This window comes from Camarhynchus parvulus, chromosome 5 (assembly GCF_901933205.1).
Source record: "Camarhynchus parvulus chromosome 5, STF_HiC, whole genome shotgun sequence".
Classification (NCBI taxonomy): Eukaryota; Metazoa; Chordata; class Aves; order Passeriformes; family Thraupidae; genus Camarhynchus; species Camarhynchus parvulus.
Window position 1 is genome coordinate 4,851,356 of NC_044575.1, and position 144,179 is coordinate 4,995,534.

At 39.0% G+C, this 144,179-nt stretch overlaps 2 protein-coding genes across 6 annotated transcripts; both read left to right on the plus strand.

The window, feature by feature from the left end:
• Positions 1–9,448: 9,448 nt before the first annotated feature.
• ANO5 (anoctamin 5) lies at positions 9,449–70,093 on the plus strand. Of its 5 annotated transcripts, none has more exons than XM_030948809.1 (23): positions 9,449–9,659; positions 19,184–19,228; positions 21,519–21,583; positions 27,770–27,817; positions 34,431–34,475; positions 35,495–35,608; positions 42,708–42,776; positions 43,732–44,016; positions 44,362–44,475; positions 46,911–47,026; positions 48,608–48,742; positions 49,951–50,056; positions 50,146–50,206; positions 52,891–53,042; positions 56,167–56,241; positions 57,531–57,753; positions 60,110–60,279; positions 60,866–60,963; positions 61,406–61,536; positions 63,117–63,322; positions 64,183–64,364; positions 65,398–65,503; positions 66,340–70,093. In XM_030948809.1, exons 1-23 carry the CDS (start codon positions 9,599–9,601, stop codon positions 66,559–66,561), a joined length of 2,829 nt encoding a protein of 942 aa, XP_030804669.1. In that variant the 5' UTR covers positions 9,449–9,598; the 3' UTR covers positions 66,562–70,093. The 5 variants fall into 5 exon arrangements, with proteins under 5 accessions (XP_030804669.1, XP_030804665.1, XP_030804667.1 ...); XM_030948805.1 differs by lacking the exon at positions 34,431–34,475 and having other exon boundaries at positions 66,340–66,557; positions 68,344–70,093; XM_030948807.1 differs by lacking the exons at positions 27,770–27,817; positions 34,431–34,475 and having other exon boundaries at positions 66,340–66,557; positions 68,344–70,093.
• A 17,293-nt stretch (positions 70,094–87,386) lies between these two features.
• Positions 87,387–117,598, plus strand: SLC17A6 (solute carrier family 17 member 6). The gene is made up of 12 exons (XM_030949386.1): positions 87,387–87,940; positions 90,882–91,134; positions 91,968–92,086; positions 106,119–106,233; positions 107,693–107,780; positions 107,881–107,967; positions 108,887–109,029; positions 111,007–111,156; positions 112,484–112,616; positions 113,309–113,419; positions 114,949–115,076; positions 115,474–117,598. Exons 1-12 carry the CDS (start codon positions 87,855–87,857, stop codon positions 115,804–115,806), a joined length of 1,746 nt encoding a protein of 581 aa, XP_030805246.1. The 5' UTR covers positions 87,387–87,854; the 3' UTR covers positions 115,807–117,598.
• Positions 117,599–144,179: the final 26,581 nt, after the last annotated feature.

Sequence of the window (144,179 nt, forward strand, 5' to 3'; positions counted from 1 at the left end):
TTATATTGATTTCATCCTACTATTCACACTTCTGATCTTAAAGTACTGATTTTTAGATTTTTCTTTTTTTTTTATTTGCCACCTTACTTTTTGCTCAATGCTTCCCATTCTGTTTGATGTGGCTGAGGCTGCCTGTGTGTTTAATGACTCCTGCTGCTCTGGGATGCTTCTCATGTTTGCAGAGCTCACACAACTGATCTGTATGCCCAGGCTGAGCTCTGTACAGGACGGACAGGCCAGCTGGGGCAGCACTGACAACTCTGCCTAAGGGTCCCCCTGGGTGGGGAAATAAGTGCTGCATTACTCAGACAGGATCTGGGATAGGTTTCAGCTCTGGCTAGGGACTGGGGAAAGGCTGGAGACCATGCAGGCACTGTACCTCACACAGTTGTGTGGAGAAATTGCCAAAATGAGAAGGAAACTGAAGGGCTGCAGCAAGCAAGAGCTTTCACTGTTACCATGATATTTTCTGAAAAATCCCTTTGCCAGGATTTCTTCTCCTGGGAAGCTGGGAAGCTTCAGCTTCTCCCTGTTTTGCTGCTTTGGAATGTGATTTGGAGAATTGTTCACCCAGCATGTAAATTGTTTTAACTTAATGACCAATCCCAGTCCAGCTGTGTCAGGACTCTGGTCAGTCACGGGTTTTTATTATTCATTTTTGTCTAGCCTTCTGTCTGTATCCTTTCTCTTTCTTTAGTATAGTTTTAGTATATAATTTTCTTTTCATAGAATATAATATCATAAAATAACAAATCAGCCTTCTGAGAACTTGGAGTCAAATTCTCATCTCTCACCTTGTCCTGGGGACCTCACATCACTACATTTCCACTCCTCAGTTTTATTACAATGAGAAACAAGACTGCTATAGAGCAGTACTGGATCAAGGCTGACATCATCCATCATCAGAATTAATTTACCTCCTGTGCTGCCTTCCAGCATATATCAGCATTTTGACATCCACGGGGGGACAGGCCAGCACAGGCCAGACAGCAGCTCCTTAAAGCTGTGTTAGGAGATGAAATCAGCCAGTGCACAGCCCCAAGGCACTGGGAAAACCTGTGTGTTTGGGTAGGGTAGGTCATTGCAGAAACACCTTAGTCACCTTCCTTTTGCTCTATGACCATCCAACAGGCTTCCCTGAGAAAGACAGCCCTACACACCTTCATCTTGCTTGCTCTTAGAAATGCTATTTTTCTCCTTGTCTCTAATCTCCATAGAAAATGGCACTTTTTCTTCTCCTGGCCCATCTATCGTCGCTAATTTCGGGTTAGAAGTGCTACCTGTAAACCTATGACTAGCCCACTCTGTAAGACAGAGGCCTTTGCAGCTTCATGTCTCTGCTTTTGCATGGGACAAGGACAGTGGGACTGATGGCAAAAAAAGTCAAATTTGGAAGCTGCATGAGGCTTTAGAGGATGAAAACCTTCAGCCAAGGCATTGGAGCTAAACTGCAGAGTCTGCTCAAGTAAGTGAGCTGAAAAGAGATATGTAGCTTGATAATTTGATATCTAAGAAGCCAGCATGGAAAGGATGCTTCATTCTTTTATGTTGTTTATAGGAGTACTATATATGTGCACTGCAATCAATGGAAACTTTGAAGACCAAATGTAGTCTGTATCAAACATACAGAATTTAACAGTATTTTATAACAGCAATGTGAAATATATTCTTAAAGCTCATATTATAGCTATTGCTGTAACTATCATCTCCTCCTGGAGAATGTTAAAAACAGCAGAGAAGAACAGGGTCACTCAATACTTACATCTTTATGAATAGACAATCACTTGTACAATTATTTCTATTATTATCACCAGCCTGCCAGCTACATAAGTTGTGCTTGAATATTGCAAAAAGTAACTTACTAAAATGCATACTGAGGGGTTTACCTTTTTCAAGAATTTTTTGCCAAAAAGCTGATCTCTTGATATCATTTAATACACTTTGTAATGAAATATGTAATCAAGGACAGTTTAAAATGGGCATTTATGAGAGAGGTATAAGTCATTAAAAGCTGCGTACAAGAAATTGTGGTTAAAAAATTTACTTGTGACGACAGAATTTTGTGTGTATCTCTTATGCAACTATAAGTTTTTCATTCTCTTTTACTTTTATGGAATCTTTATCATTCAGTTCTGCTTTACTGTCTAAGGTACTAATGCACACTGAAATAAACTGATTTTGTTAATATTTTTGCTAGAGCTACTGAGCTGCCTGCATCCTTTCATTGCTCTGATTTTCACATGTCAGACTCAGTGACTCACTCTATAATCCTCTGTGTTAAAAAATACTGTAATCTGACTTTATTCAAACTAGTTATCGGGTTGGGATAATCAACAGACAACTGATAAAAAACCAAAATGAAGCATGAGGTGCCAGCATCTCTATTGTCACAGGAGAAAAGGCCATCACCACCAGAGGGCACTGAACCCTGAGAAACCAAATTTACTATAAAAGGACAAGTGAAAATATTCCTGATTTCACCAGAACGACACAGGAATTTAGTAAAATGATGCAATTTCTTATTTTAACATCGCAATTTAAGAGGCAGAACTGATGGAGTGGCCTTCTCCCAACGTGACCCTATTCGGTAATCAGTTCTGTGAGTGTACCTACATCAGTGCACAACTCATCACAGTTAAACACCAAACTCCACTTACATTGTTTAGGAGCAGTTTAGCAAAACCAATGGAACTGCATCCATGGCGACATGATGAGAGCGAAGTATCAAGCCTCACACTTCATATTTTTTACTGAGCAGCTTTTGTACATATTCAGCCATCCTTAAGAATCTCTCTACCAGCAACAAAGAGACTCATTCTCTCGATTCCCCAAAACACATCAAAGGGATTTTTTTCTTGTAGGGTTGGGGGTTTTTTGTTTGTTTTGTTGCTTGTTTGTCACAGACATATTTTCTGAAAAATCCTTTCCTTAGTATTTTTCCTCCTGAGAAGCTGAGAGGCCTCAGGAACAAAATGTAAACAATGGTTATCTGCTGCTGTGGAATGCAACAGGTGCATCTGTGATTGGTCTCATGTGGTTGTTTCTAATTAATGGCCAATCACAGTCAGCTGGTTCGGACTTTCTGTCCGAGACACAAGCTTTTGTTATCATTCCTTCTTTTTCTATTCTTAGCTAGCCTTCTGATGAAATCCTTTTTTCTATTCTTTTAGTATAATTTTAATATAATATAGATCATAAAATAATAAATCAAGCCTTCTGAAACATGGAGTCAGATCCTCGTCTCTTCCCTCATCCTTGGACCCCTGTGAACATGGTCACACTTGTTTGTTTGGGAGTTTGGGGTGTTTTTTGTTTGTTTTGTTATGTCTTGGGGGTTTTTTGGGTTTTGGGGAGTTGGTTTGTTTTTGATTTTTGGGGGAGTTGTGGGGGTTTTTTCGGATGGTTGTTTGATTTCGGTATTGGTTTTGGTTTGGGTTTTTTGTTGTTGTTGTTGTTGGGGTTTTTTGAGCGGTGGGGGGTTCGGGGTGATGGGGGTTTTGGGGCGTGGAGGGTGAGATGGTTTCTTTGAACTACCGCCTTAAGAAGGCTCTGATGACAGCTGTAAACCAGGCAATCCAGTTAAGGGAGTGTAACTGCGAGATTCCAGAACCAAAACGTCTGCCTGTTCCCCAAGGGGGTCCCGGCTGCGTTCAGCTCTCCCGATCCCCGGCAGCCCCCCGAGCGAGCGAGCGCTGCCCGCGGTCAGCACGGCCGGGCTGCCCTGGTGCCACGCCCGGGCGCTTTCCTTCCCCTGGGGACACCGCAAACCGAGCGCTCGCTTTTACTTCTGCTATTGTCCGGGTGTACAACTCCGGCCAAGAAAAACAGTTTCTGTAAAGGCATCTGTTTGTTTAGACACTGTAAGTGTTTATGGCTGTCTGCAGTGCGTTCTGCGATTTCAGCTGACTGAGAAGCGATGACGCAGAAAACAAATGCGGTGACTAATGATGAACTTTTTGCATACTTAGTAAAGTTTTTACTTCCCTTGAGAAGCGTTGGCACTCTGCCGCGTCCCACCACAGCTCTTCGTGACACTCCCTTTCCGTTTCCTGATGGATTTAGGGCGGTGCAGTAGCAGGCGCAAAGAATCAGCTGTCTCTCAATACACAAATTCACATTCCCATCAGCAAGCCTTGCTGTCTCTGTCAATACACAAATTCACATTCCCATCAGCAAGCCTTGCCGTGCTTCTCCATACACAAATTCATATGCCCATCAGCAAGCCTTGCTGTGTTTCTGAGCCCCTCACCGTGGCGGTCAAGGAGCTGGGTTTCCCTGAGGAGCTGCGTGGAACGGGAAACAAGAGTCAGATCTCAAAACAGCCACTGAGTAATGTGCAGGAAGAGTTTGTGGAGCACAGACTTGTGAAAAATGCCTATCACTTGTTTTTAAAATTGTAAATGTTTAATAGTAATAAAATGGCTTGTAAAAATAGTAATATAATTAGAGTAATAAAATTTTGAACAACTGGGATTAGGACAATACGAGACAATAAAAACAAAGTTACGGACAGTGTGGGTATCTTTTCTGGGCAAAATAAGCTTGAAAAAGGACCCACATTAAGAGAGGATTAACCCTTAAAAGCAACAGCCTGTTGCATATTCATACACTTCATACATGGTGCATAAATTCCATTCAAACACAGGATTCTGTCTGGTCAGTGTCAGCTTCTTCCTCTGAATCCTGATGGCATCTTCATGGCTGAGCAAGGTAGGAAGAAGTTCGTTTCTTCTGATAAGAGCACAATAAATTCTCTTTCTCTGAAAGATTCAGGTGTCCTGTGGCTGCTATCTCATTGTGAGTTCTCTCTTTTAAAAAAGTATCTTGCACAGAATAGTTTTTATTTTAACCTTATGTTAAAACTATATTTAACACACTACTTAAGAAAATTAATACAGCATAACTTTCTAACACAACACATATAATATTCATTTGAATATTTGCAAAAAGCCAATCATAAAATACACATCTTTCACAGACTGAAACGCTGACAAGCTGTGAATTCCCTTGGGCTTTCCCTTTCAATAAATTACACTCTTTCCTTTGCAGTGGCAAGCCCCAAGGGACTGCAATGTCCCTCATCCATCCCTGCCTCCTGCCTGGTTGGCTGTACCCTCTCCACACCCACAGCAGCCCTGGCTGGTGTGCCAGCCTGACGGCAGGAGAGGCTGATCCCCTCCACTCCCGGCAGCTGTCCTGTGATCTCCCACGCTTCAGACCTGTTGAAACTTTAGCAGATGTTATTGCCTAGGTGTGTTGGTTTGGTTTGCACAGCCTGGCTTGTGGTAGCAGGGGGGGCACAGAGGCGGCTCCTGTGAGAAGCTGCTGAAGCTTCCACCATGTCCAGCAGAGCCAAAGTCTGATGGCTCTGAAGATGGACAGGCTGCTTGCCCAATTAGAGAGGTTGGTAATGCCTCTGTGATGACAGATTTAAGAAGAAAATCACAACAAAGTGGGGCATGCACAGTGTTTTTCTAGCCAGAGGAGTAGGTGAGAACATGTGAGGGAAACACCATGGAGACACCAAGGACAGTGGAGAAGGAGGGGCAGGAGATGCTCCAGGGGCCAGAGCTGAGATTCCTTTGCAGGCCCTGGTGATGGCCATGGGCATCTGTGTCCCTGCAGCCCCTGGGGATCCACGGGGGATGCAGAGATCCACCCACAGGGAATGGGGATCCACAGGGGGATGCACAGATCCACCCACAGGGAATGGGGATCCACGGGGGATGCAGAGATCCACTCACAGCCCCTGGGGATCCACGGGGGATGCAGAGATCCACCCACAGGGAATGGGGATCCACGGGGGATGCAGAGATCCACCCACAGGGAATGGGGATCCACGGGGGATGCAGAGATCCACCCACGGGGAATGGGGATCCATGGGGGATGCAGAGATCCACCACAGCCCCTGGGGAGGTGCCCGTGCCAGAGCTGGGGGATGCCTGGAGGAGGCTGTGATCCAGTGGCAGCCCCAGTGCAGAGGGGGCCCTGCTTCCAGGCTGGAGCAGCCTGTCCTTGGAGGGCTGCACCCCGTGGCAGTGACCCATGGCACAGCAGATTTGGGAGCACTGTGTGCCTGTGGGGGGAGTTCAGGTTGCAGCAGGCACGGCAGGGCTGCTGCTCGTGAGAGTGGCACCACGCTGGAGAAATTAATGGAGAACTGTCTCCTGTGGGAGGGATCCCACGGCTTCACAGGGAAAGGACTGCTCTCCCTGAGAAATGGAAGGAAATCTCGGTGATGAAGCAACCAAAACCCCCATGCCCTGTCTGCCTGTGCTGTGGTGGGAAGGATGGAGGGGCTGGGGGGAGAAGGTGTTTAAGGGTTTATTTTACTTCTCATTATCCTCCTCTGATTCTGTTGGTAATAAATGCACTTTGCAACTTTAAATTGAGCCTGTTCTGCCCTTGGAGTATTTTCTTCTGGTCCTTACCTCAACTCATGAACACTTCATAAAATTTTTTTCTCTCCTCTGGCCAGCTATGGCAGCGGAGGGCAAGTGAGCAACCTTTGTGGGTGCCTGGCATTTGGCCAGCATCAAACCATGAGAGTTTCTTGGTGGAGAATGTAGGCATCGATTCTGCTACCTCTCACAAAAAAACTCAGGTTACATTTTCACATGGTTCACTGCCAAAAGTTTCAGATAATCCTTTAAGTAGAATTTTTGAAATTGGCATCTCAGGTTGTATGTTAGGATTTCTTTCGAACAGCCTTGGGCTATTTACCTGAGACAACAATAGGCACTGATATATCTTTGAAATCTTGTCCTCCAATCCCACCAATTTTGTGTTTTTTTTTTTTTTAATGTGAAGGCCTAAAAGTTAAGTTGCATGGTCTGGAAAAGGTAAATCAATGGAATGGAAGACTTATAAGAGGTACAAACTACCTGTTCTCCTTTAATACAAACAAAGGATTACCCTTTGCCACTGAATATACTAAGTATATTCACTGCCAGCAATTTTGGTGAGGCTTCCTACCTTTACCCACATCTTTCTAGGTATTTTATTATTTTTTTTGTTTATGTATGCACTGTATTAGAAATAGTGTTTGAACTCCAAAAGCAGAAATATTATGGTGCTTGGCTACTGTATTAATACTTTAGGAATAAAATTGTGTAGTTTGCCATCTCTTCCTTTATTTTGGCCTTACATGTTGCTTGCAGTGATTTGTGGAGCTGAAAGCCCTCAAAAACCCCAAACCAATAACACGATTATTTGGTTTAACAGGTTGACGTAAGTCATGCATCACCTTATCAGCATCCCTTATTCAGATTGATATCTCCTGGAAGGTGGGAGGGAAAAAAGGTGTGTGTCCTTGGAAGGAAGCGTGGTCCTAGATCACTTGGGCAAACTGTGAACCCACTGAGTCAGACAGTGGCTGGTTCAACTCTGAATATGCAAGGAAATTCCATGCTGGGTATTGCACAGACCTCCTGTGCACCTCCACAGATTCCTCACTCTGGAGGAGCATCCTTCTGTCCCACCCCTACCACAGGCCACTGTGTAATTTGCACAAAGTCAGTGCTCAACACACTATCAGCCTGTGCAATTACAAGGGTCATTGAAATCTTCTTTGGCATTCTGGCTGAGGCACTCACACAGCTTTAGGTACGGCTGGGTTAGCTGCTGGGTGGAGCTGGGAACAGCAAGTGTACAATTAGGAGCAAAACTGAGCAATGACCATGGCACTTCTTGCTGTTTCTGGCTCTTGTTAAATAGCGACTCTAATTGCACATTCTGTGGGCATAAATGGATTTATCCAAGATATGTAGTGCTAGGAGGAAATTAAAGGCTTAGAAGTGCAGCTCTGAAACAGAGCCTTGTGATCTGGTGCATTGTATGCAGCCACAGGCTGTTTCAGGGCACCCTTTGGTGCACCAAGCCCATCCTCTTTATTCCCACCATCCTGCACGGGGACATTAAATCCCCGACTAAACATCTTAGGCTTTGGAGAGCAACCAGACACATTTTTAGGTCTTGCTCTTGACTAAAAATATACTCCTTGAAGCAGTTATGTTGCACAAATAAAGGCTTAGTACTGTATATAGATCTAAAAAGAAGCCCAGCAACTCAACTGACTGACTTGATTAACTTTTTATTAAGAATTCCATTAATTCTTATTGGTCATGAAAGTGCTGTTGTGTTACAGTTGCCTAAGCAACAAACCTCCCTGTCAGTTTGGTGTGCAAAACAGTTACTCAGGTAGTAGAAGATGCATTTACAAAAAGTTCATTTGAAAGAAGGCCTGAGCTTATATTAATGAACAAAAAAATGTATTAAATACATATGCTGAACCAAGACTGTTGGAAACTGTCTCAGATGAATGAAGGAAGCAATAAGAAGCTGGGGCTGTTAGACATGGCAATGGTGGCAGCTCCAGGAGCAGGGACAGCAGCTGTGAACAGAGCCTCATGACATAAGAGTTAAATTTCTTCATAGCAGTTTTTATGGGTGTGAAAAATGCCAATCACTTGTTTTTAGAATTTTAGAAGTTTAATAGTAATAAAATTGTTATAAAAATAGTAATATAATTAGAGTAATAAAATTTTGAACAATTGGGATTAGAACAATATGAGACAATAAAAACAAAGAGTTATGGACAGTCCGGGTACCTTTTCTGGGCAGCACAAGCCCGAAAAAGGACCCACGTTAACAGAGGATTAACCCTTAAAAGCAACAGCCTGTTGCATATTCATACACCTCATACATGATGCATAAATTCCATTCAAATGCAGGATTTTTCTGCTCATCCTCAACTTCTTCCTCTGAATCCTGACAGCGTCTTCAGGGCTGAGTGAGGCAGGAAGAAGTTTGTTTCTTCTGATAAGAGAGCAATAAATTCCCTTTCTCTGAAAGATTCAGGTGTCCTGTGGCTGCTATCTCAGTGTGAGTCCTCTCTTTTAAAAAAGTATCTTACATAGCATAGTTTCTATTTTAACCTTATAAGCTAAAACTACATTTAACACACTACTTAAGAAAATTAATACAGCATAACTTTCTAACACAACACATATAATATTCCTTTCAATGTTTGAGAAAAGCCAATCATAAAATTCGCATTTTTCACATGGGTCTAAGTTTTAGGTTTCTGCTAAGAACAGTGTTGCTAACAGAGGGCTGCTTTAGATACCGCTGAGCAAGAAACGCTTGCGCTGCGTCCCGGTGTGTTCCGCTCCTGTGGGTGCACAAGCAGCGTGGGAGGGGACACAGCTGAACCCGCATCACACATACCGCTCTCAGGCATGCTGCCGAATTGTGGGGGCTGTCCCGTACAGGCCAGGAGAGCCCTCGCACCGCAATTCCGTGGGGCACAGCCCCGCTCAGTGGCGGCTGCGCCGGCTCCCCCCGCCCGGTGCGGCCCCTCTCGGTGGCGGCTCCGCCGGCCCGCCCCGCTCGGCCCCATCCGGCCCCTCTCGGTGGCGACTCCCCCGACTCGGCCCCGCCCCGCCCGGCCCGTCTCGGTGGCGGATCCCGCGGCTCCCCCGGCCCGGCCCCGCTCCACCCCGCGGGCAGTGCGCATGCATGAGGCGGCCCCGCCGCCCTGAGTCACCGGTCTGGTCCGTGGCCGCTCCTCGGCAGCAGCAGCGGAAAGGCGGCCACCATGAACCGCTTGGGGAAGAAAGCCAACGAGACCCTTATCGAGATGGCTCTGTCGGCCGACGGTAGGAGAGGGCGGGAGGGGGGATCGCGGTTCTGTTCCGCCCTTGCCCACCGGGGGACGCGGAGCGGAGGCGAGCGGAGTGTGGGGGTCTGGGGGGCTCTGGTTCCTGCCCGGGGTCTGCAGGCCGGCGTCTGTGAGACGGGGCTGGTCCCCGGTGAATCCTGACCTCTCCCGCATCGAGCTTTTAATCCTTCGGCTTTCACTTGAGAAGAACAAAACCGCTTCTCCATGAGCACGATCCAGCTATGATTCGATCTTTATAATCCTTAAATCAATCTTGAAAATGGAGGTTCTGGTATCAGCAGCCTGCCAAGAATAAAAACCACGAGAATCCGCAGATACGAAGGTCCCTCTGCCGGACAGCAAACTTTGAGCCTCCCCCGGAGCACCGGCTGGGATGGGCGCTGGCTCCGGGGAGCTGAGGCTGCCCTTGCGCGGGGGCTCCGAGCGGACCACACCTCACTTGGGAAGGGCTGAGCAGAGCGGGTCACCTCACCTGGGAAAGTGTGAGCAGACTCTACCTCACTTGGGAAGGTGAAGATGTGAGCAGTCTTCTTCCCTTCTTCCCTTCTTCCCTTCTTCACTTCTTCACTTCTTCCCCTCGCCCCATCCCAGATGCCCTGGCCCCCCTGACCTTCGGACAGACCCCGGGGCAGGGCATGTGCAGCCAGTGGATTTGTGTCGGGGCCTTGCTTTTTTTGCTGTAGCCATGCTACCGTTCCCACTCCATGTCGGTGTGGTATGTCATTACTTATAATAAATGTGGTCATGTTAACATTTTGTGAAATAACATGACGCAAGTGTGTGTTTATCAGCACCTCACCTGGCAACGTGAATCCACAGAAGAGAGCATGTTGATATTTTCAGAATGAGACTGTATAGGGTTTTTTTTAAAAAAAGGAAAATGCTGACTTAGAAAAATTTCGGTTTTTGGGAATAATGCTTTGCTATCAGTCCTAGAAGTGAAAATCTTAAAGCCGGAAAGAGCCACTAAGTCCCTGTGTTGGCTTCTTGGGTTATCTGTTCTCCTTCACAGCTTGACTGCACTGTCTCTTTTAGAAAAACATATATGTTTTTAAACATTTTAAACACTTCGAGCACTAGCAGCGAATCATGATTTTCAAAATATTTGGTAGTCTTGTTTCAGAGAGGTATGATGGCAATACTGACTGTGAAGTTATCCAAAAGAAGCTCTTTGTAGTGACAGTGAGGAGGGGTGTCCTCTGCGGGGAGGCAGGCGTCTGCAGCAAGTGTCAGACGAAGGTTTGCCCTCTCTGCAAGGCCTGCTGGAGCTGGCAGCTCCTCAGGAACCTGAGCAGATGGATATTACAGCGTCCTGGCCAGCAATCCTGTTCCAGAGGGGATGTGAGAGACCTGAGTCATCGCCCATCCCATTGCCTGGAAGCAATGAAAAGTGCTGGGACTGAGCTGCTCTCCCCATGGGTTATTCTCCTGAAGCACTTTGAGACTAAAAAATATTTACAGAACACAAAAAAAAAATTCCTATTTAGGGAATGGTTCTATGAAGTCAGATTTGTAAACTTCATTCCGCATTATTCAGTTTTCCCATGAGCCTTGTAGGGTTTTTATAGTCATAAATCGTGAATATAAGGAGATTTGAGGGGTTTCAGTGTTTATGGATGGTTAAGAAGGATTTGCCATGTAGTCACACATAACTCTCCTTATGGAGATAAATAAAATCATATTCTAATTCTGTTCAATTTTGTTAATTAACCACTTTTCTTAAGCAGAAACCAATTGAATATGGGGTGAAGTGAGTAGGCTTTTCAAAAGTTATGTTAATTTGTTGCCCAAAAGCCTCTCAAGGTTAAAAAAACGCCAGAAAATTCCTTCAGTTATTGTTTAGAAAAGTTAACAGTGTACATATGCTGCCAGCAGGACTTCTTATAGATCTAAACATATGATCTGTGTCTTTTAGGAAAAGCCTCTTAAGGCTCTAGATGTCTGATGTGTACAGGCAGGGCCTGTGTAAGTCAATGGGAACAAGGCAGGAGAGAAAACATCTGCTACTTATTTTCTTTAAAGACATGTTTGTATTCAGATAGTATGTGTGTATTTAATTCTGGTTTACTACTGCTTTTCATTAAACTTGAATGCTGGGGAACAGGTTATGGGGTGCAAAACTGTCTACCAGCAACAGAAAGTTTAACTTGCCTGTTTAGAGCCTATGTGCCAAAAGTTTTACCTTGAAGGAAGCTTCCTGGCTTCCTGCTGAATTACATCTGTGTGAGGTAAAAAATTCCATTTTTGTGTGTGGGATTTTGCTTTCTGTTGGAAGGTGTGTGTCGTTTACCCCAAATATGAAAGTCTAAGAAAACTGAACTTGCAAAATTGGAATGTAACTTTCAGAGGAAGAAGACTGCAATATGTTGCTAGGATTATTTGTGTCTACATTCACTTTCATTAGCTTTTTTTTCCCCAGCATGTTAATGCTGTAGTAGCTGCGTTGTGGGATATATCCCAAGCCTGCCAGTTTTCTGGAAGTTTGCTGTTGGCTCCATGCCATGATCTGAAGTATGCTGCCTTTATACACATGGCTTCTCTTCCAGAACTTCCAGGAGCCTGGTTTGTGCTCAGAACTCTCTAAGGAATCTTAATTCAAATGCTTGCTTATGTTGGTTGTCATCTTGCTTGTTTCCCTCCCAGAAAGGTGGAAAAACATCGATGAAAGGCAATGGTGCTGGTGCCACAACAGTGCTTGTGCCAGTGTATTGGCATCTTGCAATACCTCAGCATTCAGGGCCAAATCCTGCTGTATTTAATAAATGATACTGAACTGATTTGATCAGAATTCATACCATAACATAAAATGCAGGCCTCTGTTCAAAACTGCATCTGTCTCTAATTACTGTCAGGGTGAATGTAGTAATTTCTGATCTATTTGTGGACACGTTGAGTGGGATATCATATTCCCACAGGCCTAAACCAAAGGGTTTGTTAAGAGCAAACTGTTCCATAGCTTATTCCTAGGTAATAAAATAAAAGCTCCAAGCCATTTAGACATAGTTCATAATATAAAAGGCAGGGGAGAAAATACTCTCTTAGCCCAACCAATGTCTGGTTTCTGGGTGGAATTTCTTTACTGGCTGCCATGAGTCACTGCAGGGGCACAGTGTAAATATAGGTTTGTTATTGGAAGTTAAACACCTTTGTAACAGAAAACCCCTGTTTGTAGTAGGAAAACCTGCTGTTGGGAACCCATCCCAACAACTTGTGTCATATCACTGTATAGCTGTGGCACTTTTAATGCAAAAATGAAAATGTCAAGCCCATTCCACTGCAGCTGTTAAATATGGATTTTTCTCCAAAGATTGTGACAGTTTAAAAAAAAAATTGCTCTTCGACAGCAGTTTCATTTTAGGTGAGCACCCTGCATATGAGATTAAACTCACTGTCTGCAGTTCAGTGAGTAGCAAAGGAAGGATTAAGTACCCTGCATGCCATTTAAATTCAGTAGCAATTATGTGGGATATTCAGGCCACATTTTGGGAAGCTGGGAAATAAAGGTGGATTCATAGAATCATTAAAGTTGAAAAAGACCTCTAAGATCCCTGAGGTGCTAACTGAGTGATGGTTCTGCCGTCACAGGTGAAAGCATTTTAGTCTGTTTGTAACAAGGGGCCTACAATTTCACCTTCTTGCTCAGAATATGAAAGAAAATGCTCTGCAGCTGTCTCTCCCTCACAATAGTTCCTGGAGGGATGATTTGGCTCAGTAGTGGGGCAGAGATTTTGGATTGTGAATGCCAAATAAACAGCAAGAGAGCCACCAACATCTCTTGTGGTGTAAGGCAGAGTGATGTTCTCTCAGTGATTCCCTCTCCATGAGTTTGCTGCTAAGGCATTCCCTGGTGTGCTGTGCTGTTATGAGGTGTTCCCTACAGAAATAAACTGATAACTGTATTATAAACTGGAAGTACACTTTAACCTTTATGTACAAAGACTTAGTAATTACTGTGATACAAAGAGACACCAGGATAAAATAAAAGGGCATTGATGAAAATGCCCTTCAAAAATTGTGCTTGAGAACTCTTGGCATATAATTTGTAAGAAAAACTCCAAACAGAAGAACAAACAAAACCACCAAGAAACCAGATACCATGTCTTGATATTTTGTATCTATAAACCAATGAGTTGCATATGCACATGGAGGAGACAAATAGTCATCTAACATAAACATGTTATCAGGAAGGTATAGGTAATGTGAAAACGTGATCAGATGTTCAGAGGCAAGGTAATAATGCAGTGAACTTTTGCACTAGTTTTTATTGTGATCTGGGGATTCACTGCTCTGTGAACCAAAGAGCAGTGTAATTACCAAGTTGTATTTTCTTATCTAGCAGTAATTTTATTATATTTGGTGATAGCTTTCCACGTGCATATGTGTACATATGCAGAAAGGGGTTGTGTTGTATTGCTAGGGATGGTTCTTGCAGTTATAACATAGTTATGGAGGGATTTACACTTATTTCTTGTTGCTAAAGCTGAATAGCATGCCAGAAATTATTTATTGATTAAAGTTTGTGTGTAGTTACACATTGTGTAACATTGTGTATTTTGTTGTAACAACGATAACATTTTGTGTTAGATTAAACACTACTGGGGGGAGGAGCTGAGTCTATTGGGATTTTTTTACTTGGATTTTATATGGAAAAACATATGGATTTTTACATGGATTTTCATATGAAAAAACATATCTATATTACTATATAGATATATGTTTTTCATTGAAACCTAGAGCTGTTAAAGCTGTGGTGTTCCTGCCTTTGTTCACCAGTGGCTTGCAGTGAGGACCAGTAGACGTGGTAAAGTTCTGAACACGTTTTTTTAGGAAGTGAACATATCTTTGCATAAAGGGCAGTCTTCTAACTGGAAATCCCAAGGGAATCTCGTCTTCTTTACTAGGCTCAAAAGGGTAAATATGAAATTTGAGGCCTTTGGCAAGATAGCAGAACCCCAGCAAACCATGTGGGTAGGACTCATGATGCAGATGGTTGTCCTTTCATTTGCTGTACTGGCCCTAAATTAGAAAGGGCGCTGTGGTTTTGTTATTCAGAGGAGTTGTCTTAACTGTTGGGTAGGAAATCAGAAAGTCTCTGTTTGCACCATTTATAGTGTGCTAGAAACATACTATACCAGCAAGTAATGGCTAGCAGATGTGGATTTCAGGCCACTTGGTTCTTCAAACCACTTTGCCTACCTCAATTCTGTTAATTGACTAGTGCTTACATAAAAGAAATTTAGGCAATGGAAGCCATGGCCCATTGCCCTGATCATTTTCTTGATTGATAGGAACAGTTTCTCTTTGGGATGAGTATAGGAATTCCAAAGATGTTCCATCATGTTTAAAGTAATTTGGACAAAAATGCCAAATCTTGCAATTCTTGTAAGTCTTGCAAATCTTGCATTTGTTCATAAAACATCTTCCTATACTGGTATATTTTTATGTTGTGTAATGTGACAAAATGAAATACTTGGTGACTACAGTAGCAAAATTTACAATGATGCATTTCATTGGAAGCATAAGCAGAAAGGTACTGAGTGAGGTAGAGCATAAAGAACCAGAAGGAACAAAAATTTGCCTTTTAAATTGGCCATCTGAAATTAAATGTCTGGATAACATGAAATTGAAGAATACCGCCAGAGGACGGTTAATTTGAGGTGATTTAAAAAATATATATATTGCTATATTTGCATCATTAGTTTCCTAGTTTATGTATCCCTTTTCATTTATAACATCTATAGAAGATCTCTCATACAAAGGTAGGAATGCAATGTGTGTGCACAGAATGAATAGTTCATCATACAAAGGTAGGAATGCAATGTGTGTGCACAGAATGAATAGTTCATCAGGCCCTCCAGTACTTTTGGACACTTGTGTATTGCAAACGTGGAAAGAAATTGGAGACTCTGTTGCCTAAGGGTTTGCGTCAGTGGAAGTTGGAGAAATGCATCAATGAATGATGCTGGGAGGTGTTCAGTGTATCTCTGGACACACCAGGAAAGCAAGTCTGTGCCTAACGCTTGTTGAAATGGTTCCATTGGGCTGTGATGAAAACCTGGAGTTCCTCCTTCTTCATCGTACCTTGAAGGAGAGGCAAGAGCACCTGGCACTTATATGGATGTGCAGAGCCCTTGCTGGAGCTGTGTGCTTGCCTCTGTACTCAGACAGTGCTGATGAAATCTGGCCCTGAATATATAAATACTCCTAAGGGCAAACAAGCACAGCCCTCGTGCTTCACGATTTGTCAGAACTCCTGCAGTCTGGCGTTTCTGCCACCCTGTTCTGCTGAGATTTATTTGTCATTCTAGTCCCTCTAACTTGCATGCATGTAAATGCTGTGCAGTTTAAAAACACCTGACTTTATCCAACTATTCCTAGTCTGGGTTTTCTTTTTTAACTGTATTTGAACCTATTTATCAGTTTATATGTGTCATTGTGCAGAACAATGATACCTGGGTGGTCTGAATGCTCACAGCATGCTTTGGGTCTTGCCTGTGCTAGTACGTAAAATACAGTGATGGTTGTTACCTGAATTGCATTAAAATGCCATTCAAGTTCTCTGTTGCAACACTATGTTTGTGGGTTTTTTGGTAAAAACAGATTTGCACAACTTCTCTTTTTGTTTAATGTATTCCCTCTTTTGCTATCCCAATGGCTTGTAATCAGAAGGAGAGGTGGTTTTGTGGTTCTGTGAAAGGGAGGCAGCTGAAGATAAATGTCCCATTTTGATTTAAAATACCCAGTTACTATACTGGAGATTAGGATTTGGGCTACGTGTCTTTTCCAAATGCTAAATGAGATTTTCTTACTGTTAGGAACAGATTTCTAAATATTTATCCCTATGTAAAATAGTTATTTTTCTTTTACTTCTGATGTGTTGATAAATACCTGTTCTCTGGAAGTACTTGTTTAATAATAAAACACATGAAGAAAATTAATATGTCAGTGAAGCAGCCTATACTTGAATGCAATCTTCTTCTTTTTAAGGGACTAATAAGATTCTTTGAAAATATTTCCAATAGATTTTCTTGGATTCACTGAGAATGTTTTAATTGTTAAATAGTTTTAAATTTTTAGAAGCATCTCTGTGTGCATGAATCACTGCATCATTTTAGGATTGAACCTTTGGCTCAGCAGCAGATTTCCTACTCTTCAGACAATAGCAGCTGGAGTAATAACCTCATCTTGCTTTTTTACAAGTCATCTGAGTGGGTTTCCAGTTCCTAGTGGCAACTCCATTCAGCTCTGAAGGATGTGATCAGTATGTGCATCAGTTTAGTTGATAAGTCATTGTAAAGCTGCTTTCCTTCGATCTGGAAGCACTTGCAATAGTCATTATTATGCTTACTTGGAGGCAGTGACTCATTTCTCTTTCCTGTTGGCCAGGCCCAGTCATCGAATGATGTCAGGGGGTTTATTAAGATGGCAACTTCAAGACATCTAGGAATAATATTTTCTTTCATAGCATGTTAAAGATGAATATTGGGAATTTTCCTCATCGTGCATAGTAGCTAGTTCATAACAACTGCGGTGTACGTTTCAGGATTTGTTAGGATTGGTTTATTTGTTTGTTTTCATTTTACCTGGACCATCAAAATTTTGCTCTAGGGATAGCCATGTGTATAAACTAGTATGCCACTATGTCAGACAGATGTAGAACAGTGTTAGTGGTCTAAAAGCTCCTTGCTTGGTTTTGTTGACTGAAAAGGATGCTGTTATTGTGTCTAAGAAAATTGTGGAAATAATTGAAAGCACAATTTTGGAAACAATACTGAAATAGCAGAATCAATAGTAATACTGCTGTGAAACAATGCAGTTTATCAACACCCCCATGAGAATCCTGTCTGTGGCTTTTCCTTTGGAATAGCACTATCACAGATCTTAGGTGTGCAAATGCAGATGATTTTCTAGTTTTAGTAGTAAAACAAATTTTGATCCCTAAAAATGTCTCTTTATCTGCCACCTGATTTTGGAAACACCTAATATATAAATGTTTTTAGTGGTATAAACAATCTGTCAAGAGCTGTACTTGGTGCAGATGAATCAGGGTTATAGAAGTTGGAAGAAAGGAATACTTAAAGCCTTCTCTTGCTCAGTTTTCTGGTGCAGAGTTGCTCTGAACTGTGGCAGACTGCAGCATCTGCATACCAGCTGCACCATGCCCAGCTGTATCTCTAGTGCAGCATCATCGGCCAAGCTCTTTTCTTTGCCATCTCCCAGCAGACTTGGACTTACTGAGGGTGCTGAAGTGAAAGAATTGTCATCTTCCGGGCAAAGTGCAGGTTAGGTACAGTTAAAGGGGCTGGAGCATCCATGGCTGTGACTGTGCTAGTTATTATAAAAACCAAGGATTTTTTCATTGGCTTTTGAAGATGAGTAGCACAGTCCAGCCACACCTGTATGGCTAAAATACCTTCTCTCCCTAGCAAGGCAGATTACTCTGCAATACTGTTTTGGGGACCAGACTCCAGTGTCCTCCTGAGTGTGCTTCTTCTCCATCTAGGAGAGTTCTGGAAGCTGAAAACATTCTTCAGAGCTGAAACCATTCTTCAAAGTGCACCAGTAGTTGAGTGAGAAGTCCTGTGCTTAGGTCTGTCCTGGGCTTTTACTTGCCTAGTTGGAGCACTGCTGTTGTGGCAGGACATGACCTGTGACAGGTTGTGGCACTGCTGTTGTGGCCAGGACATGGCCTGTGACAGGTTGTGGCACTGCTGTAGTGGCCAGGACATGGCCTGTGACAGGTTGCATTTCTCCCAGAGAATGTGCAGCTCATTTTTTGGCACCACTTGCCTTGCTGCAGCTATTATCAGAAAACAGGGTCTGTGAGAGGCCTTGGCATACAGTATCATCGTTACTTTTTTTCAATAGCGCTGAACACATGCACTTTTACCTTTTCCTAACTCATCAGTTTTGCCGTGAAGAAAAACGGTGATTCCAGCACTGTGAACAAATTTGAAGTATTGTAGAATTTCTGATTGTTTAATTACACAAGAAGCCATTTTTTATGCTTGTTACAGAAATCATAAGATTATAGTAATGAAAGTACCTGTTTTGTGAGTAAACTACTTATATTTTAAGAGATGAAATCAATCTTGATTATATTCTTCAGTACTGAATGTTAATTTGTGTTGTGGGCTGCTGTTGTTCTCATCATTCAGGTCTGTAATTGAAGTAGCAATGGTCTGTAATTCTTAGGGGTGGCATACCAAAAGTTTCTAAGTAGGTTGCCCTGCGGTTGGGTGTAGTTTGGGACAGCATATGTTACCTTACACTGCAGAATTATAGGCCATTTGTGTTGCTGAATGAGGTGCCTGGACAAAAAGGTGAATGTTGGTGTTCCAAGAGGAGCCTGTGCTGTGCTTTCTGTCTAGGTCACAGTCTCTGGTGTCCAGGGCTTATTCTTTTGCTATTTTGTAAAGGATAGAGGAGAATTATGAAATGGGTTCGTGTTAAAGTGAATTTTACTTCTGGTTCTTACTGAAGTGTTTTTTCCTTTCAAAGATGACATTGCGATTCTCACCAAGTTCAAGCCATCACAGTCAGAAGGTATTGTACTAACCCACGTTTTACCTGCCTCACTTTTGTCTGTTTCCTCTGTCCTTTTTTTTGTTTTTCTGCTGGGAGCCTCTTGCAAATCAGTCTTCAGTTAATGTGAGTCATGGGTATCACATATGAGCCAGGCCTTTTGCAATGTGATTTGCAAGTCAGTTGTTGGCTATCTGTTGGCAGCTCTCCTGGTTAAGATCTAATTGTGCATTTACATTCATGGTGCTTGGTGCAGCTCTGGGCTGGGGCCTCTTTAGACCTTCCTACATGATCTGGGTGTGCATTGCTTGTGCTGCTCATGTTCAGGAATCTGATGACATGTTTTACAAGGAGTGGACATACTGAGGATGTTGTACTTTTCAGTTAATATATGTTTTATGTTCTCTTTTTACCTTCTCATGTGCTGCTCTAGGGTTATTCAGGTTTATTCCAGTGGAACAGAGGTATCAAGAGGATTTCCTTCCACAAGTTGCATAAGTAATCAGCTGTGGTACTGAGAAAGCACTTAAAATGTGGAACTCTGAATTATATTTGTTCTGAGGTTAGACTTTCACAATTACAGAGAGGATAAAATCCAGAACACAGCCCCCCCCCCCCCAAAAGCTGTTATAGGCCATTGAATCAGTTCAAGTTCCCTCAGCAGAATAGAAAATAGAATGTTCCTGCTGCAGGGACAAGATGCCAGACTGTTTCTGGCCTGGAAAGGAGGGTTGTGTGACAAAATATTTGGGCTTCTGCTCCTGGGCCCTGGGCTGGTACCTTTGGCCAAGTCTGCAGTAGCCACCTGCCTCCCAGGGCTTTAGGTAGCACAGGTAGCAGCAGAGTGTGGTAGGGATGCTCCCATTCTTTACCCTGGTGTTCAGAGTGTATGTACTAATACAGATTTTCCAGGTGCAATTTGCTTTAGCAGAATAACATGTAACAGTGTTAACTGTCTTGGCATTCAGAAACTCATTTGTTGTATTTTATACAACAAATATATGTTGGTTTCTCATCATATCATATGTATAGTTAAAAATTACAGACAGCGTTTTCTGTAAGTGAACTTTGAAAGGGAAAAAAATTTGTAGGAAACAAAATGCTCTCAAGCTGTACTTAAGTAGCTTATATATTTTTTAAAAACCACTTTATATCCTGCCTGGATGCAATTTTGACATAAAATATTTGCAGATTACAAAAAGAAAAGGTAGGCTTCTTTTATTGACAGAAATAATGTAACTGTAGTTGTCTTAACAGTGGTCCATTGTAAGTCTGTCCAGACTAAGCTGTACTCAGCAATGCTTCCTTAATGGAGAAAGAAGTAAGATGAATCCTCTTTTCTGAAAGAAAGAGACACCATTTTCCAGTGCACAATCCAGATTTTGATCAGCTGTTTTCAAAACTGCTTATCCTTTTCTGGTGGAGTGATTTAGATGCCTGATTGAGGAGACTGGTGTGCCTCATCAGCAGAGATGGTTGTTTACAAAAACCACCTTGGAGCAGGAGCCTAGCTTATGGGCTCAGAGTTGTTCTGCATAGGAAACTGGTGACAGTGTAAATTCAGAGGCACAAACCCAGCCAGTGTCTTGATTCAATTTAAGATTATGAAGGTACTGAATAGGATTTTCCCTTTAGCATTAGCATTTTAGTAACAGTGTCTTCAGTGAAATTACTGTATTTGTGGGAAAGTCATGTTGGAGTTCACCACTGTCATTAAAATGAAGGCAGTTTTTTTTTGTTTGGTTTGTTTTATCAGTTGTTGTTTAAGAACTGGGGGTTTTTTGAGGTTTGTTTTTTGAACAAGAAGCTAAGGAATTAAATTCATATTACTATTTTTGATCCTGTTGTCATACCTTCATTACATGGGCATTTGTAATCTTGAGGTCATGCATCATTGACTCCTTAGCAAAAAACCACACCCTAATTTGATCTCTAGCAAACACTTCCACAGGTAATTGGACTTCCATAACCGAGGCAGCAAAGCTCTGAGTTGAAAGCCTCTTAGACCTAGCAGATATTTGAGACAAGAAAGCTAAGTGATGACAACAGATTTTTTTTTCTGTCACAGTTAAAAATACGTTTCTGTGAATGCAGGGTTACACCAAGGTAGCACAGACTGAGTATATTGTGTCTTGCAGCATTTTTCTCCTTCAAAGAACTATTCTTGAAGATTTTATGTATTATGAGTATTATTTTCTATCCTTTAATTGTTCATAGTTCCATGCCTTCAAGGTCCACATCATTTTCACATACAACAATATTTTAAAAAAAGGGATGTGTTTATGTGAATCTCTTTTTCAATGTTCCTTAGGGGAAGAATGCAATGGACCTGAAACTATTTCAACTGCAGGATCAGAAATCCCAAGCAGCTCTGAGGTAAGGTACAGCATGAATGGTGTTAGTTAATGTACTACTTGATAGGAGGGAAGAAGAAGGACTGTTGTGAAAAAGACAATTCATTTTCAAAACCAGTATATCTTTTAGATTGTCCTATACCTCCCTTTTATCCATGTAAAAGTTTTCTTCCTGTATTGTTTTGAAAGAGCAAAGCCATGAGTATGACATGACACTCACTGAGTCTCAGAAGAGACTTAGCAGTGGTAGTGCTACAACACAGTAGTGGTAGAAAACAGTATGAGCCTAATGGTGTTTCCTGTATGTCTTGAGATGAGAATCACACGATCTTTAAATGTTTTGACAGTTGGGAAAACATACTGTTTCTGCACAAACCAAGTACTTTGTTTTGTGCTGCATATTGCTGACTTGCTGGGGAAGTCAAGGCACACTAGAGTTCCACAGCTCTAGGAGCCTTGTGACAGTGCAGCAAGGTTCATGAGAAAGCAAATGAAGATCTGAGTTACTAGAGTACCTCATTAAGCATCATCAGCTGTAAATGTTTTCAAGGTGCCTCATTCCTTAATATGTACAGTACACATTGTCTTGAACAGGTAACAGTGTGTGGGCCAGTATTCAGTTGAGAAACTATCATTGAAAATATGACAGCTTTACATTGTTATTTTTTATTCATTCCTATTGCCTGATTTCTTTATTGTTGTTACTTGCTTAAAGGAAGAGAAGAAGTTTTAGATAGGAAAAGAAACAGCTGTTCTGTCATCTCATACTGGCCATAAGCAAAGTTTTCAGTGAATGTCCATATCAAGTGCTTCACTGAACAATGGCCATCATACCATGATAAGCTGATTCTGAGCTACTTACATCTGGGTGGATGGAGGTGACCTACTTCACCAAAGCTTGGAAGAAGTCAGTTCATGACTTAGGACAGATGAAAAGGCAGGAAGCATGGGAGAAAGAGTGCAACATGTGTCATATGTGTAGGGAAATGGGATTTGAACATTGTTTGAAGGATGAAAGATTCATGATGAGGTGGGAAAGGAGGAGGCTTTGATCTTCAGCACATTCATGTCTAGGAAAAGTTTATCTGGTTATCCTCTCAAAAATCTCTCCTTGGTAACTTCATGCAGCCTTTTTTCTTGTTCTCTACTTACATGTTTCCTTAGATAATTATTTTTCTTTATACTTCATTATTAAGTATCACAAAGTATTGTGATTGTCAAATTAGCAGTAGCAGTAAGTAGTCGATAACTGTGAGGTTTTGTTTTGTTGTTTTCATTGTTCCCTCTGAGACAGCTTGTTTGGCCTTAGTTTGTTTCTGCAGATCAGGTGGTTATCTGATGTTTGCTTACATTTAAGTCAGTACTTTCCTGTGCTTTGCCCTGTCCTACCCAAGGAACCCTAACACATTGTCATTTATCCGATTTTTGCTTTCTGTGCATCAGCCAGATACAAAGTTACAGAGTTACTCTTGATCTTCTTGCCCAGTTTCACACTCTTATCAATCATGACAGGCTTAGTTCTTGATGATTAATGTCCTAGAATTCAGGTTAAGCCTATATTTAAAAGTTCTTCTATTAATTATTTGCAATAGTAAGATAGCCCCTAATATTTATGGGATTTTTTTCATATAATGCTTATCTTTTGTCTTCATGTATTGTCACAGCTTCAGTTGTCTTCTGTATAAACTGGAATAATTTCTTTTCACTCAGTTCTTTGCTAGGCTGCCTTTAAGATCCTTGATGCATTCCTGTAGGAATTCAGCAGGATCTTCTATCCCACCATGGTTTCTCCTCCTTTCACCAGGGCTCTTCTGAGCTCAGGGCAATATGCTTTGTTCTTGGCTTGACAGGTAGCACATTTCTCTAGTAAATGATTTTAGCTCTGTGATAGGCTGGTGATTTTCCTGTCACTTAACAATGTTTCTGCAGTTAAAATATATGAACATTTGGAATTCCTAAACCAATTTAAGTCAAGTAATTTTAAAACAGAACTAAAATTAATTTTAAAACATTGGGAAAGAGTTAAACTTCCATTCAGGTCACTACTTCATTATGCTCGGACTATCTTTTCTTTTAGAAGGGAAAAGACATAATATCCTGCAACAGTATGCTTCTGTTCAGCAGCACAGAGAAAAAGCTAAGGCTTTATTCTTGATTTAAAAATAAGAGGGAAAAAATAAATCTAAGATTTAATATGGAGAGCAGAAACATTACCCACCCATAATTCAGTGGTTGGTTGTTTTTTTCTTTCTTTCTTTTGTAATCTGCAAAGGAATATGTGATTTGGATATAAGGAATGATGCAAGTAAAACAAAAAGTGAAGAACAGTCTGTAGTGAAGCAGTCTGCCAGCATATATACAAAAGTTGGATGAAGTCCAGGACTCAAAAAGCATTGGAGCACCAATCAGTGGTGCATTTTGTCCTTCATGATTTTGCATTCTTGCCTGTTTCCCCCTGGATTTTTTCCATTTTTTTTAAAACTGCTTCTTCTTGAGTATCATTTTTCTTATTCTTAAATCTCCCACAGGACCAAAAGGAATAAGATCACTTGGACTTCATCAGCTTTTCATATTCCAAGACTTATAGCATAAATAACTTCTAGATGATTTGTCATGCAGGGAGGCAAGGAGATGTTTTCCACAAACAGCAGACTGGAGAAGGGAAAGAAAAATTATGTAATGGGGATATTTTCAAATAAGTGCTGCAGTGGGGACTGCTTCAAATTATGCCCTTGTTAAATCAGTAATACATAGACAGCCACTTCTGTTAGGGATGGGCAGCTGTCTTCAGTGAATCCCTGTGTAGAATCTGCCTGAATCAGTCTTTATGGAGTTCCTGTTCCGAGAAATATATAAATGCCTCTGGAAGTCCTTTCAAGCAAATTGGAAAATGAATGAAATAAAACCTGAGAAAACTTTTTTCCTCTGTGCTTTCTATTTGTGCAGAAAGCACACTAGAAAAATATATGATGGTGTGTCTGCTCAGGGATTGTAATTAGTTGTTCAGGTTAATAAATAAATGAAAATAAAACACACTGACAAAACAGAATTCCTGTGCCTGAGAGGAATGAAGATCACTCAGTTATTTCAAGATTGGAGGAAAGGTTAAAAATTTGAATTTGTATTACATTTTCTAATAGTAAAGTTCAGGCTATTCAGATGGGATAAATGTAAAATTAGTACAACTTTTATGCAAAATTGAATCACCAGTTTGTAGTTTATCAGCATCTATAGAGGTCCATCTATCCAGAGGACTATTTGTTATTCCAATGAAGAAGCACAAAGTAACTAGAGATGTTTGTTTGGTGTGCATGTGGACTCTGCCTCATAGAAGGCAGGTGGTCGCACTACTGTCTGTGTAAGACTGCAGGAACGTGCCCTGTTCTGCCTCTAAGGAGAGAGGAATTGATTTTACACAGTTATACATTAAATTTTTACCTTTCTATTCATTTCACACCAAGAAAATGCTTACTAAAAATTAATCAGGATTTTCCATAGTGTCCCTTGATCATAAGAAAATCTGTGAGCAAGCTGTCTTTATTTAAGTCAGCTTAGTAGAAGTAAATTGGCAAATTTATTAAAGCAATGCCTTTTTTCCACAATTACACTTTGACTCATGGGTTGTCTTTTCTTCAGAGCAGCAGGTGCTGCAGGTGTTCCAAATTAATTGGTTGGGGTTTGTTTTCTGAAGAAACAATCACATTGTGCATTACTTTTCATACTTGTTCATTCTTCAATTCAGACTGGTGGATCTTCAAGTAGAGAAACATAAAATACCATTGCTAATATTGCAAGGATGGACCAAATTGGTTTCAAAATCTAGAAAGAAGTAAAAATATACTTCTTCCAAGTCTAACAAAAACACATGAGAGCTATTTTGGGGAGAGCTAGAGTGCATGAAAGACTTTAGAGAGTGGATTCCAGAGTGAGAGGGACCAGCCCAACTCTGCTGCCACCACTGCCAACTCTCTCAGATTTCAACTCAACGAAGTTGGATGGATTATTTGAATTGATTCTTGTTTTGCATGTCATTTCTTACCAATGCTGGAGCTCCTTTGTGCTACACAGACTTTGGCATATCATGAAAAAGCAGTGTATTTCTATCAGAGTGCCTGAAATGCGCAGGAGAAGGTATGAGCACCAGTGACTAATGACTTCAGCTAATTAATTTCAGACAGTTACACTGAGCAGGGTAAGATCCCATGACTAACAGGAAAGCATTTAACAGAATGCATGGGAAAGTACAAAGGCCAGCTGTGTGTCTTCACCTCACAGCTTTGTGCTTCACTAGATGTAGTAAAATTCTGTCTCTGAGTGAAGCAGTGTGGGCAGTAAAGTGGCTAAAGCCTGGATTTCCATTTAACCATGGAGGAGGTGGTGAGCAGTGGCTGGGAGGAGTAGCAGATGGAGAGGCTGGATAAAAGCAGATGGAAGGGTACCAGAGTGGATGGGGGGGAATGTGTGCAATGGAGAGAGATCAGGAGCCACAGGACAGCACTGAAAAGCAAGGCTGTGCTTTCAGCAGTTTCAAGTTTGTACAGTACTTTCCATGGCAAATATTTACGGTGCATAATTGGAGAAAAACTTACCACTAAGTGTCTTAGCTCTTAGTTCTCTACTAAAGTGCAAATTTTTCCAGTAGCATAGGTGACAGGAGGATTAGACCTCTAAACCCAGTTCAGACTAAGGGTAAGAGCACAGTGCAGCTATTTATATTTGCACTGTTTCTCAGGGGGATTCCCTGCCAAAAAACAGATTGATCTTCCTGTTTATTTTACTGCATTCTTAAAGGGACATTTTTGACTTACTTAGATAAGCAAATCTCCAGACATGGCATCATTCAAAAAGAATGTAAAGATGTGTGTGTTACTTTATCTGTAATCAGGACAGGAATGCACCTTAGTGATTTCTCCCAAGAAAAAATGTAATAAAAGTGAAAAACATTATTTAAAAAATAATCAACAGTACTTTATGAAAATTGCATTTGGGGTAATAAACTTTCTGTAATTTTACAACTCTAAACCAGTAAATGATACAATAATAATAAAATGCTGTTAATACTCTGCTTCTATTCAAAGTTAATTTAATTCCACAGAGAGCTATTGCATTTTCATAATGGACTTGCACTGTTTGGTTGCACTGTTTAAATCTGTGGGTTTGTGTTCAAAGCACACAAAAGCAAGACAAAACAAAAGTGTGGTAAGATATTGACTAACAGAATTAGATACTGAGAAAGCCATTATTCATTGCAATAGCAGGACCTGATCTCAAAGCCATCACTGCTGCAAGGCCCCAGTGATGGGCCAGGACCCCAGGGAGCTGATGGCCACGGGTGCAGGGTGGCTGTGCTCTGCAGAGGATCTGCTCTTGGTGCTCCTGTCTGTCACACCTGCGTGGAGTCTGGCCTGAGGATGTTGCAGCAGCCTCCATACCAACATACAGGAAAACAATGAGCACCAGATGTTGTACAACTAAAATCAGGGTGGGGCCTCACTGGGTGTGGATCAGAACTGCTGTCTAGCAAGCCCTCACTGTCTCATTAGGTATAACTGCTGTTACTGGTACCTTGTCTCATTAGGTATAACTGCAATTACTGGTACCTTGTCTCATTAGTCTCATTAGGTATGACTGCAATTACTGGTACCAATTTACCTTGTCTACACTGTGAGATTAAGGATTTGGCTCACTGCATTTGTTTTCGTTCAGTGTACACTGTATAATTTCAGGTTTTAGTTAAAAAAATAACCACGTAAGGGACAGCACATTTGTTCTGAATGCCCAGTCATCTGTACTGTGTACATTTCCTCTCTTTGGGAACAAAATAAATAAGAGTACTATTAACAGTTGAACTTCACCAGTTCATAAAGGGTAATCTGTACCAACTTGTTTAGACTGTATTTTTTCTGATGGAAATGATGAGGAATACTGTTTAACTCTTATCAAAAATTGTAATTATTACTGTTTAAAAATCAGTATGGATCACGTAAAAGTTGGTACTGTAGGCTAGAGACCAACCTGCTCTGCAGAATAGAGGTTGGTTTAAACTCTGACTATCTCAACTGAAAACCCATGTATCACTCAGAAGAGCTTTTCAGCAGTTTACACCAGGAGCTACACTGTTTCTTCTGAATTAGCCTTTACTTTTAAATCTGAATTAGCCTTTGCATCATCGCTAACAACATTGTTTTTCCCGTGGTGCCACTGGCAGGGCCTAAACAGCACTGAGACTACTTTACTCATCCCTGAACATCAAGTGGTAAGCAGCGAGAAGTATTCATGCTTCCTTGCATGAATTTGTGTGGCGTCTTCTATTACAGTATGCCAAAACGTCCCTCACCAGAAAATTTTCCAGTTTCAAGGATGCCATCCTTCTAAAACCAATTCTTTCTAGTTGATAAAAATGAACGTGGTTTTGCATTTATTCCTAGAGATGACTGAAGAGATAAATTCAAATAAATCAGAAGGATAATACACAAAATTGAAAAGTTGAGATTGGTGGAGAAAACTGGAAAGTTTGCTTTTTTATCATTGTTTTGGTTTGATGGGATATAGGATGTATTCTGACTCTGGTGTTATTAACAAATGTGGGATTCCTTTTTATCATGATGGCCTGAGGGTTCTGTGAGTCAGCATGATACTTTAAAATGTTTTAAAGAGCAAGAAACAAACACTGACATCATTTGAAATATGTTGCCTCTTTTTTTATTGTAGTAAATAATAAGGAAAGGCTCAGGATAGCCACTTACTGAAATTCACAGACAAGATAACTATATAAATTCTCAAATATACCAGAAAACTTAAAAGAATCATTATTGTTTGATGTAGAAAAAGTACAAAAAGTCATTTAAAATAACTGAAGAAGTACATGCTGAGGTGTATTAAAACTGTCTGCTTGCTTACTTTGGGCTCTGGTGTCTTCCATTAACACGTACGCTCTCCTAGCTTACTTTTTATTTCTCTTGGTTCTGTTCTTGTTTAATGTATTCGTTTATCCTGAGAGGCTTTTCACGTGCATTTATATTTCAGTGCAAATATCATGGTGTCTTAAACTGCTTTGAAATGCATGTTTTCAAGCTTTCAGATTTTAACGGGGTTCAGAATTGAAACATGAGTGAAGGTGAAAAAAGCAGCTTGCAAGCTTTAGCTACAAGAAATACATGAGATTTTGTGTTCCTTTGAATGGGAAAGGCTCTGGTTTTGTATGCAACCTTACAGCCTGCATGAAGTGTAACTGAAATTGGGATGGGTGGTGTTAAGAGTGTTGTTAATACGCATCTTTAAAGTGAGTGAGCTCTTCAGTTGTGTGGATTCTTTCAAGGAAGAAGAATGATGAGAACTTCATGGAAAGGTCTCTGGTAAAGTGGGAACTGAGTGCATGAACCAGAAATATGCCATTTGGATTTTCAGGAGAGTTACCTGTATATTTGTGTATGTTCTGTAAATGTATTTCCAGGAACATTTTACTTTTGGAAATATATTTATATAATTTAGATATGTATTTATAAAGTTATGTTTAAGTTCATATATATGTATAAATATATATATTCGTATTTTGTGTAGCAGCACTTAAAGCCATGTGTTTTTCCTGTAGCATGTTTTAATTCAGTGAAAAGGAGGACTATAGAAATATTCCATGCAAACTGGGGATCTAAGTTAAGGTGATAACTTTGTTTTTAAGCCATTGAATATTTCCTACCCTTTGAGTTGTGGAGGCTTTTCTTGTATTTTGATTCAGCTTTAAAACCTTATATTTTTGTCCATTTTTGTGCGCTGAAAGTTTTTCTGCTGTAGATTGCTAATTCATAAATTACCTAGTTGCGTTTTAATGTAGTTCTTTGGGGTTTTTACAGTGTCTGTTTTACATCTAACTTGCTGTGTGATTATCAAAGGTATGCAATTAATAAAATAAAAATTTTGTTTACAGACTGTATCTTTTAAGCCAGCAAAATGTTATAAATCAGTTTAATGTTGTAGTTTCAGATAGTTTTTTTGCTTGGTAATGTACAACTACGATAATGTAATTTCTTGATGTGCCGATGGGGGATCATAAAAACCATTGCATGGTATTAATGTAACATCTAGTCTTTCTTGTTCATCACAGCCAGAGGTGCTGCCCTGTGCTGTAATTAATGAAGCTAATGGGTTCCTCCATCTCTGCTTGGTATTGGTTACTGCTTTGGTACTGAAAATGCTGCTCTAAACCACTTTCCCACAGAAAATATAAAAGCTACGAAAGCAGAAGTGGAAGGGCGCTCAGGTCTGAGCCTGCAGTCCCCGCTCCGTGGGGTTGCACACTTGGGAAACCTTGAGGTCCGAGGCACTGAATTTGGGAAGGGTGTTTCTGAACATAAGGAACGTGCAGTTTTCTGACTGAATAATAATCTGAAAAGTGTTGCTCTAGGACAAGTTTTCCGGTCTGTGAGGTGTGGACATAGAGCGGGCTGGGATATTTAGTAGCAGAGTGTATTTGGAGGAAGCTCAATGCCAAGGTGAGAACTGTGCTAAGTGAGCTGAAAGGATACATTTCCTGTTGGATGGATAACCAGAAATAGAAATCCCTCAGAGTGCCATGAAAACATAGGGTTATGAAATCATTAAGGTATAATCTGCAGAGCATATTTGTGTTTTGGGTACTGTGATACCACTAACCCACACGGGGTAGCTGCCCACACTGCCCACTGTCAGTGTGCCAGGGGGCAGTGAGGCCACAGGGACATTTTGCAGGGTGCCCGTGGCTCAGCCCCAGCCCACAGCTGTTCCTCTGTGCCAGGGCTGGTGGTTGTGCCACTTCCAGCAGCTGCTTTGCCTCTCCAGCTCCCTGGGCCTGAGTGTTTGCCTTGGCCCTGGAGAAGTGTCTCAGGGGCACCTGTGGAGCCAAGGACTCCTCAGCAGCATGCAGCAGTGCTGAATGGTGAGTTTAGGTGCATCTGTGTCTGTGTGGGGCTGCCTGCCAACATTTACACACCGTGCCCAACCAGTCCGGGCAGAACAGACCCTGGGCTCTGACAGCCTTGCTTCATCTTGAGCTGGGCTTTGTTTCCTTGCTGACATCTTGGTCTCTTTTATAGGAAGGTGCCTCCTGTTGACAGAGTGACAAAACTATCATTTGTCCCCTTAAAAAGGAAATAAACCCAGAAGTTTCTCTCTTCAATTAGGTGAAAAGACATTTCATAGGACCTGGGGGACTTCACCTCAAACTTAAGGATAGCCAATTGGACAGGAGCCAGAAAGTCCCTCCTGAACAATTTACTAGAAAAAGAAGAGAACAAAGAAAATAATGGCTTTTCTGAGGTGTTTTACCAGGAGCAAGAGCCTCTTGCCCCTGGCTCGGTTTTTCTCTGTAAAGAGTTTTGTTATATTGCCTTTTATTAAAACCTTTTTGTTTCCAACACTACCACAGAAGCCATCCTGCTGATTTTATGCCTTCTAAGGCAGCTGAGCTATCTTGGGTGTGAAAGATATCTCCAAGAGCTTATGAGACCTGGCTCGAGGAGACTCATATTTCAGTCTCTCCTGTCACCTGTCCTGTTGAGTCAGGGTTTTCTACTGCAAGGCTTTGGATTTTGTGTCTGAAGTGAGGCTTGCAAGCCCAGGTACTTGGAGGGTTGTTTGGTTGGACATGGTCCAGTACTCCAGCCTCTGCTGGGTGTCTAGAGAGAAATCATCAAATATAGAATAACTATAACTATTGGTATAATACCACATGAATCCTGTTAGTTTGCACTTATGCCACATGAAAAGAAAATTTCTCTCTTCATGATAGACCATTACAGCATTCAATTAGCACATCTGTCCATAAGCTGAGTGGTCACAGTTCTTAGGGAGATAACTAGACTAATGAGTCTGGAAAGCTATTACAGGATAACAGGAGGGCATATGTGGGTTTTGAACAGGTGGGGTTTGTAGCTTGCCTTATAGTTGATGGATTTATTTGATGTTTTGAAAGCTGTGGTAAATGCTGAATGCTTGCAGTAATGGGGTTGCATAGAATCCTACAGTGAACTTGGATTGGAAGGGACCTCTGGATGGCTGACCTCCCCCTCAAGGCAGTGCTGGCTTCAGACATAGATCAGGTTGCACAGTCAGTGCAGATCAGTCCTGGTCTAGCTTAATCAGACTGTGTTATCTCTGAGGATGGAGATTATGCACTCACTCTGGGCAGTCTGTTGTACCCATTCTCACACAACCACAGCCTCTCATCCAGTAGGAATTTCTCCTGTTGTGACTTGTGGTTGTTGCTTTTGAGTTTTCACCATATGCCTCAGGGCTCTATCTCTTCTGTAGTTCTCATTGGGTGTAGCTTAATTACTAAAAAGCTTCAGTCTGCTATCTGTACTGTGTTGGGAAGTTTTAATTTGGTTACTTGTATTGCAGGAGGAGGATATTTCAGAATATTTTCTGTGATGAGGTGTACCTTCATGTAATAACTGCAGGTTGTCGAGGATCACTAACTGCATTTATGCAGTTCTGGAAAGAGCTGTTAAGAAACAAGATGTACAAATGTTTAATGATTCACTGATAGAATCAATGCAAATTACAAGCTTTTTATGTTCATTAAACTTGTAGGCACACATGTATACACAAACTCTCCTGAATGTGCAGGACTGATCTTGTTCTCCCTGTGAAATCCAAATGGAGCAAAATGCAAAGGAATAATTTATGGGTTTAATAAACAGGCCTGTCACTATCCACGAAGAATAATCCTATGTCTCGAAGGATGTTCTCCAGAAGGAGAAAGAAGTGATAAGTATGCCCCTTCTAATAGCAGATGGAACAATGTCTACTACATTTTCTTAAATTGATAGTCAGACCGTCAGTTACTGAGGATTCTGATACATCTTAAAAAAACGACCAAATTTTGATGTCAGTAAGGATAAAATACTTCTTCAATTGTATTGAATAATTAATTATAACTATGCAACCCAAACAATTTGGGCTGCTCTTTCGGTGAGAGCTTTTTTTTGAAGTAGGTATTGCTTATTGTTTTATTTCTTCTTTTTGTATATGAATTTAGTGCACTAGAACAATTTCTGTGCTTGTGAAGTCACTGTCTTTTTTTAATCAGTGGCTGGGGCAATTGCTAACATTTGAAGTTGTTAGAATGCACTTTGGGGTTTACTTACTGGAATGCTGAATAATTACAGTAGTGTTGATTCTGTACGGATGTTAGCATGGTTCTATGCACTGTTTTAACTTGATTCACTTAGTATCTGAACTTGCAGTTTGCATGTAGTCACAATTATATTTGCAAAGAAAGACCTAAACCTGTAAGTACAAAATAGAATAGAAAAATGCTTTTTCTTTTCTGCTCTTGGATTCCATGATTTTTGTGAACCATTTAATCATGAAAGATGATGTCCTGCATTTGAAAGCAAAAGCATTTCTGAGGTAGCTGTGCTGATTTCAGCCATACAAAGTATTCTAATAGATCTGCTGTAAATATTTCTGAAGAAGACAAACAACAAAAAACCTTAACAGAATTGCTAAAGAGGAAAGGCAAAGAACGGATGGTACCATTTTCAGGAAGTAATTTCTTTTAGCTTTTTTTGTGCTGCATTGATTTGCAACAGTGTTTTGTTGCTCCCCAAGGGCTAGGATAGGAGTGCAGGAGTTCTGGATAATGCATGGCTGCTTCAAGTGTCTAATTTTAGCAGTTACTAGTGTGTCTAATGAAGATGCATAAAGTTGTGCAACACTATGGAACAATAGGATTGTCAGTTATTTTTGTTTAATTTCAGCCTATTTAAGGATAAACACATGAGTTATATGGATATTATTACCTGTAATTTTGTCAGCTCTGGAATTACATGGTTGCCATTTGTCAGTCTATGTCCCAGTGGGTCCAGCCAAACATGAGCATTACAGTAACTTGCATGCACTATGCATGAGCCAGTGGTTTGGTACCTTTGCTCTACACTCAAAACCACTTTCTTACTGCTCTTTTTAAAATCTGCTGAAGTGTTGGAACCCAGGAAATTCCTCTGGCTGCCCTGGAGGACTCAAGCCCCTGCCCAGGGGGTCAGAGACCTTGGCACAGAGCCCAAGCCCCTGTGCCTTTGATTTAGCCCTTGGAAAAAACAATTACCAACTTTATATGAAGAGTTACAAGCCGCAAAAGTTTAAATAGAATGATAGTGAATTTGTCACAGGGTGAAAAATAGATTTTTTGGGGTTTTTAGAATAGGGGTTCAGGGGACAAGATGGAGGGAACTGGGTGTGTCCAGCCTTTCTCCTTCTTTTTCTTCTTCTTGGCCTCCATCTTCTGCTGTGATGTTGGCACTTTTAGATTGGTTTAGGGTAGAAGTTCACTGTCTAACATGGATGATAGGTATTGGGAAGTAATTGTAAATATCGTACACATAGTTTTTAGTATAAAAAGATAACAGCACCCTGTGGACAGGCATATTGCTCTGACTGTCTTGCTGAGTGGACCTCGGCTGGTTAAGGGAAAGAATTTTATAGATAAGAAACAATAAACAACCTTGAGACCGAGAAATGAAGAGCTCTGACTCCTTCTTTGACTGCCGGGCTGGGAAAAGAGACTTTCTAACACATCTTGGGGTCACTGTGACCACTAGCAGTCCTGAGGCTGAAGTGTGCAAATGATAGCAAGTAGTATTATAGAAATCATTGTCTTAAAACATTTTTACTGTCCAAACAGATTCCAGCCCAGCTTTGCCTTTAATAAAAAAGACATGATAGTCATATATATTATTTGTGGGCGCTTGTGTTTTTCTGATGTTTGGAGGCTTTTCCTGGCTTTAAAGGACATGGATTTCTTACTCACTGTAGTTGGGGTATATGTGCTTGAAGCAATTGGTTCTTGGGGAGAAACAGTGGGCCTGCTAACTGCTTGTTGGTTATTCCAGCAGAGTGGAAGGAAGTATAATCTGTTCCTGAAGCGACGTCTCAGGGTAAAGCAGTGATCAGTGCTATTGCGAGTGGCTTGTATGCTGCAGTAATAACATGCTTCACTGTGTGGTGCCTTCTGTTAACTGGGAGCAATGGTCACAGCTACAAATAAATATTCTGTGCTTTCTCAGGGAGCACATGCATCCTTGCATGGTGTGAGAGGCAAAAGACAGAGACATGACACTCTGGTTTGTTCCTACTCTAATAAGATGAAACCCCAGTTCAGCCCTATACAAATACACTTTCACTGATAGGTGTGGTTGAAAAAGTAACAGCAACCTTTCTCTGCACAGAGTTACATTTAAACTGGAATATTCACTTTGCTGTATGCCTTGTATGTGATTTGATAGAGCTGAATATTGATATGATAATAAACAATATTACCTAATGAGTTCAATTCCTTAGGAGAGTGGGGTTACAGTCTTCTCTTTGCCTAACATTAATTACTGTGGCCTAATAGTGAAAAAGGTGGATGTTGTTGCTAAGACATTCTGGCATGTTGGTAAATTAAAATATAACCTTTAATAGATCAATTGGAATACTAATTACCCTGTTACATTGATATCTTTTATTAGGTGTATTTTTTTCCCATGAAAGTAAATACTCAATGTTGAAACATCACCCCTGTACTTTTGTGAGCTGTTTTTATGTGTGGTCATTGCTGGGACATATGTCTCTGTGGTGGTTGATTTAGTGAATGTTGTTATGTAGAGCAAAATGCATGAATTTACATTTTGCTACCTGCTTCAAGTATTCACAAGTATTGCTACACTAACATATATATATATATATTTATTTTTCCTGTGTCAGTTATTTACATGTAATGCTTGCAGACACATGCGGTTAATTTTGAAATTAATCTGGATGTAGCCCTTGTTAAAACTTGCAAGCCCAGATGTATCTTCAGCTGTAAAGAAACTGAAGAACTGTGGCAATATGGGGGAACTTCTTTGCCTTCTGTGATATTTTAGAGAAACAGCAGTGCTTGTTTTTTTAATTCATATGCCTGTATCTTCTGCAGATTGATAAAAGACATCAAAGCAAAGATTCTATTTTCTTCAGGGATGGTGTCAGGAGAATTGATTTTGTTCTCTCCTATGTGGATGATCTTAATAAGGAATGGGAAAAGAAGTTGGTAAGTTTGTCTTTTTGAAGTCCTCTTAATTTTTATTTATAATAAGATGAATATCAGTTACTAACCCTTTTGGATCACTAGACTCATCTGGAATAGAATTTACCTAAAAAATCACATATAGCTATGTGAAAAGCAATCCCATATATGAACATTTCTGTGTAATTTACTGTTGTTTGTCAGGATCCAATTTTATTAGATTCTTGTGCCTATGATTATTGAATTGATCACTCTTCATTACTTAGGCTGAGCAATATATTATACAATGGAGCAAAGTAATTCAAATTATTTTACTTCTTCATTTAGCAGTCTAGCTAAGACTATGGAGAAATATTTGTAAATCCTTGCACCTGTAAATACTTTCAAATAAAGGAGGATTATTCTTCTAAATAAGCAAAGGTCATCCGAACAATATTTAACAAGGACTAATTTTTCATACCCTTTAATTGTAGTTAGAGGAGAAATAGATTCTTAGCTCCAAGACTCAATAGTTTTTCTTTAATACTTTTGAGACTCTTTCCTTAAAATATACTCTGAGTAACACAAACACAGCATGTCCTCCTGGAACTTTCCCCTGTGTTTGACTTACTGTCTACATATGTGTGTTCATTCTTTTAGAAGAATATTTAAAGTGGCTTTGATAAGAGCCCTCCTATGTAACAGAGCACAAAAACAAACTTTCTCTAAAATGCCAGTTAGTGATTATTCTTGAACTTGCCAGCAAGACCCAGTTGCCTGAATGGTAATAATATGTCAGATGGAATCAGTTAATGACACCTGTTTCTTTCATGCTCACACTGACACATGAGGTCTCACTTGGCTAACATAAATTCAAGCTATATAAAAAATCCAGTATAATGAGAGGCAGTCAAGACAACAAATTTAATGTAAAGCACAATATTTTTTTAAAATGAGGATTTAAATTTGTTTTTTCTCTGTATTCGCTACCTTCTTTCAGAGTCAGGAGAGGTTACATTTATAAACTAGTCTCTCCAAAATATAATTCCAATGTTTATTCATGATCAAAAAAATTTAAAAAGGAGAGAGACACTAAAACATTACGTTCTCAAGTAGTCATATTTTTCTGAAAGATAAGGGTATCTGAAAAAAACTAATTATAGTTTTATAACTAAATGTTTATGACAAAATCATGATCAAAACTATTAGTCTTTCGAAGCAAAGAACAGTTACAATCTTTATCTTGTCATATTGAAGTAATTTCGTAATTTCATAATTAAAAATTCAAATTTCCTTTAGAAAAATACTGCAAGATTAGGCTGTTAAAAAAAGTTGCATATTGCTTTCATTCTTTTATGAAGAAAATACTGTTTTCATTAAGAACTTCTGCTGCCTGTCCTTGCATCCAGTACAATCTAGTGTATTACCCAGCCCCTCTATCCTACTCTTATTACATTAAAAAATCCAAAAATGTGTCATGTCTCTGTTTGATGCTTTTCCCAGATTAGGCATCTCAGTCAGCTTTGCTCAGCTAGCCACATTCCAAAATTTTCTTGGGAGACCAGATTATTTGATAGCTATGATACCATAGGTTTATATACAAGCATACTTTTTCAACTTCACCCTGACTCTTTGTTAGGCTGTACTCCTAGCTAGATGCTTTCTTCTCACCTGAAGGAAAATCCATTTCAAAAATAAGGAAGAGAAGGCCAGTCAATGTAGAGAGAAGAAAGATACCCATGCAAAATTTGTCAAAGCAACTCTTAAACTTTTCCATTTGTCATACTTGAATTATTTAAAATGAGGGAAGAAAAGAATACTGTTTAGGTTATGTTCAGGTGGGAAGGAAAATGAGTCAGATGGTCAGTCTGATCACTCACTCATGTTGTGTGCAGCAATTTCCTTTTCATTGATTTATGACTTATTAGGGGTAGTAGGAATCTTTGCCAGAGCAGAGCCCATGTCCATGGGTGGCATTACTGACTGAAGGATTCACATGGGAAAAAGCCCAAGAGTTAATAGCTATTATTGTCCTTCCTCTTTGGCATAAAAATGCACTTCCTAGGACAATATCTCTGCCTTTCAAAAGGCATAAACATCCCCGTTAAGTCTTGGGATATTTAATTTTGTGTATATCTGTTCCTTGCAAAAGAGTTTATGGCCTCATGGAGGAAGGTCAGTGGCCCTGGAGATAAATTCTGTGGTCTCTGGACAAACTGTCATGGAGATACCAATTATATGCCCCACAATTATGTTCACCATGGATCTTTATGCAATTAGTATGTCCATAAATTAGTACAGACTTCTTAGTGTACAAGTACTGTGCTGTTGTCTTTGTGGTGACAAGATTTAAATCTTGATGAACTGCAGCCTCTGGAAGTTGTCTGACATACACTGTACTTGCTATTGTACAGTTAACAGAAAGAAATGTTTCTTTTATGGTAGTACAATGATGCAGGAAAATGGAACAACTGAGAATGGAAGTGTTTATACGAGGAGAATAACAGCTGTGACAAAGGGTTTTGTTTCCTAGTCTCAAGGAAACAGCTTTATTCTGCATTTCTAAGAATGGGATAAATAACTTCTTTGTGTGTTTCAACATATCCCTGATACAGATGTCAGAGTCAGTCTGTTCATTTTCTTCCTTAGTTTCATGCAGAACAACTTTTAATTTTTTTGATATTCCCAGATACATTTCAGCTTCAACTGGAATGCTGTTTTGAACTTGCCTTCTATAAGCTACACAAATAAATCCAAACCACAAAGGCCTCGGAACAAAAATTAGGATTACGATTTTTTGAGGCAATATTACTCCTTAAAGCCTCCAGCACATATGGAAATATTTCACCACCATATGAAATGTATGTGAACGCGAAATAAATAGAATTTATAAAAATAACTAACGAAGTATTGATGTATGACCACGACATAGTCTTTATTGTCCATAAGCATATTTCTTCACAAGAACTACAGTGCCTTGGGACTCATAGATCTCTGTGCAAAGTAACTCCACTCCTGTGTTGACTGGAAGCAAAGTCCCTCTGTCCCCAGTGGGGTACAGAGATAGAGAAGTGAGGAGTAGACTGCTATTTCAGGGAGGAAGGAAATTTCAGGGAGAAGGAAATTTCATTGAGTTCCTCTCCCAGTTTTCATCATCTCAGACTTCTGATTTCTTAGAGGTCAGGCCATGCCAGAGTTAGGGAGCCAGGGGCAGCAAGTGTCAGATGCTTGTTGCTGCTGTTAGCCCTGCACCCCAGGTCTGCAGGAGTGGGTGAAAGCTGGGCTCACTCAGAGCACATCACACAGCTTGGCAGGAGTTTGGCTGATAGCTGCAGAAGGAATTACAGCATGTCTTGCTTTGGTAGTGACCCACAACAAAGTTCAATGAGTCAGCAGTGCCCTGCAGCCAGGAGGGCCAGCCCTGTCCTGGGGGCGTCAGGCACAGCCAGGAGGGCCAGCCCTGTCCTGGGGACATCAGGGACAGCCAGGAGGGCCAGCCCTGTCCTGGGGAGTCAGGACACAGAGCAGCCTGTCTGGGGAAAGACTGTTGGGGAACAGCAGGAGGGCCAGCCCTGTCCTGGGGACATCAGGCCAGCCCTGTCCTGGGAACATCAGGGACAGCCAGGAGGGCCAGCCCTGTCCTGGGGACATCAGGCCAGCCCTGTCCTGGGGACATCAGGCACAGCCAGGAGGGCCAGCCCTGTCTTAGGGAGGCATCAGGCACAGCATCACCAGCCAGTCCATGGAGGATTGCCCTGCTCCACTCTGAGCTGGGGCAGTCTCACCTTGAGTTCTTTGTCTCATTTTGGGTACCACAATATAGAAAAAAGACAGAGGTTGAGAGACTGTCCAAAAGAGGGCCATGGGGCTGGTGAGGGGCCTTGAGGGGAAGCCTTATGAGAGGCAGCTGAGGGCACTTGGTTTGTTCAGCACAGAGAGGAGGAGACTGAGGGAAAACCTCATCACAGTGTACAATTTTCTTGTGAGGGAAAGAGGAGGGAGAAGTACCAGTCTCTTCTCTCTGAGACCAGTGAGTGACAGGACTCAAAGCAATGGCATGAAGCTGAGTCAGGGGAGGTTTAGGTTGGGTATTAGGATGTAAAGGTTTTTTACCCAGAGAGTGGTTGGGCACTGGAACAGGCTCCCCAGGGCACTGGTCACAGCACCAAGCCTGGCAGAGCTCAAGAAGCATTTGCACAACACTTTTAGGCACACAGTGTGACTCCTGGACCGTCTTGTGCAGGACCAGGAATTCACAGAGTTAAAGAAGCACAGAATATGCTGGGTCAGAAGGGACCCACCAGGACTTGGACCTGCATTGTTACCTGTTGTTGTTCCAGCATTGTTATCACAACTGGGTTTATAGAAGTTCTCTCTTCCCTAGCTGCCTGATTATGCAGTGTTGCATTTGCTTTGGGCGTAATAGTGCTGCTGGACTTTGGATCTTGCCTTATTAATCTTAGTGGGGTGGTTCATTACAGCCCAGCACATGTTAGATGATAAAGTTAGTCTGTGCTTATCCCACATTATGTCAGATATCCACATAATATGGTGCATGTGATGACTTACAGATCTTCCCTCATGCCTCTTTGGCTGCAGATTGGCATCTACAGTAGAGTCAGAAATACATGCACCAGGGATGGTTTATCAGGTTTGGGGCAGTAAGCTTAAAATTCTAAGTACAGATTAAAAACAGCCAGCTCTGGTCCAAGGATACATTTTATCCTTTTTAAGCCTTTGATGGTGACATGAGGAAATCCAGTATTTGACAAGAAAAGGAGGAGGATTTTTTTTCCCCCCAGCAGATTGATTTCCTTTAAAAATGTTTCTCCCATTAACTGGAAAGTGCGGTACATTGCATGGGTTTCAGGAGGGGGCTTGTGGGAGAAGAGCAAGGTGGTAAAAAGAGCATAATTTCTATTAGAGCACTGCAGTTTGTCACACTAAGTGTATTGTAAGGAAAGATAAGTAGGATGGGGCCAGACCCTTTGGCTCTGTCTGCTCCTGAGCTGCACAGCTGGAGTGAAACCTCTGAGCTGACTTGCTTGGCTCTCTTCCAGTGTTTGCTGGAGAAAGAATACACACCAGCCTCTTTGTTAGGAGAAAAGGTAATCCAGAGTAGCATGTAGCTTTGGATACTAGGCTTGAATGTCAGCTTTTCTACAGCATCTTAACATACCTTCTGAAATCACCTTTTCGTTGTGTTGTTCTCTAGCTGATTATCACGTCAGCAAACCAGAGTTCTCTGACATGTTTAGACAGGTGCTTTTAGGCAGGTTTGTAGGAAAAATAGTGCATGGAATTGCTTTTTGCCCCCAGCATGTGCTAGAACTCAGGAGTTACCATATTCACAATTATTCATATTTGTATAGTCCAGTGTCTAATTTAATATCGAGTAATATTTGGCAAAATCAGATGTGACACATAAAAATGAGAGGCCACTAACACAGGAAAACATCTGAGGGCTATGAAAGCTATTCTTCAGTCTGCATTCATATGCCTGAGTAAGTTATGCAAACTGAAATGCAAAAATGGCAGTCTACTCCTCACTGACATGCAGGAAAGGAAAACTGGCTGAAAACTGTCGTGTTTTGGGGTTTTTTATGTTTGAAAACTGTAATTTAAGACTTTTCAATAGAAGAAATATTAGACAGCATGGCAAAGTTTAGCTAGAAATAAATTTGTCATCTGGCTTGTGCATTTTAAAGAGGGTAGGGCTCAATATTTGGCTTAATTTATTGTTATTCTGGTAGTTCTTCAGCAAATTTTATATAATTAAGAGGAAATTAGTACAGTCTCTCAGTAGGAGCAAAAATTATACAGAGGATGAAAGGAAGAAAATGTTCTTACCCAAAGACACAACTTAGGAATTACTTTGCAAAAAAAAAGATTTCAAGAAGAATATCAAGCTCACACAAGTCATGCAGCCACCACCCACTACCATGGGCAGGTTTGCTATCTCTGCATGAAGTCCATGCTGACTTTATGCAAGCTAAGCACTTGCAGTGATTTGTTGGTCTTATCAGTAATGTTTGAATTGTCTGTAATCAGTACTTGAACGTCTGTATCAGGCATAATTGTATAACTAAATATAAAAATAAATAGGTGAAGCTGGAAGCACTCAGTCTTCCACGTGCTTCCAGAATTCTTCTTTTCATCTTTCTCTTGGAAATAGAGCTAAACTTGACCACACCCTATGCAGCAGCCTCCTTGTGAAAAACGCCAATCACTTGTTTTTAAAGTTTTGAAAGTTTAATAGTAATGAAATGGTTATAAAAATAGTAATACAATTAGAGTAATAATAATTTCGACAAATTGAATTAGGACAATATGAGTCAATAAAGACAAAGAGTTACAGACAGTCCAGGTACCTTTTCTGGGCATCATAAGCCCGAAAAAGGACCCACATTAACAAAGGATTAACCCTTAAAAGCCTGTTGCATATTCATACACCTCATACATGATGCATAAATTCCATTCAAACACAGGATTCTGGCTGGTCATCATCAACTTCTTCCTCTGAATCCTGACAGCGCCTTCGAGGCGGGAAGAAGTTTGTTTCTTCTGATAATGGAGCAATAAATTCTCTTTCTCTGAAAGATTCAGGTGTCCTGTGGCTGCTATCTCGCTGCAAGTCCTTTCTTTAAAAAAAGTAGCCTACATAGCATAGTTTCTATTTTAACATTTTTTATAACCTAAAACTATATTTAACACACTACTTAAGAGAATTAATACAGCATTACTTTCTCACACAACACATATAATATTCATTTTAACATTTACGAAAAGCCAATCATAAAATACATGCATTTTTCACAATCCTGAAGTCAGAAGTGCTCAAGACCCAAGCCATCAGTTGCTTGTCTGATGAGTCAAGTAGCCCAGACCAAGCCTTTTCCCAGCCAGTGGGTGCCCTGGGGCTGGTCAGTGCCCTTCCTGTTGGGTTCCTATCACAAAGCTGGCCTCACCAGAAAGTGGCCTGGTGTGTGTCACTGGTTTTTGTCTGCTTGCTTTGAGAAGGTCACATAGCCTTAAGGGGTTGTCATCAGGGCAGCTGAGAGAAGTAAAACCCGGTGAGTCATCGGTGAATGATCAATTAGTTGCTAACTTCATCAGTTACTAAAGTGTCTTTGTTTCTCTTCAGGAAAGGAGAAAAGAATTTGAGAGCAACCTGCAAAAGGCTGGTTTGGAGCTAGAAACAGAAGACAAGAAGGTAAAAAAAAAAATTAGGTCCAAAAAGAATAGGACCTGGAAATCAATAAACCACTTTCTCGGAGAAAAATTATAAATTATACTTGTGGAATTCAGTGAGGTGTGACTAATTTAGGGGAAACAAGGTTAATATGTTTATTTGAGTGCTTTTTCCAGATACATTGGTAAGAATTGTGGAAGCACAATAATTTTGATTCAAGAGGAAGCTTTTGTTTTTGCTTTTATAACAAGAAGGCAAAATAGCTGTGATTTGGTTTATATCCACATGAATGGGAAGTGTGCTTACAGGTGATTTTAATGATTTTAATTCTGCCTAACAATGAGTAACAAGTTTGGAAGGCAGTGAATGAATTAGTTATGCCCACTGGATGTTGTAATAGTGAGGAAGGACCCTGTGACCTTCAGGATGTTTGATTAGTGGTACTGTTGACTGTAATAACTGGAAGATGTGCAATTTTGACTGATGGAGTCAGCGTGCCAGAGGCTGAGGTGAGTAAAATAACTCTTGGCAAAGTTCAGGCTCTGTAACATTCATAGGTAGGGAATTCATTGAGCAATATTAAAAACCCTTCTGATTGCCAACTTCTGCTGTGAATGCAGAGCAGCCCTAGAAGAACATATGTTACATGAGGCCTATGACAAGATTATTCTTTGTGTTTCTAGGGTAATGAGAATTTTCAGGTTTGTATGAGATGAATATAGTTTGAAAAGCCTTTGTGAGCTTGTAGTAGTGCAAAGGTTATTTTTATGAACAGCCAACCACTCAAATAAGCTTTTCAGTAAATAAATATATATATATATATACACACACACAGAAAGTCCTATTCTCTCCTACTTCATTTTTAAATCCTTAAAAAATATGTAAAAGGCAATACATTTTGTATGAAAAATATTCCCATAAATCTTTAAATACAACACAGTTTGGTCTAATGTCTGATTTAATTTTTCTGGAGCAGGAATCTGAAGATGGCAAGATTTTTTTTGTGAAGATCCATGCACCATGGGAGGTTCTGATCACATATGCAGAAGTACTGAACATTAAAGTTCCCATCAGGGAAAATGACATTCCCCCCATGGTGGAGAACCCCCTGGACTGTGTGCTTTTCCCACTGAGGCTGCCTGAGAAGGTGATGCACCCTGAACCAGATTATTTCACAGCACCATTCAGCAAGGACAAGCAGGAGCTGTACCTCATTAATGATGAGAGCACTTTCTTCTCACCATCCATGAGAAACAGAATAGTAAGTATGGGAATTTGGCTACTTCTCATTTACACAGTCCCATTGGAATATTCATGTAAGGAAGGAGTGAGTATAGAAGCCGTGGTAACTGAGGTAAATACAGAGAGGCCTGGGTACCTGTGCATCTTGCTTAGAAATAAAGAATAATTCTTGGAACTGACCTTCTGGATGTCTACAAGGCAACTGTGCCCCCAGTATTCTTATAGGAGATAAGGCCTGCTGAAGAAATACCTTTTGCTTTTGCATGTTGTTCCTGCAGATTATACACAGTGCACATCTATTACAGGTTTCTATTTAATGGCCTTAGAATAGGAAAGGTCTGAAATTGTCATTCTTGAATCTCAGGTTAATTATATTCTTACACGTTGCCCATACGGAACAGAAGAAGGGAAGAAAAAATTTGGGATTAAGAGACTGCTGAACAATGGCACCTATACAGCTGCATATCCTCTTCATGATGTAAGTATTTCAGCTTTCTGCTCCCTTGAGCATTTCCCAGTGTTTGCACTCTTTTACCTACTGTGACATTTGCTCTTCCAGGAGATACAAAAATATACTCAAACCTTTCAATTTGTCCCAGTAATTGATTCTGTTTTATAACACACAAGACATAGCTGTCAGCCCTACTATTTGGCTTTGATGTGCTGAAATGTTTCTTCCTACAGATGAGTTTTTAGAATATGTGTCAGTCACTCATCTCTTTAGAGACTTACTCCATCATATTCCTGTAATGCTGATGGCACAGACCACACTAGTACCTTAGATTATAACAAGGAATGAATTTCCACATTCAGCAGTGTGTGAGCATAGGGTGTGCACACACACATACTGTAGTTACACACTAGTGCACACTACCTGCAGTCAGAGAAAAACTCTTGAGTTCATACCATTTTGGGACTGAAGTCAGAGGAGTTGCCTGAACCCTGCCAGTTTAGTGTGGGTGGTGGCTTGTCCATCTCCCAGTGACCTTTGTGTACAAATACTGTAGTACTGGAAATGTGGTAAGGATAGTAAATACTATGTTTAGTTTTGCTGTAAGGTCAGTTTTTTATATGGCATGTGTGGATTTAGTCCTGAAATTCCAGGGAGAAAACAAGAGAGAGATGGGTTACAGTGTTTTACATGGGTTTTTTTGCTTTAAAATTTTTTCCTCCTAAATGTTGTGTTTAATTTTTTTGCTTAAATCTTAAATTCTCTCTGTGTTTTTAAAGGTTATTTCAGATGTCACTATGCTTTAGTGAATTTACTCTGAATTCTGCCATAAGACATTTTTAAATACTGTATATAGATTTATATTTTAAAATGTTTGAAAATATTTTATTTTCCTTAGAAAAAAAATAATTGAGTGAATGGACATTCCTTAGGTTTTCAGGAGGAAAGTTTGGCTGATTAGAATCTAGAATGCTAGTCTAGGCTGGGAGGCACTTTATACTGTTGGGATTACCAAAACCACAGACAGTAAAAAGCAAGAATCTCTTCTATACAACTACAACCAACTTTAAATGCTAAGAAATCTTACTAAAAAATTCTAAAACTTGTGAGACAGACTTGAAAAATCTTTGTCTAAAAATAATTATTTAATCTTTCAGAATATTTTCAAAATGCAAAATTTAGGTTGCCTAAACTTCTATTAGTTGCTTCCTATTTAGAAACCAATTTTCATGCTTTTCTTTGTGATTGAGAGACATTCAGAAAAAAAGGAAAACCAAGATCACAAAGTGAATAATTGACAAAACGGAGAACAAGTGGAGTTCTGTGGCACAAAATAAAATTGAAAAAGCTGTCAAAAACTGTGATTATTTTACACTGTTTAATTTCTAGGAAAGTGATGAAGTTCCAAAATTTTCATCGTATTTGACAGTTAAGATACCTGATAATAACCAACACTGCAGTCTGAAGAGGGGTGCATCATCATTGCTGTTTGTCTCTTTCAATGTAGTATTTGGGCCTGTTGATGAGGTGTGGATGCCATGAGACAGAGAGAGAGAAACAGGGCTTGGGAGAATTTTCAGGGAGTTGTGAGGATGTGATAACTTGTTCAGCATAAACAATCTGCAAGTGGTGTTTTTCTGCTTTGTCTTTCTGTTCTTCTCAAGGACAGTGTATGAGGAAGATGGTTTTGTTATTAGCTGTGAAAAACGCCAATCACTTGTTTTTGAAATTTTAGAAGTTTAATAGTAATAAAATGGTTATAAAAATAGCAATATAATTAAAGTAATAAAAATTTGAACAATTTGGATTAGGACAATATGAGACAATAAGAACAAAGAGTTACAGACAGTCCAGGTGCCTCTTTCTGGGCAAAATAAGCCCAAAAAAAGACCGACGTTAACAGAGGATTAACTCTTAAAAGCAACAATTTGTTGCATATTTATACACCTCATACATGATACATAAATTCCATTCAAACACAGGATTCTGTCTGGTCAGTGTCAACTTCTTCCTCTTAATCCTAACTGGCATTGTCCTGCCCAAGCAAGGTGGGAAGAAGTTCACTTCTTCTGATAAGGGAGCAATAAATTCTCTTTCTCTGAAAGATTCAGGTGTCCTGTGGCTGCTAAAAGTATCTTACATAGCATAGTTTCTATTTTAACCTTATGTTATAACCTAAAACTATATTTAACACATTACTCAAGAAAATTATAACAGCATAACTTTCTAACACAACACATATAATATTCATTTTACTATTTGCGAAAAGCCAATCATAAAATACGCATTTTTCACATTAGCCAATCAAATAGAATCCATCATGTCACTCTATAAAAACCACAAGGTTCTCTTGAATAAAGCTTCTTTGCTCCTTCTACAATCCTGCCTCCCACCTGTTCCTGTGTCATTCTCGGCACAAGAGTGACCATGAGGTGTTTTCCCTTACTCTGCTTTGCTCGCAGTGCCAGTACTGGAAGAAGGCCAGCGACCCCAACTGTGACAGCGAGAGGTACACGCTCTACATGGAGTGGGCCCGCTTCCTGCGCTTCTACAAGGAGCAGCCTTTGGTCCTTATCAGGTGAGATACTGCCTGGGGCTTGTTGTGTGCCCTTGCTTTTCACTGTCATACGGTGTGTATTCATCTCTAGCTAGGAATGATGCCTTGAGAAGGCTGACCTAGAACAGAGGCTACACACAGTTAAAGCAGATGTTTATTAAAAAGTGTAATACAGTGTATATTCATCTCTGGCTTGATGCTGCTAGGATATATTCATTCAACTGCAAAAAAGTGTATATTCATTCAACTATAAAAAAGTAATACAGTGTATATTCATGTGTAGCTTGATCCTGCTAGGAATGATGCCTTGAGGAGGCTGACCTAGGACAGAGGTTACACAGAGTTAAAGTAGATGTTTATTAAAAATCTTAATGGATCCGTATTGGGCAGCACAAGAGCCCAGCCAGGATTACACCCAAGATGAACCCAAAATGGTCACAAAATGGATGACCAGTCACGGGGTCTCTCACTTTTATAATTTCTGGGCCATTTGCGTATTGGAGTTAATTGTCCAATTATAGCTTTAGGTTATAAAATCCTATCCTTCTTGTTTTCACTCTTCAGTCCATGTTGTTTATGCTCTTGGGCCTGAAACTTGTATAGGCTGTCCTTGGTCCCAGCTAGAGAAGGATTGTTTGATCTACCTACTCTGTGAAGAGAGCTTACCATTGCTTAATATGAAGCTCAGAGCTACACACAAAAGCAGCACAGAATCTGAAAAATATAAAAGCTAAAACTTAAGGCATCAAGAAGTCTTTGCCTCTTTTAAGATCCAATGAGAGCTGGATATTAACTGGGCACTATGTCTTGGGAGGACATGACAGAGCTTTCTACTGAGAAGGGGCAAAATGCTTTATCTCAAATCAAGCCTCTTTCCATCTAGCCAGTCCTTCTGGGGTTAGGTATATTACATATAATTCAGCTGTTAAAGAAACACACACATAGAATACTTCAGATTTTTTAAACAATCTCTGCAAAAAAATGTTAAAGGTTTATTTGAAATGTTGAAATTTCAACACAGACTTGAAAAAATACTGAGAAAATCAGTTTGGAAGTTTGATTCTCACTTCTAAGCCCAAATTTAAACTCACTTAAGATCTCGTTGATTCAGCTGATGTGATACAACAGAATGTTGCTTTGTTCACAGGTTACAGTTCTGTGTTTGTAACACAAGTGGTTGTATTTCTGTGGATTGCCTATTTGTTTTAACCAAATGGTCAGAACTGTTGTGCTGTTTCATTTGTGTAACTCCTTGGAAAAATCAGAAAGTAAACCTTCACCTACACTATTCTGTAGAAAAGAGAAAAGGGCAATTTTAATGTTAGTTTCTACCAGAAGGAAAAAAAGGACAAAAGAGGCCATATTTCCTGATCATTCACCTGGTTCTTACAGCTTGAGTAACTTCTCATGGCCAGTTTCAGCCCTCATTTTCCACAGTACCTCAGTGCACTTACTCTTCTGTTAAAAGTGAATTTTGCCAAGTAGTTCCCTTGGCAAAATTCAGTAGTTTACTCTGGCCAGTTTGCTCTACTACAGTTTTAAATTTTGCTTTGTGTTCCTGTTAATTGCTTTTTTTTTTTTTTTTTTTTTTTTTGTATTCAGAAAGTACTATGGTGAGAAGATTGGAATCTATTTTGCCTGGCTGGGATTTTACACTGAGATGTTATTCCTTGCAGCAGTTGTTGGCTTAATCTGTTTTCTTTACGGCTTGTTTACAATGGATGAAAATATGAGCAGGTAAGTATAACATTGAAAATCTCCTGGGCAAAAGCTAAGCAATGTGAAAATTTTATTCTTGCCAAAAAAAAATTATTCTTCTTGTTACTCAACAGGTAACAAGCTTTTAAAGCTTGTCAGAGCAGACAGATTTGTTCTTCAGCTGTCTTTATTGACTGTAAAGGTGGTGGACCACTAATGCAGAGCTTGTGACTATCAGTTAGTAAGACTCAACTTGTAGGTGAAAAGCAATATTTTGTTGGCCATAGCTTTCTGCTTTGGAGAAGCTGCAATATATGAAGTCCTGAGGGTACCCCTTAGATCTCTCAAAATCGTTTGAGTGTTTATTGTTGCCTTAAGCTTGTCTGTTTAATCTGTCTTGCAGAGCAGTCTGACTTTTTAGTGTAGGGTATCATTTGTACTAACCAAAAGCATGAGTAAAACAGATCAGCAGTGTTCTCCCATCAAAGAGGTATCCAGTATCTTAGAAACCACAATTTGGTGGGGTTTTTTTTAAGTAAGCATAGTATTTCTTTTATCAGAAGATTTATTGTGTTCAGGGATTGGGGGTGGGGAAAGGAAAAGAGGGTTGACTTGTCATTGCTTACTGTTTTCTGTAAGAAGGTGTCTATAAAATCTTGAGTTTTAACTATAAAAGATGACTAACAACTTAAAATTCTCATCTATTCTGTTGAATAATGTAATTTTGAGACTTGTATTTTAGCTAGGTTAAGAATTCATCTGGGAATACTGTTATACATACTGAGATTTCTCTGGATGCTGAAGTACTATCATAGCATTCTAAATTTTACCCACTGTCATTAAATTGAAGTAGCAAATTTTACTGCAGATATCAAAGCTGAAGTGGTCTCTCTGCTTTTAGAGAAGGTGTTTGATGTCATTGCTAACCTGATGAGAAATAGCATGGTTTATATCTTGCCTGAAAGCAGTGCATATACATTACAGCTCCTGACAGACTCCTGATTCATTGCTGGTAGAGCCAAAAAGCCAATATCAAGGGAATTATTAATTCTACTTCTTGTAGCAGCTGCTTCATTCTTGGGTTGCCCTGACCAGCCACTGGTTAATACCAGTGAATGTGACAAGATGTGGCACCTTTGCTGTGAAGCTGCAAATGTTGAGCTTTGAACAAATGAAGTTCCTATTTATTTTTTAAATAAATTTCATAACACAGCTTTTAAGATACTTTACTATGTTTTCCTGCTTAGCAAAGAAATCTGTGACCCTGCAATTGGAGGAGAGATCATCATGTGCCCACTTTGTGACCGAGACTGTGAATACTGGAGACTGAACACCACCTGCGAGTCCTCCCAGGTCTGTGTCTGGTTCTGCAGCCACTGCTCCTTTTTGTTCATCCTGAAAACTGTCTTGGTACTGACCTGTTCCTGGCTATTCTCTTGCAGTATTCCCATTTGTTTGACAACGTGGCAACTCTTTTTTTTGCCATTTTCATGGGTATATGGGGTGAGTACATTTGATAAGTTTTATGTCAAGCAATAAGGAGATCTTGGCCAAGCTGTTGAGGGACACTGGAAGTGGGAAGAAGGGGAATAATGGCTTCACCTTAGTATCCCGCCTCAGATGCTGAAGTGATGAATGAGTGAAAATAACTTAAAGTTACAGAGGAATTAAGACTTAAAAAAACCCAGGCAGGCATCTAGGATACCATAAGAATAACGTAAGCATTGTGTACTCTTAACTGCTAACATTTGATTCTTTCCTTAGTAACCCTTAGAGGGGTCCAACCTTATGCAGCCCATCAAAGAGTCCTCTCTGCTCAGCCCTTCACATCATCAGTGTCCCAGTGGGGGAGTTCTGTGCCCTTGCACTGGATGGATGGTGGTCCATCACTGCTGCTGCATTAGCTGTACTTTTGGGATGAGGAAATTCATAGGGATCTACTCCATTGAACTTCATGCACTGTAGTATGTTTTGATGATGTAGAAATAGGTGGATTTCTGGTCTCTATAATCATAGTTTCACACCAATGATACCTCTTCAGACTTTTAAGAACATTGTGTTGAATACATTTTTTTTTCTTCAGCTCTGTGAAGGTTTATAAATTCCAGATAGCATAGTTATTACTTCTTATTTCCTTAAATACAATTCTCATGTTTCATACTGTTTGTATGAAATGTCATCATTAAATGTTCAACTTGTATATAGATATTTCATTAACTCACGAAGATCCTTGTGTGCTAATAGAAAACCTGTGTATTTTTTATCAGAGGATCTAATCACTCAGTTCTTTCATATAGAATTATTATTTAAAATCTAATAAGGTTTTTGTTGTGTGGCTGTTTTACTAAACTTTTCTTGGTTTCTAAGAACTAGCATTTGCATGACGTGGATTAGTCATTCAGGAAGTACCAGCCAAAGAGTTTAGAACTGCAGAAGATAAGGTTTCCTGTGTTTGTCTATGCCATAAAACTTCCCCAGTTCAGATAAGAACAATCAGATTACAAAATGTTGACATTTTAAAGAAATTTATTAAGGGCTCTTAAGATGTTACATAGTATTATAAATTTTATAGTTGTTTATATATGAAATCAATTCCCTCTAATGTCTGAAAGAATTCTTAGGCCAGCCCAACTCTTGATTGTATGAAAATCATCAGACATTCACTGTTTTTAAAATGACTATGTGTCCTGGTTTAGGGTAAATTTGGGATGCAGCCTCCAAAGGGGTCCCTCTAGAAAGCAAATTCAAGTGGCCCTTCCCCCCACCAGTTCAGGAGACATAAATCTCCTTTGAGAAAATTGGAAAAAAACTATTTAACAAACAAAGTATTCACAGGCATAAAAATTGAATAATATTAAACAATGGAAGCTCTCATTGTTTTGAAGAGGTAGCAAATTCAGACAGTGCTTTTCAGGGGCTGTGGCTTAGTTCACTCTGTCTCTTGCCAGTCCCTCCTGTGCTGGAAATGCTGCATCCTAGGCCCCAGTGGGCCACAGCCATGAGCTCCAGGTGTTTTCCTGGGTTTTCAGTCCAGAGCAGGTTCAAACAGCGCCAAGGAAAAGAAAAGTCACAGTCCAGGGAACTTTTCTGCCTCAGCTAGCTAAAAAACCCAGCTAAAAGCCAAGGAGAGTTTTCTCCTGCTCCTGTCCGTGCTGCAGACAACATGGTCTGTGAGACAGAGAGAGCTGAAGCTCTTAGCTCTGGTTTTTTGAATACAGCCCTGAAAAAATTCCACCCTTTTCCTTCTCCCCCCTTTGCTCTTGGATCTAGCTTTAAAGGCACAAAACTTATTTCTGGGCTATTGTATTTGCTGGGTCCCCCACGGCAGGAAGGAATGATAAATCTGACTCCATGTTCTCATAATTTATTATTTTATGATACTATATTATTAAAGAATACTATACTAAACTATACTAAAGAATACAGAAAGGATACTTAGAGTAGGCTAAAAAGATAATAATGAAAACTTGTGACTCTTTTCAGAGTCCTAACACAGCTTGGCCCCTATTGGCTAAAGAATGAAAACAACTCACACCAGAATCCATTGAAACAGTCACCTGTGGGGAAACAATCACCAAACACATTCCAAAGATGCAAAACACAGGAGAAGCAAATCAGATAATTATTTTAATTTTAATTATTATGTTTTCCTTTTTCTCTGAGGTTTCTCTACTTCCCAGGAGAAAAATCGTGGGTGAAGGGATTTTTCCAGAGAATGGGGATACAATTCAGTATCATAAAGTCACTTTAGGACACCATGATATCAAATAAGCATCAAAAAACAGCAGAAGTGTTTGACCATATTACTTGAAAGCTGTAATATTGTAATATGTATGTGTTACAGGTTTATACACATTAATTAGTTGAATTATCAGGTTCTTTTCTTAATTCCATGTTGCTTTTTGCATACACAGAGTAGTTAATTGAACGTAGTCACCATAACCATGGAAATACCTATATCTTGTCTTGGCATCTTCCTTGTCATCTACTTCTGGAATTCAATTAGCTGATAAATTACTGGATCCATATTATGGTCTTATCTGTGAACTATAGTTGGTAGTCAGTAAAAATAAGTGAGTCACATTGTAATGATAAACCACGGAGAAGAAGCCAGTGCAGATGTTTAACTTGGTTCATGAACTTGTTCACTTCTTCCTTGACTCTATTTTAACATTTGCGAATTGCAGTTACACTTTTCTTGGAGTTTTGGAAGAGGAGGCAAGCAAGACTGAAATATGAATGGGATTTGGTTGATTTTGAAGAGGAACAGCAACAGCTCCAGCTGAGGCCTGAGTACGAGGCAAAATGTACCCAAAAGAAGAAAAATCCTGTAACTCAGGTATGAACGTGCTGTGTTGACGTGTGTGCAAATCCAGTTGTATGCTGAAAGTTTTGTAACATGGAAATTGATATACTAAATCAAGAAAATAAGGGCAAAGTTTATAGCTTTTATGTCTTTTTAGTGCATCTTTCACAATTCAGGGTAGCAGTCTATGAAACTTTCATGCCTTTAAAACCACTCATTCTTACCCCTATATAACATATGAAGAAGCAGTCACTGTGATCTAAGGTAATAAGTTGATCCAGCTGTGGTTTAGCTTCTGATACTCAACCACTTTGTTTGGGGAACACCAGAGGGATGAAGGCGGCCAAAGTCCTTTCTCTTGAATGTAACTGAGATACAATTAGTGACCCTACTTAACTCTGTTAAACACTCTATATAAATATTAGATGTTAATTGTTTTCATTTAAATTTATTTTAGGGAGGAGTTATTTGACAAATTTCACGATCAGCTGGGGTCACAATATCTACCACACCCATTTGGTGTATTTTTAAGTCATCTTTTCCCTTTCCCAGAATTGCATATAAATAGCTTATTGTCACTAGTCCTAAGTATACTTAGATAACACAGTCTTCAGAAAAAAAATAGAAGCTTAGCCAGAATGTGGGGGAAGAGTCTGTTCTAAAACAGTAACCTTGTCTTTCAGGGCTCATTTCCTTAATCATTAGGAAATACATACACTAATCTTATTTCTCATGAGAGAGAGTTTTTCCCTCTCCACATACACGGCATTAATTCTGCTGTTGTAGCTAGTGCTGTGTACCTTGCACAGGGCTCTTTGATAACAGTGCACTATGTTTAAGAGTGTAGCTCTGCTGAAGCATTACTTTCTGCATGTTCAGGAAAACAGGTTCAGGTAAATCAATTTTCGTTAGTTAGCTCTACTAATTGCAAACACATGCCTGCCAGTTATGTATTATTTGCTGGTTTACATCCCTGTGTATGCTCAGGCTCAAACCCTCCCCACCCTTCAGTGGTAGTTTCTGGGTCCCCCATCATTGGGAAGAATGAATGAATCTGACTCCATGTTCTAAGAAAGTTAATTTATTATTTTATGATACTATGTTATATAAAAGAATGTTATACTAAACTATACTAAAGAATAGAGAAAAGATACAGACAAAAGGCTAAAAGATAATAATGAAAAATTTGTGACTCTTTCTAGAGTCCCGACACAACTGGACCATGATTGGTCATTAAGTCAAAACAGCTCATGTGAAACCAATGAAACAATAACCACTTGGTAAACAATGTCCAAACCGCGTTGCAAAGCAGCAAAACACAGGAGAAGCGAATCAGATAATTATTGTTTTCATTTTCTCTGAGGCGTCTCAGCTTCCCAGGAGAAGAAATCCTGGCGAAGGGATTTTTCAGAAAATATGACAGTGACACCCTTCCATGGCTGCACAGGGCCCAAACCCTGCCAGACTGCAGTGGTTGTGCTGCAGCTGAGGGAGAGAGCAGGGGGAGCTTTGTCCAGCAGGCAAGTGCTGGCCCTTCCTTGTGTGCCCTGCAAGAGGGGGTGGTCATGTTAGGACAGGCTGGCTGGTGAGCACTGCTTGTGTACAGCTTGGACCCAAACCTGTAGTATGATGAGGTGAATCAGCTGTACCAGAGCACAGCCAAAGGCTTAGGTGTGCTTGCACACTGTCCTGAGGGAGAAGATAGTTCTCTCTCTAAATTGATCCAAATCCCTTAGATGAGATAGGGTTTTGTGAACTTTATTTAGGAAGTAGAAATGGGCTGTAATACGCTTCTCTTATCTCAGTGTGAGATACTGCTCTCCTCTGTACTTTCTAAGTATGCATTAACAATTGCCATAAAAATTCAATGACTGTACAAGCCTTTGTATTATGACATTCAATTTACAGTCTCAGTGGTTTTTCAGAGGCTTTTTTGCAGCGGGGTTTATCAGTGATCCTTATCAGTACCCAATGATTATAGGCTAACCTGTACAGGTAATAGTAATTTCCTCCTGTTAGAGCATGTCCTGTAGTGAACACATGAAAGGCCAATGCTTTCAAATAAGTTAATTCTGCAGGAACCAATAGAGTTATGTGGGTACAGGACAGTGATTTTGTGTCCCACAACTGGTTTTGCTTCACTCAGAAAATTATTTCATTGTTATTCATGATTCAAAGTTTTAAGTGCACTGAAACCAAATTTACTGATCTTGAGGCTGTCATTAACACACTTGTTCATGGTGCTAAACTGTCTAACTAGATCATAGCTGAAATCTGGGTTTACTGATCACAATAGAATTGTAATCTACATAAACAATGAAGCATTTGATTCGAACTTAGTCTCTGTCATTGCACATTACTGCCTATATTACATTTGGGATTGCAGTTTCTGTAGTACTCAATGCCACTTTGCTCAAGAGGAGTCTAAGCAGCCTACAGTGCCTTGTCTCACGGATTTATCAAATCCAGGTTATTTTTCACTATATCTTCTTCCACTGGCATTAGTTCTTAAAGAGAAGATTCTTTCATAGAACATGTACTCTGATGTTTTAGGAACTAGAATTGATTGCACAAGCTACGTGAGCACTGAAAATTGTTCCTGTGTTGTCTAGGATACTGGCATCACCCAGTTGCCTGGTGCTGCAGCAGAGCTTGGCAGTTACATTTATAGCCATTACTTCAACTGAAAAAACAAATAAAATTGGAGGAGTGGGGAAAAGCACTGTCTGACTGGTACATCCAAATGACAAGTTTGAAGGGATCTCGGCATGAAGATTTATAAAACTGGAGTCCCTTTGTGGACTCAGAGCTGTTTGACAGCATTACAGTAATAGTTGTGGCCTGCTTATCTCAGGAAGTTGGGCTTTTTCCTTTAGCTACTGATTATTTTGCAAAAGTTTAACCATTCTTTCCAGGTACTGTCTTGTAGCAGTTTTATGGCCACTTCTGTCCTGATCTTTTTGCCCTGACCCACTCCCACCCCACCCCCAGCACACTCAAAATTATGTTCTGTCTGCCATTTGAGAGGGGCAGGGTTCTGGATGGTTTCCCTTGGATGTGAGCACTTCTCACACAGCTGGTGAGAGCTCTGTGTGCTGCTTGATGTTAGAGTGAGATGTGGGAATAACATGAACTGTGCTGTACTTGACTGTTTCAGGAGATGGAGCCTTATTTGCCTTTAACTAGCCAGGCTGTGCGATTCTGCATCTCAGGAGCCACAGTGTTGTTCTGGGTGAGCACCTTTTTGAATCATCATTTTGACATGTATCAGAGATTCTGTTCATTACTAATCATCACATTAACACAAATTAGTTTTAATCATGGTGATAACACATGCTTTTATTACTGTTCTGCAGATTGCATGCTGTCATTTAAAGTGCACTTCAATTCTGATTTTTTTTTTTAAAAGGGCACTGGAAATCTGTCCTTAATTGTCAGGACCTAGAACATTCCTCTGGCTGCCCTGGAGGACTTGAGACCCTGGCAGGGGCTCAGAGGCCTTGGCATGGAGTCACAAACACCTGTGCCTTTGATTTTAACCCATGGAAACAATTACCAACTTTGTGTGAGGAGTTACAAGCCACAAGGGTTTGAGTAGAATGACAGTTAATTTGTCACAGGATAAAAAAGTAGAATTTTGGGATTTTAGAATGGGGGTTCAAGAAGCAAGAAGGAGGAATCTGGGTGTGTCCTGTCCTCCTTCTTCTTCTTGTCCTCCATCTTCTGCTGTGATGGTGGCACTTCTGGATTGGTTTAGAGTAGAGACAGACTGTCTAACATAGGTGATGGGTATTGGAAAATTATTGTAAATAAAGTACACGTAGTTTTTAGTATAAAAAAGCTAACACCACCCCATGCACAGTCAGTGTACCACAACCTGACCTGCTGGACAGATCTCAGCAGGTCAGAGAAGGAATGTCAGAGATAAGAGCAAATAAACAACTTTGAAAAGCACAACCGATGAATCTCAACTTCTTCTTCAGTCACAGGGCTGGGAAAAAAGAGACTTTCTAACACCTTGGGAGCCATTTCAACCACAAAACCCAAGAATTAATTAGTAATTTGATTGGACATTTTAGCATGGGGATAACTTTCTCTGTGACTTATATGATGTTAGGACATACCAAAAAAATTGTGGTAAGGCAAACAAAAAAAAGAATTCACAACAATGAATGCAGAGTGAGTTTCAGAGTGAGTTTCAGAGTGGACAATTTAATTTAACTTGTCCTTTCCATCTCCTGTCTGTACTTTTCTACACTTTCTCAGATATTGGTATTAGATTATTGAGTTTTCTTATGTTAACAAAATAATTTTGTTGGTTTTAATGTGTATCATATAACAAAGTATTTTTGCCTGTGTACTTTGCATTTCAGTGCTGCTGAACTCATACCCACAAAGAATACAATTTAAAAAACATAAAGCACGATAGTTTACATCTTGTTTTTAAAGTTCATGCATATAACTGTAGTGTATAGATATACTAGGCTGCAGGTGTATTTCAGCTGTCCCTCCTTTGTGCAGGTGTCCCTGATCATAGCCAGCATGATAGCTGTGATCGTGTACCGCCTGGCGGTGTACGCCGCCTTCGCCAGCCTCATGGAGAACACCCAGACGCTGCAGCCCATCAGCGGCGTGCTCACCCCTCAGCTGGCAACCTCTGTCACTGCCTCCTGCCTCAATTTTGTCATCATCATGATCCTGAACTTCTTCTATGAGAGAATAGCCATCTGGATTACTGATATGGGTAAGCAGGGGGACTTGAAGGCAAAGCTTGGAAGGAATCATTGGAAATTCACACCATCAAGGTGTTCCATGTTGTTGTTCTCAATTCAGGCACAGTGGGAGCTCTATGGCTCCCATTGCTGCAATGATTCAGGAGTATCCACAGCTATACTGAACATTTCAGTAGTTTTCATAACCTAGTTTCTCCTCATATAGTGCTTGTTTATATTAGATCTAGTTTACAGAGACAATCACAGACCTGAACATAGTTAAAAATCATCTTGAATCACCAAAGCAAGATCAGACTGTCTTGAACTAGTAATATTTCAATTAGAAATCCTGCAAGTAAATATATTTAAAAAAAAAATCACAGCTATCTTTACAAGAAAAAAAGACTAAATAATGAGACTTACTTACTAAGACTAAATAATTACTCTTGGTCTGGGGGAAAAGATGGGATGGGATAGTACATTTTCCATGTTGTTTCCTTTAGCTCTGACTGTACAGATTTGGAGTTACAAAGATAGAAGGCAGAGGTTGAGCAGGATGAAAAGCTATGCCCAAGATGTGTTATTGTGGCAGTAGCTATTGATAGCAGTACCCCTGCTCCAGAACTGGAGACCCAAAAAGAGTGCCTACTTTTGTAGTGTATTTTATGTTTGACTTCTGGTGCATACTGGAAATACCGTTCCTGAGAGCCCTTCTTAGACATTTAAAAAAATATGTATTTAATTTTATTTGTTCTTAATGATTTAGAGATAGAAGTCCCTGAAGGTGTTTAATAGAAAGAGATAATTGCAGAATATATTCAGTTTGGGGAGGGGAGCTGAAAATATTAGGTGCTTGCTGTTTGTGCACTTGTCATAAAAATAGTTGGTTGATCTTTTTTTTTGTGAGATCTTGCAAGTTGAGTCAAGAGTTGAAAGGTGTACCTTGCAGAATCTTAAAGGGATGTTGTATTTGGTTTATTTTCATTTACCATGGACCATTTCTGTGATCTGTATTGCTTATTTCTCTTGGCCAAATCAGACCAAATGGAAACAGAGCAAGTAGTAACTAAAATTGCCCCTAATAAACACAGAAACAAACACAAAATCATAATTTTTTAGATCTTTCTTTCTTGAGGAACAAGAATTGTAAGCATGAAGGCTCAGCAGTGTTATTTCGCTGATTTGCAAGTGTGGATGAATAATTTCTCAAGTGGCAGCACTGCCTGGTCTGTGGGTTACAGGGGGAGCATAACAGTTCACTGGTGTGGGGAGGACTGCTGCCTCCCTTGGATGACCTGGACTGTCAGAAGTGTCTGCCCACATTTTATTCACTTCTTGAACTCTTTGAAATGCTGAGACCAGATTTGGTGTTCAGACAAACAGGTATAACGTGCCTCTGGTGCCCTGAACACTGTGTGCCTCACATCAATATTTTAACAACTCACTGAAAATAAAAATATTTTAGGGAGCTGCAAGCTGGGCAGACTGCCTCACCTGAGAGCTGCCTCCTCTGTCCTACACTCTGAAGTCAGGTTCCCAGTAAATACCTCATGTTCTTCTGGCATGCAAACTTACAGCAAGCTTGGAAACAGTTTACTCAGTTAAATGAAACAACTTTACAATAAGGCTGATGAGTTCAACACATCGGCCAGGTCCTCACCAATTGAGAAGAACTTGAATGTTTGTGGTGTATTTTCTTATGCTACTTCCCAACTTGAATTGGTTATATGTTATCATTTAACAGGACATTTGACAATAATATGCTTAGGGCTTCCTGCTGCCTTCAAAAATATAAATGTGATAGACAGTGAGCAGCAAAAGGCAGCAAAACCCTAAGCAAAGGTTTGGTGATTTACAGTAGCTCCAAGATGCCCCTATTCTTCTGCCCTCTATGAGCTTTGTCTTTCAGAGGCACATGGGCCATGCAGTTTCTGCTGATTTTAATGATATGCACATACAGTGGGTTGGGGAAAAATATTGTAACATACTTCTCTACCACAAAGAAAAAAAATAATCATGTGTTGCCAACAGTGAAATCTTCATACTACAGGAGATCCTTCTAGTTACTGTTTCAGATTTATCTCAGATCTACTAAAATAGTGTAACATTTGGTGGTGGACAAGTACTAATGGACAGGACAAAGAAGGGGAAATTAAATTTTATAGAAGTTTTAAATACGAATTTCCTTGCCTGCCTGCATCAAACATTGCATTGTAAAGTAAGGGTAAAGTGTCTGAAAGCAGGAACTCCATCTGCTGAAGTGTTTGTAGGTGTTCTTATTTTCTTTTTTTTTCCCTTTAAGATCACTGTGCATGATGAATATTTGTGAATCTGTATCCTTTTAAAGGGAATAAAAGAACCTAAAGTTATTTTTTTCTGGTTTCACAGAGATCCCCAGAACTCATATGGAGTATGAGAACAGGCTCACTATGAAAATGTTTTTGTTCCAGTTTGTCAACTACTATTCATCCTGCTTCTACGTGGCCTTCTTCAAAGGGAAGTTTGTTGGTTACCCAGGTGCCTACACATACATGTTTAATCGCTGGCGAAATGAAGAGGTAAGGTTTTCTTAATTGAGGTGAATTGTTCCTTTCAGTCTGCACAGTCGTAAATTTCCAGCTGCAGGATTGGTCTGAACTGAGCTGGACCTCAGCTGGCTGTCCTAAAGCTGATGCTTCCTCAGCTGATTCTTCCTGCTGTTGCTAGTCAGGGCAACACCAGCAGTGAAAATCTGTCAGTCACAAGAGTGAAAAATCAGAAAGCTTTTCTTGGTCCCAGTTCTCCTGAAATACCAGTGGGTCTCACCATAGATCTTAAAAAAGAAAAATCTGGTGCTGAGAGCTCATTGAGTGCAAAAGATTCACCTTACCTGAGGGTGTGTGCTGCACACAGATCCTGCTGAAGCATCTCTGAATTACTCTGTCTTCATATGGTTGCTATGTTTTGGTGTGTGTCTTGTCTCACTCTTGAAACACTTAAAGCCCTTCCTGAGAGAGTGGCTTAGCTGGCAGTCCATGTGGAAATTATGTATTGTCCTTACAAGTTTTAAGATCTCCTTTCTTGCATTTATACAGTAGTAAAATGTCGTTTATCTGGGTGATACCCATTATCCATGTCCATTGACACTCAATTTGTCCCCACCAGTGTGATCCTGCAGGCTGCCTGATAGAACTGACGACACAGCTCACCATAGTCATGGCTGGCAAACAGATCTGGGGAAACATCCAAGAGGCCATTGTTCCGTAAGTTCTCTCTTGGCACTGAGGTGCCCATCTCATAGCCTTCAGCTGCATCAAGGGAAATATAGGTTGGATTTTAGGAAAAAGTATTTTACAGAAAGGGTGATAAAGTTCTGGAATGGCTGCCCAGGGAGGTGGTGGAGTCACCATCCCTGGGTGTGTTTAACAAAGCCTGGATGTGGCACTGGGTGCCAGGGTTTAGTTGAGGTGTTTAGGGCATGGCTTGGGCTGGATGATCTTGAAGGTCTCTTCCAACCCAGATTCTGTGATTCTGACTTCACAGAGTATTCTGAGTTGGAAGGGACCCACAAGGATCAAGTCCAGCTCTTAAATGAATGGCCTGTACAGGGACTAAATCCACAAGCTTGGTGTTATTAGCACCATGCTCTAACCAAGCAAGCCAATCTGATCTGCTCTCGTTGTTAACATTTTTCTGCACATACAGCTGGATTTGTAACTGGTGGGGTCGTCGGAAAGCCAGAAATAATCCTGAAAATTTATACAGTCGCTGGGAGCAAGACCATGATCTGCAGACATTTGGAGCCTTAGGCCTGTTCTATGAATATTTAGAAATGGGTGAGTTTAAAATTACACGTTTGGAATTGAGGACAGGACACCTTGTACCGACACTTCCAAAAGAACATTTTCTCGATTAATTGTTGTGGGTTGATGCCACCACTTTTATCTGCATAACAGGACGATTAACTGCTGGGAATCATTAAATAGGTCAGCCCAATTTAAAAAAAAAGCTGTCTTTGCATCTTGAACTGCTGGGAATTTCACAGAAACACTGCAAAGACTTTTTGTTTTCCTCATATGAATGGGGAACATTATTCTCAGTGCAGCCAGCTGCCTCTGTGTCTGTTCTTTTCTTGTTCCAAAGCATATTCTTAGCTGATGTCAGTGGAAATTTTAAGTATGGGGTGAGTGCCAAATGTGCTGTAAGGATGGGTACTGCAGACATGAGATCTATGAACTGGCTAGAGGAGAATCCCTTCAGCTTTAGTCTTGCACTGATCAGTGCTTCCCTTCAGTCTGTTAGACCAGCAGAGGGAGTGTGGGCAAGGGAATATGGATTTGCAAAGGTAACTTGAGCATGTCAGCTTCTAACAGCAGTTTACAACACTGAGAAACTGAAACCAAAACTGAAGCCAAGCTAAATCTAAAGGATACTTTAAAGAAGTTAATATTTGGTTATTACAAGGATACATTTTGTTGAAAAGTGAACCTTTTTATTGTTTTATTTCTGCAGAAATAGTTTGAAGTGTTCTAAAAATGCATAGTGTCACTTTAATTTGATACAGCACTGTGGTCTTGTGAAACCAATACACTCAGAATACACTGTTGCCAGCCATGTCCTTGCTCTTCCAGAATCAGAACTATGCTCCAGCACTGTCCAAGGGCTGCTAAGCTAGCAGGAATTTTGTTGCTTATCTGAGGTGAAGAACTTACCACTGAAATCATGGAAGAGTGAATGACTGGTGTATGGGAATGTATTTTATATACTACCTAAAGCAGAAAAAAATGTTCTATTTCCTTTATTTGAAACATAGTGGCAGTATTGACTGTGTACTGAGGATTATCACATTCTGTACTGAGATAGTTAATTTTGGTAACAACTGAAAGGATCATTTGTATATTCTGTTCACAATTCTTAAACTAATGTCAACATTCCCCAATGGAACTGTTGCATATAGAATTGTTATGAATGTTTTGATTAAATAGGTGGAGATAAGGTTGTGAGGTGTGTAGTTGATAAGTAAAAGAAGAACAAGATGGTACAAACTGCAAGAGAACAAAACTGGTCCGATAACAATTGAGAAATTTGATGGATGAATACATCCCAATTCCCCTACAGTTACACACCATTCATATGAGAACTGCAGCACCCTCAAAGGATTGGTATCCAGCACTGCTGGTAGCATCATTTCATTGAATCCAAATGCTCATTTCTATGGGTGCTGCTGAATGGCAGCCTGAAGGCACTGGAGGAGTCTTGGGACTGGGGCTGATTGTCACTTGGCTCAGGCCAGGGCTGAAGATGATTTGTGCAGCCTGGCGGGAGTTTGCCATTTGTCTGCTAGTGGTAAACCCCTGTCACTCTGAGGATACATCTGGAAGGGCAGATTTTGACACATTGTTTTTCTCTCTTGCAGTCATTCAGTTTGGATTCATTACTCTCTTTGTGGCATCCTTTCCCCTGGCTCCCCTTCTTGCTCTGATGAATAATATCCTGGAGATTCGTGTAGACTCCTGGAAATTGACCACTCAGTACAGAAGACCTGTGGCTGCAAAAGCACATAGCATAGGAGTGTGGCAGGAAATCCTCAATGGGATGGCCATCCTGTCTGTTGTCACCAATGTAAGTTTGTTAATACTTATTTACTTACTTAGGTATGTGATGTGTTAGCTGGGAAATCTCAAGCTGGAGAACCAAAACCACTGGGCTATGCTACATCAACACTGATTCTTCCATGTACTCAAAATGTGAAGAATTAAAAACCAGCTGATGCTTTTTCTCCTTCATCAACGCTGTATCATGTTAACCTACAAAGATACCATCAAACCATTTCAGTGGTTTGGCTTGTCCATATGTTGGCAGTGTGCAGCTTCCCATCCACATTTTATTGGCCATAACCTTTCATTCAGTTGTTTGTGTTTTCCAGCCTTTTGGAATGGCATGAGCCAGTATGAAGCTTAGTCTGATGAAGCACACTGATTGCCCAGAGGGAACTGTAGGGGACAGGAAAGGTGGATGAATCTTGTGGGTCACATGCATTTTTACCCCTGTTGCTATGAGTCCTGTTCAGTGGGAATTCTGCTCTGCCTCTGGATGCCCCTGTGGCACCAGTGGCTCCAAGTATTTTTTATAAACTGGAAACTAAATGCTATGCCAGTATTTCATTGGAAACATATTGTAAAGCAGCCTACTGAGCACAAGAAATGCCTCTTTTTAGTGTGTCTCAGGCAACAAACCCACTTGCAGGTACTGCCATAGTAGCACAATACCTCAGCACCTTAAGTATCTCAAGCTTCCAGGAAAAAATGTGCTGAGGCTGCAGTCAGCATCTTTTACCAAGGTGAAGTGCCCCAATCATGCTTCTCACCCTTTCTTAAAAGATTCTGGGTAATGCCAGAGTCACAGAGCCACAACACCTTTATAAATCTGCTCCCAAATTTTGTGTGCCACTTTCCTTATTTATTTTTCCAATTTCTTTTCAGGCTTTCATTGTTGCATTCACATCAGATATGATTCCTCGTTTGGTTTACTATTATGCTTATTCTGAAAATGAAGACTCACCAATGTCTGGATACATAAACAACAGCTTGTCAGTGTTTCTAATCTCAGATTTTCCTGAGAGAAATGAACCTAAAGAGAATCCAGAAAACTTTGTCATATGCAGGTTGGTGTCACTTTGTATAGAATACAGCATAAAAAATCAATTAAGATCTAAGTTGTCCATTAGAAAATAAATTATGTCATTCTCATCATTCTAAAGTGTGAGAGGTAATATTTAGACTATTGATAAGGTAATGGTTGAGGTGGTAAGAGATCAAGCCAGTAACAAAAACAATCACCTCAATAACAATCACCACTAAAAGTCTCATTGCTGACTTGCATTTTGCTTTTTCTTCATTGGATTTTTTGTTTACTTAATTACACTATTGATTTTTGAGTGAGGAAGGAGATTTATGTCCCTGAAGTTGCAAACTTCAGCCTATATCTTCAAAGATTTTTAGGCCGAATAAGTGGACAAGAAAGCAGATTAAAGGAGATGTTTAGATCCCAAAGCTGAAAATGACATATGGTATTTAAAATCAGTCCTTACTTTGCTTGATCAGACCAAAAATCAGACCTATCCTTCTTTCATTTAAAAAGTAGTCCTTTCTTGCTAGCATTGGAGATTCTAGAATAATTGCAAAAGAACTTCGGAAATGGTAAAATAAAAGTATTGATTGGATGAAAAAATCTCAAAGCAAACAAAAAACCCCCCAAAAGCAACCAGCCCAGCACTTTTGGAAACAGCTACATTTGTTTGGTGGTGTAGAACGTGCACTCTGTCCTTTCATGAAGCCCTGCATCTGTCCAGGCCATAATCTGCTCATGTGTGTCACATTTATTCAGTGTCCATTACCCTGTGATCCATCCCATCACCCTCTCCATTATTTGAGCATTGCCTGAAAAACAAGTAACCTGTGGACCAAATTTCACATCACACATCCTCATCTCTGCTCTGGTGCTGTGAGGGTGTTTAAGCAAACACAAGATAGAAACAAATTGAGAGGCAACCTTTTTCTACAAAAGGAAACAGACCATTTAAAACAAGAAAAGGTTCCTTAAGTGACAGCTGTACTTGCTTGTAAGTGTCACTAAGCTTGTAATGTGTCCCAGGCTGAATGTGACATTTCACCTTTGCATGTCTGTCATTCCTACAGGTACAGAGACTATCGATATCCTCCAGACCATGAGAAGAAATATTTACACACTATGCAGTTCTGGCACATTCTTGCTGCAAAACTGGCCTTTATAATTATTATGGAAGTAAGTTCCCTACAAAATTTCCTTCTGATATTGGTACTTTGTGATTTGTCTAGATAGTTACTAATGTTACAGAAAATAGAATTGCTGGGAGTATAAGATAATTTAAAGATAATAGCAAGTACTCATGGCCTAAAAGATTATTGTTACTGAGCCTTTTAACTTCAGTGAGCTGACCTCAGAGTAGGAAAAGTGAAAATGGCTGAGGAGACAGCAAATGTTGATCAAAATAATCAGAAAAATAAAAAAGCTTTTTATGTCAGTGTAAGAGATTAAAGCCTCCAGGTCTAGCACTTCCACTTCTCTTGCTTTCATTAAGGAACTGTATGTGAGATGACTGTGTTCAAAATCCAGACAGCATTTTGCAGTAATGTATATTAGTTAAAAACAGCTAAATTAATAGTTTGGATAACTGGCACAACAGTGTTAAGCCACTACTTTGCAAGTTATGAAGGGAAAAGGGAGTAAGTAGTTCAAGTGCTAATGTCATCACTTTTCCTGCTGTGTTTCATCAGCTCTCCATAGCTAAGTGTTATCAGCACAGCTGTGTGAACTTTCTAACAAACCACACAGAGGAGTTAAAGAGTGATGGTCGAGATTCAGACCCTGACACTTTTCTCTTGGGTTTGCTAAGTCATTAGTGGTTTGAATTAAAATATCTGCATAAGATGGGTTTTAGTCTTCATGCATATCTTAGATATACATTGATTTGGTGTGTATTGCTCCAGGACAGCCAAATGAAATGTATTTTGTTGTGAACAAAAGGTGACCTATTTGGTGTCAGATTAAACAAGAGGTGCTTCTTTTGGTAATGAGTGGGTTTTTTTGTTTTTTTTTAGCATGTTGTATTCATCGTCAAATTCTTTGTAGCATGGATGATCCCTGATGTTCCTGCAGATGTGAAAGCCAAAATAAAACGTGAAAAGTATTTAACACAAAAAATCCTACATGAGTATGAACTTGAAAAACTGAAGGAGAGACTGTGCCAAGGTGACACACGAGCCACAGAAAAGGAGTTCATCGCCACGGAAGGGAGAATGGAGCTATCCAGAGCAATGTAATCAAAAACCCAGCTGTTTGGGGATTTAGCTTGTTCTAGCTTTTTTTATCTGTGGTTTGCTCAGTATGCATCATATTGAAAGCTGTGGGAGAGTTCAACTCTTCTCTTTCAGTCCAAAGATTTTTGAGTTTTCTTTAAAAGTTTTACTGAGCTTTCAAAGTTTAGGAAATCTACTGAACTGTATGATTTCGGCACTGGTTTTTATTTACCCATGACTTTGAATAGTAAATGTAATCCTGTAATCCTAGAATTTGGACTCTTGGTATAGGGACTGTTAACCTCAAAGGGCTCACAGGACATGATAAGGTCATTTACCACCAAGCCCTCTCCCTGTTGCTAATTGCAACATTCCAGGCTCTATCCCAGCTGGCTGAAAAGGATACCACAGAGGACCACTGCTGTGGAAAATGCTGAAAAATTATTATTTTTATTATGTGGTAATTTAAATAGAACACTCCTGATACAAGGATTAAGGTTTGGGGCTTTTTTTTTATATTCACTATGTCTTACGAAGCATTGGTTTGAACTTCTGTACATTTTATAGAAGGAATTGATTTTTAAAGATATATTGGCTTAATTCCACTTGGAATTATTTATAGGAACAAAATTCAGTTAACACAATAGTGAAGGGAATAAAAAAACAGTGAAGGGAAAAAAAGCCATAATTTATTTTCCTAAAGATACAATTTATGGAAGAGTTTACTTTCTAAATGCAGATATTGTGGAATCACCTAATTGCAGTGGGTTTTGAAAATGTGTATGATTTGGAGAAAAACAGTTATTTGATTTCTCATTCTCAAAAACTGTCATTGGAAAATTGTGTTTGACTTTTTTTTTGGCCAAAGCTGCTTGTTTATTTATTTCTTTGTTTGGATTCTCAATGAATGCCAGCAAAGGGCTATAGCTGTGTGTCTGTCCTCAATGCATGCTCTGGAGTGTGCCTGCACTCCATGGCAATGGATTGGGAGCTGGACCACCATACCAGTTGGTTTAACTGAATGGTTTGGTCTTGGATTTTTATCCAAAATATTTTAAGTATGCCAAATAATGTATGTTTATGCTGTTATTTTCCTTATACATAGTATCCTAAGGCTTGGGGGTTGTTCTCTTGGATTTTCTTTTTCTGCCTTTGAATCTTTGGGAAGGTTTTTTTCCTTTTCTTTTTGTTAGGAGGCTTTTCTACAAAGTTACTGAGTTTATAAATATGTAATAACTATTGTGCAAAGTGGCTTCCAGCTGTTTAAGAATGTGCCCTCATTTTCTAGTTTGAAGCAGGTAGGCATTTTTGTGATCTTGCTGTATATTTAAAACATATCAGCGCTTCCATGCTCAGTGCCTTGTTTCTTTGCATTTGGCAAGAGGTGTGAAAATGATCTCTGCAGGGCAGTGCCTATTTCCAAAATGTGCTTGCAGGCATTAGCATACAGTGAACCTGCAGCCAGAGCTGTTCAGTGTTAGGAAACCATGCCTGCCTTGGCGCACCTCTGTTCAGTGCCATGTGGACTGTTGGAGAGCAGTTCAGGCCTGGACTGCAGACTCTTGTAACACCAGGTTGTTGAGTTCTCTCATGATGAATACACAAGGTAGACAAGATTAGAAAATTTTGCTCTATTTGCACTTCGAAAGTTATACTTCCTTGCAAGTATACACATAAAAATTGAGATTTGTATTCCAAATCAGTGAGTGATGTACTGTTTACTGCTACCACAACTTAGGGTATTTGGTTTTAGCAAACCTCGCCTGTGTCTTGGAGCACTTGGTGAGTAACCTTAATGTCGTACAGGTTTTAAATCCATGTCCTGAGTGGAGCTGTTGTTGTTAGCTGAAGGATTAAGTGCCTACCTCGAGCACACATCACAGTTTGGCTGCCAGTCAGGAGTTGATGCCGATGTACATTTCTTGTTACTGTAAGTTATTCACCTTCATCCTTTAAGGTTGCTTGGTCAATCAAGCATGTTGGCAATTTGTGTTCATGATGAACTGATCATGTTCTTGAATATTCATATATATTTGAAGTGATGGATCTGTTGGAGGAATGCATGTGTAAATAAATTAGCTCTGCTGCTTAATGTGTAAGCCAAAGAAGAATATCAGCCATCGTCATAATCACATATCAAACACCAAAATTTGCACAATGAAAGCACTGTGCTGCATCTTGCACATATACTGTTAATTAAACTGCTTAATTTAGATGTTGTGGAGTTGTTACTGTTTGCAGTGCAGACAGATGCTCCAAACAGAAAGGTGATGAGATGCAAAAGGATATTTCTGTGCAAAATGTACAACCTGACTGAAGCTGAAAACAGATTTGGAAAATCAGCATTAGATGCACTATTTCTGCTTATGGAAGATTAGTTTCTTCAAGTAATAAAGTGTCCTAATATACTACCCTTAAAAAGATGTGTTGTGAATGAATAATGCTATTTAAGAGCAAAATGGAGGAAGATAAGGACATACATGTGTTTGGGATACAGCATTGATAAGCAGACCCTGAATTTGAATTGATTTTTTGACTCCTATTTGTGCTTCTTACAACTTATTTTTTAAGATCACTTGCTATTTAATCCAGTACAGATGTTTTGTATATGTTGTATCATGCAATAGAAAGTGGAAAAAAAACCTGGGATCAGCTTATTTAGAAAGAAATATGTATCTTAAAAACAAGCCATTACACTTTGTAGCATTACTTCTTTGTGTACAGAAACTGTTGAAAAGAGAATCTGTTGTCATACTAAAAGCTAATATCACATAAAAAATTAGTCTTGACACCTTTTTACATGATAGTTTGCCTTTACTTGCCATTAAGCAGTATTTTGACTAAAGGTATCAGTATGGTTGGGTTTATAGTGGTTCACACAAGTTTCCTGAGGTGTTCTTAAAAAGTGAGAAAAGTAAGGAAGGCCTGGTCAGTTTGGAGATGTGCTAATTCTTACTGTCAGAACAATTTATTTTGATGTGATTTGGTATGTAAAAGTGTCCTTTAACTAAAGTGAATAAAGTTTTGTATTGCCATTACTGTAATTGAAGCAACAGTAGATTGCCTCGTTAGAATTAGTTACACAAAACAAAATTGACCTTTCAGGTGTAATACAATCAGGGATATTTTTTTTTTTTGCAATTAAAATTGAGGTTGTTTACCTTGGGAAGGTTTAGTGTGGTATGTTCTAAGCAAAGGACTGCAAAAGAAGAGTGCTACTATGAGACACTATTGTATTTTTTCTCAAATTTTTTTACCGTGCTTTTACTTTTTTATGTAGTGCTGTCAGTTTGAGGCAAGAGAATGGAGTGAAAATAGATGGAGTTTCTGACTACAGAATGGAGTGAAAATAGATGGAGTTTCTGACTGTTCTACATGTACCACTTGTTTGACTTGTACTGTTGTGTAATCTGAGCGGTGTTTTTGTGTGCTATGTGTGTTGCTGATATATATGATACACTAATGTCAGAATAAATTTTTTAAACATTCTGCTAACATTTAATATGCACATTTAATAAGCTCTAAATCTAGCAAATAAAGCTGTGTTCATTTTTAATGTGCTGGCAACTCGTGTGTGAAAATTCCAAGAACTGAGAGAGGAGCCGAAGTACTAGAGGTGAAGTACCTGGAGCACCTCCTGAAAGAGAATATTCATACAGATTTCTGCAACTCACAATGTCTGTTGTGTTCATACAGATCCATTTTCAGCCAGGCTGCTTTTCCCTGCCTTATCTGGATTCAGTTTTTATTCCTGCAATGCCAGGACCTGAGGTGCCTTCTCAAGTTCTCAGTCCCACATGCAGTTTCCACACACAGCACAAGTGGTTCACATGCATGCACTTGAAATAGCTTTAGTACATATCCTGGGAAAGATGGAAGGGCTGAAGCTTTCCCAAGGCACTGGGCAAGTCTTGCAATACATATTTTAATCTTTCTTAAAAGTCACTTCTGGCTCCAGTGAAGAGCTTTGGATTAAATCACAGGGAATCTGGCTTGAAGTTCCTGACTTGCTCTCAATGGATGTTTTTATCTCAGCATGTCACCTCTCCTGTTGTATCACCTTGTCAGGGTTCTGGGAACAGGGTCACCTGCCGCACTTGGTGTAGGTCATTTCCTTTGGAACTTTGAAATTACAAACTAAGACACTTGCAATTTGAGCAAATTAAAGAAAGATATAAGACGAATAAAAGAATCTTCTCTGTATTTAAAGAGGAGAGAAGAAAAAAAGACCAAAACAAGCAAGGAGTAATTATATAATATGGTACCCCTACTGTGCTCAGTAGGGTACTTAATTAAGTATGAAAAAAAAAACATTAAAAGAAGAAGAAAAGTAGCAAAAGAAAGAGAGGCGGGAGAAAATAAAAGATGAAGGAAGGTGCTGTTGATATGCAGGATATAGGGGACATTTATATATTAAGTTGTGAGTTTTCAGGTGCATTCCAGCTTTGCTCTTGGAGGTTAAACCCTGCCCTCCCCCGAGGCCTGTAGTAAATGGGTAATTTAAATTTAAAGTTTAATTGGGGATACAATGTCAGCCAAAGTCAAGTATATTTTATAAAAAAGAGTAGCATGGTAGCTTGTGAGAAGACATCCACAAATTCTGGTACAAAGCTGGCTATCCACATGATCAGAAATTGTAACTACTCTTCAGAAGTCATAATTCCTTCATTTAACTTGTGTACCACAATTCAGTGGTTCTACTTTTTGAATCAGAAAAAAATTATAGGGAGCACTGAAATAGAATACATTTTCCCAACATTTGCATCTCAAATGGTACAAAATATGCTGTCTTACAGGAGTAGAAAAATAAGTAACCCATTCCCTAATCAGTGGATTAGTGGGAAAGAACAGCAAGATGTGGGAGAAACAATATGCCAGCATCTGAAGTCTGCAATTTGTTTGAGATGTGTAGGCTGGGAAGCAAATAAAATCTTGTCTAATATTCCTCAAAATGTTCAAAATTAATTAAAAAACCAGTGTTTCTGAAAATACTGTCTTAAATATTTAGGACACACTGCTGGGAGGCACAGGGGAGGGGTCACTAACATCTGGTGTGGCAAGATATTGTGTCCAGAGAGGGTTAAGAGAGCCCTCACAAAGGACTCATTTGAAAAACCTTCCTTCCCTAAACAGATGGAGAGAAGTAAAGGGGGGAAAAGGATGATCATTGCCATATGAAGGATAACAAAATTATTTCCAGATTTGTATGAATTACTGTGCAACCTCATTAAGCCACAGCTACTTTTTCTTGTCTGTCTGCCTTCTTAAGGGTGGTCATAACAATTTTTGCCTTGGCGTCCTTAAAAAGGAGTAGCTAAAAATTAAAATCTCATTCTGGTTTTAAATAATCATTGTCTTAACACAACACTTACATCATTCAGATGCAACTCAGGAAGGGTTTTTTTAAGCAAGTACTGAGAAATCTGCTGGGAGATGATGAGTAGGATGTGAAATTCAGCAGCCATCTCAATTTTTGGAAGGTGCATACGCACATTCCCCTGCAATAATTAGTGACTATGCTTTCTCAGGCAGAAATGACTCAGTCTGAACCATTTGATAAGGGTAGGATTTTTTTTTAATTATTCTTTTTGACTCCTCAACAAACCAGTGCTGTTAGGTTGTCTGAAATATTTGTATTTAAATCACTGACTGACCTTGCTTGGCCCCTGGGTGTTCAAAGCATCCAACACTGTTCAGCTTTTCAGTTCTGGTGCTGAAAGATGCAGAGGCCATAGTAACTGCTTCTGTCATCAGGAGGCATTAAATAAATGACCCTTGTTGTTATGTTGGTCCTTCCTTAACCACAGTGTTTGAAACACTTGGTGTGGGTCTGTCTGGCCCATGAAAAGTTGCAAGGGTAGAAAAGCTCTGGCTCAGATGGCTCCTAGGTCCTTGCATCTCCCATGCTGGTGGCTTTTGCTTGTTTTTCTCAACTAGTGCTTGGTGAAATGTAATGCAAACAGTGCTGGAATGTTCCAGGACTGCTTGCTCAATAGCTCTTTTAATAGGTTTTTCAAAAAGGAATAGAAGTACTCCAGGACAGAAGGTTTTAGCAGGGAAAACTGATAGGAAGGGCAGATTCCCTGCCGTGTTACCTCTTCACAACAGGCAGTTTTGCTGTCAGGTTATCTCAAATAAACGTTTCTGCTGGCAGGAGCCCATTGCTAGTGCTAGCAAACAGTAATGCTACAGTAAGCCTGTTCTCTGGTGGTGGCATCTATCTATATATTATTCTTCAGCTAAAATTCTGTCTCTGTCTATTCCAATGTAAAGTGTACCATTATTTTCAGATGTGGCCAAGATTTCAACATCTCTGTAACAAAGATCAAGGTAAAAAAAACAAACAGATGAAATAAGTAGGCCAAGAGATTTATATTTAGTAATAACAATCTGTTAATTTTAAGGTATCTAGAGCTCCTGCTGCTCTAAGCAAGCCACTAATGCATTGCCATCAGGAAGGATTCTCTGCTTTCCCCTTTCACACAGGTTTGCTTTCCTCAGTGTCAATGACAGCTTTTTGGCTTTCTCAGAAGCAGCACAGGAGACAATAGGAAAAAAGTCTCCTATTTTGAATAAGGGAGAATGATCCTGTGTGTTTTATGGTAAGCAATAAATGCTTTTTCATTGGGTTTTTGTTTGCATTTAGGTGGAAATAGCAAATGATTCTGTGGCTGCAACCCACCTGTCACAATGAGTCGTGTTTTAATTCAAAGATGCCACCATATATTGAGTCACCAGGTACCAACATCTAACATTTTCATCAACTGCAAGTACTCTCTGTGGGACTGGTAAAAAGATTATGATCTAGTTAATGGGGTCACTGCTGTGATTAGAACTGAGGGAGGTGACATGGGTAGAGGAAATCAAAGCAGAAAAAGAGCCTGCTTTACACTTCTGCTATAAATTCAGAGTGCTGGGGTTATGTGCTGAACAGGTGGAGGGCACTGAAAATAGGAAGGAACCATGAAGTCTTTATTAACTACTTTATCTTCATAAGGAGGAAGGTGAATAAACAGCAGTGTAAGGCCTTATGAACTGGAGAAGACAGAAAAGCTGAGGCACCAGACAGGCTTAAAGCCAGCACTTGTAGAGAAATTTTTAATATTCAGCTGTATAGAAGAAGCCTTTAAATGTAAATGGCAGTCTGTCAGCAGGTGTTCCCTGCCTAGGAGAAGAGACCCAGGTGTTAGCAGCTAATGCAGGAACTGGAAGGGGACATCTGAAAGGTTCATTCTGTTGAGAAGGGAAAAACAGGATTTTCTTTGCTTTTGCACCTGGAAGAAATTAACTGCAAAGCAATCCTTCATTTTCAATGCTGTACAAACTCTGCTTCAATTGTCCACCCAGACACCTCCTGGTGCACAGAGCAGCCCCCCTTTGTCCTGTGCACACACCACCCATCCCTGCCTGTCACATCTCTGTCACTTCAGGCACTGAGCTCATTCCTGGGCACAAGGACAGTGCTGGCAGCAAGGTGACGAGGTCTCTGCTGTCAAGATGACCCTGAGGTGTTGAAAGTCTCCTTTTCCCAGCCCAGAGACCAACAAAGAAGACAGAATTCCTTGGCTCTGGTTCTCAAGGTTGTTTATTTTCTCTAATCTATTCCATTCTTTCCCTGCCCTGCTGAGATCTGTCCAGCAGGTCAGGTTGTGGCACAGTCCCTGCCCTTGGGGTGGTGTTAGCTTTTTATACTAAGAACTACGTGTGCTTTATTTACAATAATTTTCCAATATTATCACCTATGTTAGACAGTCTGTCTCTACTCTAAACCAATCCAGAAGTGCCACCATCACAGCAGGAGATGGAGGACAAGAAGAAGGAGAAGGACAGGACACACCCAGGTTCCTCCATCTTGCCTCTTGAACCCTCATTCTAAATCCTCAAAATTCTACTTTTCCACCCTGTGACAAATTAACTGTCACTCTACTCACTCTACTCAAACCCTTGTGGCTTGTAACTCCTCACACAAAGTTGGTAATTGTTTCCATGAGCTAAAATCAAAGGCACAGGTGTCTGTGACTCCATGCCAAGGCCTCTGAGCCCCTGCCAGGGTCTCGAGTCCTCCAGGGCAGCCAGAGGAATGTCCTGGGCTCTGGCAGCTCTGAAGGCTCTTCCTCAGGCCTGAGGTGTCTGATGAGGATGGGGCAAATGCTGAGCAAGGGAACTTCAGTTCCTGTTGTGGTGAGAACAAACACAACTTCCCATAAGGCTGCATTGCCAAGCATCTTCATTCTGCAATAAATGCCAATTGTTTGGTGCATATTTGATGCAGAAATGCACAAAATTCAGTCATTCTGAAATTTTATAATTAAGCCTCTAACCTGAAAAAGGATTGATATCGTTTAGCATAAGAGAGTGACATCAGATCATTGTTATTTTAACAAATATTTTCTAAAGTAGAATTTTTCATTAAAAACAAGTATCTATATCAACAGATTTTTAACTGAAAAAGCCTTGAATAATTGGAAATTTTATAAATGGTTATTAAATATGTTTGGGGAATATTTTAAAATATTATTAATATTTTTATATTTCTATTATTATTTTATATTTTAATTTTATTTTATTTTTTTATATTTTTAATTTTTAAATTCTTTTTTGTTATCATCAAAGACAAAAAGATTACTACTTCCTGCAATTCTCAGTCTTTCATCTGGTTCTGCAAGACTGAGTTACCAGTTACCACAGTCAGATACATGTGAGTTGTTGTGTGACCACAGTATCAGAGAAATTATAATCTGAACATAGTCATATAATAATATATATAATGTAATCTATTCAGATTACCTGGAGAATTAAATTCAGACTAATTAATAAATACAAATCCTGAGTAGTATCAGGTATTTTAATACTATCAAGAAGAAAGTTCCTGCTCATGCTCAGTTTGCTCAGTTGTCCCTCCTGATGCACAAAGAATTTCTGAACCTGATTTGTGTGCTAACAGAAGAGCAGCTACTAACAAAAAATGGAATTACACTTTGGTCAAGTATTAATTAAAGGTATTAGAATAGGGCCCACTGTTTAGCAATATTAGCTACTGTTTAGAATTACATTAATTTTGAACATTATGTTGTCCTATTTATGTCACCATAACCTTTTGTGAAACAGCAAGGAATGAAAGCCCAAAAAGCACAGAGAAGGAGGTGATGGAGTTGATATGGACATCTGCCCTCCCACTTGTGCTGAGAAAGGGACATTCCTCCAGTGCTGGGATCTGTAAACTGCTTTTTATCCTGCTGCAGGGAAAGGGGGTAGATGGAGCATGGACCATTTTGAAAAAACAGTGATATATATGTGAAACAGAAATTGCCTTCAGCCCCCCTCAGACAAGCTTAGTGAGGGTCTGCTCTCAGGCTGGTGACCTGCCTGTGGTATGGGAGAGGAATTCCTGAACATGAATGATTTGTGAGATTCCCTGCCAAAATGCTGGCACTCAGGAGAAAGTCCTGTTGTATTTAAAGTCCTTGAGATTGGGTTCAATAAGGGGAACTTGGCTGGTTTGTTGTATTCTCTGAGCACCTCTGTGCCTCAGAGAGATTTAAGAGGGGATCCTCCTCTCTCTCCCTCACTGCTCATGTTTTTCCATCCCCTTCAGGCTTTGTGGCTGGTCACCCATCCTTTCAGGGAAGCAGGATTAGTGAGGAAAATTTTGAAATCTATTAGGAGTGCTGGAGAGCACAGGGCAGCTTTTGAAAGAGAAGCAATCGATTTCTGAAGCCTTTTGGAGAGCACTACACAAGGTAGCTGACACGAGCGAGGGAAAGGTGCCCGTGCAGATGGGGACAGCCTGTGCTGGGTGCAGCACTCAGGGGTAATGCTACGCAGCTGCCAAATACCTCCCAATGATTTATGGTGTGTCCTGATGGTGGAGCACACACTGATCAGAGAGAAATTAATATTCTCGTCATAAATGGAAAGAAAAGGGAATCCTGCCAAGGAAATGTGTCTGTGAAAGCAGAAGAACATCTCAATGCACCAGGAGTGACTCAGTAACATGAGACTGATTTAACACATGGATTCAGTGGAGACTTTTATTTAAGATAGGATTCCTCCAGGGAAAGGTGTTTTCATAAGCCAGTGAGGCCTCATAGTAAAAAAGGATTTGGAAGTGAAGAGGACATGACTGGCAGAATGGATTTTTTGGGATTACTTACTTTCCAGCCATTCAGTTTGGGGATATGCATTTATTTTAGAGCTTTGATTGTTTGTCACCATGATATTTTCTGAAAAATCCCTTTGCCAGGATTTCTTCTCCTGGCAAGATGAGAAGCCTCAGCTCCTCCATGTTTTGCTGCTCTGAATGTGGGCTGGAGATTGTTTATCCAAACATGTGAATTGTTTTTAATTAATGGCCAATCACAGTCCAGCTGTGTCAGACTCTCTGAGTCAGTCGCAAGTTTTTTATTATTCATAAATAATAAAAAACCTTCTGATGTAGCCTTTCCCTTTCTTTAGCATAGTTTTAGTATAGCATTCTTTTAATATAATGTAATACATAAAATAATAAATCAGCCTTCTGAGAACATGGAGTCAGATTCTCATCTCTCACCTCGTCCTGGGGACCCTCACAAACACCACAATTATCACATGATTATTCTTAACAGAAAGTCAAAAAATATTAAGCCTGTTGTTGTAAAGGCACTAAATCTAGCCTTTGTAATTCTTATGATGTGTTCAGCACTTCAGAAGCCAGAACATATCCACAAAAAAAAAAAGGAATATATAACATCATGGTAGGTGTGAATTGTGGATGAATTGGCAGTCTCAGACCAATTACTAGACACATCAAAACAAAACAAAACTAGGGAAAACTAGTACCTAAAATTCAGTCTATCATGATAAGGAGAAAAAAAAAGATGTGTAAAAAAACCTATTCAAATAATTGTAATAAAATTTGGATTCTTTTTTCTGAAATAGAAACAGCAATTTTATTGGAATTATGTACAAAGTAATACATACAGTGTGGAAATACAGGAAAATATTACGTGAGAGAACAAGAAAACAAACAATTAATTGTAACAACTTAGGTGTTGCAGACATTAATTACCTGGCTGCAGCCCCTGGGGTGTGAGCTCTGGACATCTGGCAAAAGCAACAAATCTGTGGTTGCAACCTCCCCTTTCTTACACATTTATTCATATGTCTGTCTTCATCTTTGCTTGGCTGTAGCATGGTGGACATTTTTCATGGATAAAGCAGGCCTAACATCTAAGAAATACCTCAACAGGGCTTCAGAACAAACAAATGGTAAGACAATTTTTTGAGGAACTGGCATTACTTCTGAAAGGAGAGCACAGAGGATGTGAAAATTCTTTGCAATCTTTCTCAGCTGGTAGAATGTCATGGCCACATATAAATTAGCTCCATACAGATAGGCAGATCCTGAATTCCTTTGCTTATTATTCCTTTGCATATTCCTCTGAATATTGTGCAGAGTTATGCCTCTTGCTCTCCTAGGTAGGAACACAGTCCAAGCAGAGACTTTGGCATTTGTCTCTTTCCTCCTTCCAGATGTTATTTTTTCTGATAGATTGAGAAGTTTCTGTAGCACTGGAACAGAATAAATAGCATTGTCTTGTCAGAGCTTTCTATCTGCACTTTAGTATTTGGCTTTGGCAAACAGAGTGGGATCCCTGGATCACACCCCAAGCAGACAGAGACAGCACTGATGGAAATTCTGATCACTCCCCACAGCACACAGGGACAGCACAGGAGCTGCTGCTGGTCACTCCTCCAGCTCTGGAAAGAAAAAAAGCCAGGGAAGAACTGCCCATAAAAGAGGGTCCCTTGGGTAGAAAAGGGAAGCAACAGCAAATCTTTGGTCCAAGAGGAGTCACAAAGTGACTCAGCTACAGAATGAGTTGTAATAATCAGACATAATTCAACAATAGTCTGTGGTAAAGGCCCAGCAGACATCAACTATTAAGATGAGGGTTGTTGGAAAGAAAACCAAAAGACAGAAATGCTTGTTCTGGATGAAAACAGCAGCTTAAGAGACAGACAAGGAAACCTTGAGCCTGGGAAGGGATGAAGGTTCAGCACAAGTCTCTTGAACTATTTGAACTTCCAAGTCTTGGAAACAGGGCCCAGAACAGGTAATTAAAATTCACCTCCCCCACAGAAGAAACACTGGAATAGCTAAAAATGTCTAAACTGGTCACACAGAGACTGAGTCACACAAAAATCAGCAGACTTTCTCCAGTGGAATCAGTGAGTTGATCTACCAGATCTGTGATGATTTATTTATAACAAACAAGAAGAAAAAATAGATGTAAAATATTTACACTTAAACACCAGATTATAAAATGAAATGTGTATGAAATCTGAGCTCAATGCTGACATTTAGAAAAGATGTCTGAATCAAGAACTTGATATTTTTAGCCACATTTAGAGATCCCAGGTATTTTAAAATGGATAGGTTGAGTGCTTTGGCCTGAAGTAATCTGTCTATGTGACATCCTCATCTTCCCTCCCTCCCTCAATGCAACCACCACTGAGGTCATTAGCAGTGCCCTAAAATAAAGCAGATATTTTCCTGTCCTCTTAATTTATGTGCTGCTCTAATATTTCTGGGGGAGAAGGAACACCTTAAGTATTCCACATACCAACAAGAATAGCATTTATGTCTTTTGATTCCCTTAAAATCTTTTACAGTCTTTGGTTTTTCTTTAAGAACAAGAACACTTGGACATTGCTCCCTTCAAACTCATGGTCATGCTCTCTGAATAAGGTATCTAGCACTTCTGAAGTATTTATGGAAGAGGTAAGACCTTGTGGTTTAGAGAAGACACACTCATTGTCCCTCAAAAGATGCAGCAATATCAGACAGCTTCTGCTATTAACGAAATGTGAGATCAACACAACAGCATCTAACACTGATGGGTTCAGTCCTATTTTCCAACAAAATGAGACTTACATTTCTTCTTGTGTGTGTGTGTGTTCGTTTCCTTTCATAATCACTTTTGAATCCATTTGGTCCCATTTGGCAGAAATATGAATATGCCAGCACTACAAGTTCCCTACAATTAAAAAAAAAAATTACCAAGATCGGTATTCTAAAGGAAAATAAAAGAGGCACAATAAGGAAGAAGGAAAATGCATGTTGATGACATGGCAGAAACTAAGTTTGCTGACAAGAAAGCATTGGGGAACGTGCAGGGGAGGACTGAGATCTCACAGATCCTGAGCAGGGTTACTGAGGACAGGAGCCTCAGAGAGCCAGATGCATTCATTAACACCTGGACTCAATTCCCTTAGAGGTCTTTTCCAACCTTGATGATTCTATGATTCTATGTTTCTGTGCTAATATCTGATTTTATATCATGAATACAATGATGGGAGTTTGTTTATTAAAGTATTAGTCATTTGAAGACATGGGTTAGTGTTATCTAATGCAGATGCAAGTGTTTGACGTGAGAAATCTGCACAGATTTCATATTCTCCTCTTTTGGATCCATACTGGAGACAATAATTTTATGCTAATTCCAAGTAAATTCAAGAGAATAAATGAATTACATTTAGTCTTTGTGTGATGGTTGTCAGCTTGTCAAGAAATGAAACCAAAGAAGAAAATATGGGATGGATGAAAGTCTCTCCCTCAGACTTCTTTCTTGGGAAAGCATGACAATTACTTTCTACAGACTCCACTAACCCCAAACATCAACACATACTTCCTCTTTATTTACTTTTTGCTACAACAAGCTCTGCTCATTTTCTCAATATCCTTTCACAGAGAAAAGTTATGGCTTAGCACGTGAAAATACACATTTGTCCACTAGTAAATTGTTTCTGTGGATATAGATTCTAATATGTATGTCTTTCTCCTTAAGGAAACAACTCCATATGTAAAACATGTACATACAGTCTTCCTGCACAGCATTTGCTGTATTTTGTGTTAGTCTATTGGAAAATCAATATTTATCCTAAAGAAGAATAACCCCCCAAAAAATTGAGGCACGTTAAAGCTGAGTGACAAATTTGGGTTGCAATATCAGTCTCAGACCCAACATGGGAGTCCAGAACCTGCTCCACCACCCCAGACATCAGTCTGCTGTTGTACTAAGAACAATTATTTCTCTATTGTGAGTTTTCTTGGGTTGTTTTCCCCCACCAGGAATCATTTCTTGATCAAATGATGCATCTGATGCTGCTTTTGGTACTCTTTAAGTGTTCTAGCAAATCAAAGCATACAGTAGATTTAAGTGTTGTCTTTAAGTGTTCTAGCAGATGAAATCATATTTATTTATTTAAGCCCTGTTCAGATCAGTGCAACTTGTGATCCGAATCAATGGAAATTCCTCCCCAAACTTTTCTTAATACATTTTAAAATAATGCTAAGAGACAGTTCGACAGGAAATGAAGGACTACTCCAGCCTTATAAAATCTGCTTCTGATTTTCTAACTCTTGCAATAAAAAGCCACCATAACAGTCTTCAATCTCTACGTTTCTCACAAGGTTTCTCATGCAGTGAACAGAGACCTGACTGTCACTAAGACCAAACTGACTCTTGCATAAAAGCTGTTAAGCAATCCAAGTGATGGTTATCCTGGAATAATGATGCAATGACAGATTAATGCTATTAACCATTAATCATCATGGTAATAAAAGACAGGATAACGTGCTGCAATCACAAACCCTTGGCTGAATTTTGTGATGGGTAATTGCATCCCACTCACCAAGTGTTGCATAGCAGCCTTGGGCACTGAGAGAGCTGTGCCTGAGCCCCAGAGGTGGGTGCATTTCTGTCTGTGCAGCATGACAGATGGCTTCCAGCCCTTTGGGATCCTCTGCATGGAACTCGTGGAGCAGCACTGGAATTCAGAGGAACAGATGTTCCTGTAACATGTAGGAAGAATATAAGCATCTCCGTCTACTTTTAAGAGAAATGTATTCAATGCTGTTAAATTTCTCCACAGATATACCAGAAAAATTTTTTTAAAAAAGAAGAAAAATTAAAAGAAAATAAGAAAAGAAAAAAAAATTAAAAAAAAAAAAAAGCTTTCATGATTTAAAAGGCATTTGCTGTTGGGTGGATTTTTATCTGTTTGTTGGGGTGTTTTTAACAATCTATCTGCTGGTACTAAAAATGAACTAGATTTTAGACAGGAAAGGCAGGATGGAGGAAATAAATGAATATTTTTGTAACACAACAGAAAAATTTCCAGCCGTGGAGTAGTCCTATATAGTAACTGCAAATCATCTAGTGATTTTTTTTTTTCATGGTGAAATCTGCAATGCCAATGGAACATAAAAATTGACTGCAGTTCTAGTCATTTACCTAGTCCTTTTACCACTAGAGGGCTGAAGGAACAGCTTCGACATGAGCTAAAGTATCTGATAATTAGGTGCCATTAGAATGAACACTAAGATTTTACATGCTTAGAAACAAGATATTCCTAAATTTAAAAAAACAAAAAAAGTAAACAAAACACTGGAGTTTGTAGCATATCTTTAGAGTATTTCATCATCTATGTTAGTGCAGAGATCCCTGAGCAAATTACCTCCAGTTTGGTTTAAAACTGGAAACTGCCCTGAAGAATGTGTGAAACTCCTGTACTCTATCACATTTCATTTCTGGTGCTATTAAACTGCTGGCAAAGCAATGTAAGAACATTCTAGCAACTGAATAAGGGCATTGGAAGGAGTAGCCCAATTTGCAAGCACTAAGCTGCCAAATATCAACCACAGCTGAAGAAGTGGAAAAGCTGCTTTGCTTGACCATGTCCACAGCCACTTTCATGTTGCCTCTGTGGCCAGCTTCCTGCTGGATTTTTCCATTTTCCCCGGTGATGGTGGCCTGAAGTTCCAGGTTTTTATTTCAAAACTGCACAATCTGGTTGAGAGGGAGCATGGGAATGTGTGAGTTCTGCCCAGACAAACACATCCTTTTTAGCATGTTTCAGCCCAAGCATGCTCGCCTTCAGACACAAAATAAGAAGGATAATTGTGCTGCTGTGGAACTGCAGAGCCCCCAGAATCTGATCCCACAGTTCAACTTCTGCCATGTTTGTTGTATGACATATAAATCACCAACCTGGCCTGCAGCTCAGGAGATCAAAGCACCACTCAAGATGTAAATATCACAGACTGTGGGGAAGCAGAAGGGAGTTCTGTGAGTGTTGCAGCAGGTGACAAAAAAAAAAAAAACAAACAAAAAAGCTCAAAAGGAAGATCTCTTCCCAGCAGGACATCAGAACCAGTCTGTGCTCAAACCTGGCTCTGGAGCTGTAGGCACAGCCCATTGCAGGAAATCCAGGTTCAGACACTCATGGACAGGCCTCCAAAAGGTAAAATTATCTATAAAGTGTCGTCAACCCAACTGCACACGGTTTTAACTTGGATTCAGGAATCTTTACAGCTTGGCATGCAAAATTCAGCATAGACACATCTATAATATGTCAGCTCATGGACACTACATCTAAATCCTCAAAATTATGTATTGTGCAGTTTTTTCTAAATCCTCAAATGATGTATTGTGCAGTTTTTCAAGGGATTGTCCAGCAGGGAATCATCCTGACTCAGGAGAATAAGAGAAATCCCACCAAAGTTGGTCAGGAAGTGATCCTTGCAAATTTGCAGGGAGAATGAGAAAATTCCTATTTCAAACCAATATTTTGGACACATTTTTCTGCCTCTTAAGTCGAGATTTGGCACAAGATTTTATTTCAATCTTTTCTTTTAATGATAGATTTTTTTTTCAATAAACAGTTTACTAAAAAAGAGTTTACAAAGCTCTTGCTTCTTCCAGAAAACCTTCTTTCTGGTGGCCTGGCAAGCATGATGATTATTTTGGCACTGCTGTGTGATTTTGCAGTTCCATAGTCCCAAAGAAGGTAAAAAATTGCTTTGTTCTCCAGGTGACATCAAATTCCATTGGATTTAGTGGACAGCTACCACAAACAGGAGTAATAATTAGACCATAATTCATATTTTTGAGGCATGTTTATGCTATCCTCAGTACCAGAGGTCTGTATTACACACAGGGGTTTCATGGCATAACTAAGATTTTGGACACATGATTTTTTTTTCCTGAAGATGACACTGTATTATTGAGAGCAGTATTTTGTCTCCTTTCTGTCAACAGGAATAACAAAATGTCTTAGACATTGTATGCATGATCATATGAAGTTAAAGTAACACATCTTTGCTTATATTTTTCAAAATGAATCATAAAATATATGTCCATTTATAAATTCTGCTTGCGTGACACTTGGGAAGGAGAAAATTCATTTTGCAGTGAATCAACAGCAAAGATAAGGTCAAAAGTAGAATTTAAATAATTGCTGGTTTTAAATCCCTGGTAGGTACCATGATGAAAATTTTAGCTTAATGTGTAGTTTTCTTCAGAAAGACTAAAACTTAAAGAGATGGGATTTATATTGGAGTATTGACTTTGAACTTCTCTAAGAGAGCTATACAATATTTAGGCACTATTCTGAGGGTTATTGTAGAAAATTTTGAGATTAGATACATAGCAATAAGAAAAAATGAGCTAAGAACTGCAACTGTGGTTCTTTACCACTGAAAGAAATTAAATTCTTGAAATAATTCAGTTCAAAATTTGCAAAAATATCTATTTATAGAAATAAAAAGACACGTAAAGATTCAATCCTTTAGCCTGCACATGAGCAAGAATTAAAGAAAATCCAATGATGTGAAGAAAATTGTATTTAATTGCAGGATTTCAGGATGAAAAAATAAGTTTTCTCTTTTTTGTGAAAAACATAGACATCTGCAGCATCTTGGATTGCACCATGTCATACCCCAGATATTGTTAGAGCCATTTCAGAGCCACAGTTTTTACTCAGCAACTTTTGGCCAAATTTCTTTCCTCCTGGTCAATATGGGAACATTCAGCAGTGATCACCTGGGCTAGAACATTCTGCACAACTTCCTATTTCCCTTTATCACTGACACCTGTGGAAGGAGCTCACGGTGGTTTCACTGAAGTTTGGGTGCACTTTTGTGAGTGGTCTGTCTAGGACAGGTGTTTGTTATAAAAACAACCACCAATAACAATTTTGATTCATGTTATGTGCTGTTTCTTCTAGAAATGGCTTATTCTACCAAGGTCAAATACTCCATATATTATGTTCAAAAAGCTGAGAAGACTGTACAAGTTTTGTAGAACTAATGAGATTCATTCACTGCTCTCACGTGAAGCCAAACCAGCTGGGATTGATCAGGACATGACTCAGTAATATCTGGATGTAAAAAAATTTCCTTTTCAGACAGCTGCAGCAGCAGAGCCTGGTCACTATAGGATTTCACTGTATCAGGTTTGCTTGCTGGTTTACATATTTTATGCAACTAAGGACTATCTAATTCTCCTCTAGTAAGAGAAACAAGCAGGAATGTGCCATCTGGACTTTTCTTCTCCATTTTGGTGTGATATGATAAATTATTTATCTTTCTCCAATCAATCATCATTTATTTATTAAATGCTATTATTTTGCTAATACTTATTGCTGCTACTTAGTAGCCATAGCCTCAAAGCCATGCCAGGGATGAGCTTTCTAAAAAAAGGGCCAGAGCTCCTTGCACAGCATAAATAAACAAAGCCCAGCAGGCTTTAGAGCCTCAAATTCCAGCTCAGAAAAGGACTCAGTACCTTTCTGAAAGGCTTGAATTACAGAATCCAATCCCATTTAATGCATCCCTGCAAAACAATATTCTGTTCCTGCTGCCTCTCAGAAAAATCTATTAATCTGGGTTTCCTTTGAGCATCTGCAATGGCACAGTGGAGCCATGAGGCACTGGGAAGAAGTGCTTATGTAACTGTGCAGCTTTTCCTCTTCTGGGAAAAAACCTTCCAGGTTTGCAATGGCTGTGACAATGCTGCAAACCACATCCAGTAGCTACTGTGATGCAGAAATCAGGGCTGCGGTGTGATGCCAATTAGCAACCTTTCCATTTCATGTGGTTTATTTATCATTTATTTTCTATTCTAGTACTTTGTAATTCTTTCACAATTTTTGAAAGGAATTATTGAAATTCTACGTGGATCAGTCGTGATGGGAATTTCAATATTAAAATAATTGATCTTGTATAAATGTGCTTTGGCGCTGTAAAACTTCATTCACCCTCCGGCAGAGGGCAACATCTGAAAGAAATATTTCTATAAACCCAAAGAGAAGCTCCGTTTCAGATATTGCAACTACAACGTATGTTTTCATCAGGGAATCTTCCTTTGAAAATACAGTTTGCATTTAGTTACCCACTGGGCAAGTGAAGGAGCTAAATAATATTAGAAGGACTTGCTTAAGACACAAATTTTAATTTTTTTTTAAGTAGCACATTACAGAAACTTTAAAATTAAATAAGAGAAATACAATGGCCAAGACTTAGAAATACCAATTTTTGCATCTTACATTTTCTTCAAAGAGATAAAATTTTATAATTATTAGATTCTGAAAGAAAAAATAATTCTCTTCAGAATACGCTCAGTTCATTCCAGTGCTGTAAACACTACAAACCAAGATTGAGTGTTCCAGTGGCCTACTCAGAGGCATGAAAACAGAGGACCAAAAAAGAGGTGGAAAACATTAAATTGCTTTCCAGAAAGCAGTCACTGATGGATTCCTAACATGACCTAAAATAAACTGCATGAGTAAACGTGGGTATAGAGGTAAATATACCCATATAAACCTGTAACTATTTACCTATATAAACCTATACCTGTATCTACATAAATCTATACCAGTACCTATATAAACCTATACCTGTATCTATATAAAACTATACCAATATCTATATAAACCTATACCAATACCTATATAAAACTATACCTATACACATATATAAACCTATACACCTATATAAACCTATACCTGTATCTATATACGCATATAAACTTATACCTATATACCTATATAAACCTATACCCATATCTATATAAATCTATACCTATATCTGTATACCTATATAAACCTATACCTGCATCTATATACCCATATAAACCTATACCTATAGGAACCTATACCTATATCTATAGGAACCTTTAACTGTATCTATATAAACCTATACCTGTATCTATGTACTGATACAAACCTATACCTACATACCTATAGGAACCTATACCTATACACCTATATAAACCTATACCTATATAAATCTATACCTACATACACCTATACCTATACACCTATATAAACCTATACACTATATAAACCTATACCTGTATCTATATAAACCTATACCTGTATCTATATACCTATATAAACCTATACCTATAGGAACCTATACCTATGCCTATATAAACCTATACCTATATCTATAGACCTGTATCTATATACCCATATAAACCTATACCTGTATACACCTATACCTGTATCTATATGCCCATATAAACCTATGCCTATACAAACCTATACAAACGTCTATCCCTGTATCTGTATAAGCAGATAGCGGGTGTTATCTGTTCATGGCACCACAGCAGCATTATTGCGGCAGTGCCCGCCGTGCCCAGCAGCGGGGCTGCCTGCGCAAGGCCTCTCTCTATCCGCGCCCCGCGCTGTCCGAGGCGCGGAGCGGGGCTGTGCGCGGGGCTGTACTCGGACAGCGGGGCTGTGCGCGGGGCTGTACTCGGGGCTGTACGCGGGGCTGTACGCGGGATTTTACGCGGAGAACGGCGCAGTTCGCGGAGGAGCCCCGGGGCTGTACGAGGACAGCGGGGCGCGGCGCTGTCCGCGGTGCTGAAGAGCCGGAGCGCCCGGGGAGCGGAGCCGCGGCCGCGCTGGGAGAAGCGCTGCGCGGACCGCCGGACGGACAGACGGACGGAGGGACAGACGGAGGGAGGGAGGGGGCAGCGGGCACGCCGCGGCTCCGCTCCGCTCGGCGCTCGGCCGCGGCTCCGGGGAGTTGGCAGCGCCTGCCCAGGGCGGCGAAGCGCACCCCGCCCCCGCCGGGGACACGCAGCGCCCGCACCGCCTCGGAACGCTCCGTGCCGGGCATGGCTCTGCCTCCGCCCGCCGCTGCCGAGCCCTGCCAGGCCCAGCAGAGTTTGTGACCGTGCCCGGCAGCTCCGCGCCGGCGGAAGCCCCGGGGCCGCCCGCAGCGCGCCCTCCCCGCCGCCCCTGTCGCTGCCGCACACAGGCGCGCTCCTCGCCCTCCCCCTCCGGCTCCGCACGCCGTCTCCACCTCGCTCACTCACACACACACGCGCGCACTCTCCTCTCGCTCTGCCTTTAGCCGAAGGTGAACCGATAGCCACCGAATGAGGACGAAAAGTTAAGAGGTTAAACCAATATGAACCATCGTTGCTCGTAGCAGTGCCGTATCCAGAGCAGAGCATTATCCGGCGAGCATCCCCAAAGGAATGGAGTCGGTAAAACAAAGGATTTTGACTCCCGGCAAGGAGGGATTGAAGAATTTTGCTGGAAAATCGCTTGGTCAACTCTACAGGTAAGAGTGATATCTCTTACAGGATTCTACTTCCCAGAAAAATTTGGAAGCTTTCCGTAAGCGCCCGTTGCTGCAGGAGGTGGAATGCTTTGAGGTTAGCGGTGGCAGGGCTGGGAGCTGTTCTGATTCTGCTGGATATAATCTAGATCCTGGAAACTAGTGCTGAAGCTGCTCAATATGGCACCCTCGTAACTTCCCTATCTGACTCGTAGATGGTGTCAGTAAAGATGCAGCAAAAGATTACCCCACCTTTCTTCCACAAAACCAGGATCCCATCTTGAAATCCTAATCAGGAGAGAGCAGCAACCTGTATTTTTGTTCCATTTAATTTCCCAATGCACCAACAGGATCTTGCCCCCTGCCCTTAACAAATATATTTTTTAAAAATTCTGGTTTTGATTAGTCTTGTCCTTTGTGTAATTCGTCGTCAGATGAAGGAAAACATGGAGATGTATAAATAATTGATATCCGAACGATTTTTTTTTTCTCCTGAAGCTGAAACATATAGAGGAATGTGTTTAATTATTTATCCATCTGCCTTTAGAAGCATCTGCTTGTCCTATAAATTATATACAGCTGCAATTGCTAAACTCAAAAGCATCACTCCTCTATATTTATGTGTGTAAAGAACATTTCTATTGTCGTCGAGCCCTGTGCACACAGATAAATAAACCCAGATTCTTGCATACCTATGAAGTGCATGCACTAAAGTTCACACATCGTTCTCCACGCAGTCTGGTGACTTTAGTGACCTCCACAACGTTTGAGAACAGTCTGTGAAATTCCAACAATTTTCGATTGTTCCGTCTGCTAGAAATTACCCCGAAATATTTGGCTTGGGGTGTTTGGTTAGTTTGGTTCCGTTTTTAGTTGTTTGTTTGGGTTTTTTTGTTTTGTTTCAGTTTTGGTTTCTTATTTTTGTTTGGTTTTTTGGTTTTGGGTTTTTTTTTTTTCCGAATTGCAGCTATAAGGTAACTGCGGATTTGTCTGCCCAGGGTAGGTCACGTAAAAATCTTTTTTCCATACCTATGCGGCAGTGCTGGGCACAGACACCAGGCTGTTTCACAGCATGAGTCACAACTTCTGCTGCCATTTTAAGGGAAGGGGACATATCAGTGAAGTGGTACAGACAAAATCAAGGCTTCCATTTTCATAGGAAGTGTACCATTGAGAAAAGCCAAAAGCAAAATTAAAGTCATCAGCAATGCAATTAATTTCCTACGGTTTTTGGTTATATTTAAGTCATTTTCAATAGTTGAAAATTAATAATAATATAAAAGGATAATCCAGAATAATTGCTTAAAATATAATTTAGGAAACACACGTTTTTTTCGTTCTTATAGGGTCTACAACATTTAAATTAAACTATTATCTCTACTACTTGCAGTTACACAGTGAATAATGGAGAAACGGTGTTTGTATTTTCCAGCAAAATTCCGTTTGAATTCACGCCTCGACTAACAAAGGCGTGATTTGCTAATCTTTTTCAGCTCACGGCAATTAAGTACTTTGTTTATTTTTCTTATAATCTAAACCATTTTCTTGCCTCTTACACATTGATTTCCAGTCTATTTCCGAAGACAAGACGCCCATTCAGGGAGAAAACACTCCTACCCTTTATCCACACGAACGAATTTTGAACAGAAACCCACGGTAGTTTATTTTATTCACGACTTTAACACATTTCTTAATGCCGCGATCTTTAAGCATGGAAATAACACGCCCAAAAAAGAAAAATCAGGAGAATTTCAACTGAGTAGTTTTTGGAGAAAATCCCCGTATTTTCTCCAGAACATGGATAACCTTTTAAGCCTTATTCTGCTAATTGTTACTGCCCTATCAGCCGGATGAGTTAACCTGAAAGAGATGCTCCTCCGAGTGAGAAAATACTTTACAGCTGAGTTGGGAGGCAGCGGTTGTAGAGTCCAGAGTGTCGCGTAATTGCTTCTCAAGACGACAAAATTGGTTAGCTTTTCTGGGTTTTAAATATCTCAGCGATTTCAGAAGAAGATTAAGGGATTCAGTATGGGATACTTGCTCTATAAACCTGATTTTTCTTGCTACCGACAGAGTATTTAAAAATATTTTTTAAAAAATCTGAATGTTCTAAACCACATTTCGTGGTATTTTCCCAGCTGATTGGAAATAGCTGCAAACAACCTTCAGATTCCTTCAGATCGTTCTCTAGGAGACACAATTTTCAAGCAAAACCGAGGGAGTGAGGGCAAGGCGATAGTGCTTAGAGCTGCTCTGGGAAGGTTGAACCTGCTGAGCGCTCACACGCTCCCAGCGTGCAGCTGAGCACGGAGATCTTTGGGGAAGCCTTCTCCGGCGATGCCAGCTCTCGGTCCTGTTTGGTTTTGGTTTTGTTTTTTTTTTTCACTGACAGCCATTTTGCAAATGTAAAATAAATAGCAATATCGCCCTCTCCTCCTCGCTCCTCCCTCCCGTCTTTCTCTCTTAACATTTCTTTTGTTCGCAGACCTGGAGCGAGGTGCGCACCGAGATCACCCCCTTGGTGTTTCTAGCACAGCGTGGAGGCAACAAAAAACCTCCAGGAGGCAACAAAAAAACCTCCTTTTTCTGTGTCTGTGCCTCTGGCTGCCCAACATGGCGCCTCTGCAGTGGTTACAGATGATGTCTGCTTGGTGCGCCCTACATATTTCAGCAGAAGTCTTTAATGATAGATGAGCAATTCCCAGCTAGAGCTCCTCCCTGGGCTGCTGCGGAGGGCTGGGGGGAGCTGGGGATGACTAATCCTCACTCCCACAGGTCACTGCCAAAGAACACTTGAAGGTGAATGGGAAGCGAGGGATAAATCCTCAAATCAATCTCCAAGCCAAAGGAGCGAGGGGAACGGTGAATTTTAAGCTTCCAGCTCCCCGAAATTGCTGTGCCTTCAGGCGGCCAGGCCTTGACTTTCCCTTCTTGTGTCGGGCAGAGTCCTAGAGAAGAGGCAGAAGCCCGGGGACACCATCGAGCTGACGGAAGATGGGAAGCCCATGGAAGTGCCCGAAAAGAAAGCCCCGTTGTGCGACTGTACGTGCTTCGGGCTGCCCCGGAGGTACATCATTGCCATCATGAGCGGACTGGGATTCTGCATTTCCTTCGGGATCCGCTGCAACTTGGGAGTGGCCATCGTGGATATGGTCAATAACAGCACCATACACCGAGGAGGAAAAATTATAAAAGAGGTGGGGACTTCTCCCTCGTAAATCCCACGTCCTCCCCAGCGCAACTCGCAGTCCCACACCTGGGCACAGGCGGGACGGGCTCTGGGTGGTTCCGCGGCATTTCCCCCGCCCGAGCCCGGCGCTCCCCGGTCCCCGCCGCTGCCCCTCCAAGGACGGAAATCCCGTCCCTGACGCAGAAACAATTTCTACCGATTATTTCTACTTTTCCATTTCAGTTCCCAGCCCCAGTTTGTGCTGTTATTGTGCGGACAATTCGCCCCACGCCGTGCCTTTCCCACACAGCCTTGAAAAACGCAGACATCTCCTAAAATAAAAGAAGGGGATGGGAGAAAGAGGGCATCGAATAAGGGGCTCTTAGCGGGTGCATCGCGTCGTAAAGGAGGCGGGGAGGTTTAGCAGGAATGTTTGAAAACAACCGGGGCCAATTGGCTTTGACAAAAGGCGCTAAATGATGAGAGCCGGTTTAAAGCGAGTTAAAGAGCGGTGAGAAAGATGCGGCAAACTCGGATGAGTCTTAAACACCCAAATCCCTCAGGCGAGCCCCTCGGGGCTGGCAGGAGGTGAGTGCGGGCTGTGCCAGCGCTGCCCAGCCGTGCCCATCCGTGCCCATCCGTGCCTCGGCCGAGCGGCTCGGGGCTCACGGTCCCTCTGGTGTCCCCGGAGCCACGGGCAGCGCTGCTCCCATCGCTGTCCCGGCTTTGTTTGCTGACCTGGGTTTGCCGTGGGGGCTGGGACCTCTTGGATAGCGCTGCGGGTGAAAGCTCCCGAGGGGCACAATTACAGCTTCCTCTTGTCTTTTCTCTCCTTCTGCCCCCGCTACCTCGCATTGGAAGAAAGCGAAGTTTAATTGGGATCCTGAAACGGTTGGCATGATCCACGGCTCTTTTTTCTGGGGGTACATCATCACGCAGATCCCCGGAGGGTACATCTCATCCCGGCTGGCAGCGAACAGGTAACAGCAGCTAAATAGTGCCTAAAGGGGATGCGAGCGAGGCTCAGCCCGGCAGCCGGGGCTCCCCTGCACCCCAAAGTTAACCCCGCACAGCCCGGGCTCCCCTGCACCCCAAAGTTAACCCCCGCCAAAGGCTCGGCTTAGGGAGGGAAGGACAGCCTGCGTGCGATGCGGGAGCTCCGCTGGGATGGTGTAATGCTTCACATTTCCTCAATATTGCTCAATGTTCCCCCCAGCAACCCCCAGGTTTGAGGGGATATCTCATGTTGGTTCCCTTTTCCTTTAGACGGTCACCTAAGGAGGTTGTGGCAACGGTATTCAAACAACACGTATTCAGAGGCAAATTCAAAGATTCATTATTTCATCAAAGCTTAAGAGTTTGGGGTTTTTTTTGTTTGTTTGTTTTTGGGGTTTTTTTCCCCTTCGACTGAATTAAAGAATTTTATGATTTTTGTTTTAATGAAAAGGAAAACCGTCAGCGGGAATTTTTCATTAAAGCATAAATGAATTTAGAATGGTCGAAAAACGCTCTTAAATGAGACTTCCACAATGAAAAGAAAGTGCAGATGGTCCGGGGACTTAAGGACTCGTTTCTATGGTGTCTGGCATTTTTTCAAGCACCCAGGGTGCGATTCTACCTGTTAATTAGATCCACTGAGTATTCGAGACACATGAGGCTTTCACATCCCTGCTTAATGCCACAGGCTCATCGTTTGCAGAGGCAGCAAAGGTCCTAGTGCCACTCTTCAAACCAGCACGGCACCAAGCGCAAAGGGACGCTAAACTCAGCCATATACAGCTTTAACTCTCCTCAGGAGCGGGCAGCATGAGAGGTAGGCTGCATGGGCAGAGAGGCTCAAGCCTGATGAACAGGATTTTATGTGTGCTTGAGACTGAGAGAAGGAGAGAGTGTGGCTAAAGCAAAAAATGGTCTCCTAAATAAATAAATAAATAGCTTTGAGGCAGATCTACAGTAGAAACGAGTGTTTACAAACAGAGAGATGCTCTGGAACTGAGGAAACACCAATATCCTACCCTTAAAAACAAAATAAATCAAAACATAGAATTTTTAAACTGGGGTGTCCATTGTCTTTCTGTTTACAAGATAATGGTTCAGAAATCTAAAAGACTTTCTCAAATAGCCATTAACAGCCGTTTAAAGGGTTATTTACCTTTTCTTCCTCCTTTAATCATCTTTGCATCTTTACACAGTCTGTAACTACTCAGGATTAATTGGAGTTTTGGTTGAGTAAAGGCTGCAGAATCTGACCCAGAGAATCGAAAGCTGTCTTCATTCACCCAAACAACACCGGAAAAACCATTTGAGCCAATTCAGATGCAAAGTGATGCAACTACAGAGATTTGCAAGACAGTGGCAGGGACACTGCCAGGAAAAGTCAGTAGTAGAAGCACACAAGTTGTCGTATCGAATCAGATTTTTCTCTTCTTCACAAACATTTCCATTTATGACAATAACTGAGGGCTACTCCAGTTAAGGTAGGTGTATTTTATCTAGTTAGGTATTATTGCTGTGGAAGCACTCCATGCCTCAGGTGTGTTTTATCATTCCCAGGTTTTATCTCACTGCCCATATATCCTGTGGGGAACCCAGGTTCATCACCCCACGTGGTGTGATGAAAAACCTTCTTTTTGTGTTTTCCACAGCCAAGTCAGTGGCTGTAACTGGACCAGGGATGTTTTTCATGTTGGGAGACTGATGATTATCTGTCTTGAGTTTATGAACCTCTCAAAGATTCAGACACCATTATGATACTTCTGATACTTGCTGTGGCCTTCACATTTCATCATTTGGGGAATATGCAGAAGTGCTGATAAATTTGTAGGTACCAAATGATCCAGTCGATCAGATGATATATTAAACTTTAGGTTGGCTGAACTCTGTTCAATCGATGACACTTGAGGGCAAGGTAACATCAGAGAGGGAAGGACCCCTCTGAAAAGGAGTCTCACTGAGTGGGATCTTGAGCCATCTGGGACTAGAAACACATCACAAGCTTCCAGCCTGACACTCTACTAAAGTAATCAGTGTCATCCCAGGATGTTTATTTCTCTTTATTTAGTGCAATGAGTGTATTTAAGTCAATGATGTTGGATTATTTGTGGGTAATTTGGACACATTCATATCAGTATGGGTGTTGAAAAATTGGAGATTGCTTTAGAGATCTTTAATTGATTCAAAAATGGCTCATGTGTGCTTGAGACTCAGAGGAAGGAGAGTGTGGCTAAAGCAAAAAATGGTCTTTTCAAGATAAATAGCTTTTAGACAGATCTACAGTAGAAGCAGTATTCAGTAGTAGTATGGGTGTTGAAAAATTAGAGATTGCTTCAGAGATCTGTAATTGCTTGAAAAATGACAGTATAAAGAGATGCTTAGTGAAATAAACAGCAAGAACTATGTATTCAGGACACATGTATATAAAAAGGTTACTAGGAGGTAATCTGACTGTAAGTAAGCATAATAATTCCACTGGAAGAATTGCTTGGTATAAGTGTATCCTTTAGTCCTCTGGAAAGAGATGACAAGAATCAGCAATTGACAGCCATACAAATGAAAAAAAAAAAGCTTAAATAGTAACAACAATGACTACCCACCACTGGCCCAACCAGAGAAATTATGCTGTAGTATTTTTCATTGGGTTTTAAATTCCTATAATGGAAGTTATGTTTTAGCTGTTGTGAAATGTTTGCAGTAGAGGGATAAATAAGCAAAATGCAGGGGATAAACAAGTGTTAAGGGCTGTTGCCATAGTGAATGTTAGGCTACATGGTGCCATAAGTAAGCACATGTTTATAATCTAGAAATCTAATAATTTGAAATTAATATTCCCTATTTCACATTCATGCTATTGCAGCTGTCTGTGAATAAATTATCTGCTGTGCTGTCACACACATATGGGAAGGTGTGAAACTGTACCCAGTTTTATCACCTCATCTCAAGATAATTTGACTATCATTGTATTTTAAACTTCTGATACACCCTTTAAATATCCTTTATGTTGGAAATCCATAACAAACCCCTTGCCCTACAAAAGCAGTACTAAAATGCTGTGGCAGTATTTCCTCACTGATTTCCTAAGTGAACTGTTTAAAGATTTGCTGTAAATCAGGAAAGATTCTTTGAAATTAATGGGGCATTGTTAGATTATGCGAGTCAATTCCCAATGCAGTTACATATTTAAAATAGAAATATCAGTTTTGACTGTATGTGCCAAGCATTGTTTCAAAAGTAAATCTGCAATAATCACAGGCTATTTTTTGTAAAATGAAGCTGAGTAAAGATTTTAGCTCATTTGTGTGTACTCAAACATTAGAACCTTCTGACACAAAGAGACCCAAAGGGCAGAATAGAATACCAATTTTTCAAAAATTAAAATCACCTGTGGTAATGACATATATTTCCTATTATCTGTCAAAGCTCAAATCCTGGCAGTATTCATATTAAAAAAAAATGTAACTACATGACTATACTGCATTTCTCCACAATGTAATTATCTCTCATCTATGCTGAACTCTTAATCATTTTCATTCTAATCTGAATGAAATTATGCAAATTAACATTTCACTTCAAATTAATATTTGTTTCTCAAGTGCCATTCTTCTTGTTATTAAAGGCTAAATGCTTCTTCCCAGCAAGTAATCTGATAGGATTATTTGTGTGAATAAAATGAATGATATTTCAGACAACTGTCAGTGCATTTTGTCTCAGAGTCCCACAGATTTTCACTGACACTGTCATTAGCATGTCAGTGAAATGAGAATCTCTCTAATTCTGTCTTAATTACAACAAGCACAAACATTTAAGGTAAAGTATTGGTTTAGAAATACAAGTAGAAAGGTGTCCAGAAGTCCACATCTTTACATTTCCCTATTTTAAAAAGAGAAATTGTTCCATTCTTTTAGCAGGCAGGCATATTGTGTGTTTTCTGATTTGCAAACAATGATTAATTCACAGCAGGAGCAGGGGATTAGTGGCTGATTAAACAAGTGCCAACTTCTGAACTTCTGAGGGCTTGAGCTGACCTTGCATTGTGAGGGAACCCCCCAGAGCCTAACTTGCCAGCCCCACCTTTCCTACCCAGCCCCAAATCCTGCAGCCTGAGCTGGTCTCTGGCCCTGGCACTGCTGTGGGGCTCATCTGCTCCCAGCAAAGAAGCCAAAATTGCACAAAAAACCCCCCAGGATGATTCTGTCACCCTGCTGCACTGCAGACTCCTTTGAGTCCCAGTCCTTCCAGGAAGGGGACTGGGGAAACTGGTGCTGCTGCTGCTGCTCCCTCTGCCATATGGTTCAGGGCCCTTCCATTTCTCTGTCATGAGTGATGAAGCTGTTTTCACAATTTAATGATGCAACGAGGGATTTAGGTGGGGGTTTTGCTTGATAAAAGGGGGCCTCAGATGTGTGACAAAAATTAATAATGTATCCAAGCCCTTATTAAACTGGATTAGATGGCGGGAGGTCGGCTCTTACATATTAATGCTTCATGAAGGGCTCGTAATAGGATTTAGTGTGGGGAGCACAGGGACACATCCCCCTCCTCCCATACACACATAGGAATGAAAATAACCTGCTTTATCTTGAGTTAAGAAAGCCAAATAAAGCTGTTGTACTATGTCTTCTGGCCAGAGACTGTTTTTAAAGAAGTTCAGTTTTAAGCAATTCTCCTATGAAGCATGTTCAGCCTAGGACTGCTGCTTGGGAGTAAGTGTTCATCTCTAAAGGCAGATTACTCTCTCTTGGTTTTTTGGGTGTCTGAGTTCATCTACCACTCCAATATTCATGGCACAATCCCAGTTCTGTTATCCCTGTGCTGTTTTATGCAAATTAAAGGCTCAGTTCAGACTAGAACACTGCATTCTGTCTATCATTTAGGAAAACATAAATTGCCAGGGTGAGCATTTCACAGGGAGATGTTTACAGCAGAGTCATTGGGAAAGAGCCTGTACAAGTCAGAATGACTGTATGTGCCACAGAATAGCTAAACAGTGTCTCCCCATGATGGTTTCAGTTCTACTTAGTTAATTTGAAATACCTAAACATAAGTAAAAATTAACAAAAGCAGGGTTATTATCACCAAAGGGGTACTGGGGACAGCCAAAAGTGACACAGAGACCCCATCATCAGGAGGCATGAAAAGACATTTTATTATTAGAAATCTACAGTCCTTATAGAAACAATGGTGGACCTAAGACCTGATTGCCCTTTAGGAATCTTCTCTCACACTAGTGGTGAGCTATGGATAGCACACTCTGGAGAATCATGTCACAGACACATTTTATGAAAAATCATTTTGCCAGGATTTTTTCTCCTGAGAAAATGAGAAGCCTCAGAGGAAAAGAAAAACAATAATTTTCTGCTGCTGTGGAATGCAACAGGTGCATCTTTGATTGGTCCAACAACTCCAGTGAGTTGTTTCTACTTGATGACCAATCACAGTCCAGCTGTGTTGGGACTCTGGTCAGTCACAGGATTTTATTATCATTCCATTCCTTTCTTTTCTAGCCTTCTGATGAAATACCTTTCTTCCATTCTTTTAGTATAGTTTTAATATATAATTTCCTTTTAATATAATATAAATAATAAAATAATAAATCAGCCTTCTGAAAGACGTAGTCAAGATTCTCATCTCTTCACTCGTCCTGGGACCCCTGTGAACACCACCAAAGAATCATATCTATAAACAACAGTCACAGAAAGAGAGATAATAATTGTTTTTAAATTCTTTCCCTGAGCTTTCTCCCAGCTTCCCAGGAAAATCCTGGGACAGCTATGTCACTTTCTGTTCAGAGGATTTGTGATTACCACAGGGTTATCAGAGTGATTACAGACTGAAAAAGACAACTAGATTAAGACAAATATTATCAGGAGTATTTAGGTTATAAGGGAAATGAACAAGTGAGATGATAGGTAATAATTTTTTAAAATTATTATTATTTAAACATAATTTTTCAAAAAATCAGTACAGGTAGTGTGAGTCTTCCAAATGAGTGGCTTACTCACAGCTTGCAGTCAAGGAGATGAATATGAAGAACAGCAGAAAATGCATGTGGAACAGCTGAGGAAAAAAAAATCACACTATTATCAAGCAAAAATAATCTTTTCACAGTCAGTAAGAGCACAGTTCATGTTTACCTACATTGGAAGCAGGTAAACCATCATTTATGGTGCTTAAGTTTCAGCTTTCAAGGCACCTCATGCAAGACTGTTATAGGCTAAAATGTCATTTTCTCTGGTGCTGAGAAGCAGCTGTATAACACTGCATTGACAAATGGGGAATTTTGGAACTAATTAAATACAGAAGGGAAGTAATCCTCAAGAAACAAAATGCAGAGAAAGAAATTTATCCTTGACTAATTTTTTCAGGGCTAAATCTAAAATTTTCCAAATTTAGCCCTCCTTGTTGAGATACAACTACAAGAGTAGGGTTATGTTTGAAATTTGAGCTTATTTTTTGCATTCCATCCTCCATTGATGAAAATCCTTTGAAATCCTCATCTGTATAAAATCCACTACACAGTTTTCATAAAACTACACCAGGTGATTTCAGAAAATCCTAGAATGGTTTGGGTTGGAAGAGGCCTTAAAGATCACCCAATTCCAGCCCCTATGTCAGGACACCCCTTTCAGAACCAGCTGATTAAGAAATTTCTTGTTTATTAGGATTATATCGTCTAGATATGTCAACGCTGTCAAATAACCAAATAACTTTGCCCCAGTTCTCTTCTAGTCCTGAGTTTCCACAAATCCTTACTGCATTAACAGTGGTATCTAATAAATAAATAAAACAACAACAACAACAATAATAATAATAATAACAATAATAATAATAATAATAATTTAGAAACTGTCTTTGAAACAAAATCCAGGGATGCTTTTGAGCATTAAATTACACTCAATCTGCGCAACAGGTATCCTTAATCACCTCTATTTGCTTTGTTGCTTCAGTCCAAAACAATTTGTACACTGGGTTTGATGCAACAAAATGTTATTTAGGTTGCTTGCATAAAAACACTGATGCCACTGTCATTGTGCTCTGAAGGAATCTGCCTTTGCTCTGAGCAGTCCTGATACAACCAGCTGTAACCTGTGCCCCATAAATCAGAAAACACTCCAAAAAGCACTACAGATGTCCAGCACATAGTAGTTATCTTCCCAAAAAACTCCAGAAAACGTTTTAAAATTAAACCCACAGATGATTGCTGTGATAAGTGTGTTATATATCTCTAAATCAGCAGAGACAGTTGAACCACAGGATGTTGGTAAGGTGATTTGAATGAGACAGCCCTGGTTTGAAACATTACTTAGCAGATTACATATTTAAAAAGCAAGCTGTCCCAAAGCTAATGAGCTAGAAGGAATGAGTCAGAGCTTTATCTAGACATATATAGGTATAATGAGTTGTAAAACAAAACCACAGGTTGAGAGATTCCCCAAATGAATTCAGACAGGAAAGAGAGAGGATTGGTAGAGTGAGCAAATGAATGAAGGAAAAAAGCAAGACAAGGTCTAGAGGATCTGATTTGCTTAGTGATGCAAAAGAAAGAAAACAGGATTGAGGTTGTGGAAACTGAAGAGATTAAACCATTAAAATAAAACAACATGGGTAGAAGACCTATAGTGGATATATGTCTTTATATATATATATATGTATGTCTTCTATATATAGAAGTTATATACTGGATATATGAAGTAAAAAGTTGAAAAAGAAAAACTACTAAGTGGGCCAAATTCTTGTAACTTCTCTGCTGGAAACTGATCTGTTTCTGAAAGGATAATGTAATGCATTTGCTGGTAAAAGATACAATTTGAATTTAATGACCCAGGGTTCTTTTACATTTAGCATCCATTCCAATGATGCTGTCATCCAAGAGTGCCCAAGTTTTTGATAAAATGCACATTGACATATCAAAAACCAGGTCTGTGAACAGGCAATGGAAAGCACAGCCTGAACACTGTTTGTGGCCTTGGTATGAGTCAGGGGCATCAGTGGGGTTTGAAGAAGGCAGAAATGTAAAGGACTTCTTCTGGCTTGCTGATACACATGGACTTAATCTTTGCATGGCATTTCACATCAGTGCTTGATGCAGTCCCTTGACTCCTCTGTTTTGCTAAAAGTCTCATGAGTATTTTGGGATTTTTATTTTCCAACCTGGCAGATGAAACCATAGCAAATTCAGGTCATGAAAATGCACATGTTCTGTATCAAAGTCTTAAAGGCCCTCATCACACCTGATACAGGTAAAAATATAATTTCTAAGGAGGGAAATGTGTCAGTTAAACCCTGAAATTTCTATATATTCAAAGAAAAATCTAAGTTAAGGACTTGATCACAAACTGTCATTGCCAGCAACATTCACAGAAGAAAAGATTCTGAAAAGCTGCTATAAGCCCACAGACATTCCAGTTAGGTCCTGTCTTGCTTCTTTCTAGACACTGTGTTTTACTGGACAAAATGAAGCATTTAATACAGCATTGAGCCTTGCAGTTCCTCTCAGAAAAAAATATTGTTTGGATTGTATGAAAATACAACATAACCACATCTATGTTGTGCTGCTGCGCTTTGCAGGAGCAGGTGTGCCGCAGATGAACGACAGTAGGTAGAGTCAAAGTACAAGAATGTATTTTAGAAAGTAAAAAGTCACATTATGTGATACATATTCTGCTGCTCAGAGCTGCTGCTGCACAAGGACTCTCCCAAACAAGCACTGTTCAAGAAAGAACAGCAAAGGAGAGTCAAAACCCAGCTTAAGTTTTTATGTCTGTTTCACAAAACAAGTATTTCTTCAACATATTTCATGTGATTTCTGTAAGGAAAATGGCAAACCAACTCAACAACTTGAATCCAAATAAATTTCATTTATTTTATAATGGCAGGTTTTTTCCATCTAATCTTTAAACTAGGTTGGGAAAACTTCAGAAGAAAGCTCGTGTTTTTAATCCTCTTTATTTTCCACCCTATTTACCTAACAAATTTACCTAATAAATTTGTAACTATGACGAGGGAAATGTTTACAAATCAAGTATTTGATCAATACACATCATCCAATGAAAATAATGTCCTCTAGAATATGATCAACATTCATGTGAAATTGTCAAATCAGAGTTTTTTTCAGAAGGGACCATGGTTTACATTTTCCATAGGTTCCTGTTTACAGTCAGAAAAAAACAATTTAAAATATTTTGAATGTAATTTATTGTAGTGGTGCAAAATGCTTTCACACACATCCCCACACACCCACCCACACCCTATGATTCCCTAGAAAACTAACAAAATAATCAAACTTTCCTATTCAGTGATCTTCCATGAAATGATGATCAGTGGCACTTTGGGGGGAAAAACTATTCAGTTACAGCCCTGAATTTATTTTCTATGGAAGCCATTGAATACTTTCCATATTTTTGTACTTTTCAATGCAAATCTCTTTAAATACATGCAATAATGGTGTTTTGTAGTTGTAAGTGACCAAGACTTACTGTTCTTTAATTATTTTGGATTTTAATGAAATTATGCTAATAATTCACTGATAGAGCATATATTTACACATCTTAAAACTACAGCATTTTCTTGTTTAAATAAATGTTTAAATTAGTTTTAAATATACAGAGTTACTTTTCAATCTTTTTTAAAGGACAAATTTAGTAAAGGTACTTCATATGCTTTAGAAAAGATTCATTCTATTTCTATTTCTAGACTGAGTAGACTCAGTCCCAAAAATCAGAATCTGACATTGATCTTCAGTGTTTTGTTATTATCCAGAGAATAGACACATCAATAATTGTGGAATTTATCAAATATATTAAAAATTGACATAAATAAAAATACAGGAGGCTCAGATGAGGAATTGATTCCACCACATACACACCTAAAAGGGCCTTTAGTTTTATGTTTCATGAATCCTTTGCAGCAATTTTCATTCCCAGTCCCTGGGGTAAAAGGATGGCTCTGATGAGGACTCCTCACTTTCAGCTATCCTGTGTAACTGGATATGCCATCCATCTGTCTGTGCCCTGTGCTCAGCTCACTTTTGGAGCTGGCTCTGCTCCCAGCTGTGTAACAATATCTGTAAAACACTGCAGAATGTCTGTAACACTGCAGAATGTCTGTAGCACTGCAGAATATCTGTAACGCTGCAGAATGCTCATGGAATGCGAATTTCCTGACAAAGGTGGATGGCAATAGTGCTGCTGCACAGAGGCAGAGATTAGAAATCTGTGAATACACTTATTTTTCTTTTGTTTAAAAGAGAAAAAATGAGCCAATTGACTTGGAACCCAAACAGATTAATTCCCCTTGCAACCTCATTCCATTCTAAGCACTTCTTCTGAGCTGTCAAAGTAATTTTCTTTCTCTTCTCCTATCCCAAATGTCTCACATTCAAATACAGTTTTGCTGTTATTACTCCTTATATTGTAGGAGGATTAAGTCACAGTTCATGACCTTTGAGGCCAGGGTCAGCAAAACACTGAAGAGCAATGTTAAATTCTGATTTTTGGGACTGAGTCTACTCAGTCTCAGAGTAGAAATACTTCTACTCTACTCAGAAATATAAATACAAATAAAACATAAATATTAATTAATATAAATATAAAGGTGAATTAATATAAATACAAATTAATATACATACAAATAGATAAATAAAGTATAATTTTTTGTTTCAGGACTGCTTCTGGTCCCTTATGAGGACCAGAATTTATTGTGTTTTTTCTCCTCTCCTTGACATACTACCACTGTATTTAATGTCTTCTTCTGTATGTGTTTATTTTCTTCCAGATGTAGTTGCACAGTTGCTGATTTTGAGTCAGAAAGGAATTTTTTCACAAGGCTAGGGGCTGCTGAAGACATGTCATGACATTTTAATTCCATCCTAATGCAAGGGCCAAGGATTATGGCAGTGCCATTGGGCTCACCTGCTCTATCTCTGCGCCATAACTCCCTTTTCCCAGAGTTTACCTTCAGCCTGCTGAAGGTTTTACTTTGTGCCATGGCATTAAAACCTTTTGTGGGGTTTGGAGTGTGCCCAGAGTGAAAGGTTTTCAAGGATACCTCAGAACGAAAGTGCAGCCACCTGGATTTCCAAGGCTGAGCTCAGCCCAGGGACTCCAGAGCCCATCTATGGAAACACGACTGGAGAGTGGCACCAAGGGCACAGCAGCTTTAAAAATGTGTGTCCAACAAGGGCCACAGCTCTTCACTCACTGTGACACCAGAACACCAAGAGGGCAAAGTGGCACTTGTACAAAATTGTACAAAATTGTACAAAATTGTACAGATTGTACAAAACTGCAGTGGGGTGTGGAGAGGAACAAACACTCCTAAACAAGCTGGAAGCGACAGTGGAACCTCACACACATTTAATTTGCCATGACAACATAAGAAATCTAAACTTTCTGACCCATTGCTGGAGTTAGCGTTGTAAAAAAATTGAGCAAGGTGCAGAAATTAAACATAAAGGATCATAAATCACTGGCTTAATAGACAGAAAAAAATGTAAGCAAAAAAAAAAAAAAAAAGGATTGCACAATTTGAGGGTTTGATGTGTGAGTCAGCAAAATAGTTTAAAAATGCCCTGGGAACAATCAGAATGTTCCATTTCCCAACTAAATATATTCAAATGTGAGCTGCATTCAAATAGATTTTGATTGACTGTAGCTCAAAATAAGTTTTACTTGATCTAAATAATAATAAATATTGCTAAGTGAGATATTTCAAGTAATAAAACAGTAAGGTTTTACAAAAAACAGCACTGTATTTTGTTAGGTAGAATTTAGTATTTATGGAAATAAACCTAAGAAGATTAAGGGGCCTTAAGGAGAAATGCTTATGATATTTATGATTGTGTGCTGAGAGATACAAGGCAACTATAAGAAGATTTATTTGCTCTTGATTAAGAATTATAGAAGAAATGGACTCACTAAAATAGCCATGCATGACATCATTTTAATAGGGACTCACAAAAAGCATCAAAAAGCCATTTCTTGCAAGAATCATAATTTGACTTATTCTGCTTTTAAATCCTTAGATTTTTGGGGAGAGAGGGGAAATCATTCTTATAAAGCATAGTTCAGAGAGAGAACTGGCTCACAAGCGATGCTGCAGAATTATTTCATCATCTACACCCTGGTGTAACTGAATATTCACCCGTGCTTGTGTGTCTAAATACAGGCCAGATTTGAGTCTGGAAGAAGCATGTCTCTGATCATTCCTTCAGTTACATTTTCCTTTTCTTCTAGAATAAGCAGACTCAAGGAAATATTTTCTCTTCAGTAAACATGAGGACAGAGGCAGTCCTGGGAAAATCAGCTTTCAGCTGAGTGCAAGTAGAAGCTGATTTCAGATAGAGGATTAAAAAACTTGAGTGAATTTCCTTGAAGAAACATTACCTACTGCAACAAATTTGTCAATCTCATCCTTGTAAAGAGATGGCATTTTTAAATATTCTATTTTCACGGGATTTTACCAGGCCAAGACACCACTGGAGTTTATGTGAACATAAGGAGATGTTAAATTGTAAGGAAATGAAGTGCATGCGGTTTTGGAGTAGAAACTTACACATTAAGAAATCAAGAGTAGAAAATAATTTAGGACAAAATAGTCCTCACAGTGCAACACAATCAGGTGCCCAGTCAGTCCCAGCAAATGTGTTGAACATGCTGACAAGCAGAGCCAGAAATATGCTGTACACACAGGTAAATGTTGTTTAACTTGAGAGATCAAAGGGAGCACAATGAGGAGAGGAGATTTAGGGCTTTTTATTGAAGATTCCTTACCATGCCCTTTAATATGGGTCAAACAAAAGTGGCATGTGCTCAGCTTGCTGTTTGAAGATTTGTTTCAGACTGTGATTCTACATACAGAATGGGGAATGTTGTGTCTTTGAGGAGGATTTTCATCCTGCATCTTTAGCCCAAGGTCTGTTTCTCAGTGACTTATGGCACTGTACCAGTTTCTGAAGAACACAAGTGGAGGTCAAATGTTTCTGTCAAATCAGTTCCACATCAGATACTGTGATGTCATATGTCACCAGATTTATATTTGCATTATGTAGCTTTAGACAAAAAAAAAAAGCACAATAATGCTGGGGAAATGGTTTTCTCCTACAAGAGGAGGATATTAATGGAATCAAATAAAAATTCCATCAAATCAGTGGAATTGAAAATGAATCACCACTTAATGCATTTATTTAGATTTTGTAAGGTGCTTTATTTCAAATTAGGGTGCTGTGGAATCAAAATAAGAAATTTTCAGTGAGTAGCCTCTGAAAAAACAGCAGTAAGAGTTATCTGGTTTCTACAGATATATGTTTCCAGATTGATTACCCCTTTTGTCTAAGAAAATCCCAGCTCTAAAACTCTTCCCCATGCTTTTGGTCTGTATGAAGGTGAATTCTCTTCTGCTTTACAAGGAGTAAATGTATGGTGTCACTTTCTTACAATTAAAGCACATGAGAAACTCATTTACTGGCCATCTGTTTTAGCACACCCTTTGGAGACAAATTCTAACTTTGTTTCCAGAGGGTGGACAATTCAATCAGACTTGGTTGAAATTAGTGTAAAAATTAAAGTGGGTGTTTATAGGGAAATTAATATCTATACCTGTGATTGCATAAGATATATTTCCTTAGGAAATTATGCTAAATAGATGAACACATCCATGTTTGGTCTGGGTGTTACAAAACAGATTATTACATGAGATGGAAGCAGAGATTTTTCTAGTGCAGTCAGTACATTCCCCATATAAAGAACAGTATAATATCTATACTTGTAACTGCATAAAATATATTTCCTTAGGAAATGATGCTAAATAGATGAACACATCCATGTTTGGTCTGGGTGTTACAAAACAGATTATTACATTAGATGGAAGCAGACACTTTTCCAGTGCAGTCAGTACATTCCCCATATAAAGAACACATGTAGGGGACACCTACACTGATACATGAGCCTATGTATGTAGAACAAATCAGCTGGGAGAGCACTGAAATCGCTTACTTTCCCCTTTGTGCTGCCTTTGCAGAGTGTTTGGTGCTGCTATCCTGCTGACATCTTCCCTGAACATGCTGATCCCATCTGCAGCCAGGGTGCACTACGGATGTGTCATCTTCGTGAGGATCCTGCAGGGCCTTGTAGAGGTATGGAAAACTGCTAAACTAGTGACTGTCCTGGTGTTTGTTAGCCTTTAACTAGCAACTGTAGCTCTGCAAGGAAGACAGAAATGGTTTTAAATTTATTACTGATGTTGAGTGTAAAGGATTTCAGTGTATGAATTATTGCTATTTGATTTTCCTTCAGCTATAAAATGTCAGTGAGATATGCATTTAGCACTGATGTTTCACTGAACTCCTATACTGGATAAGGCTTAGACTGGTGTAATTCTCAACAGTTACTTGTTGGTCAGCATCACAGAATAAACAATTTAACAGGTATTGTTAAATTTAACAAATATTTAACAAAAACCTAAGGTTATATCTTAAGTCCTGACCATGCCATGTTTTTGTTGGAATGAATAAGAGATTTACCATAATTTAAAAGAGGAAAAAAAAATCGAGCCTTTCCCCTTTTCCCTTTCCCCTTTTCCCTTTCCCCTTTTCCCTTTCCCCTTTTTCCTTTCCCCTTTTTCCTTTCCCCTTTTTCCTTTCCCCTTTTTCCTTTCCCCCTTTCCCTTTCCCCTTTTTCCTTTCCCCTTTTTCCTTTCCCCTTTTTCCTTTCCCCTTTTTCCTTTCCTTTCCTTTCCTTTCCTTTCCTTTCCTTTCCTTTCCTTTCCTTTCCTTTCCTTTCCTTTCCTTTCCTTTCCTGTAGGTTATTTTATATAATCTATATTAAAAAAACATATATGGTATATATGCATATACCATCATTTGCATATACCATAAATAATCACAAATTTGTGTACACTTGGACATCTTAATCAGAAATTACTGTACATTCCATATAACATCTTTTAAAATTTCAACATAGCAGGTTTCATTTTTCTCTTGCTAAGTTACAGGTTGGTTTTGAAGAGAGACTTAAAAGATAGCTGGTTTAAAATAAAGTCAAATAATATCATGCAAATACTTATTTTATATGTACAAGTATGTTCATTAAAGACAGAGTGAAAAAACTTCTTTTAAGAGTATATTTCTATTCAGTTATAGATCTTATTTTCTAGTTTTAGAGCAGTGTCACTTTAATCAGTGTTTCCTAAATTTTGCTTTAAATGTTAGGTAAAAAGAAATAAGGGCTGGATAAATGGGTCGTGCATTAGAAAGACTTCAGAGAATCTGTGTTGTCATCCTTCCTTTGACTCTGGTTCTTGTGCACTAATACTCTTCAATGATTTGGAATTCTTTCCTGGAAGGGGGAGGGGGAACAAAAGGAAACATGTTTTATATTTGTTTCATACGGTCTCTGTAATGATTTGAAGTGATACACAAAACCCAGCTTGAATAGATATTGACGTTTTTCTGTGGCTGTGCTCAGATTTTGCTGTAAAGGTGCAAAGCATTCTCAACCTCTTGTTTATAGCAATTAGAGACAAAAGCTCATGCAAAGACAATTAAGTGAGTGACTGACCAGCTTTAGCTAACCTGTGGCACCCCCATTCCCCAGGGGGTCACCTACCCTGCCTGCCACGGCATTTGGAGCAAGTGGGCCCCCCCATTAGAGAGGAGTAGGTTAGCAACCACTTCCTTTTGTGGTGAGTAACTTTGTACTCCTGTCTTCCTTCCATTTGTAATGCATGAATGTGTTGAAACTGATTTTTTCCCCCCTGCTCACCCACATGTCTTGTTTTGTAGGTTCCTATGCAGGAGCTGTGATTGCAATGCCTTTAGCTGGGATTCTAGTGCAATATACTGGGTGGTCTTCTGTGTTCTATGTGTATGGTATGCATTTCTGCTCCTCTCACTCCAGGATTGTAGCACCTTCCTCTACCCTTTCTAAAAATGTAACAACTGCTGTTAAGAGGACAAAAAACCCCCAGAGAAATGGGATTTTTAATCTAAAAATACAGTCTAGAGAAAAGAGCAATGAGAGAACAGAGTTTAAAGAGAAGAGAATGTAAGAAAGCAAGATAATAAAATAAGAAAAGCTAGCTCACTTTGAAACCTCCATTACTTTAAGCACAAGCAGTGCAAACTTCTGGGCAGATCTATAGTATCTCTGCTCACATTAACATCTCTCACACTGATAAAACTGCAGATTTAGGGTACCTGCCCTGAATAAGTTGTCCTGATTTTTATCTGAAGACCTACATAACTTCATCCACACCAGTTATGTTAACCTACACTGACAGAAAAGAATGCCCCAAGGGAATTCATTCTGCATTTATGTGAATTAAGTGGAAGCATTATAGAAATTTAATAAACTACTCAGGAAGTGCATTGCTATGTGGAAAAATTTGCCAGAGTCTTCTATTCTGCAGGTAAAAAATTTAGTGCAGTAACCAAACATCAGCATCTTAAAGCTGGATGGGTCTTCATTTACAGTTTGGTGAAATGAAATGGAAGTTGTCTCATTGTACCAACTGATGTTAAAATCAATGAATATTCACTTACAGTGAAATAATTCTGTAAACAAAGCAAAGACTACTTCACAGTGCCATGGTTCTGCATGCATTTTGCGCAAGTATTATTCACAGGACCAAACTCTCTGTAGTAGAGTTATCTCTACTGAGAGAACTCAGTGAAGAAGCGCTGACAAAAAATTGCCATGTAAATTTGTTGTAATTCTTCACAGATTTTTCTTCCTTGTTTGCTGCTTTATTGTGCATTTCTTTTTAAAGTCTTTCTTTCTGTTCCAAAGGGAGCTTTGGTATAGTCTGGTACATGTTTTGGCTTTTGGTTTCATATGAGAGTCCTGCAAAGCATCCTACAATCACAGATGAAGAAAGGAGGTACATAGAAGAAAGCATTGGAGAGAGTGCCAACCTCCTAGGTGCAATGGAAGTAAGAACATTACCCACACACTGGTTTCCAATGAGATAGTAAGAAAAATAAACATCCCAGCACCCAAAAAAAAGATAACAATAAAAAAATCAAACACTCACCTTACAATTGAAAAGTGTATTTTGAACAATTTGAACAAATGTGTTCCTGGGGGATGGGAAGATCTTAAATGTGCTGGTGGATTTCTGGGTGGTTTCTGCTTTTGCACTAACACAATTATTCTAGCAGATGACTCATGGAATTAATGCCTCTTTGTCTACTTCACATTATGAAAAAGAGGCACAGCTACATTTGAAACTGCAACTTTATTTAGACTTTTCTTATATTTTGAGCTGAAAAAGTCAGTTTCCTTCCTATATAGTAATTTCTGGAATGTTTTCCTCTTCCTAAAAGCAACTTCAGGTAAAGCACTGCTCAGTGTCTCTTGAGGTCCCCAGAACACCAGAAAATGCCCATCCTTATAAAATAATGTTTTGTCTGCCAGAAAAACTGCAAGTTGCAATAGAGCATGCTTAGAGATCCATAAGAACACTTCCCATTATTGCAAGGAACAATTAAGAACAATTCCCATTATTTCTCATTTTGCAGGAGACGTTATCAAGCCTCTCATAATCTTAGTTCTGCACTGGTTTAGTTCTCAAGAACCATGTATGACGTAAAACCATGTATGAACTCTGAACACTTAACATTCCAACTGTGCTAACTAATAATCATCTTATTTCTGTAACTGCTGAAAAGTTTTAAAGAAACTGTTGCCATGTTTGCTCACTCACTCAGGAAAATAAAAAAAAAATATATTTAAGCCTCACTTCATCTGCTTAAATTTTTACACCATCCATTCCCAGTAGACCCTCATTATATTTAGTATTTGGTCAGAACAGTGGTTCTTGATTGAACTCAGGAATTAACAATTTTTGACTTAGTGAAAACTTGGTTTAGTATTAAATAAGCAACTGAAAATATTGCAGAGTAATTTTTTGATAGCTGAAATTTTAGGTGCTATTGAGGGCCTGTCTCAGTTGCTATTCAACTGCATTTAGTAGGGCTTATGGTTTTGAAAATTCGATGTGAAATGAGTTACTTTGAAGGGTGTCCATACAATTCTAATTTGGACTGTACAATTTCTATTTTTTACTGCGGCTTTTTAATTAAACATTTTTTTAAGTGATTATCTTGTATCAATAGTTTAGTTGCTTCTAAAATATTTAAGCTGAAATTCTTCCCATACCATCAAGTTAGATTTTCTGGCTGGCTTCTCATCAATTAAGTCACTTAATCCTTACCTCTCACTTAAATGTAATTTAATAGATATACAAGGTGTTGCCAATATCTATCTATAGGCTGGGTTTTTTGAAGAAAAGCCAGTATTCAAATCAATAGTAGACTGAATTCAGCCTGAATTTTTGCTGAAGTGATTTTCAAGCACTTATCTGGGTATGGATCCTGTGTTTGGATCAACACAGATGGGTGGAAGCCTGGGCTTGTGGACAGGTGCTGGGACTCAGCAGGGTTGTCCATCTGTCTTTCTTTTTTTTTTTTTTTCTTACTGCAATTTATTTTAAAAATACAATAATACAAACAAAAATATATTGACCAAGCAGTTTTAGCTGAGACTTGATTAAAAAAAAAAGGAAGGTAGAATACTGCAATTAAGATTTAAATGCTAAAATATCCGTTTGCAGTAAATCTGAAAGAAATCATGCAGTTATTGTCCTTTAAAGACATTATTATTTAAAGACATTATAATTTTGGTCTTGTGTTTACGTACATATTTATATGACTGAGATAAAAACACTTGCACATGAATGTTGTGATACAATTAAGCATCACTGAGTTTCTCCATTTGTGCTTTTTGTGGTAACATTTACATGCTGTGCATAGTTGTGCTTGTTGGACCACAGCTAAAGAAAAGGGTAAGGAAAGATGGAGAGTTGATAATGACCAACATGGTAACTGGATCCCCTTTCTGTGTTTCAGAAATACAAAACACCATGGAGGAAATTTTTTACATCTATGCCAGTCTATGCAATAATAGTTGCAAACTTCTGTAGAAGCTGGACTTTTTACTTGCTGCTAATCAGTCAGCCTGCTTACTTTGAGGAAGTGTTTGGATTTGAAATAAGCAAGGTACGTAAGAAGAATGTGAAGCTTTTATCTTAACTAAGTAAATATCAGAGCCAGTATTTGTAGTATTTATTAAGAAGTATTAAGTACTTTAGTATTACTACAATTAAGCACTACAATAAAGGATTGTAGTAGGATTGTATTGTAGGATTTGTTAAGAATAGGAAAGAAAAGTGTTACACATCTTTATCATGGATTTACATCTTAAATCTTACTCATTCCAGTTCCTGTTCCCTTGACCAGCATGAATAAGCAAAGGAACAACTGTGACAAAGGATGGGATAGGGAAAGGTGGAGGCAGGGTGAGATTTAGTGATGATTTACTTGGGGCTACATTGCAAGTGAAGTGCTCAAAACCAGATTGTGCTTGGTATTAGAAAGGTGTCAGCAGACCCATCACACTCTGTCCCTGATGCCCCAGGGGTTGCAGAATCCCACCAAAGCTTCTAGAAAACATTGACAAATGGATTTTTCCAGGTGCCTTTTATTAAAAAGCAGGGCCATCTTGTTCCAGGAAGGATAGCATAATAAATTTGTCACCTTTCATGTGGTGAGAGCTGCTCCCCCTTTCTCATTCAGAAAGGAGAACAGACAGAGGCAAAGTGTGAGGTGTAGGGATGATCTGAGGCTCCATAAGGTTCACGTGAAGTTTGGATCAGACCTGGGAGGTAAATATGAATAACACAAATAATCTATTGGAGCGGCCATCACAAAAGAACTACCTCTTGTTTTGCCATGTATGCAGAGCACTTTGAATACAACCAGTGGATATTTAATATTTTATCTTTCACTGCATACAAATATATCAGATATATCTTTTGCCCACGTACATTTTGCAGCTTGGTCAGAAATCAAAGAAAAATGGCAATTGTGCACATGATGATGATCCACAGGGAATCTGTCTGGGCATGTGAGGCTTGCTGCAAAGCTGCATTGAACACTGAAAGAAATGCAGCAATTCAGTTTTACACCTTCGATCGTGAATTTTCTGAAAATTCTGACACAGGGACTATAAGAGAGGGGGGAAAAAGCTTTAGCTTTAACATAAACTATGAAAACAATCTATAAACAACAAGTGTCATAGCATCAGAAGTTCTTAAAACTTCTCACTGTTCTTCATAAAGTAAAATGAAATGAAATCAAATCAAATAAAATAATAGAAAAAACTTCAGATCACTAGTTTTGTTCATTTCATAACCCAAGATTTTAAGTTTTAACACAGAGTGTGACATTGAAAAGAAATAATTAATTAGCTGCTGAATGCTTCAGAAAATGAAGAATCAAAATTTTCTCATGGTTTATACTTTGCTAATTCTAATTCTAACTTTAGGTGGGTATCTTATCTGCTGTGCCACATTTAGTGATGACAATTATTGTTCCTATTGGGGGACAAATTGCTGACTTTTTAAGAAGCAGGCAGATTGTTTCAACGACTAATGTGAGAAAGATAATGAACTGTGGAGGTAAGTAAGTCTTTTTATTTTATTTAAACGTTTCTTGAAGGGATTTGATGTTCATATTGTGTTCTGTATAGAATAAAGAGACAAACTGCACAGTTGTACGTTCTCAGGAGGCAATACTTTCTGCATTTTTTATGCAGTGCAGATGTGGTTACTAAATAAAAGAAAACACAGATGCTCTCATTGGCCATTTCCATGGAGTTATTTGGTATCTGGAAAACCATTTAGACTATTAAAGAAATAGATGAGGTTTTGGAGGGGAATTTGCCTACTCTCATTCATTCTTAGCTCCTCATCTAAGCACCCTCTGCACTAAGAGAGCCCAGACAAGCACCTGAGATTTCATCCTTGGCTTCTGAGGTGTCAAAGCCACATTAACTGTGGCAAGGGCTGGAAAATTCACAAGCAGGTTACCCATGAGAGCTGACTGGAATGACCTAACCGCATCACAAGTATTTATTTTCATCTTACAAATGACAGAAAGTGGCAATAAATTAGCATATAAAGAGTAAAAATAAGTATTATTTGAGAAAGGTAGAACATGTGTTTTTTAGAGATGAAAGAAATATCTGATTGTATCCCACTCTGAGGTAATGTTTTATTTGTGTTCCTATGAAACCTCATGGCATCCTAAGGCCTGCAGTGTTTGAGAGGGAATGTAACTCAGTGTCTGGTTTTATTTAATATTTCGCCAGGATTTGGTATGGAAGCAACTCTTCTTCTCGTGGTGGGATATTCACACAGCAAAGGAGTGGCTATTTCATTCTTAGTGCTTGCTGTAGGCTTTAGTGGATTTGCCATATCTGGTAAGATTCTATTACTATTAACATTAAACTATTTTATCTTAGGAGACAAAACACTTATCTTTGCTTTTATTCATGGATAGTAATTAAAAAACCCACTCACTTTGGAATTCCCAAAGGACATTATTTATTTAAATATATATTTATTTAAATAGATATAATATTTAAATAGATATAATATTTAAATATGTATTATTTATTTATATATTATTTATGATCATTATAAAGGAATGTACATTTGGCATTACAGATTTTATATTAGATTATTTCTATTCAAATAATTCGATCTTTTCCATGTTCATTGCAGCAAATTAGACCCTCTTCTCATTAAGATGCCAGTGTACATTACAGATTTTTCTTGAAATCAAACATAGAAGACAAATGGACTAGCATTACATAATTATAACTAAATTTACACAATTTTGTTTAAATAGAAGTCTTTTAGTTTTTTTTCCACTGTATACAGGTTATTTCTTTGTTAATATTGTATTATTTTATTAATTTGGGGGCTGTTAGTATTATATTATTTTGGGGCCCAACTACTGGGATTTCTTTTCTGAATTAAAGTTCAGCTATTCCCCTTTCCTGCTGATTCATCAACCCTTTGCCTTTCCCCTTCCCAAACACAGGTCACCTGACCCCCCCTTGTTTTCCCACTGTGATTTCTGTATCCTCTCCCATGCTGGTTCCTTATGTCTCAAACAGGCTCTCTTTCATTTTGTGCCAAACATCTAAAATCTCCTCTAATCAAATCTGTCCTTAATGTCACGCATTCTGCAAGGCATCATTCTTGTTTTGGACAATTTGGGAAGTGTGTTGCACTTTCCCCAAGCTGACCATATCACACTGCCTGCCCTTTCCACTATGCTATCTCTATCCAAAGGTTTGGGTTCTGTTTTCACTTATTTAAGTACTTATTTTGGGAACAATTCATTCTGTCTCTTTAGATTATTTAAATAGTTACTGCATACATTTTCAACAGAATTGTGCTGCTGAAAATGCAAGAGAACCAGTAAATATCTTTCAAAATTAATTAGTAATTCAGTTATAGATACTGTTTTTTTCTCCAATTTAACACTGAAGAATAGAAAATAACTCCCTTCTGCTGGTCTGTGTGACAAAAAGAAAAATGTGGGCAATAGGAGGAGAATATGTTACATACTGGAAGAAGAAAAGACATGTTATTTACAGCATGAAATGGTCATGGAAGGGACTGTGAAATGCAAATTCTTTCCCTGCCTAAATATTTTCTGGGTTCTCTACTCCACACAGATACTGCTGGGAGGTTTTGGGGTTTTCTCAAACTGCAGTTTTGGGAGAAAATTAACCTGGTATCCCTTTAAAATATTTTCTTAAAAGAAAATGAAAACCCAGAGTCTCTCTAGGAGTATTTAAGCATTGTAAGTCTTTTAGGGATAAAGAAATGCAATTAAGCAGCCCAAATATGTTATAGTAAAAGTGTCATGTCACTTTTCTCAACTGAAGTACTGCTCTGCTCTTGGTGTGAACACTCGCTGACCTTTCTATTGCAGGATTCAATGTCAACCACTTAGACATTGCCCCAAGGTATGCTAGCATTTTAATGGGCATTTCTAATGGAGTCGGGACCTTGTCTGGAATGGTTTGCCCTATAATTGTTGGAGCAATGACAAAGAACAAGGTAAATGGAAATACCATTTTCAAATCTTCCAGCTTGGTACAACTGGTTTCAAGAGAAAGACCTTCCTACAATACAACTTGCCAGGATATCCATACTGGAGTCTGGGACTTGCATCCAGGGATGCAGATTTGAGGCATGCTTCACTGTATGCCCATTAGGTTGATGCTTTTGTGGGCTGATAAATTTTTCAAAGAAAGATGGATATAAATATTTCTGAAATGGACACATGAATGTTTTAGCTGTGCTATCACAGCCTCAATCCCTAATCTAAATCTTGCATCTCAGAAGAATTAGGTAAATCTATGTGCTACTCTGATTGGGCAAATTTCGTCTTTACAGGCACGTGAAGAATGGCAGTATGTCTTCCTCATTGCTGCTTTAATTTTTTTCTTTACAGACACGTGAAGAATGGCAGTATGTCTTCCTCATTGCTGCTTTGGTGCACTATGGAGGTGTAATCTTCTATGGCATATTTGCTTCGGGAGAGAAACAGCCCTGGGCAGACCCTGAACAGACAAGTGAAGAGAAATGTGGCTTTATTCATGAAGATGAACTTGCTGAGGAGACAGGGGACATTACTCAGAATTATGTAAATTATGGTACCACCAAGTCTTACGGTGCTACGACCCAGGTCAATGGTGGCTGGCCTAATGGCTGGGAGAAAAAAGAGGAATTTGTACAAGAGGAAGTACAAGACTCATACAACTACAAGGAAAGAGATTATTCATAACAAACCTAAATATTTGGTATATTTTGTAGTGTTTGTGATTAAATTCATTGTGATTGTTTGCACACAGAAATAAAATGTGGTATAAACATGTAAACACATATCAAACAGGAAGGTCTTACTGTAAAAAAAAATACATCAAAGTGCAATCTGTATGAGTTGTGATGTTATCACTTTCATTAAGTTATATTTGTTCTATAAACATTAGAGTTTTAAGGGTTTACTGGTCAAAACTATAGAGGCAAGTAGATACTTTACAGTATACAAGAGCTAAAACTCATAATTACAGATTAAAGCACAACTAAGCAACCAAGTTGGCACATCTAACGCTCTTTTTAGAAGCCAAAATTACTTGATCATTAAAAATGCACTTATATATTTGTTACACTGTATTGAGGCTGTGTTAAAGACACACATTTACTCAGTGCAATGTAGGAGTTGTGTGTTTAGCCTAGGACAAGAGCTTTCTTGAAGAAGGAAGGTTGAGTCCCAGGCGTTGACGAGGATTGATCCAGTTCCCTTACTGGTAATTGTATCAAGCCTAAAGAACAAATAGGGCATATTGTATGTTTATGGTGATTACATGCTGCAGGCTACTCTGTGATAAATAAAGGAATTATTTAGGAGTTTTATACTGAATGTTTGGGCACAAATCCTTATTTCTATCCTTTACAGAATGTCATGAAAATATAGACATTGTCATGTTCTTCCCTGCTTTTATCAACTAATATAAAAACAATATAAAATATTGAGTCTGACTTTTCAGGCAGCCTGGAAAATCCCTTTATCAAAACACAAGCTTTATTATTCTGTTCTTTGCAGTATATTCTGAATTTGTACTGGTGTCTTTAGAAAGAGAAAAAAAGTATCCCAATATAACATAGAAAAGAATATAGTCTTTTACAAAATTCCAAAGAGAAGTTTACTATGAGCAAATAGCCCTATAAAAAGGATGCATTTGTTTTGCAGGATATTTTGAAACCAATAGAAGAAACAGAGAATAATTTAACCCTTATTCTTCCCTTAATAGCTTTCATATTTTTACACATTGTGCCACAGTTGTATACATAGATATGTTTATTGAAGATACTGTAATTATAGAAAATGTTGTTATTTTAGAAATCCCTGAAATAAAAGATGTATTTGTCTTTCAATCAAACCTAATAATAATGATGGACACTGAATATGGGTAACATAAAATCTCACAATAAACCAAAGTGGTAAATAACTAGTGTTGGGTTGAAAGAAGCCAACAAGCATCACGCTTGTCCTTTGAGCATAACTCAACAGTGACTGCAACATTAGTGTACCAAGCAATAAGTGCAATGCATTATGAAGTGCATAACCTTCTAGATGATATATTAACCTTACATTTAGCTTGTTGTATATACTTGGGGTCGTTGGGATTGAACCAAACTGAACCAACTGAAGTTAGCAACACCAGACCACTTCTTAATACTCTAAAATGACAACAATGATCCATTTCTTAATTCAATCAAATGAATATTATTGTATGTAATAATCCATTCTGGATTCTTGGTCTGTTCATTGTATTGTGCTAGTGATTGGAAACCCTGCTACCGCAATATACAACTTGAGGATTGTTTTTTCTCCTTTTTTTTAATGCAAATCATACCTTGACCTTAAGAAAAGAAGTATTTTGCTTTGTGCCTCAAAGTGATGTAAAACGTGACCATAGCTTTTGCTGTGTTTAATGAAAAAGATGTGGACTGTGTCACTTTTGTTGCTGCAAAAAGTGTTAATAAAATGCTCTATTTATCCTTTTATATAAAAAGGACCACTAGAGTTTCTTGTAATTTTTAGGTGTGTTTTAATGTAGATGACTACAATTAAAGTGACTGCAGAACAAATCCTGCTACTGGCATGGGGAGAGTCTCCCAGCTGGGAGCTCTGCTCCACACCCAACCTCTCACATTGTCTGTTCTTGCTCCAGCCATGTGGTGGGAGAGGCAGCTGTCTCCAGATGTTTGTGCTCTCAGAAGGATGGCTGGCACAGGTGTGCAAGGGAAAGGAGCAGCAGGATCAGTGTGAGAGACGCAGTGAACCCAGGAAAGACAGATTCATCTGTGTTAGTGAAAAAGATGGCATAGATGAAAGAAAATTAAAAGGTACACATTGCTGTTTGTGGAACTTTTCCTTTTCTTGATTGTCCAACGAGGCTCCTTAACTGAAACATACTACTTTCCATCCAATTTTTAGGTAAACCCCACAGCATTCAGTAATTTAAGAAACCCTATATTAAATAATAAGTATTTTTCTAATAAAATTTTTACTTTTCAATCATTTTCTTTCACCAAGTAGAAGAGTGCAGAAACATCAAACTGAACAAAAGTCTTCAGAACACTGACCAGAGCATTAACAGGCCCAGTGCTTCTTACCTGAAAGATTCAAAAGTAGGATAAGTAGGATATGTAGGGGCTTCAAAACTACTGTTGTATTTATTGTGGTAAATGCACAGCTCAGAAAACACAAAGTAAATAAAAATCAATTCTTCTTCATTTTCAGGTTCTCTATCTTGGAATTATTTAAACAATTTCCTTTCATTAAATATAGATAGGGTTTTTTCCTTAGCTTGGGGCCTTTGAATTATGTAGAACAGAGGAGAGGCTTTAATCCAGGCATTAGACACTGCACTGTTCAGCCAGCTACACCTCAGTGAGGACCTAACAATTGCCTGTGAGTGCTACATTGCTCAAGGGATCTCCACATTCCTATTTCAGCTCTCTGCTTCTGCTTTGTCTCCTTCGCTTCCTCTTTCAATGGCAGAGCAGAAGAATCCATTCTTTTGGGAGGAAGAAGGAGCATGATAGGTCTTAAGGTTTTTACTTCTTCACAGACTCCTATTCATGTGAAAATGCAGGAAGCAATTATCAGGAACATGACAGAGAAGGAAGAAGGGGGAAATGGAGAAAATAATTGGGTTCTTCAAAGACAAGAATCAGCAGCTCTGTCTGCTTTAGGAAAAAGGAGGCTTGAGGGGACATGACCTTTCATCTAAACCCCTATATGTCTTCTTTGTAAATAGGTTTATGTTTTTCTCTTGCCACTTCATTTTTTTATAAAGTAGCATTGCTAAAATATACCTCTTCAGCCTCTTCTGAGCTGTGCCCTTTCTGCTCAGAGGTTTCTCTTCTGCAGAGGTTCAAAGGCTTGCTCTGCAGGCCTGCTGCACGTGTGTGGTGTGGTGCTCCCCTCTTGGAAATCTCAGAATACCCCCTGTTTGTCAATCAGACCATGGTCACAGTCCCTTCATGGCTTGGTCTTGTCACCAATTTCTGTTCTGCTCCCCATCTTGTGCTCCCTGCTCACATACTATGTTGGAAAAAAAAAAAAGGGATCGTTCCTCACATTTTGATTTATTGCTTGGTTATCTTTTCAAGGAGGTAAGTAAAAGGAAGGGGTGCAATCCAGGCTCTGTTTAAATTGTTAGGAAACTTTGCATTTAGATGGGCTAGAATAACACCTCAGGTGTTTGTCTTCATGTCCTCAAATGATTCCATATAGACAGTATCAGTCAAATTGACAAGTCTTAAAATATTTGAATCTCCCTCAGTGGGATCCCTTCTGTTAACACATACTCTTTGTTGCAGAGATAAAGCTATCATAAAGTGCTCTTTATTTTCAAAAGTGATCATGAAATTCAATTGATCAAATTTAAAAAAAAAAAGTCTTGCCTAAGGGGAAAAAGAAAGCCTCAAGGTAAAGGTTGAATAAAAGTTACAAAAGAATATCCGCAAATATGAATTAAATTCTCTTTCAGCATGAAGCTAGGAATAGGAATGAGGGTGAAAGTCAGAATAAATGTCACAGTTCAAAGCTGTACTGTAAGAAAGATAACATCACAGTCTCAGTTGCCGCCTCTGAGAGATGAAATGCTTTGTTCCTCTCATGATAAGCTGTGAAGCAGTTTAAAGGCTGGTATAAGTCTAGATTAACTACTTAACAGCAGCTGCTTTTGTACTTATTTGAAATTTGTGTCTTTTGCATTAATAATTTTCATTGTGCTGGGAGATTTCAGAGTGAATAATCAAAGGACCTAGAACTGCAATCAGATATTTTAATTAGTTATCTATGGATATCCTCTCTATCCAGCTAGTGTTGCTATTTTAGCTTTGTTTGATGTCTCTCCACTCAGCTGTACCCCCAAGCACAGCAAAAATGAAATGTATTTTCTGTTTACTTATGAGCCACTACTGATCCTGTGTGCTTAATTATACTGAGGTCAAGTGCTTAGACAAAGTCTGCCATGTTTGGGAATTAATGTTCAAAATGATCGTTGGCAAATGTCTCCTTGGTAAAATTTTACCATTAGAAACACATAATCCTCGCAATTTTTGGTTCAGGTGAAACAGTTTCTTTCACACACCACAGGTGAGAGGTTAGAAAACAATACAAAATTACATTTTTAGCAACAGTTTAACCTGTGACTGGCTCTTATCTATAAGAAAGTAGGTAAAGAATAAGTTTGAAACAGACTTAAAGTCAGACATAAAATTAATGGATAAGTTAGAAATTACAGGAAGTAAAGCATTGTAGGAAACTTGAGGAAAAGCTTACAGAAGAGCTGACAAAATTCCTCACTTTTTCACAGAGAATCATAGAATGTTTTGAAATGGAAGGGACAGGGAGGAGAAAAAAACATGACTACAAAGTCCTAAATATCTGGTCACCCTCTCCTGAGGCTCAGGTGGGGTCAGAAGTTGCCACATTCTGTGGCACCCAGCCTTGTGTCTGACACATTTCTGTGCCGGGGCCACAGGGACACTTACAGACCCTAACTGCCCTCAGCATCTTGCACTTGCACCCTCTTCAAAAGTGATGCTTGGAAGCAGAAAATGGATGATGAGAAAGCATATAAAAGAAAGTACTGCATTGTTAAGATTGAAACATTGCCATTTAATTAGAGTTTGTGTTGTACAATCCATTGAGTGTGCCAGCACTGGCTAGATGCCACCAATGGGCCTGCACTAAAAGAATTTGTGAGGAAAACATAATAATTTTCTTCAAGGTAACAATCAACAAAACTCTTTTCATTTTTAATCTAGAATATTCCGAAGTTTTTTTTTTTTTTTTTTTTTTTGTAAATGTTGCTTTGTGGAATTAAAATTGAATCAAATAAAGGTAAGGTCAACTTTCTTCTCAGTTGTGTTTTTTCTGTGGCATTATGTCAGATCATAGAGTCAATAAAGCACAAACAGTTTACCCTGCGTAGAGGAAACACCAAATTAACTGTGAAGCATGTGAGGTGCAATATATACAATGTGTGTGTGTATATGTGTATATATTTCTATATGCATATATTGTGTGTGTGTATATGGACATGATGTATGCATGTATAAAAGATGCTGGTTAGCACATACATGTATGTGTGGGGGTTTTTTCACACAAAAAACCACAAGGCAGCACTGTAGGGTGAACACTTGACTCTGCTTAGGAACCCTGAAAGTGATGGTTCTCAGTGGGGTTTTCTTGACTGCAAGTGTGATGGGACTGTGAAGAAGTGGATTGGCTGAGCTTTGTGAGAGAGTATTGTCCACTGCATGAACATGAAAATACTGTTGATGTATGCTCCTTAGTTACAAAATAATAATGATAATAATAATAATAATAATAATAATAATAAGAAGAAGAAGAAGAAGAAGAAGAAGAAGAAGAAGGAAGAAGAAGAAGAAGAAGAAGAAGGAGAATGTCACCCTGTTCTTCTAAGTTCTTCTAAGCCTTCTGCTGTTTACATTCTTGTAATGAACTTTCTCACGCACTTTTCTGTAAATAATTATTATTTTATTTAATTATTCCTGTCTGGAGGAGGAGAAATTTGATGGACTGTTGTCTTGTCCGGTGTCATTGAAGAGGTGGCACTGTCACCCTCCAATCCACTGTCACTTTTGAAAGTCTATAAAGGTTGGAGTCAGAAAATAAACTTCCCTCCTTCTTACCTTGGAGTTGCAGTGTCTGTGTCGTTTTATTTTGTGTCCCATTGTAACAATAAAATATAGTATAATTAAAAAATTTAATAATAAAAAGATAATAATAAAAGATATAATAATAAAAGGTATAATAATAAAAGATATAATAATAAAAGATATAATAATAATAATAATAATAATAATAATAATAATAATAATAATAATAACTCAGACAAAACTCTAAAACTTTTTGGCTCATTTTAAATGACCAGAAAATGAAATACATTAAAAATGATATACATTAAATGTCCTTTCCAAATATGTGTTTGAGAAAACATAAGTTTGATTTTTTTCCCATATATCTTAGTCATACTTACCCAGTTAAAGACCCTTCTCTCTCATTTTTATATAGTGAAGACATTCAGTTTTGAAAAAGACAGAAATGAAAATCTGAGAAATCAGAATTTAATTTTTAGGCAAATTATTTTAAAGGACATTTTTGTGTGTCCATGTATTTAATATGAGTAAAGAGAAAAGGTAGTTTTCTAAAAAGAACTTTCTAGTTCACTTATTTCCTTGCCTTAGAATATTTTTATTAGCCTAGAAACTTGCTCATATAATGCCAGCCTTATGCAACAGCAATTTACTGTTTATATTACTAAATGAAAATACTCTACCTTTTATTTAGAATAGAATCCTTTGGGCCATCACTGTCTTATTTGTTCTTGTGCATTAATTTCATTTGAGAGGACACAAAAACTACTTAACAGAAAGCATACAAGCTGAAATAATTTTAGTTGTGTTGAAATAGCAGCATTTCTAATGTTAAATAAAACATATCTATTTATTTTATTTTATTTAATGTATTTATCATAATGTTAAATAAAAAATATTTAACAATAACTATTTAACATTTAACTCATTTAACTGATACTTCAATGCACAGACTATGACACTGGAGAATCAGGTGCTATTCCTCTACCAAAATATCCACTTCTGCTCCTATGGAGGCAATGTGTTCTGATGTCACTACAATGAAGAGAAACCAAGGTATTCAGAATTGTCCCTGTCACACTGAGCCCTGCTGGAAACTGGCACTGGGCAAGCCCTGAAATTCTGCTCTGGAGCTGTCACCACCAGCTAGGAGGGTCTCCAGAGTGCTTCTGCTCACTAGAATTCACTCTGTGTTCCCTTTTAACAGAGAAGAAATAGAGAGAAGGCTCTTGCTATATATTTTCCTCAAATTCAAAGCTCCTGGAATCTGTAAGTTGTCTGTTGGAAGGGAAGATTTATTTTCACAGGACTTCACAGTGAAGTGGATCAGCTTGAGAGTACCCCTGGGCTATGGGTGTGGGGTACAGAAATGTTCAAAAGTTCCAAGAAATGTTCAAATCCTTCTGTCACTGAATTGATCTCCTGCCTCTACTCCTTACTTAGCATGAGTTGGTGAGAGCATTTTAAGCAAAGAAAACAGAAATTGTATGACACAGAGCAAAAAGGGGAAGGTATGGCTCTTGCTCACTGAGGGATGTATCCATCTCCACTTGCCATGGTGCCCAAATTACAGATGTTCCAGACGTTTTGGTTCCAGCATCACTTAGGTAATATGCCTTAATGCTCACCTAAATTTCTGTCAGTAGTAAAAAAGGTAAGTCATGCAAGAAAGACAATCCCATAAACAATTCAACAGCCCAGAGAAATATCAGAAAAAAAGCCTCCTGGTTTGACTAACAAGTGATCTGAAGGCCCTGCCTGGAAATGCTTACTTTATTATTTTGTTATTTTTAATTTAATCTTGAAAATGTATCGCTTTTGATTATGTTGTAAAAATAAAACAGTGAATCATAAACAAGTTTTTTAACAGCAGGATGTTGGTAGCATGGCTTAACCATTCCCTGTGGAATTCCTTCTTTCATTTCAAGCAGCTTTGGCTTTCCTTCCTTTACAATGAAATCATGTACCATGTGATTCTTCCTGGAATAATCTCACAAAAATCTCACACAGAAATGCAGAAAAAGGAAGGTGTGAGAAAGAATGAGACAGAAAAGAATACTCCAGATGATCAAGGGGAGAGATTTAAAGGTCAATATCAAAACAGGCTGCAAAACCAAACATCAGAGAAGACAATAAAATCAATTAGCAAAATGCTATTGCTGATTTTTAACTATCTTAATAACAGGGTATAAACCTGTCACATATTCAAACACTTTTGGGCAAATTCATTCATTCCAAAATAAAAGGTCCATGTAATTTTTACTACGAATTAAAATTTCTTTAAAAAATCTTTTTTGATGAGCATACATTACAGTATGTATGAACAAAAAGAGTTTACAGAGCAGCTTGAAGCCTGGTGTGACATCGTGGCTTTGCCTCTGTTGCCTGAATGGACAGTGCAGGAGCCACCTGGTGACATCTGAAATGAAATGATGTGGATCTCCCGAGGAAAAATCCTGCAGTCCATCACTTCATTTGGTGTGTGTGGCCATTCATCTGTGATTAAAAACAAAGTACAGGAATAAATAGAGATGAATTATTGATCTGCTTTTGGGCACTAATAAGAACAAGTTTACAGTTAATCTCAAAAGCACTTTTTATCTTGTTGCAGTAAGAAAAACAAATGTAATTAATCTTCTGTTTTTCTTGTGATCAATAGAATGTATGACAAAAAAAAACCAGCACCATATTCCTAATAAGGCATTTATGAATGGACACTTTGGTTTGCAGATGTCATTCTCCTCAGTCTTTATCTGTAAAAAGAACAGAGATTGTCAGAAACAACTTTGATAGCCAGCACAGTTCGGGGTAAATTTTGCAATATACTCATATTATATTTGTAGTAGATAAATTGCTTTACTAAGGAAATACAGGCACATTTTACCATTAAGGTTTGATCTCATGTTTTGAGCTAACCTGTAACAGGCCACATTACCAAGTAAGCAACCCTAGACTTTACATCATCTTTCAGGAGGATCCCCTTTTACTAATCCTACCTTCACAGTCCCTGGAGGTGTTTAAGGAAGGGCTGGATGTGACACTTAGTTCCATGTGGAAATATGGAAATGGAATGACATGGAATGACATGGAATGACATGCTGTTCCATTTCCATATTGGAAATGACATGTCATTTCTCTCCATGGAATTCCCAGTGGAATGACATGGTGGTGTTTGGTAACAGGCTGAACCTGATGATCTCAGAAGTCTTTTCTGACCTAATTGATTCTAAAAGCAACATATTTTAGGTAATCCTCCACTCTGGTACGGCATCAAAATGTGACATAATTTATGTATTAAATGGAAGAAATGAAAATGCCTGCATGAAATAGCAGTTCTAATTTCAATTTTTTAAAACTATATTAGTTCTAGGTAAACTCACCTTATGTGCTTTGTATTAGCATTCGCAATCACCTTACTACTTGTTTTTGAATTTATTATAACCTAAAGAACAGAAAATCTCTCTTTTTTCCCTTGAGGCTTTAAAGGAAGTTAAAGTCCACAGACAGAAGAATAAACCCACCTTCTAATTCCTCCTGTCTTCTGCTGCACCCAGATGATGCTCAGGCCTCAAACTGAGCATGTGCATCAAAGAGAAATTCTGGTTGCTGCTCTGTATGTCTATGTGTGTGTGTGTGTGTGTGAAGACTAAAGACTGCAAAGGTAAGTGCTAGCAGTCAGGAAACATCAGAATTAGCATTTGCATGTACAACCTTGGCTGGCTTCTTTTCCATATATATGATGAAAAAATGCACAATTAATTAATATAGTTTTTCGTGACATCTCCATGTCACTCAGTTCAAGAAGTAATAGCATAAACTAATGAATATATTTTCTTCTCCTTGTTCAGTATCATCAGCCCATTTAAATCCTAATTTGAAGGCAGAATGATTATTTTCCTTGACTACAGCTCAGTAGTACTCACCACTACAGTGCCCTAGTGCTTCAGACATTGATCTGCATTTCCTCAGCACCTATGTACCAGGAGGGCCTTGACTGCATATTTAATAGAAAACAAGATCAAAACACCAAAATTATAATTAACTTATAGGGCACTAATTTAAGAACTTTAATTGTGATGTTTAAGAGCAATTTGTGATAAATTAAACTACTTAAGTTTAGAACATAGTCCCCATATCAGCTGCAGTTACAAATGCTCTATTGCCATCAATCAGATGCACCCTATGACCAGAATCAGGCTGCATCTTCTCTATCATGCCAGAAATAAGAATTATTTAATATCTATAAGGAGTTATTTAATATCTATAAGGAGTTTTGCTTCTGTTTTTTTAATAGCTTGTTAATTTTCAGTCTGGAAGTTTTGGAATAAGAACAAAAGGAAATCACTTCATTGGGGTGGTATTCAACCACCTCAAGTAAAACATCATCCCCTTTTCCTACTAGCTTGCTAACAATCCTCTGCCTCAGCCAAAATACATTTGTCAGTTAAAGGAACAAGGTGGTTTTTCTTCATCTACATGAACTGTTTTCTGTGTAATCAATTACTCAATGATCTTTATGAGAGCAGCAGTGCCCAGTTCCCAACTTGTGCTCCTTGACTCACTACCCAACAGACCACATCTGCAAAGTGCAATCGCCAGCCAAGATCTGTTATCTCAGCTTCATTTGATTCCTTAATCCAAAGAACCATTTGGACAGCAAAATGTTTGCCTCTAATCTGTCCATATGCCAGTCCTTCCTGGGGTTGGTAAGAGCAGCCATAGTGGTCTCCATCACCCATGGAAACTTTTCCATGGGGAGTCTTCAGAAGCTGCAACTCTGCACACAGATAAATGTTTGTGCCTTTGAGTACAATGAAGTGAAGCATCTTTTTTCAAAATTTCAGTAGACAAATGTAATGATTGCGACTCTGGAGCCCAAATATTTCATTGCATACTTTCAAAAAATTTAAGGTTTTAAGTATTGGATATTGATTTAACTCTCTAAATGATTAATTATCTATTTCTGAAAGGTTTGCTTTCTATTCTGTGAAAGAATATTTTTATTTTTTCATGTATGTTGCAGAAACAGGCAAAAGGGGATGGGGATATGTTGATAGAAACAAAGCAGCAGGGTTGCAAAGACATAGTCATGCATCTTTGGTAGAGGAGTTCTACTCTATTCAGGTGATTCAGACCAGGTTAATAAGTATAAGTGCTCAATACATCTGTAATCTAAAGTTTGGAAGATTTGATTTATGTACATTTTTTAATGAGTTAACACACAATGAATAAGAAGTCAGGCAAAACCCTGAGTAACAAATCAGTTTGAAAATGCAGATCATGAAACTGCTGAACTACATTATAAAGAACTTCTGTCTTCAAATATTTGGGCCATTTTTCCTAGCTATTTACTTAAGAATCAAAACCTCTATATACATTATAGCAAATGTAGAAGAGAAACCCCTTAAATAAACAGTGGATCATGTACAGTTTAGTCTGAAAAAGGCAACTCCACAAGGAGCCACTAGAGTATAAGAAATTTCACTTATTTGTAAATTCATGAGAGATACAGTTAGTCAAATCCAGGCAATGAATTATGAATGTTTCTTAGCAAAGGGGGAAAATTGTGCATACTATACAACTGACAAAGAGCAGTTGGACATCCAAATACTGAGAAAAATACTGAATAAAAAATAAATAGTAACAGAATATAAAAATCTTTTTCTATCTCACAGCAACCAATTTAGTGGTGAAGTATATAGTTTGAAGGTGTTGCCCTTTGTTTAGATAAAGAATGAAATGTTTGCAGGAGCATGAATTATGTTATCTATCTTCCTCTGGTATTTCTGAGTTGCCTGCCCATCTTTTGGTTAATAATACCTCTTTTTTCAGACACCTGTTTTTAAAGAGAGAATTTGGCTACTAGCTGCATTTTGTGACTGTACAAAAAATAGCCCTGTGGCTGCTATATTTGATAACATCAAAGAAGAGCTGGCAACACGATGTGCCAAACTCTCCAAAGTCTAGTTGTGTCCTTCTGGCTATTCAAATGTTGCATTCTTTGACTTGTGTCTCATATCCTTTATCTCTGATTCCTGAAGGTTGCTAATCTACCCACTCTGGGTCAAGCTGATTAGATACAGAATTCCATACACCAAGAACAAGCACCATGACAGAGGGGGGCAGGAACTAGATGACATTTCAACCCAAGCCATTCTCTGCTTCTATGATGGGAGCGTGACATGGTAACTATTAAAATTTTCCTTTCAGAAAAATGAATTACTTTTGAGATTTTCAGAAGAGAAATATTTGCCCCACTGAAAATTTTAAACAGAATTCAACATCAAATATGGCATGTGTGTTGAGTTTAATTTCTATTCTCTCATGAACACCTGTTTCTGCTTGTATGGGAAAAGCTTATTAAACCAAATCTTTCTCCCTTTTCTCCATTTCAAAATATTTCTGTCAGGACTCTGGCACAAAAAGGCCTTGCAAATAAGCAGCAATCTATTTATTTTATGTTCACCACCAAAGTTAAGCATGCACACGTGACTTTTTCTCTGTCCCTCTAGTCATATGCTCTGCTCATATAACAAATCTGGCATTTGGAGGAGAAAGAATTAGTCACTGGAGCAGTGAGGGAGAACTAAGGATTCCTCACAAAATCTGTGTCTTCAAACCATGTGTCTGCTACTCATCACTCCCTTCACATGAGAATTTTAAAATACATGACACGTTTTATGGCAAGCTGCCTTCTTAAAAATAAAATCACAATAATGGGAACAGTCTAACATCTGCCCCACCGTTTGGAATATGAATACTGCTCCCAGTGGAGGCAGATGTGAGGACAAAATACAGATGAACTGGGGAAACATGAAAGGTTTTTAGCTTGAGAAATATATCTCCAAAATGTATCTTGAAGATCTTTATGGCATAGCTATGCTGTTATGTGTACATCGCTGTTTTAGTTTTGGTTGGGTGCTCTTTAATGTAGCACTGGTGTTCTCATAAAGATAATTGGCTAATTGATTACACAGAAAACAGTTCATGTAGATGAAGAAAAACCAGCTTGTTCCATTAACTGACAAATGTGTTTTGGCTGGGGCAGAGGATTGTTAGCAAGTTAGTAGGAAAAGGGGGTGATGTTTTACTTGAGGTGGTTGAATGCCACCCCAATGAAGTGATTTCCTTTTGTTCTTATTCCAGAATTTCCAGACTGAAAATATGCAAAAAGAAGATAACATATTTAATATATAGTTGTTAGACCTGAAATAGCATTTAGCAATCTTTAGAAAAGGTTATGAAACATAATAATAAAGCAAATGTCACTGGTTTGTTGTATGTCATGACCCTGAGATGAGCTCAGTTGGTCAGAGTATTGCACTAATAACACCTAGGTTGTGAGTTCAGTAGGAACCATTCACTTAAAAGTTGGACTTGATGATCCTTGTGTGTCCCTTCCAACCCAAAACATTCTGTTAATATTCTGAGAATATTTTGTATTTGGAAGTAGATTAATTACATACAGAGGAAAACCTTTGGACCAAGTTAATTTCCTTTGTTCATAAATTATTTTTTTCTATATTCTATATTCTATATATATATTTCTATATTCTTTCTACCCAAAGCCTGCACTGTTATAAAATCCTAATTTTTTGCTGCAATATTTTATTTTCAGGAACAAATACTGAAAATTGTCATAATTAGCCAACTAGTTCTACCATATGGACAGCCTGCAAACAGATATGCACAACCACTCCAGCCACATCAGATACTGTACAGAGAACCTGTGGAAAGTGCTGGGAGCCACTGTCAAGACTGGGAAATAGGATATGCTGTGAGATCATGAGGAAACATTTCTATTAATTTCTATTATTTCATCATCTGATGAAGAACACATGCAAAGCAGCCCATTTCTTACCTAGCTTGGCAGAACACAGTTCCTCCAGCAAGAGATGAAGAAAGCTGAAAGCCTCTTGGGTCACACTGAGCCACTTTCAGGATTACAACATACAGAATATGCTATCATGTAATTTTTAGTGGTACCAACATACTGCCTAAGGATTTATTCCCCCCTGACACTGTACCAGGGAAAGTCTGCTAAAATCTCACACAATATGAGATTTTCTCACTTTTTTCCTTTTAAAGATACCAGATACACAGTAAATATATTGTAGAAATGTTCTTAAAAGAATGTTTTAATTAAGCACTTGACATTTAGGAAATAGATGAGGTAGACATGTTTCTGGAATGTCAGTGTGTATATCTTTCTATACACGTATGACGAGGTTTTTTAAGGATCAGTTGATACATTTGGTGCTGATTTTGCACACAAAATGTACAGAAGGACAACATTGCTAAGAGCTCTAAAGCTATTTTAAGTTCTGCTTTTTCAAATATTTTAAGTCCCAAAAAATCACTATTTAAACAGTAATTTTAATATATTTTTGCTTGGTAGTTTTTAACAGGTTTTTTTTTGGCAGTGTTTTATAATATTCAGTAAAAGCATTTCCATCCAGAGAAGCTTTTATCACTCGGAACCTCCCAAGAGGATCTGCAGCACTGAGAGAGTGATCAATACTGTGGAAAACATCAGACACATGCAACTTCCTTTTCCCCTTTAGAGCATTAGCACATAGGGTATGTGACTTGATGCTCAAATATTTCCCTTCAGGTCACCATCTCTAACAATTCTTGAGTGGGACGAGAAGACATATACTAATAAACTAATAGTAAAATCTTTTTCTCCAAATAAAATTCAGTGCAAGTTTGGAAAAAAAAATTCATAGAAATAAATACCGAGTAGAGACCCCCTGAGTAGAGGCAGCTACTGTGCAGTGCCAGTGAGTACGGTCAACATAGATAATTTCATTACTGGAACTAACTGATGGGAAAACTCAGTTGACTATTGTCTTATACAAGGAGTGACAACAGCTCATGGCTCAGTACTGGAAAATAATGCAGCTTTGTGGGGCTTTTCAATCTAGCAGCTGGCAGACTGTGATATTGACCAGGAGAAAGACTGGGAGCAAAAGACAGTTTACTTTTAGTATCAGAATTCTTTGTTGAAACTCAGGGGAGATGTAATATTTTGTTTTTTCATTTTCTTTGCCCTCTGTCTGTTTAGAATTTACATGGAGGCAATGGTTCTAGCTTCAGATGTGGCAACTGTGGAACCCGTGAAATTTAAATTTTATTATGACAATATCTTTCAAGTAGCATATGTGAAATTGTAACAATCCTGATATAAAACACCAGCACAAGCACAAATCACTGTGAAAGCAGCATTTATCATGGGTTGGAAAATCTAAGTTCAGAAAACCACAAACTGAAAGGACCAGGACACATTTATGTGGTAGGCAGAGCTAGAAACAATTCCCAGGTTCTAGCACTAATGTACAATAGAACTATGGTTTTGAAGAACAATTAAAAATAGACCCATATTTGGATTAATTAGATTGAAGTTTAATTAATTTCAGCCCAATTTAATTGTTGATTCTCATAGAGCACTTGACCCATTAGAGTCTGTGGTTGGGCTGCAGGGAAATACATTCTCTACACTCATTTCTGTAAATGGGACTCCTGTAACATCAGGCTGTGAGTGCTGAACATGTTCAGCAATTCACAGGACTTAAAACCAGTTCCAAATAATTTGATGGGGAAAATTATTTCTCTATCTCCATTTTGGAGCCTCCCTTCTATGGCATAGGTTTGTTTCTCCATTTATAACATTTCTATTGTTCTCCTTTCAGCAGAGAATTGCAAGAAACAAGATTTCACTGGGCCCTTCAATAAACCTCTTTGAGCTTCTTAGCTCTGCAGATATTCAGTGAGTGAGTAACAAATGCTCCCTGAGGGATCAGAGCAACTGTCAGTGAATGAGATGACATGCACAGGCTGCTCTGTCCTGGCAGCACTCACACAAAACAACTCTTATAAGATATTAAAATTATATTATTAGGGATATAACCAGCTATTATCTCCTAATATATATATATATATATATATATATATATATATAAATATATATATATTTCCCTTAAGGGATAGGAGTTGGTGAATTCCTTTTCTGAGAAATATTTTCATTTCTATACAAAAGTTACAGAAGATTACAGAAAGCCTAATAGTTTATCCTGGAGATTAATGAGCACAAGACCTCTTCACTTTCTCTTTCCTAAATGCAAGCAAATGTGTTCCTCGGAGCCATAAATCCCAAATATACAAGAAACCCAATTAATTTTGCAATAAAATATGCTTACTTTGGATTTCATGTATAAAACAGAAACATTCTATCCTAAGACAACAGCAATGCTTTTATCACAGTGAGTGATAAAAGGTCTTTGCTACACAATCCAAGGGCAGCAGTAACTTGTGTTGCCACCAACTTTCTCAGCTTTTCTTACCTTCTCATTGTGCTGTACAATAAAAAATGCATCCAAGCAGTTACCATGGTAATTCCTGCATCACATGATAGCCAGGAACTGTTGCAGAGATACAGAGCATTTCCTTAAAGAGGCATGCATGGGCGCACACAATTAACAGATGATAATTTTTAGATAAGTGTCCTTGTACAGTACATCTTTAATTCCATCAGGTGTGAAAGTGTTAGCAGAGAAAAAAATCATGTAAAGTCTTACCAAGCTGTACAACTGTAACAGTGAAAACACATTTGCACATAACTAGTTCAATGAGCAGAAATGATTAATTAGATTTTAAAACTTTAGGACACAATTTTTTTTCTTTAGCAGAGCAAAGAGTATTGCACATACCTTGAAAATAAATGTAACAAAAAACTCCAATTATTTCCCTTGTAAAATAGGCCTGAAGGCACTTGACAGACATGGTAAGAAGGTATCTGCATGTGTTAAATGAAACTCATTCAGTCACAGAGAAACAGCAGAATTAATCTGATTTTGAAATTCTGGATTTTTTTTCAAATGTGGAAGTAATAACTTTCATTAGCTAACGTTTTTTAGTCTTCAGTGACAACCTAAACACGTGTGAAAAAATTCTCCCAGTTATTCAAACAAAATACAGTGTTTCAACCTAAGGGGTAGCCCTTGCTTCACCATCTGAGGACAGAGCTCTTGTCTTCACCTGTGAAGCAATCTTTTACTAGAAACCTCTCTCTAAACTTCTCATTTGGGTTGATCTGAGAAAATGCCTGGTGTGTGACCAGGGAAGGACATGATAGGACAGACAAAATAAAAAATGCTTCATTAGATATTTGCTTACATATGTGGAAATAGCTGGGAGAGAAGATGAAGGAGGCCAACCACGTCCCCACGTGTCCTGTTCCACTAATGCAGGTACAGAGCTTTTGCATGGCTCACAGCATGTGGAGCACCAAATTCCTCTAGGCAGCCTTCTGCAGCTCTCTACAAAGAGCCAAGGCTGACATTCTTCTTCAAGCAAAGGTTGGGAGAGAAAAATAAAGCAACTCTAATTAGGGATAGAAAGTAACAGTATTTTATTCTGTGTACAAACAACTGTGCAAGGAATGGAGAGCTTCATCTTCTACCAGCAACTGAATATAAGGAGGGTCATAAGCACTTCACAAATGCTTTTTCTAGTATTTGAAACTTTTTTTTGCCGTATTTTCTTTCTCTATTTTCCATGTCAGAGCAGACCCCATTTGTCCTGTTCATTGCCATAAGGTACTTAGAGTTACAAAACTGAGTCTCAGGAAAATGTCAAAGACAATGAAAAAGAAAGAGAAAAAATTACAAAAAGAGAAGAAGTTGGCAACAAGTTCTCCTGTGGGTCACATTCTCACAGTTTTGGCAAGTTCTTGTGTTTCATCCACTAAAAACATGATACCACCTCAGCTGCCTCTGGTGTGTGCCACCAGGGCATTGTCCATGAAAAGAGCACCTCCTGAAGCACTGCATAATGTCACTGCCAGTTTGCAGTATGGAAAACCTCCTCTGCTCTTGAAAAACACCACTGGAGGTTTGCCCCTTTCTTTCTTTCTTTATCATGAAGCAGATTGTGAAAGAAATTGAATATAATGACTTTGATGAAGAAAACACAAACTATTTAGTATTGCAATGAGATATTCAAGGATCATTTTGAGGATATTAGAATATATAAGTTGATCAAAAAACTGAGAGTATAATAAAGATGAGGTCCTCCAATAAGAACAACAACACTGAGAACCCTCAGTGAAGGGGAAATGCCACTGGCATGTCAGATAAAATCAGAGTTTCATTCCAGCTCTTTGAATGATAGATAGACACAGCTTGCCAGAATAAAAATTATAGTTATGATTAAACATTAAGCTAGTGGGAAAGTGACAAAAAACCCCAAAACAGAAGGCATGTCGGGAAGTTTAAAATACTTTTTGTTAAATTGTGTGTTAATTCTGTATGTTGACAACAACTGGTTTACGCCTAGAGAAAAATTAATTCTTGAAAGAATGGAAAAATTATATCAGTCAGATCACTACAGAGATATATTTTGTAATCTCCATGAAGATTCCAAAGATTATAAATAACACAAGAAGATTTTCAAACCAGACACAGTGAACATTAAGGCACTAAAGACTGTAGGAAGAAAGTGGTTAAATATTTATGTTAAAAATTAGTGTAAATGAGGCCCTCCATTCACCACTTACTGATGTTAAGGAATATATTCTATCATTGTAGAAATCTGAAAATCTATCTTATCTCAATATCCTTTAGCAGCAACCCAAATCTGGGAAGTGTCTGAAGCCTGAAACAGAGCAAGATAAGGATTGAAGTATAAACTAGTTTATATTAAAAGAAGTTAGATAATCAGTTGTCCAACTATTTGACCAACAAGATCCTAAAACAACTTTCTGTATGGTTGTTGAGGGGAAGAAACCTTAATATTTTTAAGATGAAACTTGGTCATGTAATGAAAGTGAGTATGCGATGTGTTTGTCTGAAGAGCACCAGAGTACATATTTGGATTTACAAGTTAATCTCTGGTCCTCAAAGCATATGAGATTGCTTCTAAAAGGAAAAAGAAACTTTTGGGAAATATTACTAATGCAGGCTTCTCAACACGACATCCACAATATGATGCTATTATTATTTTCTTTATTAAGCTGGATTCTGCTATAGAAATTATAGTCTTTGCCTTTCTTTTACAGTGAATTTCTAAGGCAGAATTCCTAAGAATTAATATTCAGACTGAATAGGGCTTGTTCCAAATGTTTCTGACCAAGTGATCATTAAAACTGGGTCTGCTCGTGCTTTGGAATCAACGTGTGTGTCTTTATTTGGATTTCAGGTCCACACCAAGTATGATAACAGCAGGCAGCTTTCCATAACTGCTGATTCAGACTGGCAGGTACAACAGTATCTGTTCTCCTTTTTGCCCATATGTTTTCTGGTGGTGAAAAATAAGTTTTAATCTCTAAATAACCAAGTGCATCTTTTGAGTTTCAAGAGTATGAAAAATGTCTGTGAGGATCAAGCTGAATCATTTGACCCGCTCATATTTCAACAAACTCATGGATGTACACCAGAAAGTTTTACTGCTGATAGCTTTTAGGCTAAGAAATTATCAGGTAACAAAATTACGTCATTTATTCCATAGAATTTTCAGTAACAAACTCTGTTGGACAATGACTAAAGAATTATTCTGAGATTTGAAAGATGGAAACTGAGCTCCATAGAGTTATATAGGCTTCTTGTGTGTTCTTGTGCGTGTTCTGAAGGCCACTGAAGTCTGATGCAAATCTACCCTTTCTTTTCTCTATGAGGATATTTTTTTTTCCAGTTCTTCCATCTTTACTGCTGAAGCAGATCCATACACAAGGAAGGATCACAGAGGACAGGAATTCCTGTTCTTGTCAGACCACATCTTACTGCTTTGGCTCCAGCAGGGAAGAAGAGTGAGCTCCTATGGAAGAGCTCAAAGAAGGCAGGAATATGCAGAATTCCCCTGTTCATACTCTTCTAGCCTCCAACAATTTTCAGTTTGGAAAATTCCCAAAGCCTGCTGGTATTTGTCTACTTAATAATCATCAATTAATCTCTCTCACAAATGCTTGTAAGTCCCCTCTTGGCAAAATATATTTTGTCATTCAAGCTACCCTAAAGCAAACAATTTCACAGGCCTAATACAGCCATAACTTCCTTCTTGCTTTTAATGTTTTGGGATTTTTTTGTTTGTTTGGGGTTTTTGGTTGGTTTTTGTCAGCCTCTCCTACCTGAATATGATGGTCCTGATTTTCTTATGTTGGATAAGACAAATGATAGTTCACTATCCTACACATGATTTTGAAGACTTCTATCTTGATTAAGCTGCCCTAATTTCCATGTTGAGGATCATTGCCTACGTGAGTCATTCTGTTCTTTAGAATTCCTTGTCTCTGAAGGTTTTCTAGTTCCAGCATATATTTTGTGAGGTCAGAGGACCATAACTGACCATGACACTTCTGGTATTGAACTATGGATGTATTCAATGGTTTAATGCTGTTTTCTCTCATTATCTTTTCCTATTCATGTAATTCCCAATGTTTGATTTTCTTTTTGACCTTTGCTGAGCACTGGACATAACATGCATCTCTATATTGTGACTCCAATGCCTTGTTCCTAAATGGTAGTGCTGATCTCAGAGCCCATCATAGTGTACATGAACGTGGAACAGTCCTCCCCTTCTGTGTGACACTTAACACATAAATAAACTCAAAGTCACATAGGCAGTTTGTATATATAAATAATTCACTCCAGAAATGAGGGCCAGAAATAGTAACACGTCAGCGTCATGTGGAGAAGAGAGATCAGGTTCCTAATATCTACTTCAATAAATAATTAAATTCTTATATTACTTATTGATTGGAAAGGAGAAGCAAATCTCACCCTTCCTGACTTAATGCTCTCACTGGGCTGTAGGCTCTGCCCTTGTCTCAAACCTGCCTTCTCTCTTGCAGACCTCCATGAATTTTTAATTGTTCAGCACAGCTTGGGGCAGCAAAGGCAACAGAGGCTGACAATGGATTATTGTACAGGGTTTTAGTGGCTGGTGGCTAAAACCAGAAGGGAGGGAGGGAAGGAGGGAGAGAGGAACAGAAAGGGGAATGAGAAATGGGAAGCAAAAAGAGGGAAAAGGAAGGAAGGAAGGAAGGAAGGAAGGAAGGAAGGAAGGAAGGAAGGAAGGAAGGAAGGAAGGAAGGAAGGAAGGAAGGAAGGAAGGAAGGAAGGAAGGAAGGAAGGAAGGAAGGAAGGAAGGAAGGAAGGAAGGAAGGAAGGAAGGAAGGAAGGAAGGAAGGAAGGAAGGAAGGAAGGAAGGAAGGAAGGGAATTCAAGTCTGTAGCCTACATTAGCTGTACTACTGAGTTATTAGATTAATTTTTGAGCACCTGCTTGTGCTTTCTTCTGAAAGAAGATTGGCCTCAAGTCAGGAAAAAAAAGCTGCAACGCTTGATTCCCATGGATAGTTTGGGACTGAACTGAGGGAAGCAATGGATCACTGTGCCTGTCAGCTTTTGATTCCCAGAAATGACATGAAGTTCAAGCTATATCTTTCTCATCATGATTTCCTCTTGGCATTTTAGAGCTCCTTGGTCAGTACTTCTGCCTTTGCATGCCACATCATCACTAAGCCTGACTTTTTTTGTGGTGTGCCAGTCCCAGGTAACTTTGTGATTTCCACACACTGGCAAAGCAAACAAGTTAGGGTCTGCCAGGTTGGCATCATGAGACCCAAGGAACCCTTGCCACTGCAGTCTCAAAGTGGAACTGAATATAAAATGGCTTTCTGTTGAACAGTGAAGATGTCAAACTTAGTGGATTCCTATTACATAGAAATAAAATGGCTCATTATTTTTAAAGTAATTTTTTTTTTACATGGCACTTAAATTCCCTAATGAAGTAAATCTTGGCACAAAGGATGAAGCCATAATAAGTACTTTTAACCTGTGGTGCTTTAGGAGCCTCCACAGCAGTTCATTCAGTCTCCCATATGGGAGCTTATCAGGGCAATGCTTTCATTCATGTTTCATTTCTGGGATTTTATGCTTTCTTGGGGGCATGGTTTATTCTACACTGCATGTACAATTCTTAGTGTAGAGGGGTCCTAATCACAGTTACAGGCTATAGTAGCTTTAGCAATGTAGTGACCACTGTTTAATTTATAAATGAGGCTTTTTAGTCACTACTATATACTTTTATGATGTTTTTCTGTCTTACAGAGAGAAAAATACTTTCAAGACTGTGATATTTCTGGACACCACTGCTAGTATCCTAACTTCAAATATTTTCTTCCCTAAACGGGAAAAAGAATCATGAATAAGATTAGCAGTCCCTCAAGTTTTAAAAATCCAGGCCTTTGGCATTTATATGTTCATTTGCAATTTAAATAAGAAGAATATAGTCAAATACCCCGTGCAACTCTGAAAAGTGAATCTTAAGATTTATGGCAACGTATAAAAAGCTGAAAAGGAAATTGTTTCCCCAGCAATAGTAAGCATTATTTATCTGTGTATTTAGCTGTATTTTCATTTTACAGCAAAGAAATAAAAGTGCTGGTAAGCCTACTGACTTTATCATCGAAATTCCTGTCAAACATAGGACTGTTTTCATGAGTGGTAAAACTGCTTTTGCTCAGCTATGTGTTGTGCATGCTGTGCTAAGCTGTAGTGCAAACGAAAAGCCTTTTTTAGGTATTTTAAATAGTTCATTGTTACTAACAGTTACACACAACCAGATTTAGTCAAAGAAATATGGGTGGATTTAAAGATCACAAACCCTCCAAAGACCTAAAAATAATAAATTCTTTAGGGGGTTCTGGAGCTTTTAAGTCTGTTTCTGCAGTACAGAAATCAGATGTGGATTATAAATAGGAAACAGTGCCCTAATAGCTTACAGTATTATTTTGCATCATGAAATTGTGCAATTCAATGTGTACACTGCCTAGCATAGTGCCTAAATCTACTCTTCTTCAGGTCCTCATTGATTTTATCATTGTTTAAGTACCTCAAAACATAAAGAAAATGACTCAAAAATTTTTTTTTGGCTATAACATACTTCAGTGACATGTATAGTATAAGAATATTCTATGCAACACAGCAAAGTTTTCACAGGAGTCAAGTACACCTTTGGCTCCAAAGATGTGGAGCCCTTCTGGAAATGAACCAGGGCAGTTCTGCCAAATGAAGGATTATTGCTTTTGAGAACCCTCACCAAATTAAGGATCATTATATTTTAGCACAATGTTTGACCATATAGAATCAGAGGATCCAGAATTTAATATTTAATCTTTAGCATTTGCTAAGCATTAGTCAAGCATCAAAAACTGAGTGTTTACAGGGAAAAAAGTAAAAAATTTTGTGAGTCAAATATTAGTTCAATCAGTTGTTTGCCTGTGATGAGACTTTTCACTTTTCACTTTCTGGGTCATAACAATGTCATTACATTGTGCTGTCCAGCTTTCTTCCAGATGTATGGGGACTTGAAACTGGCATTTTGTTTTCAATAGATGTTGGTGACTCTCACAGAACTGCCTGAAACAGAAGGCTTCTTTTTCAGCAAAACTGCTAAGTATGGTTCCACTGTGACTGCGCTGCTGACAATTCAGAAGTTGTTCAAATGAACCTCTGTCGCCATGATATTTTCTGAAAAATCCCTTTGCCAGGATTTTTCTCCTGAGAAGCTGAGAAGCCTCAGAGGAAAAGAAAAACAATAATTATCTGCTGTTGTGGAATGCAGCAGGTGCATCTGTGATTGGTCTATGTTGGTTGTTTCTAATTAATGGCCAATCACAGTCAGCTGGCTCAGACTCTCTGAGAGTCACGACCTTTTGTTATCATTCCTTTCTATTCCTTGCAAGCCTTCTGATGAAATCCTTTTCTTCTATTCCTTTAGTAAGTTTTAATATATAATTTTCTTTTAATATAATATATATAATGAAATAATAAATCAGCCTTCTGAAACATGGAGTCAAGATTCTCAACTCTTCCCTTGTCCTGGGACCCCTGTGAACACCACCACAAACTTCAGTGCTGCCTCTTGCAGTTTCCCAAGGTGGATGTGCTCAGGCCATACTACTTTCATTAGGGTTCCACCTCTTCTTGGTCAGCCTGAGGTGAGACCTGAACTTCATCCAGTTTGGGTGTTCCCAGAGCTGAATCCAGAGCCTCTGATGTATTATCACATCTGCTTCCCAGGGTGGATGTCTGATATGCGGCAAGCTGTAGAAATGCTGGGACTGGCAAAAGGTGTTTACAGAGGGAAAGTTCATTATGTGCAGAGTTCTACAGAGATGCTTCAGGACTGCAGCTGTGTATGCAGGCAAGCACAAGCAATACATGTGCAAACCCAGGGCACCACAGGGAATATTTCTCTGTCTGCTCTGGGTGCCCTGACCCCCAGGGCAGCACTGACTTTGACCCTCATTCATGGGGAAAGTTTCCCAGACTTCAAGATAGACTGGAATCCACACAAGTGTGAAATAGATTATAGAGAGCAGTGTAGGTGTGTCACTGGGTGAGAAATTGAGGTTTTGGGATTTTTAGTGTGTTGTGGATGGAAGCAAGATGGAGGGCACAGGGTGTCATCCTGGGTTTCTTCTTCCATGCTGCTTCCTCCTTCTTCTTCATGGGTTTGGGTGGCATTTTGTAACTGGGCAGAAAAGTCCCCATTGCAGCTCTTTGGGATCAGTTATTGGGTTAAAAGGGGAAATAATCCAGGTGTCAGTTCTTAATTGGATAGTTTAGTCTTAAAAGACCTTGGAACAAGAGATTGTTGGCCATTTTGTGCCTTCTAAGGAAAAGCTGCAGAACTCACAGTAGTGAGACTGTTTTACTGATAAGAAATAATAAACACCTGAGTCTGAACATGAATTACTGTCTCAAGTGCCTTCAATCCAGACCCAGAGAAACTGATAAATACAGAGAAATTAATGCAGTCCTTTGAGGACCCCTGCCACAGTGCCTTTCTGTGTAATCAGACCCAAAGGTTTTTCAGCTTGCTTCCAACAGCAGAGTCTGGACATGATGGAGAGGAGATTTTTTTAGCAAGGCCAACTAAACCAAATAGAAATAATACTGTCTTTTAAGAAAAAGAAAATTATTATTTTGCCTAACAATGCTTTTCTCTGCCAAAAGCCGGAATACTCTGCTTTCATTGAAATATCATTTAGTTGAAAGTCAAAAGAGATGTCAAGAATAAAGCAACATGTTTTGGCACTTCTGATCTGAAAGTTTGTAGTTTTTCCTTACACACCGAGTGGAAACAAAGTAGAATGTTTCAAAACATTTGTTTTCTCAGGATTTTCATTTAAGAAATTCTGAATTTTAGATACATTTTCCCTAAATCGAACAGGAATAACTGCTGAAGTCTCTGAATGCTACACAGTCTTCTATGTAGCATTCAGAGTGTTCCACCTGCTCGGAAAAGAACAACCATCTTTGGTCTACAACCTCACTAGACTGGTGTGCTAAGAAGTAATTAAAAACCTGTATTATTGAGCTGCAATTTCCATTCTCCTGGGAGAATGGAAAAAAAAACCCATTAAGGCAGTAATACATCCAGCAGAGTCTCAATGATGCTTTCAAAAGTGCTGTCACAAAAGGTAGCTGTAAGATCTCTGTTATGTTGCATTAGATAAGTGTTGTTTGGCAGGCCCAGGCTCAGAAAAACAAACAAGCAAACAAACAAACAAACAAACAAACCCACCAAGTGATGATGTCTTGAAATATATTTAAATAACAAGACAGACTTAGCAATCTGGAGAGAATCATTGCATAGCTTCATGGTAGTCTTGTAGTCAGTTCTTGCACACCTTCATCTTGCTCACACAAATAAAGGCAGGCAGCTTCAGGAATCCTTTGCCTCAATGTATAAAGAAAATACTAAATATATATACATTTATTAACCCAGCCTGTTTGACCACACCTATGGTTTCACACTTTTTACTGCAAATGCAAAACATATGTAAGGAGAATAAAAATGTATAGATTTGTACACGCTGCATGTTCATACAGCTAATAAAAAGAGATTTGTGGTTCAACATGACGGTCACACGTTTATTTAAAAGAAATAGAAGCTAGTATAAAATAATTTTTTATGAAATTTTAAATAATAGATGGTTCTCACATAAAAAGATAACAAAAACATAATATTCATAAAAAATGAATATTAAACAACATTTTTGTTGTCTAAAATTTTAAAATTGGGTTTGTTTTTTGATTAGAGAGACTTTGGCAATATTTACTCATCCTGAGTTTCCTGCTTTTATGTGGGCAGCATAGGTACAAAGCACCAGAGCCACAGCATCCCCTCCTCTAAATTCTCTGGTGCTGGCAAGCCTTGCTCGTTTGTCAGGATGCTCCCTGCTCCACTTGGTTTCACAGGAGCTGTGAAGCCAGGCTCCAAAGCCATTGCACAGCACAGAAATTTGTGCATACAGAGGGATGGGAGCCAGAGGAAGCTGGGAGAGGGGGGCTGGCTGTTCCCATCTGGAGCTCTGGATGTGGAGCCCCAGTCTGGCCCACAGGGGACATTCACACCAGTGTAATAAGGTTTCCTATACATCTTGTTAAGCCAGCATTAGACTGAAAAATGCCAGTTTTCATCCACATGTCACCATCTCCTGAGCCCTAAGCTTGTCCTAAGATCTCATAAAATACTTGCTTCCACCTGTTTCCACCAGTATCCCCTGGAGTTTACCATGGATTTAATTGCCTGCCAGTTTTTATGTCTGCTTAAACTACAAGACCTTTAAATAATTTATGTCCTAATTACTGTTCATCATTTTTTAACCAGAAGGTTCTATTCCATTCACACAGAAGAAAATTCATGAGATTCATTCTGGGGAAATACTTTCAAGGAGCCATATAAAAATAGCGAGTGTGATCACAGTTTTGAAAAATGAACTTAAACTTGCTCAAGTAAAATTTCATAAAAACGTTAATCATTCCCTTCTGATATGGATCATATTAATTTTGGCACAGATTCTATTGAATAATTTAATGTAAAATGTAATACCTCAGATTTCTGGGAGACCTTATGTATTGATCATCTCATTCAGGGCTACCATTGTGCTTGCAATTTATATTCCTTTTTCCCAAGCATCAGGATTAAACCCAACTAATGTTTCAATCAATCTCTACTAACACAACGCCAGGCTATCGAATTCATCTAAGACAGTTTAGACCAGAAGCCTGCAATGCCTCTGAGCTACAGTTCAGAATTAAACTTCTCGTTTTGGAAAGGGATTTTCAGTGTTTTTTCCAGGACTACAGTATTTTCAGGAATAAGCTAGTAATGCTCACAGTTGCTCTATGATTTGTGACAGGGCATCTTAGGGAGAGGGGAAATCATTTTAATGGAGTGTTGTAAGTTTCTTGAGTTCAACAAGTTAATGGAAGACACATGCCTGGAATGATTTTACTGTTAGCATTTTGTCTGAGCAATATACACAAAGGAAAAAGAGAAGATGAAATTATAGGACAAGGGTAGACGAAAGGCTTTTTGAAGTTTTACTGTTGCTACCAGGAATAGCTGTAACTCTTTTACAGGTTTCTGGTATTTCTGTTAAGCATATCCTGGCCATTATGTTAAAAAATCTGATTGAGTATCCATACACGATTGCTTCTCGGGTTTTGCCCATCTGGGTATTTTTAGAGAGTAAGGGCCAAGAATTCCAATGGTCTATGCAACCAGAAGCTCTAAAAAATTAATTCCTGGTGAATTTGAAAAATACATGCCTTTGTAGACAGAATTAGGTGTTGCAGGAGACATTTGGTTATTAAAAGAATTACTTAAGAAAATAAAACTGTTAGAAGCTGACCACTTGAGAAAAAAAGAACAAAAATGATTGCTCAGACATGTATTTGTACAACTTTACTATAACTTTACAGCATTTATGAGTAAATTTGGCAATATATGGATGTCTTTCCTATGTTTGTATGCTGGATCTGACTCACCAGTGTAGTTCAATCCTGATCCTTCCAATACAATTCCTTCTTCCCTGGAAGCCCTTCAGGCACAACCTCTCTGGCCTTCAGGGTCCTGAAATGCCACATTCATGGACAGAACAGATGCTCACAGCATCATTGAATAAGACTGTTTAAACACACGTATTAATGAAAATAATTGCATGTTTGCTATTGCATGCCCTGGTGTCCATGCACTGCACGCTGGTGCCTGTCTGCATTAGGCCACATAACAAATGCCCTGTAGGCATGGAACCGGGGAAAGAGGCTCTTCCACACATGGCTCTTCAATATTTTCAGGACAGAAAATATTGGCATTTCCTTATACTCCAAAGATTATGCAGAACTGGAACAGATGGGGGAAAAAAAGGACAAAAATCTTCTTGTCAATCCACTGAGCTGTGGAATTATATAGGAGATAAAAAATTTCCATCTGATTCTCTGTACACATTTTGGCGCAAATGTGCTATGCTCCACCCTCACCCCTCCCCAGAAAACCAAAAACCAAAGCAAAAATCCCAGTACAATCAAAGACTGCATATTTAGATTACAAAAGCAATTTCTCAGTTGCCTTTATTGAGCTTGTTTTACTTAATACCTCATCA

Coding starts and splice junctions, on each gene's coding strand:
- SLC17A6 (XM_030949386.1), top strand. CDS start 87,855: ATGGAGTCGGTAAAACAAAGGATTTTGACTCCCGGCAAGGAGGGATTG. Junction 107,781..107,880: donor AGCAACCACTTCCTTTTGTG/GTGAGTAACTTT, acceptor CTTGTTTTGTAG/GTTCCTATGCAGGAGCTGTG. Junction 111,157..112,483: donor TTGGATTTGAAATAAGCAAG/GTACGTAAGAAG, acceptor TTCTAACTTTAG/GTGGGTATCTTATCTGCTGT.
- ANO5 (XM_030948809.1), top strand. CDS start 9,599: ATGAACCGCTTGGGGAAGAAAGCCAACGAGACCCTTATCGAGATGGCT. Junction 34,476..35,494: donor TCCTGAAGCGACGTCTCAGG/GTAAAGCAGTGA, acceptor TATCTTCTGCAG/ATTGATAAAAGACATCAAAG. Junction 50,057..50,145: donor CCACCTGCGAGTCCTCCCAG/GTCTGTGTCTGG, acceptor ATTCTCTTGCAG/TATTCCCATTTGTTTGACAA.